This window comes from Bos taurus, chromosome X (assembly GCF_002263795.3).
Source record: "Bos taurus isolate L1 Dominette 01449 registration number 42190680 breed Hereford chromosome X, ARS-UCD2.0, whole genome shotgun sequence".
Taxonomy (NCBI): Eukaryota; Metazoa; Chordata; class Mammalia; order Artiodactyla; family Bovidae; genus Bos; species Bos taurus.
This window is the reverse complement of record NC_037357.1, coordinates 104936070-105052302: the sequence shown is the minus strand read 5'-3', so window position 1 is coordinate 105052302 and position 116233 is coordinate 104936070. Positions and strand designations below refer to the sequence as shown.

Genomic DNA, 116233 nt, shown 5'->3' with positions numbered 1-116233 from the left:
AGAAACTTGCTCGGGTCCACGGTTACGGACAGAGCGGAGATTTGAACTTAGGTGTGTGGTTGCGCCGGCGCCAGCGTCCGTGCTATGGCTTTTTGGTTTCTCTTTAGCGAAGGAATGAATCAAGGGCTGGCCCGGGTGTGTGCCGGCTGCACTGCGGTTTGGGATGAGGCTTGAGGTACTCTTTCCAAGGTTGGCTGATGGGCGAGCACAAGGCCCAGAAAGTTCCCCGTCTCACCCACAGCCTGGGAATCCAGCTGTTGTAGTTTCTTGCAATCAGAGTTCCCCATTTCCTGGATTGTTCACACCCCTAGCACACCACGATCCGCCTGGAGCCTCCACCCTCGTGGAGGCTGGCGTCAGGATAGGGTTTCTCGGCTGCCTGCAGGACGGATCTGGTTTCTTCTTTGAGGCTTTCTCTCCCTCTCTCTCTCTCTCTCTTTTTTTTTGTTTTTTGTAAACACCTAAGGCAGGGACCTCGCCCCTTTTCCTGCCAGAAGATCATAACTAAGACAGATTCCAACTAGGGCTGCTGCATTCAGTTGTGCCATGTGCTCCGAGCGAAGGTCCTGGAGGAAGGGGCAAGGGTGCTAAAATCCAGCCGCCTCTGGGGTCACCGAGCCCTGTTCTATGGTAGAGGCCATGTTCATTGTGGAAAGGCAGCTTTCTCCTCACCTCAGCAGTCTGGTCTGTTAGCTAGATGAAGGGCCCTGGGAATATCCATCCAGAAGGTTTTCAATTTTTTTTAATCTAGATGGCTTGCTCTTTTCCCAGTTCTCACAAAAGACTCTGCCTTGAACTTCCATCTTATCCTCTCTGGTGCCTGGGAGCCTTCTCTCCATCGTTGCTCCTCATGGAGCCGACAACCCTTCTGTAACCTTCTGATCACAAGACAATGAGGGTGGTCAGGCTCTTCCTAGGCCTCCATCTCACCAGACTCTCCAGGGAATGGTTCTCAATCCTGTCCACCCAGGAGAGAAATCTTAGGGGAGCTTCATGGAAATACCCTATCTGGGCTCCACCCCAGCCAGACCAATGAAACTAGAATCTTTAGGGATGTAGCCTGGCCTTTGAGTAGATGGATCATCCCCTTGCCCCCATGCTCCAGTGGTGCAGATTTTAGAATGGGATAAATTCTAAGTCAAGGATTCTCAGCCCAAGTGCTATTGACATTTGTGGCTGGACCAATCTTGGTTGGGGAGGGTGCCTGCTCTGTGTACTGAAGGATGTTTTAGTTGCATCCCTGGCCTCTGTGCCCCTAAGAACAAGTAGCAGGCCCTCAATTTTTCTCTGTTGTGACAATACATGTCTCCAGGAGCTGTCAGATATCTTCTAGCACAAAAACTGGCCCTAATCGAGAACCCCTGTTGGAGGCTCATGAGCAAAGGTTTATGGGCACCCCAAATTTCCAGGTCCAGGTTAGTCTGACCGGTGGCCTTCCTTTCCTTTATCACCTCTGAGACAAGCTCTGCTCACAAAACCCAGCATGCATTTTATTACTGAACGGACAAGGAACACCTGGCTCTCACCTAGCACCTGAATCTGGCTGATAACAAGCAACACCACAGTTAAGAGCCGCTTTCTTTGCTACTTTAGAACAAACTCCAACCAGATTTATAGTAATAATTACAATAACTAGTATTACTATATATAATTATTATATACAGGACTCTCTGGCAGAAGGGATGAGGGAAGAGGGAAGCGTAGGAGAAATTATCCATCCTCTTCACAGTGTCCTGGTAGACAGTAGGATGGTTAAGTAGATTCATAATCTGTTAAGCAACTGAATCCAGCAGACAGGGCCATGAATGGATGGAAACAGGAGGAGAAGTCACCCAGGGAGTGCCACAGAGCTCTGATCTCTTCCTGTCCTGCTGGTCATAGCTACTAATGAGTTGGGAAAAGACACTGTTGGCATGAGGCACAGAGATAGGTAAGAAATAGGTTCCAGGCATCTCTAATAAATAAGCAAGAATGTTGTATTGACTCTGAACACTAAAAAATAATGATAGGACTTCCCTGGTGGCACAGTGGATCAAAAATCCGCCTGCAAATGCAGGGAACATGGGTTCTATCCCTGGTCCGGGAAGATCCCACAAGCCCCGGAGCAACTAAGCCCGAGAGTCACAACTACTGAAGTCTGTGCTCTAGATCCTGTGCTCCACAAAGAGAGTGGCCACCACAATGAGAAGCCTGCTCTCTGCAACCAAGAAGTAGCCCTCACTCACTGCAACTAGAGCAAGCCCGCGTGCAGCAAAGACCCGGCATAGTCATAAATAAATAAGAAGATAATAAAGATAAATATGATGCCCTACATGAGATCTCAAAATTCAACCACACAGACTCAGAGTACAGGAAACGTGGCTTCTCAGCAGTACCTACCATACTTAGTTGCCTACAGGCTACGACAGACTTGCCAGGCACCTCAGGGCGCTGCTGACAGAGCCTGTTCTATCCTCAGAAGCATTCCTGAGTGCTGGGCAAAGTGCCGAAAGTGAGGAGAAGGGAACACAGCCTAAGTCTGGCAGGGGGTAGTGGGGTGGGGAGAGGTGTCTTTCCACCAATTGCAGTGTGGAGGAGGCTGGATTAAACAGCACAGCCTTGCCCCCTGAGTTAGAGCAGAATGACCCACAGTGGAGAAGGAAGGAAAAGGAGTCGCAGGATTCCCCACCCCTGCACTCTCTTCCTTGAACTTGTAGACTCAGAGACACCATTGAAGCAGAATCTGGCAGCCCCCTACCTACTGCAGGAGAGAGCTTTTCTGAGCATGTCAGTCAAGGCCCTTCCCTCGTGAGTCTCTGCCATCTTCCCACACCTCCTTATCCCCCACCCTCACAAACCTGTGCTTCTCTTCCCACATCCTTCCAGAGTAAAGGACCTGAAGCTCAAGGGGAACATTGGTGGCTTACTGTACCTTAGGAAATGGGAGTGGAATCAAAGTCAAGGAGACACTCAGGAGGGATGAGACTTGAGACAGTGCAGACCAGCTGTGCATGCGTGCATGCTAAGTTGCTTCAGTTGTGTCTGACTACTTGCGACCCATGAACTGTCGCCCACCAGGCTCCTCTGTCCATGGAATTCTCCAGGCAAGAATACTGAAGTGAGTTGCCATGCCCTTCTCTAGGGGTCAAACCCAGGTCTCCTACATTGCAGGCAGATTCCTTACCCACTGAGCCACCTGGAAACTAGCTGTGGTGAAGGACTATTTTTCCAAAATTCTCAATTCAAGTTTGGGATTAGCAAAGGCAAACTATTATATATAGGATGAACAAACAACAAGGTCCTGTATAGTACAGGGAACTATATTCAATATCCCTTGATAAACCATAACAGAAAAAGAACATGAAAAGGAATGCATATATATGTATAACTGAGTCACTCTGCTGTACACCTGAAATTAACAGAACATTGTAAATCAACTATACTTATACAAAATTTTTAAAATTCCCAATCCATCATTGATCAAGGCTTTCATAAAATCAATAAATATAACTCCCTAGAAAAATAAAATGGGAATGAGTCAGAGAGCAGCATGGGTTTAGGGACCACACTTTGAGTAGCACAGTTATAGTGGGTTTAATTGTTTCCATCCTGCACTTATACAAACTAGAGACCACACTAGACTCCAGGTTTCTGAGGACTCAAGGCTCGAAGGACAGGGAGATATGACCGCAGTCTATTGGAATCATGCTAAATGAATGCCAGAAGGGCAGGGCGAGTTTGGCTGGTACTATTGCTCTCTGGTATCTGTTACAAATCTAGATCTGAGAGGGTTAACTTAAGAGTGCTCAAGGTCAAGATCAAAAAAAGCTACAGGCAGTCTGTTTACAATCCCCTGGCTTAAAGAGATTTCTTCTCTTTCTAGAATAAATATTCAGAGTGATACAATACAAGCTCTAAGGGATGAAAACTTCTGCAGCATAAGGGAAAAGGAATAGTTTGACTCCTAAAGAGTCAAAGGAAAACATCTCATTTATGAAAATAATCAGCTACCAAAAAAAAAAAAAAGGGAAAGGCAGTTTCAGAAACTATTTGGTGTATTCAGCAAAAGATTCAAGAATACTCTTATACAGCAGGAGTAGAGGTCATATAGGCTTCCCTGGTGGCTCAATTAGTAAAGGGTTGCAATGCGGGTTGCAGGCGCATTGCAACCGGGCTTCCAGCCCTGGGTTGGGAAGGTCCCAAGGAGGGCATGGAAACCCACTCCAGTATTCTTGCTTGGAGAACCACCATGGACAGAGGAGCCTGGAGGGCTGCAGTCCATGGGGTCACAAAGAGTTGGACATGACTGAAACGACTGAGCACACATACAGAAAATTGAGAAATATAAGAATGCAAAGATTCAAATATGAAATTAACACCTTTGGTCAGGCTTGGAAGTTATCGTTCCTGTCCTGACAACAAGAGAAAGCTGGGTAAATGAAAATACATGACTTTTCTTGGAGTCAACAAAGAACTGAGTTTTCAGGCAAATCACCACCCATCTAGAAAGACAGGCAGATCCAGACAGTCACAGCCAAGATCTGCTTACCTGGAGCAGAAGACACGCTGGAGTCATACATTGGTAGGTACGCCATAATGGCAATGTAGAAAAATGGCTGAGGGCTGAGTGCAGACTAATAGGAGAGTGAGAAACTGCTGGGGGTGACGTCATAGCAGAGATTCCCACACTGCCATAGGCTTTAACTTCAGGAACCCTACCAGGTTTTCATGGTGAAGGTCCAGGAAAGTTCCCCTCCTGCTCTGGCAGAGAGAAGGTACAAGTAATCCTTCTGAAATATGCTCAGAGACTTCTCCGGAGAAAAGGACTACTTGAAGAGGGCTACCTGAATTTTCCAGAGCCTTACTTCAACTCTAAGAATGGCTCAATGATGAACTCCCAGAAAAAAATATCATTTGGGGAACTCCTTGTGTGGTTTTGGAGGGATCTGCTGACCACAAGACTCTAAATCACGGTCATAGGTGTGGTCCCATGAATCATGCTGGGTCAATAGAACTTGAGCCCCAGGCCCCTGGAATTAGAGGGCTCAGCACAGGCCTCAGGCTGGCCAACCAGGGGCTTGCTCAGAGACTTATAATACAAAGCCCAATTGAAAGAATCCCTCTTATTTTCCTCTTTGGTTAGATACTGTATGGATGTGACCTAAGACATGCTAGTTTTGAGTGGGGCTCAGAACAAGAGAGGGCTTGCCAGTTGGCACTGTGGAAAAGAACCCACCTGCCAATGCAGAGAGACACATGAGATGCAGGTTCAATCCCTGAGTTGGGAGGATCCCCTGGAAGAGGAAATGGCAACCCACTCCAGTATTCGTGCCTGGGAAATCTCATGGACAGAGAAGCCTGGCAAGCTACAGTCCGTGGAGTTGCAAAGAGCTGGACATGACTGAGCAATTGAGCATGGACACACACAGGACAAGAGAAGACCCTGTCATATGTCTGGGCCACTTCATAAGCTGCTCTGTCACTTGGGCCATGTGACCCGATCTACTGGTGTTCCATGTGTCAGCAGCTGAAAGAGGTGCAGTGTGAAGTCTTTGGCAAGCCCCTCTAGATGAAGCAAGACCTGACCCTTAAAACTTTGTGGCCAAATCCCTGCCCTCCTTAGTGGATACTTACTCTCCTTTTCAGAATCAACTTTTGGTTGATGAAATGCTTATCTGTGGACCACCAAGTTACTGTGTAACTTGAGCTGCTCATCGTGAACTAGCGTTGTCCAACTGGCCAAGCCATACAGTAGGGTATTCACTGTGGCACTCCATCATCAAATGGAAGTGATTCATATGTAATCAGGCTTGTGTGGGCCTGGAAGGCGTAAGTTGCATTAAGAAAAGGCCTCAAGGACTTCCCTGGTGGTACAGTGGATAAACAACCCACCTGCCAAGGCAGGGGACATGGGTTTTATCCCTGCTACAGGAAGATTCTACATGCCATGCAGCAGCTAAGCCCATGCACCACAACTACTGAAGCCCGTGTGCCTAGAGCCTGTGCTCCAAAACAAGAGAAGCCACTGCAATGAGAATCCCCCACTCGCTGCAACTAGCGAAAGCCTGTACACAGCAACAAAGACCCCATGCAACCAAAAAACAGAAAGAAAAAAGAAGTGACCCCAAAATCCATGGTCCCTATTTCTGCTACATTACCTTCTCTCTTCCAACCCACAGTTCTGGCCTGATGGAATGAGCCCTCTGGCCAGTTAATTGAGGAAGAAAAACCTCAGATAGTTCTGCACGGCAGGTAGGCAGCACCTGAAAGTGGAAAGCAGCAGCGTTACCGCCCAACTCGCTTACAGCCCTGAACAGCAGCACTGAGAGGGATCCTCTAAGTAGGCAGGGTTTTGAGAAGTCTACCTGGTGGTGGTTCAGACGGTAAAGAATCCACCTGTCAACGCAGGGAACACAGTTTGATCCCTAGGTTGGGAAGATCCCCTGGAGGAGGAAATGGCAACCCACTCCAGTATCCTTGCCTAGAAAATCTCTTGGACAGAGGAGCCTGGTGGGCTGCAGTCCATGGGGTCACAAAGAGGCAGACAGGACTGAGCGACTAACACTTTACTTTCACTTTCACCTGGTGACTTCAGTAGACATATATCGGATTTTCCTTCTCTGTCCACATGCTTCTGCCCCAATTCCCATCCATGGTCTTATGGAATATCTTACCCACCATCTTGGTACTGAGCAAAGCACGGCTTCCAATCAAGGAACGCACTTCCCGGCAAATGAAATGTGGCAATGGACTCGGAGTGATGGCATTTACCGATCTTACCATGTTCCCTATCATCCAGAAGCAGCTTGATTGAAGTGGCGCCGCCTTTTGAAGATGTACTTGATGCATAGCTAAGTGATAACACCTTGCAGGGCTGGGCAAGGTCATCCTCGATGCTGTATATGCTTTGAGTTGCCATCAAATATATGATGTTGTTTCTCCTGCAGCCAGTATTCATAGATCCCTAAATACAGCAGGGGAAACAGGAGCGGCACTGTTTGCTATTACCTCTAGTGAAAATCCTTAAGTGTTCCTCTTAATACTCCCAGGTCCGATGATTATTGCCAACAGAAAACCGTGTGTGTGCGCTAAGTCACTTCAGTCGTGTCCAGTTGTTTGTGACCCCATGAACTACAGCCCGCCAGGCTCGTCTGTACATGGGATTGCCCAGGGAAGAATACTGGAGTGGGTTGCCATTTCCTTCTCCAGAGGATCTTCCCACCCAGGGATTGAACCTTTGTCTCTTATGTCTCTTGCATTGGCAGGCAGGCTCTTTACCACTAGTGCCGCCTGGGAAGCCATTTGAACCCTTAAATGAAGGGTGCAAAGATGGGTGGACAACAAGCAAATTCAGGCAGGGATGCTAATATACCAGAACCTTCAAGACTGAAAGTTTATCACACCTCACCAAAGAACCATGAGCTGCGGAGGTGCTAGTTGACAGCAAAATGAATACAAATAGTATACGATGGGAAGGCAGTTATAAATATTGGTGTCCCAACTGGCTTAGTGGTAAAGAATCTGCCTGCCAATGCAGGTGATGCAGGAAACTTGGGTTTCATTTCTGGGTCAGGAAGATCCCCTGGAGGAGGAAATGGCGACCCACTCCAGTATTCTTGCCTGGACAATCCCATGGACAGAGGAGCCTGGCAGGCTACAGTCCATGGGTTCGCAAAGAGTTGGACTTGACTGAGTGAGTAAACCACAACAAATTTATAAATATCCATTATGACCATGTGGCTGCTGCAGAGAGGGAGACTGTAATAGTTATAAATAGTTCTTCCTTATTTTAATACAGATATATTTGTATATATATTAGCTAGATATTTTTGTTTTCTTTCTTATTTCATCTCATCATCTAACATGATATATTAATGCTTTGTGTCTCAAAGATATCAAAGGAAATGTGTGAATCATCTTGGAAAAGAATGAACATCACCCACGGACAAAATAAGGAACTCTGTATTCTCTTCTGGGGAAAGGGTTAGCATTTTTTGGTTGTATGTGGAAGAGTTGTATAACTAGGCAGAAGTAGGACTTTAGCCTCGTGCTGATTCAGATATTAAGTATACTTTAAGGAGATGTGTATGGATGCCAAGTTGACTAGGGGTGAATTTTAATGGCTTTGTGATGTGTCAGCTTGGCTAGGCTGAGCTACATTTCCCAGAATTCACTCTCTTGTTTCCAGTTAGGGGAGATTCTCAGGAGATTTGGAGGCTGGAAGAGAAGCAGTGGCCATTTTGTAGCTCACACATGTTGCCGACTTGCTGACTTACCTCGCTGGTGTGAAGCACCAACCTTTCTCTAATCCTTCAGCTTCTTCGACTCCTAGGCCAGGTGTAGATGTGTTTAGCTCTGTGATGAAGAGCCCTATTCTGCTGGAGATCCTCATCACCAAGGTCAAAGGCCACATGGACTTACATGAGTCTGCTTCTTCCTCATGGGGCTCCAACTTGTGCTTTTTGGTTCCAACCTACCTTCAATCTCCCCCCTCCACTTAACATCCATCTTCCCTCCTGGACATTCCATGAATGTCAAGCTCCAGCTTTAGACTCAGAGATAACAGCCATAGAGAGACTGCTTAGTAAGCGGCCACAACTGCATAAGAACAGTTCCCTGTAATGAATCCATACTGAACTTTCACAATATACATCTGCTTCTCTGGATGAACATGGGCTGATACAGGTGAGGAGCAAGGGTGAGGAGATAGTAAGTTTAGTTCTGAACATGTGAAGATTGCCGTGTGGGTGGACCAACAAGGTGGGGACCTCTAGCGCTAAGATCATTTGAAATTTAGTAGGAGAGAGGAGGAGAGGGGTCGATATTTGAACAGCTTGCATGGAGGTGAAAGCTGAAGTCACTGAAGTGGATGAGCTCCTTGAGGACATTGGAGAAAAAGGAAGAAAAGGAAAAAGAGGCTTGGAGAATACAAGTTAAACAGGGGAGCATGAAGGAAGCCATAGCAAACACCAGCTTCTGGATCTTGACAAGGGGCATCTGAGTCCCAAGGGAGAAGAGGCACCCCTTTTTTTTTTTTTGCCAGATAAGACTTGTAGAAATTATGGACAAGGGAACATGACCCAGTTCTAAAGGCTGACGAAAAATAGAACAAAGTGAAGAAACATCAGTTAGATCCTGTGGTTAAATATCTCACCCATAAGGATTGAACCCCTAACTTCTAAGCCCTCACCTGGGGTGGTAATGTGGTTTGTGGCAGTCTAAGAGAGGAGTAGAGGAGGGGGCAGAGCTCTTGGGAGACAGGAGTAACTTAATGTGGTAAAAATGAAACAATTGGTTGGTATTCTAGAGGCCATGCATTTGAAGACGAGTTTTAACTCATGTGAGACTGGGATGTTTTTGCCAAAAGACTACCCTCAGACATATGCCTGCATCCAACTGTGATGATATTGATTGCCCAAAGACCAACCCTGGTCCTCAGTCCAGTAGGATCTGCTTGAGGCCCTGTGGAGACAGTTCTGCCCTTTCACCCTTTATTCTGAACATGATTCTCGGGCTGCCTTCTTTAAAGTTTGTGCAGCTGACCCTCTGCACAAGGTTGCATCCATCGAACTGTCTCCCCTCTCTCCCCCTAGTCCTTGCAATTCTGTTGATGTTGGCACATCTCTGGGGCCTCTGCCTTTTCAGATGCTGATTCATCCAGAAAACATCTGCTGGAGGTAACAGCCTTGTCACATGTTTCAAGTCATAGAAGGACGTGTTGGAGGAGAGGGAAAGCTTTCATTTACTCACTTGTAATCAACCCAAAGGTCAGCATCACAGAAAGGACTTGGACAGGAAAATGAGTCCTGGAGGCTAAAGAAGGGCTTCCAGCTGCAAGGGGAACAGCTAACGTGCATCCCCTGTATGTGTGGGCACAGTGCAGGCTGCCTCTCCCTGTGGCTGTCCCCACAGCCTTTCTCCTGTTCTTCAAGACCTCTCTTGGATCCCGAGAGTTTCTGGCTCAATTATGAGGGCTTCAGGGAGGCCAGAGCACATGCAGAAACCCTGCTGTTTGGCCAGAGGGCTGAGGGCTCCAGCCAAGTACAAAAACAAGCCAAGTTTAGAAACAATGAGTTAATAGTCCTTCCTGCGTTGCATCATACTATTAGTGATAACTAATCAAATGCTTCATTTAGTCAAATCCTGTTGGACTTTTTGTCCTGTCTGCCTTTCAGGGATCAGCCTTTCTCTGACCCTGGTCAACAGCCAAAGAAAAGTTGACTCGTGGAAAAGTTACAAGACTTGCACCAAGGCCCACAAGAGTTGAACACACCAAAGCTGAATAAGGATTCTGAGGTATCAGTGTTGGGAGTCTACAGTAATATCTTTCAAGTGGCTGTGTGAGCTTTCCCACACTGCTCTGGTCCTTGTCTCCCTCTGCCAGGGTAGATTCAATTTCTGTTTGGCTGGAATATATAAGTACCTTCCCCATTTGCCTCATGCTCACTTCTCTTTAAAAGGAGGATACACAGTGACACGTCTCTTGAGTATATGATCTGGTACAATGAAACCCAATGTTTGGTATATCTTGGGATGTTTCTCAAATGGATGCTGTTGCATGACCATAATATTACACCGTTTCCTCCAACTCTTTCTTTCCCTTTCAAAAAAAAGTTGCCTAAACTCTGCTTCCATCAGCCTACTCCAAACTGAGTCTGTGCACACTGGTCCTCTGAAATAACTCTTGCTGTTGTGACCTGCGTGTTGTTTGCACCAATGGACATGTTTAGTCCTTGTTTCTATACACTTCTCAGCATTCAGTACTAGTGACCACTTGTCACCGGACACGACTTAGTGACTGAACAACAACACTTCAAGTAACGTGGACAATCTGTAGATTCCAGGACACCACACTATCATACCTCCAACATCTCTGGATGCTTCTTAAGTGTTTTGGGCCACCCATTCATCTCAGGGAAACCATTAAACATTGAATTCCATGGGAATCTCTATTGAGCTTCAATTACGAGCTAAACATTAAGAATTCATAAATATTTATCTTTAGACTCTCCTGTGGGTGCCTGACCTTACTATACATTTAATAACTTCTCTCGATTGTTCAAATGCACCATCAACTCCACACATACTGAATAGATTCGCATCCTCTAACCTGCGAACTTCGGTGTCCTCCAGCATTCTCTGTGTCTGCGACTGGCACCACTGTTCATCCTTGAATTCCTTCTTCTCCAGCCAACTCATGCCTCAGTCCTGTATTTTCCTCCTTATGATGCTTGAATCCAGCCATGTTGCTCTGTCTTCACTGTCACCCACTTGGCCCATGCTCTATACTATCACCTCTCAACTGGACCCCTATCAGTGACTTCCTAGGTGGTTCCTTGCATCCACTCCTATGTCTCCTGCGACCTCCATATCCTCTCCATTTGCTGTAGCCAGAGCAAACCATCACTCACTGGCTTAAAACCCTTTTCTGGATTACTGGTACATGTACTGATACATAAGAGAATGAGATTCTGAGTGTAACATACAAGCTCTGTTTTGTCCAGACACTGTCTACTTACCCAGCCTCAGCTCTCACCACCCTTACATCAGTCTTACTACTGCTATCACTCTGACTTTCTTTCAGTCTGTGCTGTTCCTTTCTGCTTCAGGGCCTTTGCAAATACTTTCTTCTGCTTACTTTTTCTACCGCTTATTCTAGGTAACATCTCCTTATTTTCAGATTTTATCTTAAATACCACTTCCGGGAAGCTTTCCTAGACTCCCTAGTAGATAAATTTCAGTCCTATGTGCTCCACATTTTCCAAGATGGCTGCAAAGTATCTCCCATCCCTTAAGTTCTTCTTATAATGTGACATTGAATACTTCTCTCATCAAGGGAGCTCTGTGTTGTCTCCCCTGGAATCAAGGTGGCTCTGTGATTATGCCAGAAGCAACACGGTGTGCTTCCAAAGTTATGGCACAAGAGGAGATGCAGCTTTTGCCTGGTTTTTACTTTTCTAGATACTTGCTCTTGGAAGTCAGCAACCATGCTGTGCAAGAATCCACACGGAGGGGTCATGTGTCTATGAACCACTGAAAGCCCAGCTGAAATCCCAATCAGAAGTGAGTATCAACTGCCAGACACGGGAGTGAGGGAAGCCTTCAAGATGACTCCAACCCAAGTCACTGTATGACCACAACTGTATGAGAGATCCTGGCCGAGAATTGCCCACTGAACCCAGTTAACTCTAGAACTGTGAGATAAATGGTATCTCATTGTTTTAAGGCACTGAGTTTTGAGCTGATTCATTACTCTGCATAGATATCTAAAACGTGTGCTTCTTCAAAAAACCAGACAACTCAATCAAAGAATGGGCAGGAGATCCAAATAGACGTTTTCTCCAAAGACATATACACAGCCCAAAAGCACATGAAAAGATGCTCAACATCACTAACTATCAGAGAACTGTAAATCAAAACTACAGTGACATATCACTTCATAGCAGTCATAATGGCTATCATCAAAAAGTCTACAGATAAAAAATGCTGGAGAGGTGGAGAAAAAGGAACCTTCATACACTGTTGGTAGGAATGTAAGTTGGTACAACCACTATGGAGAATAGTATGGGAGGTTCCTTAAAAAAATAAAGATAGAACTACCGTATGATCCAGCAATCTCATTCCTAGGCATATACTCGGAGAAAACCATAATTCGGACAGATAGATGCACCCCAATGTTCACTGTAGCGCTATTTACCTTAGCCAAGACATGGAAACAACCTAAATGTCTATCAACAGAGGAATGGATAAAGAAGATATGGTACATATATATAATGGAATATGACTCAGTCATAAAAAAGAACAAAATAATACATTTGCTGCAACATGGATGGATCTAGAGACTGTCATACTGAGTGAAGTAAGTCAGACAGAGAAAGAAAAATATGTTATTGTACATATATGGAATCTAATTTAGAAACCAAAATGATACAAATGAAGTTATTTATAAAACAGAAGCAGACTTACAGATATTAAAAACAAACATGATTACCAAAGGGGAAATATGGAGGAGAATGATAAATTGGGAGATTGTGATGAACATACACACACTACTATATGTAAGACAGACAACCAACAAGGATGTATTGTATAGCACAGAGAACTCTACTCAATATTCTGTGATAGCCTGTAAGAGAAAAGCATCTGAAAAAGAATGAATATATGTATATGTAAAACCGAATCACTTTAGTGTACACCTGAAAGTATTACAACATTGTGAATCAACTATACTCCAAGAACATTTTTTAAAACAAAGAATTTAAAAATAAGATAAGTGATTCATAGCATATACATAGTATATGTATACTTATTTGTGTAAAGTATTTGAATTCATCATAGTATTTATGTATTTGTATAAATCCCACTACCAATATCTGTATTCCCTGACAGACTACGATTTCTTTGACACAAGTAGGGACAGTGTCTCATTTCATCATTGTATTTATAGCACCAACAAACAGCACCTAGTAGGCGCTAAAATAAACTTTTAAAGTAAATTAATAAATGAATGAGTTTCTATTGTTTGTACAAGCTTTAATAACTTTCAAACACGACAGCTTAAATGAACTAGTCAATATATCTAATGGTGTAATCTTTTATGCTTGAGGTGACATTTCTCACTATAAAATTAATTAGTCAAACTATTATGAATGATGATTAAACATCCACTCATCAAATATTTGACTATGTGCAAAGGCAACTTGGAAACACCAAGAATTATACCACAGGGGTTTTGTACTGTAGTTGTTCATACATGAAATGCTTCATGAATTTACCAGAGACTCTTGTCATTCAAGGACTCCACATTCTTTGTGTTTGTTTTATTTTTTTTTAAATTTTTTAAATTAATTTTATTTTTAAACTTTACATAATTGTATTAGTTTTGCCAAATATCAAAATGAATCCACCACAGGTATACATGTGAAATTACTGAGGCATTTATTTGAATCTGAAAAGTTCTGATGCTTTGCTGGTACGTGATGAGACTTGACTTTCCACCATCAGGATCTTGGTAGACTTTTGTTTTCTATCTGGTAATGTTCGTGAAAGCTTCCCTCGTGGCTTAGTGGTAAAGAATCTGCCTACTAAGCAGGAGATGGGGGTTTGATCCCTGAGTCAGGAAGATCTGCTGGAGAAGGAAATGCCAACACACTCCAGTATTCTTGCCTGGAGAATCCCATGGACAGAGGAGCCTGGCAGGCTACAGTCCATAGGGTCGCAAAAGAGTCAGACACAACACAGTGACTAAATAACAACGATGTTCTTGAAGTGATTGAACCTCTGTGTCTCTGTGGCAGTAAATTATACTGTGGCCACATCCAGCAATCATTCATCTCTATCGAAATGTGATTAGAAAAAAAGCTGCACTTAAGTCGTTCAGTAGTGTCCAACTCTTTGTGACCCCATGGACTGTAGCCCATCAGGCTCCTCTATCTATGAGGATTCTCCAGGCAAGACTACTGGAGTGGGTGATCATGCCCTCCTCCAGGGGATCTTCCCAATCCAGGTATCAAACCCAGGTCTCCCGCATTGCAGGAGGATTCTTTACTGTCTGAGCCACCAGGGAAGCCCAGAAAAAAAAAAAAAAAAACTAGGGATGTATATAGAAATATCTCTATTTGACATTTTAGTGATTTAGAACGCCTTTGTTAATTTTAAGTGTCTGCTGAGTGACACTATGGGTAGTGTGGTCAATGAGAGATCTCAGTAGACTTGGGTGGGGTAGGGGTCAGGAAAGCCATTATAGAGGAGGTAAGGCTTAATGTAGATTTTGAAGGAGAGAGAGCAACATGATCAGAAACACAGAAGTGGGCGTGTGCATTGCAACAAGCCAGGAGCAGAACAGTCATGTAGGGACACAGTGGGAGAGGCAGCTGGAAAGGAAAACTGGAGCCAAATTATATAGGTTCTTGAAGAGTGGTGAGAAGCTATGCACTTGATTCTAAAGCCTATGACCTATAGGTTATTAATTCTCATGGAGAATGCAATATGGCCTCTTAGGGTTGTCAAAAATACCCACTTCTGGAGAGCCTGATTTGCACCACCTTGCCAGGGGTGCCTTTCTCCTTTCCTTCTTTTCCAGCATCCCTCCTGTAATGAAATAGTAAGTAACAAGCCTTTGTGGCTGATGGGTGTGTGTGGTTTCTCTATGTATGCTGAGGCAAGAAAAAAATAAAAAGAGTACAAGTAACTATAATATGATCTATAGATATATGTTTAGAGTTTTTAAAAGCATGGAAGCCATATGAATAAAACAGACTCTGAAGAAGATAACTATGGCAGAGGGTGCCATGAGTAAGAAGGAAAATCTAGAGGCAGAAGGTGATGCCTCAGATGCACTTGGCTGCCAACCCAATATCCATCCTTTGCATCTTCATTGCTGGCAGAGCCCCAGTTTTATTCATTTCCCATCCATGCCCCACAGAATTAGGGGAGGGACTTCCCTGGTGGTTCAGCAGATAAGAATCTGCCTACCAACACGGAGGACACTGCTTTGATCCCTAGTCTGGAGGATTCCACATGCCGCAGAGCAACTTAGCCCGTGTGTCTCAACTACTGAGCCTGCATTCTAGAGCCTGGGAATGAAAACTAGTGAGCCCACTTGCTGCAACTACCAAAGCCCATGTGCCTAGAGCCCATGCTCCTCAACAAGAGAAGCCATCACAATGAGAAGCCTGAGCGCTGCAATGAAGAGTAGCCCTCACAAAGCAACAAAGACCCACTTCAGCCAAAAATAAATAAATAAGAATACAGGGAGTGTGACCCCTTCCCCCACTCCAGAGGCAAATTCTATTTGGTCCAAGTCCTGTTCTCTCTATCAGGAATCTGCTTAAGGGAGTGTTTAAGACACAGTGGTACATTGAGATTTGAGGGGATATCTGAGAAAGACTTATTCACGTACTGTTGCAGATCAAATTTCCTAAAAAGCTGACTCTAACATTGTAATGAATATACATGAAAGGAGCGTGTGTGTGTAGTCGCTTTAGTCGTGTCAGACTCTGTGAACCTTTGGACTGCAGCTGACCAGGCTCCTCTGGTTCTGACCAGGCTCCATGAGGTTCTCCAGGCAAGAATTCTGGAGTGGGTTGCCATGCCCTCCTCCAGGGGATCTTCCTGACCCAGGGATCGAACCATGTCTCTTATGTCTCCTGCACTGGCAGGTGAGGTCTTTACCACTAGTGCCACCTGTCAGTCAGTTCGGTTGCTCAGTTGTGTCTGACTCTTTGTGACCTCATGGACTGCAGCACACCAGGCTTCCCTGTCCATCACCAACTCCCAGAGCCTATTCAAACTCATGTCCATTGCCTCAGTGAAACCATCCAACCATCTCATCCTCTGTCATCCCCTTCTCTTCCCACCTTCAATCTTTCCCAGTATCAGGGTCCTTTTCAATGAGTTGCTTCTTCGCATCAGGTGGCCAAAGTATTGGAGTTTCAGCTTCAGCATCATTTTAATGAATATTCAGGACTGATTTCCTTTAGGATGGACTGGTTGGATCTCCTTGCAGTCCAAGGGACTCTCAAGAGTCTTCTCCAACACCACAGTTCAAAAGCATCAATTCTTTGGTACTCAGCTTTCTTTACAGTCCAACTCTCACATCCATATATGACTACTTGAAAAATGATAGCTTTGACTAGATGGACCTTTGTTGGCAAAGTAATGTCTCTGCTTTTTAATATGCTGTCTAGGTTGGTCATAGCTTTTCTTCCAAGGAGTAAGCATCTTTTAATTTCATGGCTGCAATAAGGATAACAGCTGATCTTTCAGAAACTCTTCAGTCCAGAAGGGAATGGCAAGACATACTTAAAGTGATGAAAGAGAAAAATCTACAACCCAGATTACTGTACCCAGCAAGGATCTCATTCAAAAATGAAGGAGAAAGCAAAAGCTTTACAGACAAACAAAAGCTGAGAGAATTCAGCACCACCAAACCAGCTCTCCAACAAATGCTAAAGATCTTCTCTAGACAGGAAACACAGAAACGGTGTATAAACTCAAACCCAAAACAACAAAGTAAATGGCAGTGGGATCATACTTATCAATAATTACCTTAAATGTAAATTGGTTGAATGCCCCAATAAAAAGACAAAGACTGGCTGAATGGACACAAAAACAAGACCCCTATATATGGTGTCTACAAGAGACCCACCTCAAAACAAGGGACACATACAGACTGAAAGTGAAGGGCTTGTAAAAGATATTCCACACAAACAGAGACCAAAAGAAAGCAGGAGTAGCAATACTCATATCAGATAAAATAGACTTTAAAACAAGGGCTATGAAAAGAGACAAAGAAGGACACTACATAATTCAAAGGGTCAATCCAAGAAGAAGATATAATAATTATAAATATATATGTACCCATCATAGGAGCACTGCAATATGTAAGGCAAATGCTAACAAGTATGAAAGGGGAAATTAACAGTAACACAATAATAGTAGGAGACTTTAATACCCCATTCACACCTATAGATAGATCAACTAAACAGAAAATTAACAAAGAAACACAAACTTTAAATGATACAATGGACCAGTTAGACCTAATTGATATCTATAGGACATTTCACCCCCAAACAATGAATTTCACCTTTTTCTCAAGTGCACACGGAACCTTCTCCAGGATAGATCATATCCTGGGCCATAAATCTAGCCTTGGTAAATTAAAAAAAAATTGAAATCATTCCAAGCGTCTTTTCTGACCACAATGCAATAAGGTTAGAATGTCAATTACAGGAGAAAAACTATTAAAAATTCCAACATATGGAGGCTGAACAACATGCTGCTGAATAACCAACAAATCACAGAAGAAATCAAAAAAGAAATCAAAAAAAATCAAAATATGCATAGAAATGAATGAAAATGAAAACACAACAACCTAAAACCTATTACACCCTTTCTGTGTTAAAAGCACTGCTAAGGGGAAGGTTCATAGCAATACAGGCTTACCTCAAGAAACAAGAAAAAAATCAAATAAATAACCTAACTCTACACCTAAAGCAACTAAAAAAGGAAGAAATGAAGAACCCCAGGGTTAGTAGAAGGAAAGAAATCTTAAAAATTAAGGCAGAAATTAATGCAAAAGAAACAAAAGAGATCATAGCAAAAATCAACAAAGCCAAAAGCTGGCTCTTTGAGAAGATAAATAAAATTGACAAACCATTAGCCAGACTCATCGAGAAACAAAGGGAGAAAAATCAAATCAACAAAATTAGAAATGAAAATGGAGAGATCACAACAGACAACACAGAAATACAAAGGATCATAAGAGACTACTATCAGCAACTATATGCCAATTAAATGGACAACCTGGAAGAAATGGACAAATTCTTAGAAAAGTACAACTTTCCAAAACTGAACCAGGAAGAAATAGAAAATCTTAACAGACCCATCACAAGCGTGGAAATTGAAACTGTAATCAGAAATCTTCCAGCAAACAAAAACCCACCAGACGGCTTCACAGCTGAATTCTACCAAAAATTTAGAGAAGAGCTAACACCTATCCTACTCAAACTCTTCCAGAAAATTGCAGAGGAAGGTAAACTTCCAAACTCATTCTATGAGGCCACCATCACCCTAATACCAAAACCAGACAAAGATGCCACAAAAAAAGAAAACTACAGGCCAATATCACTGATGAACATAGATGCAAAAATCCTTAACAAAATTCTAGCAAACAGAATCCAACAACATATTAAAAAGATCATACATCATGACCAAGTGGGCTTTATTCTGGGAATGCAAGGATTCTTCAATATCTGAAAATGAATCAATGTATTACATCACATTAACAAATTGAAAGATAAAAACCATATGATTATCTCAATAGATGCAGAGAAAGCCTTTGACAAAATTCAACATCAATTTATGATAAAAACCCTCCAGAAATCAAGAATAGAAGGAACATACATCAACATAATAAAAGCTATATATGACAAACCCACAGCAAACATTATCCTCAATGATGAAAAACTGAAAGCATTTCCCCTAAAGTCAGGAACAATAAAAGGGTGCTCACTCTCACCACTACTGTTCAACATAGTTTTAGAAGTTTTTGGCCACAGCAATCAGAACAGAAAAAGAAATAAAAGGAATGCAGATTGGAAAAGAAGAAGTAAAACTCTCACTGTTTGCAGATGACATGATCCTCTACATAGAAAACCCTAACGACTCCACCAAAAAATTACTAGAGCTAATCAATGACTATAGTAAAGTTGCAGGATATAAAATTAACACAGAGAAATCCCTTGCATTCCTATACACTAACAATGAGAAAACAGAAAGAGAAATTAAGGAAACAATTCCATTCACCATTGCATCAAAAAATAAAATAAAATACTTAGAAATATACCTACCTAAAGAAACAAAAGACCTATATATAGAAAACTATAAAACACTGATGAAAGAAATCAAAAAGGACACAAATAAATGGAGAAATATACCATGTTCATGGATTGGAAGAATCAATATAGTGAAAATGAGTATACTACCCAAAGCAATCTATGGCTTCAATCTATAGATTCAAGCTATCAACAGTATTTTTAACAAAACTAGAACAAATAATTTCACAGTTTGTATGGAAATACAAAAAACCTCAAATAGCCAAAGCAATCTTGAGAAAGAAGAATGGAACGGTAGGAATCAACCTGCCTGACTTCAGACTATAATACAAAGCCACAGTCATCAAGACGTATGATACTGGCACAAAGACAGAAATATAGATCAATGGAACAAAACAGAAAGCCCAGAGATAAGTCCAAGCACCTATGGACACCTTATCTTTGACAAAAGAGGCAAGAATATACAATGGAGAAAAGACAATCTCTTTTTCAAGTGATGCTGGGAAAACTGGCCAACCACTTGTAAAAGAATGAAACTAGAACACTTTCTAACACCACACACAAAAATAAACTCAAAATGGATTAAAGATCTAAATGTAAGACCAGAAACTATAAAACTCCTAGAGGAAAACATAGGCAAAACACTCTCCGACATAAATCATAGCAGGATCCTCTATGACCCACCTCCAAGAGTAATGGAAATACAAGCAAAAATAAACAAATGGAACCTATTAAACTTAAAAGCTTTTGCACAACAAAGGAAACTATAAGCAAGGTGAAAAGACAGCCTTCAGAATGGGAGAAAATAATAGCAAACGAAGCAACTGACAAAGAATTAATCTCAAAAATATACAAGCAACTCCTGAAGCTCAACATCAGAAAAATAAATGACACAATCAAAACATGGGCCAAAGAACTAAGCAGACATTTCTCCAAAGAAGACATACAGATGGCTAACAAACACATGAAACGATGCTCAACATTACTCATTATCAGAGAAATGCAAATCAAAACCCCAATGAGGTACCATCTCACACTGGTCAGAATGGCTGCTATCAAAAAGTCTACAAACAATAAATGCTGGAGAGTGTGTGGAGAAAAGGGAACACTCTTACACTGTTGGTGGGAATGCAAACTCGTACAGCCACTATGGAGAACAGTCTGGAGATTCCTTAAAAAACTGGAAATAGAACTGCCATACCACCCAGCAATCCCACTGCTGGGCATACACACTGAGGTAACCGGAATTGAAAGAGACATGTGTACCCCAATGTTCATCACAGCACTGTTTATAATAGCCAGGACATGGAATCAACCTAGATGTCCATCAGCAGAGGAATGGATAAGAAAGCTATGGTATATATACACAATGGAATATTACTCAGCCATTAAAAAGAATGCATTTGAATCAGTTCTAATGAGGTGGATGAAACTGGAGCCTATTATACAGGGTGAAGTAAGCCAGAAAGAAAAACACCAATACAGTATACTAACACATATATAGAATTTAGAAAGATGGTAATGATAACCCTATATGTGAGACAGCAAAAGAGACACAGATGTATAGAACAGTCTTTTGGACTCTGTGGGAGAGGGCGAGGGTGGGATGATCTGAGAGAATAGCATTGAAACATGTATATTATCATATGTGAAACAGATTGCCAGTCCAGGTTTGATGCATGAAGCAGGGTGCTCAGGGCTGGTGCACTGGGATGACCCAGAGGGATGGGTGGGGAGGGAGGTGGGAGGAGGGTTCAGGATGGGGAACACATGTACACCCATAGCTGATTCATGTGAATGTATGGCAAAAACCACCACAATATTATAATTAGCCTCCAATTAAAACAAATAAATCAAAAAAATAATAATTTCATGGCTGCAGTTACCATCTGCAGTGATTTTGGACCCCCCAAAAATAAAGTCTCCCACTGTTTCCCCATCTATTTCCCATGAAGGGACCAGATGCCATGATCTCAGTTTTCTGAATGTTGAGTTTTAAGCCAACTTTTCCACTCCTCTTTCACTTTCATCAAGAGACTCTTTAGTTCTTCTTCACCTTCTGCCATAAGGGTGGTGTCATCTGTGTATCTGAGGTTATTGATATTTCCCGTCAATCTTGATTCCAGCTTGTGCTTCATCCAGCCTGGCATTTCACATGATGTACTCTGCTGCTGCTGCTGCTGCTGCTGCTGCTAAGTCGCTTCAGTCTTGTCTGACTCTGTGCGACCCCATAGATGGCAGCCCACAAGGCTCCCCCGTCCCTGGGATTCTCCAGGCAAGAACTCTCCATATAAGTTAAATAAGCAGGGTGACAATATACAGCCTTAATGTACTCCTTTCCCGATTTGGAACCAGTCTGTTGTTCCATGTCCAGTTCTAACTGCTGCTTCTTGACCTACATACAGACTTCTCAGGAGGCAGGTCAGGTGGTCTGGTATTCCCATCTCTTGAAGAATTTTCCACAGTTTGTTGTGATCCACACAGTCAAAGGCTTTGGCATAGTCAATAAAGCAAAAGTAGACATTTCCTGGAACTCTCTTGCTTTTTCAATGATCCAGCAGATGTTGGCAATTTGATCTCTGTTTCCTCTGCCTTTTCTAAATCCAGCTTGAACATCTGGAAGTTCACAGTTCACGTATTGTTGAAGCCTGGCTTGAAGAATCTTGAGCATTATTTTGCCAGCATGTGAGATAAGTGTAACTATGTGGTAGTTTGAGCTTTTTTTGGCATTGCCTTTCTTTGGGATTGGAATGAAAACTGACCTTTTCCAGTCCTGTGGCCACTGCTGAGTTTTTCAGATTTGCTGGCATATTGAGTGCAGCACTTTCACAGCATCATCTTTGGGGATTTGAAACAGCTCAACTGGAATTCCATCACCTCCACTAGTTTTGTTCATAGTGATGCTTTCTAAATTCCACTTGACTTCGCATTCTAGGATGTCTGGCTCTAGGTGAATGAGTACATCATCATGGTTATCTGCGTCATGAAGATCTTTTTTGTATAGTTCTTCTGTGTATTCTTGCCACTTCTTAAAATCTTCTGCTTCTCTTAGGTCCATAACATCTGTGTCCTTTAGTGTGCTCATCTTTGCATAAAATATTCCCTTGGTATCTCTAATTTTCTTGAAGAGATCTCTAGTATTTCCCATTCTATTTTTTCCCTCTATTTCTTTGCATGAATCACTGAGGAAGGCTTTCTTATCTCTCCTTGCTATTCTTCGGAACTCTGCATTCAAATGGGTGTATCTTTCCTTCTCTCCTTTGTCTTTAGCTTCTCTTTTCTCAGTTACTTTTAAGACCTCGTCAGTCAACCATTTTGACTTTTTGCATTTCTTTTTCTTGGGGATGGTCTTGATCACTGTCTTCTGTACAATGTCACAAACCTTGCCCATAGTTCTTCAGGCACTCTATCAGATCTAACCCCTTGAATCTATTTGTCACTTCCACTGCATAATCTTAAGGAATTTGATTTAGGTCATACCTGAATGATTGAGTGGTTTTCCTACTTTCTTCAAATGAATCTGTATTTGGCAATAAGGAGTTCATGATCTAAGCCACAGTCAGAGCCTGGTTTTGTTTTTGCTGACTGTATAGGGCTTCTCCATCTTTGGCTGCAAAGAATATAATCAATCCAATTTAGGTTTTGACCATCTGGTGATGTCCATGTGTAGTGTCTTCTCTTGTGCCACCTGTACTTGTGGTCAATACCTGTGAGATCAAAGAGAAGGCAGCAAGATGTGGTTGAGGGAAAAGTTCAGGTATAACGTAGCCTCCACAAAGGCCTCAGTCAATCCACCAAGAACTCTATGGTCTCACAGAGTTTTTATGAGCTGGGTGGAAGAGGCTGGTTCCTTATACATTTGAGATAATTGAATATGGGCTGCTCCCAGGTAGGCAACATGAACTTGGAAAGACAGTTATCTTCAGCAAAGAGCATTTCCAAAACGAGTTGACAGCTGCAGGCTCTCAGAAGGAAACAATCTCAGCAGCTAGGAAAATAAGTCCCTTTAAGCCTGAAGAGGGATATAGGCAGCAGCCACCTTACTCCTAAAATAATCTACAGACAAGAGAAGTCCCCCTTTTCCATTAATGTTATATATGGAGGAGATGCATGGAATACATCAGCCATTTCACAACCAGCTTGAGACTGGTGCCAAAACACGTAGGGAAGGGGGGAAATGAAGAAAACTGCAAGAGAAACAAGCCCAGAGCCAAGATCTAGGATGCCTGTAGCTTACCTGGAATTCTGGAATGCTTGATATCAGTGGTAAGACATGTCCTTATTGTTTCTAATAGTTGAGTTAGGGTTTTCCCTTACTTGCATCCCAAGAATCCTAGCCAAGGAAGGGTAGTTCCAGCAACAGATAATAAAGTTTGGAAAAACACAAAGAATGGGAAAGAAGGCATAGGTAGAAGAAACATGACAAAGAAAGCACCAGCAAAACTGAGGTCCTGGCAGAATATGGGATATAATGGTGACTTCTTTTTTATAGTTGCCACAACTTTGTGTTTGGAATGGTCAAATAAATTAGATGGTACTAGTATTCTGGCAAATATTTAAAGTGATTGATATGGTAGATATGTGTTTTGTGATAGCCCAACACCCCTTCCAAATAGTACTCCAATTTCTTTCTGGGGAACTCCCACTCCTGGACACCCATGGGATTTCAGGAGGTCACATTCATCAAATTCTTCCTTATTTCCCCAATACAGTGTAAGGTAGGTATCTTTTCTTGGTCATTTGGACCTTGAATCTAGAACAAGTGACAGAAAAATGACAAAAAAGTTGGAGGTTTGGTTTTTTTCCCTTTAGCCCAGGAGCAGTGCCCTAGTGTTCCTACAATGCCTGTTATTAGGGAACTTAAAATGGAGGAAGTCTTACTCAGGTTTCAGAAGCAAGAGAGCAGGCCTCTGACCTGCCTGGACACTGCCCGGATTACATGTCTGCCCTCAAGCACATCAAGTTAGGCAGCACTTTAGATAAGAGAGTGGGTCTTGAATCCTCTTAAGCTCCTGAGGGCCTGGCCAGTCCCCCTGGGCCTAACAAGTTTTATGACTCACAAGGTGAAACAAATAGCATTGTAAAAGTTAAACCCGAGGGGCATTTTTGCATGCAAACTGATAGTATCAGTTCGCAGCCTGGTATTATAAGCGGGAGCCCCCCAAACTCCAATTTGACGTCTCACCCATGGGATGGACACACTGCCCAAGACCTTTTTCCAACTGGGACTCCAGGTTGGTGTTAACCAGGGACTTCCCAGTGCTGTTTAATCTGGATATTGGTTGGCCAATTTGGTGATGTATGTGCTGTTACTTTTCTCTATTGTTTCTATTTCTCTTCTTTTAATGAGTACATATTGAAATGAAATCAAATAATCTTCTATAAAAAATTGAAATTATTTGTGTGTAATGAGTGGTTTCTTTTGGTAATGAATCCTTTGAACCAAAAACTACAGTAAAACTTGTGGAAAAAACACCTGTTTCCTGTGCGCCATGCCCCCAGTCAACATTGGCCTCCTTTTGCTTGTTTCCAAGTCTTTTTCTTCTGTCTTCCTGTTCATATTGTGCACTCCTGGAAGCTTACTCATTTTCCACCAATACCTACTCTCTCTGTTTAACAAAAGAACTCCTACAAGGTCCTACTGTATAGCACAGGGAATTATATTCAATATCCTGTGATAAGCCATAATGGAAAGGAATATTTTAAAAAAGAATGTAGGAACTTCTCTAGTGGTCCAATGGTTAAGATTCTTCGCTCCCAATGCTGGGGGCCTAGGTTCAATCCCTGGTCAGGGAACTAGACTCCTCATGTGGCAACTAAAATATCCTGAGTGCTGCAACTATAATCTGGTGCAGCCAAATAAATAAATAATTAAAAAAATAATAGTGTGTGTGTGTGCGTGTGTGTATATATGTATGTATAACTGCTGGATAGCAGAAATTAATACAACATTGTAAATCAACTATACTTCAAATTTTTAAAAAATGACTGACACACCCCACTGTCAGAACTCCTGAGCTTTGGCTAGGCACTTGGATTCTCAGCTCAGGATAATATTTCATCTTTGTTTGCAATTTGGTGTCTTTATGAGGTTAAGTGTTGGTCATTGGAGCGAAGCAGAAGTAATGATATTTCCAACTTGTTCCCCTACAACGGAAGGTTCATGTGCTCTCATGAGCCTTTCCCTTTAATCTTGGCTGGGAGACAATGAGAACTGGACCCAAGCTAACTTGAACCATGAAATAAATGGAAGCCCTCTATTGAGGATAGCAGAGCAGCTTTACTAGCCTTGGACTGCACATTTCTGAACTGTAATCTGAGAGAGAAATATATACTTTGAATAAGCCACTGAATAGTAGTTCTCTGTTGCAGCATCTTAACATGTGCCCTGAGTGATATAACTTCAAATAAGTTCTTAATTTATGATCAAATATATTTATCTGACATGCAAAAGAAACTAGTGTTAGCCATATGAAAGTTTTAATAAAATTCAAACTTTGGTGGGGTTTTGTATCCTAAATATTGGTGCATAAGAAATATTTAAACAGTTCAGCAGCCAAGAGAAGCTTCTGCAGACACTGGAATATTTATAGTGTAAGACAGGAAGAGTCATGGTATTTGTGTTTCCATAAGCCCAAGGAACCATTTTCATCTTGGATCCAATCTAGAAATTATTTTTCCTGCCAAAGCCTAACTTGGAGAAAATCCTCTCTTCACCAGTGTGGAGCAGAAGCCATAGGAGGAGAAAACTGAGTTTCCACTGAAGAGAACAGAGCCACAGCACAGAGAATATGATCTTATTTCCAGAGTTGTATGATAAAAGCCATGTGGTTTTTTTTGCAGGGTTGGAGGGGACAAGTCTGCCTAGTAATGTAGTTGCTACATCTCACAACTGTAAACTTTGAGCAATTACTCAAAGTAGACATAATTTTCCATAAATTTTCCAAACACCATATGGCACAGATGTTTACTGACCTCTATGTATTTATGTGCTCCCTATACTTCTCAGCCTTCTTGCAATTAGTCAGAACCATGGGGTTGATTCTGGTTACCAGTGTAATGTGTCATGCCTAGGTTCTAGCACTTAAGAGTCAACAAGTGTAGTTAAAAACCTCCCTATGAAGAAAATTCCAGGCCCTGTTGACTTCATTGGTGAACTCTACTTAACATTAAGAGATCCCAATTCTCATAAACTTGTAGAGAAAATTGAAGAGGAGGAAGTACATCCTAACTCGTTCTATGAGGCCAGCATTATGCTGATAGCAAAACCAAACCAAGATATTACCAAAAGACAAAAACCACCGAAGAAAACTACAGATCAATTTCCCTCATGAACATAGATGTAAAAATTCTTTAAATTTTAGGAAACTGAATCAAACGATATATAACATAAAAAGTATAATGCATCATAACCAAAAAGATTTTAGCATAGGAATACAAATATTTTAACATTCAAAATTCAATCTATTTCACATTAACAGACCATAAAAGAAAAATTATATGATAATCTCAATACATGCAGAAAAAGTATCTAACAAAATTCAACATCCATTCCTCATAAAAATTTTCAGCAAACTTGAAACTAGAAGGCAACTTCCTCAGCCCAATAAAAAGCATTTATTTACAAAAGAACTACAGCTGATATTATAATTTATGATGAATGACTGAATGTTTTTCCCTCAAGATCATGATAATCACTCTTGCCGCTCCTATTCACTATTGAACTGAAAGTTCTAACTAATGCAATCAGGCAAGAAAATGAAAACAAAGATATTCATATTGGGGAGAAAAAGTAAAACTGTCTATTCCAAGATAAAATGACTGTCTATGTAGAAAACAGAATCTTCAAAAAAAATTAGAACTAGTAAGTGAGTTCTCTATACTATATATTATACAAACAATTGAAAGTTTAGGTATAAATCTGACAAAAGTTTGTAAGATCTGTATACCCAAAACAATAAAATATTGCTAAGTGAAATTAAAGTTCATGGATCAGAAGACTCAAGATTGTTAAAATATTAATTCTCCCCAAACTGATTTATATATTAAATTTAATTCAATTTTCCCAATCTCAGTAGGCTTCTTAAATAGAAATTTACAGATTGATTCTAAAATGAATATAGAAATGTAAAAGGCCTTAAAGACAAAAAAAAAAATCTTTTAAAAAAAACTTGTAGGAACAACACTCAAAGACTTACTAAAAAGCTACATTAAAGAAGACAGAGGGGCACTGGCATAAAGGTAGAGAAATGAATCAATGAAACAGAACAGAAAGTCTAGAAATAGGCCCACACATATAAGGTCAACTCATTTCTGACAAAGGTGCAAAAGCAATACAATACAGAAAGGGTAGTCTTTTCCTTTAGCACTGTAACAATTTAACATTCATATTCCAACAAAAAACTTTGAGCAATACCTCACACTAAAGACAAATACCAATTCAAAAAGGATAATAGTCCTGAATGTAAAACAAAGCTGTAAAATATCTAGAAGAAAATATAGGAGAAAATCTTAGTGACTTTTGGGTAGGCAAAGATTTCTTAGATATGACATCGAAAGCACAATCCATAAAAAATATATTAAAACGACTTCATCAAAACTAAAAACATCTGTTCTTTAAAAAAGCAGTGTTAGGAAAGTTAAAAGACAAGCCACAGATGGAGAGAAAATATTTGCAAATCACATATCCATTAAGAACTCTCAAAACTCCATAATAATAAACAACCTGACAAATTTGGAAAAGATAATCCAAAGTATATAAACAGATGACAAATAAGCACAGAAAATATGCTCAACATTATTAGAGAAATTCATATTAAAACCATGAGAATGCTATGTACCATTCAGAATGGCTAAAATTCAAACTTACTGTATGCACGAACTGTTGGCCAACCCACTTTGCTGATTCACACTGGATTTCTGATCTGAGCTCAAAATAAACCTTTGTTAAGCTACTGGCTTTGAAGTTAATTTGTCATCATAGCCCATTCAGGTTCGATTAGGAATGCAGAACCACTGTAAGCCACACAGAATTTGAAATTTATCATAAGGATTAGACCTTAGGTGATTGTATGAACTGGGGAGAACTCTATGAAATGTTGTTGTCTCTGCACCTGGTGATGAGCCTGGACTCCCTGTAGATAGCAGGGGTAGCTGTCAGAAAGGAAAGCTGACTGTGAAGTGGGAGAGAACAAGTGGAAACTGGAACATGCAAGGATAAAGTGGAAATTGTCTGTTATTACCATCTCCAGCTTCAGTGATGTGGGTGACCTTCAGAAGTTGGCATCATTTGTTACGCAGCTGCACGTGTGTGGCCCAGAACTTGAAGACGCTGAAGGAGGTCAGGCAGAAGCTGAAGAACCTGTGTGTCCAACTGACATGTGGTGCTAACAAGGTAAGCCAGCGTATCAGTGGCAATGTGCATGCTCTGCAGTATTGCCTGGCACCTTACACTGACCCGAATCTTTACCTTCTAAAATCTTTTGTGGCCAACCAGAAACCAGAACCATACAAAGAAGGCAATTCTGAGAAACACAGTTCTGGGGTTAGCTAAGCTGATACAGTACAAAGTCAATACATGTAGCCTAACTCAATACAGACCCCAGCAGAGATGGCAACATGACACCCAGAAGAGGACTTGTCAACAGAACTTAAGTAACACAACAAAATAAAACAATACAGAATCAAAATGATCACTTTATTAGCCACACCTGGCTAAGGATATTCATCAATTCTTCAGAGGAAAACAAAGGAAATTCATGTTGAAATGACTGTACACAATGTAAAGCGTTGTGATTAAGAACACAGGTTTTATAAAGTTAGACATCTGTTTAAAAGCTGTGTGTTATGCAAGTTGATTATCTTCTCTGTGACTCAAGTATACATTGAAAATTGGGAAAATAAAACTCTTCTCATAGGCATGTTGTGAGGATTAACTGACTTAAAAAGAAAGCACTTAGTGTGTGATGCAGCAATGCTTATTAAGTGCTATTGTAATAATTATTGTATATAGTCATGCTTTAACTTTGTAATGAGATATATACACGTATGATTCTTGGTAAATTTATGGGTTTGTCTTCATGAAGTTCTCAATGAAATGCTTCTTCCATGTGTTACGGTAGGTAGATACTTGGAATGGGAGTTTCTGCCTGATAGTTGTAGGCAAGATTCTGGCGTCCATAATGGGGAAAGTCAAGTTTAAAGTCTCTTTTGCTTAATGCTTCCATGTTAGAAGGTATCTGTTATATTATATACCTCATTAACATGAATTATTATCACCTCTACATATTTATATGTCTCATCAATACAGGAGTTCTGACATAGGAAAACGCTATATTCATTCCATGAATAATCAGAGAGAAGGCAAAAACTGTTTACCTTTTAAAAATCTCTTTTAAAGCTGCCCTGTGTGTTCAGTGAAGACTTCTTCTCAGGTAAAGTCAAAGTATTTAAGTAAGTGTGACTTCAGTTCATCAGACTCAATTCTGGACCTGGGGCGATTTTTCACTAGAATGTGTGTACTTGTGCACACGTGCTTGCACGTGCACACGTGTGTGTGTGTGTGTAAGACAGGCTGTTACCAAATGAGAGTTTGTATTTAGTAGATTTTCACAGCCAATTTGGTTGAATGTATTTTGCTATTTTAAAATAGCCAATACCTTTTGGGAGGAAGGCTTGGGGAGCCATGATTATGCAAGACCAAACTGGTTAAGAAAGTTTATATAAAATCATCTCTTTTTGGTAACCTAGATGTGGCTGAGCCTTTCAAATTTCTGTTAGCCTGAAGAAAAGTCTTTAATGATATATAAAATATCATGGAGTTGCGTCCTAATGAATGTCACATCTGGGGTCTTTCCAGGGTCTCCAGAGGAGTGAGCAGGGCTCTTCTCTAGTACCTGGTGGTTGTGGACAATTCCATGCCATGGTTCACAAAAGGGGTCGAATCTGTCCTCTGGTCTCTAGCGGAGCCCATAAGAAGAAATATTGCCTCAAGTTCCCGTCTACTTCTGTCCACTGTTCAACTTGAAAAAATAAATCCATACTTTAAAAAATTTTTTTTAATTTTTTAAAAATTAAAAGCAATTTTTTTAATGGATTTTTTTAAAACTGAAGGATCATTGTAGAAAATATTTGTTTGATAACAGAAGCCTGATTTTTAGCTAAGGCACACTGCTTCCCAGAATAAATGACTACATCATCTGCCTCTGACGCCCTTGTTGTGGAAACATGATCAAGTTCTAGCCAATGGGATTTAGTAGAAGTGCAACTTTGGGAAAAGTTGTTTAAAGGAGCTGAATCAGTTGGGGGTGGGGGAGGGCTTTTTGTTTTTCTTCATTCTCTTTCCTAGACTACATATAAGTAATGGCTGGAGTTTTAGCATCCACCTTGTGACATGGGTTGATCTTAAGGACAGAAGAAGCCACATGGTGAAAATGGCTGAGCAAAAGTGAGGATGATTCTAAATTACTGATGGATTTTATGGAGTTGTCATAACAATTGAAGACTATCTACCTGTGAACTTGTTTTATGCGAGAGAATAAACCACTGCATTTTTAGCTACTATATTCAGGTCTCTATAATTAATACTAGTTTCTGAATGCAATTATTGATACAGTTAAGAAAACTTGGGTTATTTATCTCCTGGTTCAGGTCTTTGCCTGGATGGTACCCTCTGTGGATCCTCCTTCAGCTCCTAATCTAGCTTTCTCACCTCAGCTTGGTGACAACTGACTAAATTCCAATGGTCACTGAATCTTCTCCTATATGATTGCCTCATTCTTTTCTACAGGAGGAATTTAACCCCTGGGTTCCTTCAAGCATAGAGCAGTATCTTTGATTTCAGTTAGTAGACCTGAATACAGACCAATTGTTAGTTCCAGAGCAGTCTCAGTTTTATGACTGAGGATGGTCTGAGTCATCCAATTCTAATTTACACACCTCCTGAATGAAAACTGTGAAGTGGATGGCCCATTTAACTATGCCACCCATGGTATCAGTTTAGGTCCTCCAGAAAGCAACTGCCAATGTGAACTGAATGTAGAAGAGATTTATTGGGGGTACCACCTGTAAAGGATAAAGGGAAGAGGATGAAAACCCACAGATTTGCCAGACAGAAGTATGAATTTGGTTTGTAACAGAGGGGGAAATCTTCCCAGCTTTGCTACTGCAAGGCTGAGGTCCTAGTTTGGGGCTGATTACAGCCAGATATTTAATGGGGAGATCCTAAAACCAGTGAACCATAGCAGTGCTGAGATAAGTCCACACCAACACATGGGCTGCTAAACTAAAAATACGGGGGAGATCCAAAAGATCCTGGGGAAAAGTAAAAGCCAAGGGAAATACAAGAACTGGCTGCAAGTTGGAATGCATTCCTTAACCACACACAGTTCAATCAGCAGAGGGTAGAAGTCTGACGAGCACAACTGTTCGAACCCAACTTCCGCCAAATTAACTGGCTAACCAGCTAAGCTATTTAGACACATGGGCAACATTTAGGAAGTTGGGCTAAAATGTAAAACTAATTAAAAATCTGAATAGAGACATCAGCAGGTAGATGCTGAGTGAGGTGACATGGTGGTGGTTGGAGGTAGGTGAAGACAGATTCTATGGTTTAAGTTCAGACAAGTAACTAAGCATCAAACAAACAAAACAACTATACAAAAAAACTTTCAGAAAAATAAAAGTCAAGTTATTAGGAATATTCTACAAAATATTATATAAATGTCCACTTTTAAACCAAAAATTACTGGACAAAGAAACTGAAAAATGTACCCCCAAATCAGGAAAAAGTAGTCAATAGAAATCAACTCTGAGTAGACCTAGATATTAGATTTAGCAGAGAATGTCTTCAGAGTAGGTATTATAAATTTGTTCAAGTAATTAAAGAAAACTATGTTTAATGAATTAAAAGAAAATATGTTAAAAATGAGTCAATAAACAGAGAATCTCAATAGAGAAATAAAAATCATAAAAAAGGACCAAATGAAAATTCTAGAGTTGAAAAGTATAATAACTGAAATAAAAAATTTAATGAAGGTATTTAAATATCAGAAGGTGTTAAAAAAAATTTAACAAAGGAGTTTAAAACTCCTAAGTTCATTTTTTTAAAGGCAGGATAAATTACTAGTCTTTTCCTACTAAAACAGTTTCTAAAAGTCAGAAAATTATTTTCAAATGTTGCTTATGTTTCTATTTCCTCTTTTTCTGGGAACTTTTGAGGTGGTTAATAACTAATTGTTGAAATATTAAAACAATTTTCCAACTACACTGAGCCTTACACAAATATAAGAAGAAATTTTCCTGCAGTAGCTTCTGAGAGGTCAGATTTTTGCCCCAAGACTTAAAGCATTTGGTAGGCTATTTAATCATTGATAAAACCATTTGTATTATTTGTAGAAACTTGGGCATGGCAGGTAGTTGCTCAAAGGAAAGTGTACTGCGCTTGTACTACACAACCAAATTCCTTCAGCTTCTTCAGCTATGCTTAAATCCAAATGGTTCAGGGGGAGGGAGGTCCATGTTTCTTTGAGTTATGTGGTTTTCCATTTCTCTTTCAACCATGGCTATTTCAATCCCTTCAAGGCCTCTTTTTACTGCCTATAGTTTACAAAATGTCACATTTCTTCCAACTTCTCAATTTTCTCTTTTATGACCATTCCCCTTAGTATTAGATACCAATCCTGATGAAAGCTAGGCCTCTTTTTGAGAATTCAAAATCTACCGAATTGGGAATTTTAGGGAAAAAGTGAAACATAGGCTTGCAAATCAAACACCCACTGCCTAATTGACACTGATTTTATCAGTATACATATACTTCTTATTCCTTTTTTTATTGCTTCTCCCACACACTGTCTGAACCCTGTGTCTTATATTTCAATTCTTGATGGAAGTAAACTTTGCTGGCTTTCTAAATAAAAGTCCTGCCACTGTGTAGTCATAACCCTATGACAGAGTTCTGACACTGACCTCATGCTGAAGACTCTGTGGTGTGGTCTTTTGGAGTACTTTCTCTTCTGACCCTTGAAAATACTTACTTTGATATATTTGTGGCTGGAGTAATCCCTTTATTAATGATTGTGAAAGATGGCCCAAATACCATGCAATTATGTTACTCTATTCAGCTTTGCAGGAAGGAGGCATAAAATCCCTTGTAAGCCATCTCTTCTTGGAAACAAAACTTGCTTTCAAATCAATGCAAATGCAGTCTGTTACAAACACAGGAAACAGACAAAATGTACTGATTATTTCATTTGTTTGATGTTTAGGCCCTTATACAAAAATAGGGGATAAACTCCTGTTTCAGTAGATAATAGATATTTTCTACTTTTCTGTTTCTTCCTCTTTCTACTTCTTCCCACATGTACAAATGCTGTTGCTATCACTACCACACAAGCCAAAGAATCACTTTTCTAGCATTTTTCTTAATGAAAAATGGGATAAGGTTACATTCCACATGTGCATTCTTCTTGGAGTACCTCTGTGATGTTCATCTCACCGACCACATCCTATTTATCATATGTGCTAAGACATACAGTACACATGTTGTGGATATAGATAACAGTTTTATATACTGTAATAATGAATGTGTAATAAGTGAATTTTTCTCAAGTCCGTATGACGGCATGGGAAGTAGGAAGGGAGGAAACACACCTGTGTGGATCTTCACTGAATACACTGGAGAAGAACAGAGGTGATAAACAAAACCTAGAGGGCAAAACCATTCACTAGGGTACAAGGGACACAATCAGGAGTGATGTCAGCAGGTCCTTGTGGTCAAAAGCAATAATAGGGTGAGAAATAGGGTGGGAGGCCTCCAAAGCCCAAATTAAACTCTTTTATGTATTTTCCAGTGTTCTTAGTAACACACAACTATGCTTTGGAAACTTGGCTTTTCATGCTGTTGGCAACATCTTAATAATGAGTTTTAAATTATAAAAAGTATAAAGTATTCCACAGTCCTTCACTCTTATTTGTGAAAATACATGGATATGCCCTCCATTGGCACATAGATTAAGTATATTCCATTGTGTAGAGCCCTTGTTTTCCTAGGCTCACAATTAGCCAACATTTTTCAGTTTCCCTTATAGAAAGTTGGGCCCATGCCAGTGAATGCCAGTGGAATCTGGGCATAAGTGATACATACAACTTCCAGGCCTGGAGGATGGCAAGCCTCCAAGGGAATACTAAAGCCACCAAATGATAAGAGACAAGGTTCCTGAAATACTGTGTGGAGCAAGGTCATCTACACACCGTTGGTGTTATTTTGACATGACCAAGAAATAAACACTCAGTGTTACCTCAGATTTGGAGAGTCTTTGTTACAGAAGTTCAGCTACCTAGACTAATACAACTAGGATCTTTCAGAGAAAACGATGTGGAAATTTCTTCGAATTTTTATAGTAGTTTGCTTGTGAGAGATAACATTCTGAAGTTTTATAATAATTTGTCAGTTCAAATAAATTATTCTCCACTTGATGTTAGATCATAACTACCTTGGAAACTATTTTAAAGAGATATAACCAGTCCTAGGCTTGACCTAGTGAATCAGAACCAGGTAGTTCATAGGCAGTCACATTTGAAAAACTTCCCTGTGTTTTACATATACCCTTGGCTAAGAACTACTACTCTAAGATAACCCAAATTTTACCTTTAGGTCAAAAGTTAGATTTTCAAGTCTCATTATTTAAGGTCCATCTAATTTATTTGACTGAATTAGGTTTTTTTTTAAAGTGTATTTGATGTTATTGTAAAAAATCAATGTAATAAAATTGATCTTTTTTGGGTGTACAGGTTTTATAATGTATAGTTTTAGGCAATACCACCAAAATCAAGATATAGAACAGTTCCATCACTCCAAAAACACTGCTTCCTACTATCACTCTGTGGTCACACTCTTCTACTACAACCCACTGCAACCCAAGGTCAGCAAAAGGAAGAAAATAATATAGATTACAGAGGAAATAAAACAGATAAAAAGCAATAGAAAAGATCAATAAACCCAAAAGCTGTTTTTTTTCTGAAAAGATAAAACCAACAAACCTCTAGGCAGGCTTACCAAAAAGCAAAGAAGGAGGAGTCAAACAAACAGAATAATAACTGAAAGAGGAGAAATAACAACTAATACCACAGAAATAAAAAAAAATCATAAAAGAATACTATGAACTTATGCCAATAAACTGGACAATCTAGAAGAAATGAAGAAGTTTCTAGAAATATACAGCCTGCCAAAACTGAGTCAAGAAGAAATAGATAATTTGAACAGGCTGATCACTAGAAGTAAAATAGAAACTATAATAAAAAAAAAAAAAACCTCTCTGAAAACAAGAGTCCAGGAACAGATGGATACACTGTGAAATTCCACCAAACATACAAAGAAGAACTTATACTTGCTTCTTAAACTATTCCAAAAGATTGAAGAAGAAGGAAAAATTTCAAATTCATTCTATGATGCCATCACCCGGATACCAAAACTAGACAAGGACACTACAAAAAAAGAAAATTACAGGCCAATACCTTGATAAATACTGATGTAAAAATATTAAACAAAATATTAGCAAACCAAATCCAATAATATATAAAAAGTATCATACACCATGATCAAGTTGGATTCATTCCAGGGTCACAAGGATGGTTCAAGACATGCAAATTAATCGATGTGAGAAACAAGAGAAAAGAACCACATGATCATCTCAGTAGATACAGAAAAAGCATTTGATAAAACTCAACAACCATTTGTGACAAAAACTTGCACCAAAGTGGTAGAGGGAACATAGTTGAATATAATAAAAGGCATTTACAACAAACCCACAGCCAACATAATACTCAACAGTGAAAAGCTGAAAGCCTTCTTGCTAAATTCAGGAATAAGACAAGGATGCCCACTCTCACTACTACCATTCAACATAGTAATGGTAGTCCTAGCCACAGTAATCAGACAAGAAAAAAAAAAAAAATAAAAGGTATCCAAATTGGAAGGGAAAAGGTAAAACTATTACTATTTGCAGATGACATGGTACTCTATATAGAGAATCATAAAGACTCCATATAAAAACTATTAGAACTAGGGAATTCCTTGGTGGTGCAGTGGTTAGGACTTGGTGCTTTCTCTGCAATGGCTCAGGTTCAATCTCTGGTCAAGGAACTAAGATCTTGCAAGCTGTGTGGCATAGCCAAAAAAACCAAAAACACAAACAAAAAACAAACCTAAAAATCTATTAGAACTAAGAAACGAATTCAGCAAGGTAGCAGAATCCAAAATTAATATCCAGAAATCAGTTATATTTCCTTACACTAACAATATCAGAAAAAGCAAGTAAAAAAATGTCAAAAAAATATGTAGGAATAAATTTAATCGAGGTGGAAGACCTATATGCTGAAAACTATAAAATATTGATAAAGGAAACTGAAGATGATTAACAGAAATGGAAAGATATCCCATGCTTTTGGATTGAAATAATTAATATCGTTAAAATGGCAATACTACCCAAAGCAATCTACAGATTTAATGCAGATTCTATTTCACTGCTGTACCGTAGAAATTAACCCTACATTGCAAATCAACTATACTTCAATTAAAAAAAAAGTACATCACATACTCTGCTGGAATTCCATCACCTCCACTAGCTATACTGGAAGCAGTGCTTCCTAAGGCCCACTTGACTTCACACTCCAGAATGTCTGGCTCTGAGTGAGAGACTATACCATCGTGGCTAGCCACATCATTAAGATCTTTTTAGTACAGTTCTTCTGTGTATTTTTTCCATCAAGGAGATCAATAAAGATAGTGGAGGTGATGGAATTTCAGCAGAGCTATGTAAAATCAAAAGATGATGCTATTTTAATATGTGATACACTCAATTATGTCAGCAAATTTGGTAAAATTTGCTGTGTGGAAATTTTAGCAGTGTAGCCAGAAGACTGGAAAGTCAATCCTCATTCCAATTCCCAAGAAGTGTAGTACTAAAGAATGTTCAAATCACTGGACAATTGTACTCATCTCCCATGCTAGTAAGGTTATGCTCAAAATCCTCAGCAGTGTGGCCAGAAGACTGCAAAGTCAATCCTCATTCCAATTCCCAAGAAGTGCAGTACTAAAGAATGTTCAAATCACCGGACAATTGTACTCATCTCCCATGCTAGTAAGGTTATGCTCAAAATCCTCCAAGCTAGGCTTTAGCATTACATGAACTGAGAACTTCCAGATGATCAAACTGGGTTTAGACACAGCAGAGGAACTAGAAATCAAATTGCCAATATTTGCTGGATCATAGAGAAATCAAGGGATTCCAGAAAAACATCTACCTATGTTTCACTGACTATTCTAAAGCCTTTGACTGTGTGGATCATAACAAACTGTGGGAAAGCACTCAGAGATATGGGAATACCAGACCATCTTACCCGTCTTCTGAGAAACCTGTATGCAGGTCAAGAAACAACAGTTAGAACCCTGAATGGAATAACTGTCTGGTTCAGGATTGAGAAAGGAGAACAACAAGGCTATTTATTTATAGTCATCCTGTTTATTTAACTTATACTCAGAGCATATCATGCGAATTGCCAGGCTGGATGAGTTACAAGCTGGAATCAAGATCGCCAGGAGAAATAACAACCTCAGATATGTGAATGAAAGTGAAAGTGAAGTCGCTCGGTCGTGTCCGACTCTTTGCGACCCCACAGACTGAGGCCTATCAGGCTCCTCCATCCATGGGATTTTCCAGACAAGAGTGTTGGAGTGGATTGCCATTGCCTTCTCCAAGGGATCTTCCTGACCCAGGGATCAAACCCGGGTCTCCCACATTGCAGGTAAACACTTTACCATCTGAGCTGCTACCACTATAATGGCAGAAAGCGAAGAGGAACTAAAGAGCCTCTTGATGAAGGTGGAGGAGAGCAAAAAAGCCAGCTTAAAATTCAATATAAAAAAAAAAACTAAGATCGTGGCATCTGGTCTCATCACTTCATGGCAAAAGAAGGGGAAAAGGTGAAAGTAGTGACAGATTTCACTCTTCTCAGGCTCTAAAATCACTGTGGATGATGACTGCAGCCATGAAGTTAGAAGACGATTGCTTCTTGACAGGAAAACTATGACAAACCTAGACACTGTGTTAAAAAGCAAAGACATCAGTTTGCCGACAAAGGTCCATATAGCCAAGGCTATGGTCATCCCAGTGGTCACGTACAGTTGTGACAGCTGGACCAGAAAGAAGGCAGAGCACCAAAGAAGTGATGCCTTCAAACTGTGGTGCTGGAGAAGACTCCTCAAAGTCCCTTAGACAGCAGGAGATCAAACAAGTCAATCTTAAGGGAAATCAACCCTGAATACGCATTGGAAGGACTGATGCTGAAGCTGAAGGTCAAGTATTTTGGTCATCTGATGCAAACAGCTGACTCACTGGAAAAGTCTCTGATGCTGGGAAAGATTGAGGGCACAAGGAGAAGAGGGAATCAGAGGATGAGATGGCTGGATGGCATCACCACTGCAATGGACAGGAGCTTGGGCAAACTTCAGGAGATGGTGAGAGACAGGAAGGCCTGGAGTGCTGCAATCCATGGGATTGCAAAGAGCTGGACATGACTGGGCAACTGAACAACAACAACAATGGATATATATATATATATATATATATATATATATATATGTATTACTCAGCCACAAAAAATAATGAAAGATACCGTTGCAGCAACATGGATGAACCTAAAAGAATATCACACTAAAATGAAGTCAGACAGAAAAAGACAAATACTATATGGGGGGCTGGCTCAGAGGTAAAGGGGCTTCCCTGGTAGCTCAGAGGTTAAAGTGTCTGCCTGGAATGCAGGAGACCTGGGTTCAATCCCTGGGTTGGGAAGATCCCCTGGAGAAGGAAATGGCAACCCACTTCAGTACTCTTGCCTGGAGAATCCCATGGAGGGAGGAGCCAGGTAGGCTATAGTCCATGGGGTCACAAAGAGTCGGACACGACTGAGTCACTTCACTTCACTTCACTTCAGAGGTAAAGAATCCGCCTTCTGATGCCTGCCACTGCAGGGGACACAGGTTTGATCCCTGGGTCAGGAAGATCCCCTGGAGAAGGAAATGGCAACCCACTCCAGTATTCTTGCCTGGAAAATCCCATGGACAGAGGAGCCTGGTGGGCTACAGTCCATGGGGTTACATAGTTGGACACAACTTAGCGACTAAACAACAATACATGGACTTTTAAAAATAATACAAATGAACCTATATACAAAAGAGAAACAGACACACAGACTTGAAGACAAACTTATGGTTATACCAAAGGGGAAAGAGAAAGAGGGAGGGATAAGTTAGGAGTATGGGATTAAGAGATACAAACTACTGTATATTAAATAGATTAAGCAACAAGGATTTACTATACAGCACAGAGAACTATAGTCAACATACTGTAGTAACCTATATTGGAAAATAATCTTACACACACACACACACACACACACATAAAATCACTTTGATGCAGACCTGAAACTAACATACTACTGTACATCAATATTCAATTCAAATATGAAAGCTTCAATTCAATTTAAAAAGTTTTCCCAAATTAGTTTACATTTTTATATAACTTTTGTTAATTCTTAATTATATATACAGTAAGTTAAATAATTATACCAATTAAGGAGTTAATGTAAATCTGATGCCAAGTTGGAAATTATAAGCTACCTAAAAATATGAACTCAAACATTCCTATGTACAGAATTTTAATGATTTTAAGCAATTGATAGAAATTATAAAAGAAAACTTTTGTTATAACAAAAAAGCTCATAGGGAAAATTCTGTAAAGTTTCAGGAGTACTGTGCTAATATTTTGACAAATTCTAACAAATTACTTGTGAGGATTACTTCTGATAAACTTCAAAAGCTTTTCTAGAATATAAAACTTTTTTTCACCTTGGGATAGATATGTATCACTAAATCAGACAAGTTTTCTTAAAATAAAAATAGTATCATCATTTAAATTTAGATATAGCTCTCTAATCCACTGCTAACCTTACCTTGAAGACATCTCATCTATCATAACATACATATTTATACATACCAGATGAACACAAAAGCAAATGGAACTATTTGGGAATGCAGCTTGGCCTGGTCAGATAAGACTTCCTGCTGTAGCTTTTGTAAATACTTTTAGGGTTAGGATACTATTTCCTGATGTTTCGGTGACTAGAATTGTGTATTAACACTACGCCGAAGTAGTCATCCATCACAATTGTTGGAGGAACTGCTTACTATTAAGCTTGTTTGTTGTCTTTTAACTTTAATGTAGAGAAAAATATCTTACTTCATTATATTCAAGATAATAATATTCCATCATTCTCCCTCAACTCCCCATACTCCCAAGAAGGCTGAGTACACATTTGTATGCAACAAAAAATTACCTTCTTAGCAGAATGATCACTTTTCTAAGTAATTGTTTAACTCTCATTTCCAGAGGCCAAACAAGGGAAGATTACAATTGAGATAAATCCAGGACCTAATTAATTATTTCAACATATTTTTCCTTGTAAACAAAATTGTCATGCCAAAATAATGTACTTTCTTTAAAACTGAGGTCACAATTTGCCCTTTGTGGCCAAAATTGGGCCTGCAGCTACGGTTTGGCTCTCCCTGTTTATATACACATGCATGCACGCATGGACATGCACACGAATGAATTGCCTATATAAAACCCCACATTTCCAGGGTGAGATATATGTAGAGAGTAACATGGAAACTTACATTACCATATGCAAAAGAGATAGCCAATGGGAATTTGCTGTATGGCTCAAGGAACTCAAATACGGGCTCGGGCTCTGTAACAACCTAGAGAAGTGGGATGGGGTGGGAGGTGGAAGGAGGTTCAAGAAGGAGGAGACATATGTAAACCTATGGCTGATTTATGTAGATGTTTGGCAGAAACCAACAAATTCTGTAAAGCAACCATCCCTCAATTGAAAAATAAATAAATTAAAAAAAAAAAACACACATTTCCAGCTTCTTTTGAAAACAGCTGAGAGTCTGGCAATACAGGGCCCAGTATTGAGAAATAGCAATTACCAGCTAGAACAGATTGGCAGCAGCTCCATTATGCTTATCTGTTTAGCCTCTGAAAATACTTCAGTTATGCGATCCCTGGTTTAAATGCATTTTTTGTTCAATTTAATAAAATATTCCTTCACTCCCGAGATGAAGACTTTCCAAATTTCTAATTTGAGGCCCTTTCCCAGAATAAAACTGATATTAGCTTTCACTGCTGCATAATAATTTACCATAAACTTAGTGGATTAAAATGATATATATTTATTATCTTGTAGTTTTCATAGGTCAGGAGCCTGGGTACTACTTAGCTAGGTCCTCTGTTCAGGGCCTCACAAAGTTGTAATCAGGATCAGCCAGGGCTATGGTCAAATATAAGCATTAAATTCCTCTTCCAGGCTCACTGGTTGCTGGAAGAATTCAGTGTCTTGCAGTTATAGAATACATAGGACCTTCAGATCCTAGAGGCATCTCACTTTGGCATATGACTCTATAACATGGTAGTTTGCTTCGTCAGGGCTTCCCTGGTGGCTCAGACAGTAAAGAATTAGCCTGCAATGAGGCAGACCTGGGTTCGATCCCTGGGTTGGGAAGATCCCCTGGAGAAGGGAACAGCTACTCACTCCAGTATTCTGGCCTGAAGAATTTCATGGACAGAGGAGCCTGGCAGGCTACAGTTCATGGAGTCACAGAGAGTCGAACACAACTGAGCGACTTTCACACACACACACACAACACACACACACACACACACAAGGCTGCTTCTTCAAGGCCAACAGGAGATCATCTCTACTGCTTTGAATTGCTGTGACTTTGTCCAACTCTGATATCTAGAGATTTTTTGAAAAGGCTAATTCGATTAGGTCAGGCCCACCTAGGATTATCTCTCTTTTGCTTAAAGTTAAATGATTAGGAATTTCAATTATATGTGCAAAATATTTCACCTTCTCCACATAATATAACATAAGCAATGGAGTGCTATCTCATCATAGTCACTGTTTCCCCCTGTACTCAAGGGGAAGGGATTATTCAGGGCACATATACCAGCTGGTGGGAACCTCAGGGGCCATTTTATGATATCTTGCCTATCACACTTGGCATGTCTTAGTATTATTTGTGAGTTTCAGTTCCACTTGGGTTTCTATAGCTTATATTTTTGGCAAAGTATTCTTACAATACTGTACTACAGTGGCGATAGCAAACATTTTTTATTAAATTTACTTTTAATAATATTAGAATTCTACTAAATGTAGTATGAGACTGTTTTGCAAGATTTCAAAATCAGGTCTATTCTAGACTAACATCCTTTTAGCCCTTGTGCATGAAACACAAAGATGGAGTTTATCTGTTCAAATGGAGCAATGGTCGCTGTGATTGAATAAGAAAATGTTTTAGTCAGAAGCTAGAATGGGAAAAATGAAGGCAGTTGCTCAATTTTTTTTGAGTTGCTCAAAGTAGCATCTGTGAGCATAGGAAAGCAATGTTTCTATTCTACCTGACTTACAGCTTTACCCTTCCGATTCCTTGTGGTGGAGCCAACCCTAGTTACCACTGTCAGTGCTAGAGACAGCTGAAATGAGCCGGTCAGGCTGTGTCTGGTTCTCCTAGGTTGGTGATCTGTGGCATGGTCAAACAGTGCAGATCACAGCACATAATCTGCAGTGTTTTCATGTCAAACCTCAACAGTTTCTCCACAAAGATGTCCTGTTTACACAGTTGCCCTATTTTCTTTACTCAAAGGTAAATGCATTTTATGTCTTTCAATATTTTTAAATTAATATTTTTGCCCCTGTTTTGTATACTGATACCTCCAAGTACCCCCAAATTTTATTCATATTCATCCATTTAAACAGTGGAACTGACCAGATGTAGTTTATTAAAATATGTTCATTCAAAACAATTTTGACTCAGTTTTTGAAAATTGCAAATACATTCAAAACTGTTACAGTGTCATGAGGTTGCAAATATTATCTTATGAAATTATAATAAAGTTGTTTAGCAAAACTATGAAATATTATAATTTAACTTTCACATATAAAAATATATTTTATATTGCAACACTGAACAGTTAAGGCCACAACACCTGAAGGAGAGCTGGAGATAAACATATTCTGAAATTGCTTGTCAAAACTGTCAGTATTTAAATAAACATCAAAACTGGTCATACTATTCAAACCAGATAAAACATATTATTAAGTTATATCTTTAAAAGTTTGTTATCAGAAACTTTCTTTCAGAACTCAAAAAATTTTTCAAGTATAAATTACAATGTGCTTGGTGACCATGAACACACAAACATATTCAAAGTATTGTACAAGATTTTGACCTTCTCTCCATATTGGGGGGTGAGGTATCCTGATGATTTTGCCCCATGTGGTTCTGGTTGGCATCTTTCTTATTTCTTTTAAAAGCTATTTGGTCTCCTATTGGTTTTATCTCTGGGAGTGGCTCATTATTAATCTGCACAATTTTCTGACTCATCAATGACATTCTTTTAAAGAGGAAAATCTAGGAAAAAAACACATGCAGAGAATTCACTTCAGTAAATGAAACAGTTACTTAATGGTATTTAGAGGGTATAATTTTCAGTAAGCCTTAACATTATTTCAACACATTTTTATGAGGCACCACATGGTACATTCTCAGCATCTGCCAGCCTTTTTTCTTTTACCAATTGCCATCATGATTCTCCCCTAAAACAAGACCTTTCGGTGTTTACACTTCAACACTATCAGCAGTATTGGTATTTGCTATTTGTTATATGTCATTTTTCTTCAAAGAACTAATTTTACTTTGTTTTGTTGTAAGAGGAAAAAAGATGAAAACTGAGATATTCTACAGGAGGACATACCTCCCCGTTCCTCTAGATCAGAATTGATGGCAAAATGTTAGTGCTGCCAAAAGAGTGGGAGCCCCAGGGGTCTGAGTAGGCAGTTCAACACATGGACCACAGACAGGCAGAATGCAGAGAATAGCTGAAGAGATGAAAGTACCTCATAACCCAGGGACTCCAGGTGGGCAGAAAAGACAGAAGAAGAAAAGAAACGGAGGAAATGCCTAGTGTAAAGGGAAGCAGAGGAAGAGGAGCCAGCATTGGGAACTGAGTTTTCTAGGAACAAAATCAGGATAAAGAAGGATCTGAGAAATCAGAGGACGAGAATACCAAGAAGAGAGTGGCTATCAAGGCACATGCAAGACACATCAAGGAAGATGATAACTGAAAAGTGCCAAATGATTCAAGGTCTTTGAGGATTTAGCCAGAGAGAAAACAGGATTCCTAAAGAATGGCAATCCAAATAATGGTTTTCACATGATGCCAAAACCAAAAAAGCACCTGAAGATCTCGCTTTTTCAGAAATTAAAATGGTGCTAAAAATAATAGCTCAGCCTTCTTTATGGTCCAAATCTCACATGTGTACATGACTACTGGAAAAATCATAGCTTTGACTATACAGACCTTTGTTGGTAAAGTGATATCTCTGCTTTTTAATACGCTGTCTAGGTTTGTCATAGCTTTTCCTCCAAGGAGCAAGCGTCTTTTAATTTCATAGCTATAGTCATCATCCACAGTGATTTTGGAGCCCAAGAAAATGAAGTCTATCATTGTTTGCAGACCATAAAGAAGGCTGAGTGCCAAAGAATTGATGCTTTTAAACTGTGGTGCTGGGGAAGACTCTTAAGATTCCCTGGATAGCAAGGACATCAAACCAGTCAATCCTAAAGGAAATCAACCCTAAATATTCATTTTAGGACTGATGCTTGAAGCTGAAGCTCCAATACTTTCACCACCTGATGCAAAGATCTGACTCACTGGAAAAGACCCTGATGCTGGGGAAGATTGAGGGCAGGAGAAGGCGGAAACAGAGGATGAGACGGTTGGATGGCATCACTGACTCAATGGACATGAGTTTGAGCAAACTCTGGGAGATGGTGGAGGACAGGGAAGCCTGGTGTGCTGCAGTCCATGGGGTCGCAGAATCAGACATAACTGAGTGATTGATCAACAACAACAAATAATAGCTTACCTTTAGTCTTAAAGAATGGAGGAACGAGAATGAAAAGTTCTAACCCAAAAAGTCAAGAGTCTAGAAAAAGAGTCTACGAACTAAAATGCAACAACCTCTGTTCCTGTTATTGTGTAGGAATACACATCTTGAAAAATTCTGCCACTACAAAATAACTAAGAAATGCTGAAGAAGTATACAAAATATAATTTTATAATGTGTAGGCAAGCTCACATAAAAATGAAGGGAAATTCCCATGGGCCAAAAAATGAAGAGGGAGCAGGAAGCCTCAGAGTAAGTTGAGTATTGAAATAGTATTTATTGATCTCATAACTCTTGGATTTTAATTATTTGATCTCACAAAATGTGGAGAACTAGAACTGAGACTCCTGTGTAAAGTAGGGGCCCTCTAAGGACTAGGCCTTTAATGTAAGTCTATCTACAAATATTGGAAGGTAACAAAATAACATCTCTCTCAGCTTAACAGTGTTTTCCTAATGTGAGTTTGGGGTTCACATGTACAGTAATCATGGGAAACCCTTAACTGAGACATTAACTGAAAATGGTCCTGGAATGGTAACACCAAGGGGAATTAACAGAATTTTATACAAATTCTCTATGGATCGACTTACCCCAATCTAAGCTTTAAAGCATTTCTACAAAAAGTCTTGGTTAAACATGAACTCACAATCCAAATTTCAAAGAAGGAAACAAGACACCATTAGCAAGTGACCAAAGCAACAGATTTAGACTCTGGAGGATGTCTGACACTGGAATAACTACATACAGAGAGGACTATAATAAAAAACACAAACATAAAACAAGGTATTAGTTTTTACAGTATCATATTTGAAAAAGAGTTGAAATTGAATATTTCTCTTCAAAATGTGAAAGATAACTGAAATTAAAACTCAGTAGGGAGGTTAAATAGCAGATTAGTCTTTAGATGAAAAGATAACTATGAAAAAGACAAGCCCTGAAATTTCCCAAATATCACTTAGATATAGAAAATATTAAAATGATATTTAAAAGACACAGATAACAGAATGAAAAGTTTTATTATATTTGACTTGCAAAGAGAAGAAATATTCAAAAATATAATGGATGAGAATTTTCTTAAAATGATGAATGACATGAATTTTCAGATTCAAGAGTCATAATGAATTAGAAGAAAGTTAAAGTAAAAAAAAAAAAAAAAAAAACCTCACATCTAGGCATCATATAGTGAAATGAAGCACATCAAAGACAATGTAAAAAGCAGCCAGAGAGAAATGACAGAGTATATGTGAAATTATCGGCCAATATACTCAAGCAAAGGTCTTAATAGCAACAATGGGAGCAGATACTAAAAGAAAATAACTGTCAATCAGCCATACTACCATTAATTTTCAAGTGAAAGAAACGAAAAAGTTAACTACAGAAAAAAATTTATGACAGTAACTTCCAAAAGATTTCTTCAGGAAGAATAAAAACAACATTACAGAAAGGACATGTGAGATGTGAAAAGGAATGGTGAATAAAGAAAGCAGTATAACAATAACGTTATTTGATTGATGAGGTTAAAAAATTAAAATACTTGATACAATAATATGTAAAATGGGAAGAAAGGGGTGATAGAAAACTCTTCTAAGATCCTGGTAATATTTGGGGGAAAGGAACATTCATTAGCATTAGATTTTAGGTACTGTATATGTTAACATTTTTAAAGTCAGAATCCAGCTTATAGTCATTTTCAAGAGATGCATCTAAACTACAAATAAAAATATAAGAACGAAAAAGGATATATCTGATAAAATAAAGTAGCATTTTTTTTTAGGGACAAAGAAAAACACTACCAATGGTAAGAAAATAGACTTAAACCTAATGGCATCGATAATCAGATTAAATATTAAATAAAGATTAAATATAAATGGTCTAAATACTCCACTTAAAAGGCAGAGGTTTTTAGATAAGATAAAAAAAAAAGCAGGACCCATCTATGTGCGTGCGTGCTAAGTTGCTTCAGTCATGTCTGACTCATTGCTACCCTATGGACTGTAGCCCTCCAGGCTCCTCTGTCCCATGGGATTCTCCAGGCAAGAATACTGGAGTGCACTGTCATGCCCTCTTCCAGGGGTCTTCTCAACCCAGAGATCAAACCAGCATCTCTTACGTCTACTGCACTGGCAAGTGGGTTCTTTACCACTTCTTATGTCTCCTGCATTGGCAGATGGGTTCTTTACCACTAGTGCCACTGGGGTCTAAATGCTCCAATTAAAAGGCGGAGATTTTCAGATTAAATAAAAAAGCAAGACCCATCTACATGTTGCCTAAATCAAATGTACTTCAAATGTTAAATCACAAATGGTTTAAAAGTAAAGTATGTTAAAAGATAACTCTAATTCAAAGACATAAAGTGGCTATATAATATCAAATCAAGTAGATTTTAGAACAAAGAATATTATTAGGGATAAAGAAAGTCATTTAATGATGACGAAGGAGTCAATTCAGAAGCTGTAACAATTTTAAACATTATATAGAATACAACCAAATAACAGCTTTAAGATATATCAAGCAAAAATTAATAGAAGCACAAGGAAAAGTAGCAAACCCACAACTATAGTAAGGGATTTTAATACTTTTCTTTCAATAATAGAACAAGTAGACAAAAAATCAGGAAGGAAAGAAACTTGAACAACACTATCGACCAACTTGACCTAATTGCCATTGATAGAACACTCCTCCCAACAACAGTATTCTTCTCAACCTTCTTCTCAAATGAACATTTACCAAGATAAACCTGATTGTGGGTGATAAAACATGTCTCAATAAATTCAGAAGGAATCAATTCATACTAAGTATTCCTCCAGTCACAATGTAATTAGAAATTAATGACAAAAAGATGACTAGAAAAATCCCTTGCCTTGCTAAGACACTTCAATCGTGTCCAACTCTTTGTGACCCCATGGACTATAGCCCACCAGGCTCCTTGGTCCATGGGATTCTCCACTCAAGAACACTGGAGTGCATTGCCATTTCCTCCTCCAGGGGATCTTCGCCACCCAGGGATTGAACCTGAATCTCTTATGCCTCCTGCATTAGCAGGCAGGTTCTTTACCACTAGCACCACCTGGGAAGCCCAGAAAAATTCCTAAATACGTAGAAATTAAATAACCCATGAGTCAAAGAAGAAATCAAAAGGGAACTCAGAAAGTATTTTGAACTGGATAAAAATGAAAACACAACATAACAAGTACTTCAGGGGAACTTTACAGCACAAAAAGCCAAATAGAAAAAAGAAGAAAGGTCTCAAATCAGTGACCTCAACTTTCATGTTAAGAAAAATTCAACAAAATATTGCAAAAGGAAATTTGAAAAGACATCAATAAGAGAAATGTCATGTTCATTAATTAGGAGACTTAATATTGTTGAAATATTAATTCTCCCCAAATTTATCTATAGATTCAAAAACAATTTCAAATCAAAATCTCAGCAGGCATTTTTTTTTTCAGTCACTGACAAACTGATTGTAAAAATTCACATGCTTAAGTACAAAAGGTCTAGAATAGCCAAAATATGTCTGAAAAGGCACAAAATTGGAGGATTAACTTTCTGATTTCAAGACTTATATTAAAGCCATAGTCATCCAGACAGTGTGGTACTGGCACAAGATAAACAGATCAAAGGAACAGAATACAGAGTCTAGAAAACGGTTCATACATAAAAAATCAATTGCTTTCTGAAAAAGGTATGAAGGTAATTCAGTAGAGAAGGGATAGGCTTCTTTTTTTCAACAGATGATGCTAGAATAATTGTCCATATGCAAAAAAAAAAAAACAGAACTTCAATCCATACCTTTACCACAGTAAGAAATTAACTCAAAATGGAACACCACTCAGGAATATAAAGGAATGAACTATGATACACGCATGGATGAATCTCAAAACAGTTACCAGTGATTTGCTGAGTATGGCATGGGGATGTGGGGTGTAGACAGAGATTACAAAGAGGCACAAAGAACCGTCTGCTCATAATGGCACTGTTCACACCCTTGATTGTGATTATGCTTTCACGGGTGTATATTATGTTAAAATTAATCATACTACATACTTCAAAAATGCATAGTTCATTTTAGGTAAATTATATCTAAATAAAGCTATTTTTAAAAAGCAGGGGAGTAATTATTGGGTGGGTATGAAAGAGATCCTCTCATGTATTAAGCCTGAGAAAACTGATGCTACTGCTGCTAAGTCACTTCAGTCGTGTCCGACTCTGTGCGACCCCAGAGACGGCAGCCCACCAGGCTCCCCCATCCCTGGGATTCTCCAGGCAAGAACACTGGAGTGGGTTGCCATTTCCTTCTCCAATGCATGAAAGTGAAAAGTGAAAGGGAAGTCGCTCAGTCGTGTCTGACCCTTAGCATGGACTGCAGCCTACCAGGCTCCTCAGTCCATGGGATTTTCCAGGCAAGAGTACTGAAGTGGGGTGCCATTGCCTTCTCCGAGAAAACTGATAGCAGCAGGAAACTATAAGTGTAATTGACCTAAGATTTTCTTCACAACACAGTAAAGCTGTGTACTTGGGGCAAACGTGCTGAGTTGTGCTGCCATGGTGAATAAAGCATAGTATCAGAGAAAAGGAAGCCATCAGGAAAGATAAGACCCCACATACATGATTTTTGGTGGAGAAATTCTCATCTCAGCTTCTTGTATTTATGGTCATGACAATTAATAAGAAATCAACTGACTGTGCACCGGTATGGGGAATTATCCAGGAATCTGCCATGTTCTAGCTAGTTTCTGAGGGACAGCAGTGGTTTTTTAACCTCTGTATATCTGAAGCTTTCAGCCTTGTGCCTGGCACATAAGAGGCCTCCAGTAAATATATGCTAAATAAATACATAAATAAACTAATTTCTGATGGGAAGGAATTATTATTAATGGCTAAGAAGCTTCCTGCTTTTTTCATTAGCTTACTTAGGTGGAAATTAAGCCAATAACACATTTTTCTTAGTGGCTAACTGTGCATCCAAATTTGCTACAATTTGGAAAAGCAGTATCTGGCAATTTCCAGATATAACAATCATCAAAAATCTCTGGCACCAATTAAAATCATGGGTCCTAACCTGGCTATCCAAAACATTTAAAATCATCAAAACAAAATTCAATGGTGAATTCTGTCTTACAGACACCAAAAGTGTAATTAGTTCTTTTCTTTTTTGTTTTTTAGATTATCTTTGAAGTGGCTGTCTAATTAAGGGAAGGGGTGTAAAATTTCAAACACATAATTATTTTGATATGAGTTAAAGCATCATTTATTTCCCAAGTTTTAAAAACAGCTTGATTTGTTTGGCTTAGATAGTATAAATAGGTTAGAGACATTGTAAATTAAAATATATCATGTGGGAAGGATTGGAAAAAAATTTCATCCAAATCATCTATTAACTTTTTAAAATATATAGAATAACAGCCTATTCTTTAAGTTCGAAGTATATTTATTACTGCTTGACTTTTAAAAATATAATTTTCATTACTTTTTGTTTCTTTTCTTTAACCAAGGTCATGTATACTTACTGAATTATATTTTTCCATTAGGTATAAATGAGAAATTAAGCAGAATCAAGTCTAAGACTGAATTCGTCAGCCTGGCACTCTGTATCCTGGCCTGGCCTCACCTTTGTCGTGTGGGCTGGCAGGGCTCCCCACTTGGCCTGCTGTTACAGGTGCCTGCCACACCATGTTCCTTCTCTGGCTCAGGCCTCCCCTGTCCCATGTATTCAAATGCTACCATCTATCGACAATGCTGAAGACTGGAGAGCCTGAAATGTTCCCTAAACTCGACCATGTATTCTAGAATAAGCATTTTCATTTGGTCAGAGGTGTGTTTCAGTTTTTTTTTTTTTTCTGCTGCTTTGTTTCACGTTTCCTCTCCTTGGGTTCTCATGTCTCCTGACTCCTTTACTTTTCATCCTTCTCCCTCATATCTGATTTTCTTTGCCAGACTCTCTCCCTGAGCTCTTTATAATTGAAAAAAGTTTTCACAGGAAAGCTACAAAGTGTAGTGGTGGAGTATCTGTTAAATGTTCTGTTCTACTAGACAGAAAATCTAGAAAGTCCCTAAATCCTGATGAAATGTTCTAGCGATGCCCATTATGATTCTAAAAAGGATAATTATTCTGAAGTGTCCTTTGAGCCAGGTCAAAGACATCTTTAGGTACAGTAATCCAAACTTCTAAGATACTTTTAGAAAGATAAAAATGGTCATGAAGAAATATTAGCAAAATATAGTAATATGGATATTTGGGCTAAAATAACTGTTGACATTTCTGAAGTAATTCTGAAAGAAATTTCAGAGTGCCATATTACCCACAAAGATGGCAAAAGACAACTGTTTACTACCCTAAGGATGGCTCCTGGCTTTACCTTCATTCTTTCCTCTTTCTTACCCCCTTACATTTTACAATTCATTGTCAACCAAAAATATTTACTAAGCATTTGTCACATACCAGGAACTGTGATGTGTGCCACTAGAAAGCAAAATAGAAAATGGTTTCTGTCCCCATGGAGCTGAAGGCCAGTGGGGAGATACAGACATAAAGTAAACAAATATACAAATGACTATGTAATTGCAAACTGTGACAAACACTAAGAAGTATAAGGAAAAGGGTACTATGTAAGAGAATAATAATGAGACATAATTTATATAAGTGCTGTTGGTCACAAAAGGCCTCTGTGGAAATGACATTTAAGCTGAGACCTAAGGTTGAATAAGAATTTAACAAAGCTTTTCATTTTCTTGTCTTCCATGTTTCCTTCTAACACTTATACCTGGAAATGTGGTCTCATGATTAAATCAAGTTCTTCTTCAAGTGGAAAGGCTAATTTACTTCCAAGAAGAAGAAACGTTATCTATCAGACTTGTAAAAACTCCAAAACAAGTATCAGTCAGGAGACACTGAAGTAGCATGTTGTCTTCTAAGCACAATCATCAATTTTTTTTAATCCATCCTATTTCTTTTTACTTAGCCTTACTCTCTTCTAGATTCTCAGGATAGTATGCTACTGCTAAGTCACTTCAGTCGTGTCCGGCTTTGTGTGACCCCATAGGCAGAAGCCCACCAGGCTCCCCCGTCCCTGGGATTCTCCAGGCAAGAACACTGGAGTGGGTTGCCATTTCCTTCTCCAAGTATACTCTTTTTTTTTTTTTTTTTTTTCAAGTATACTCTTATAATTAAGCAATAGAGTTCTTTAATGTATCTTTTCCTGTATGATGAATCAGTATGCATGGGATGGTTGAAAGGAACATGCTATTACATTTTGGAAGAGCAACTTGAATCATAATCTTGAATCATAATGTCCAATAAGTAAATAGGCACGTTAAAAACGTGAAACATCACCTGGAATTTATCACATGTTCTTGGGCCACCAAAACTCATATTAAGGGAGTTAAATTATGCGGATCATTATATAAAAGTAGAAGAAGCAATTCAATACTTTGGCCTTAACACTAAATGAAAAATTCATTTCACTTACCTTCGATTTTTTTATGTCTTTAGTTGGTGTTGATTCATTATCTTCCAGGATTTCCGAAGAACTACTCTTTGCACGATCACACATATTTCCTATGATAGGATATATTATGAAATATTTTTTTCTAACTAATGAAAAAAAGAAAAGTCCTGCTGCTTTCTGTGAAACACTATCAACCATGAATTATGGGGTAATACTAAAGAGTAGTGGACAACTGCGTATTTCTTGAAAAGTTAAGGCAAAATTATCAGAATGACCTAATGAATGCTATAAATGTTTAGATGATCAGTACCCAAATATAGCAAAGTGAAAGTGAAGTCACTCAGTCGTGTCTGACTCTTTGCGACCCCATGGACTGTAGCCTACCAGGCTTCTCCGTCCATGGGATTTTCCAGACAAGAATACTGGAGTGGGTTACCATTTCCTTCTCCAGGGGATCTTCCTGACCCAGAGATCGAACCCAGGTCTCCTGCATTGGAGGCAGATGCTTTAACCTCTGAGCCACCAGGGAAGCCCTAACCAATGCTATAAATGTTTAGATGCTGCTGCTGCTAAGTCACTTCAGTCGTGTCCGACTCTGTGCGACCCCATAGATGGCAGCCCACCATGCTCTGCCGTCCCTGGGATTCCCCAGGCAAGAACACTCGAGTGGGTTGCCATTTCCTTCTCCAGTGCATGAAGGTGAAAAGTAAAAGTGAAGCGCTCAGTTGTATCTGACTCTTCACGACCCCATGGACTGAAGCCTACCAGGCTCCTCTGTCCATGGGATTTTCCAGGCAAGAGTACTGGAGTGGGTTGCCATTGACAACTGTAAATGTTAGGGACGATATAAAGTAAAATATAAAGTACCTTTTAAAATAATAAACTTAGTTGTAATGAAATTATCTGTACCCAAATGGACATGTTATATTTTTTGGTGTTTCAAATTAATCCATATGTTACATAGCTGAATAATGATCTTGCAAGTATACTCATGAAGCATGTGCATCCTTCTAATTTTATATAATCAACAGCCTCAATCTTTAATTTCTTTTTAACATATTAGGTTATAGGGTGTAGAATACTTAGCAATGACAAATATTTTAACATTTTGCTTAAAATATTCTAAAACTTACTATCTTTCTGCAGAAGTTAGAAGGAAAAAAGTATTAGGGGAACTATTCTTTCTTTTGCTTAAATTCAGATGAGATATGCACTACTATAGAGAGTTATTTGTAATGACATTGCAGCAAAAGCACACTGTGATGTTATGGTGTGGAAAATAATATAGGGCTCATAGAGCAAAAACACCAATGGTTTGGGTGTAGAAACTGCAGGTCTCAAGGGCAGTCACAGTCTCTTCTGTTCTGCGGCACCTGTTCTCTGACACCAGCAGCAAGGCTTGGGAAAGGATTCCTCTGAAACGCCTGTGGTACCATCAAAGACTCATGTCTAGGCTCTGGGGGAAATAACTGGATGGCCTGCTGTGGCTCTAGGCCAGCATGGACATTGGTGACAGGGTCTGGCAGTGCTCACCAGACATATAAATGGGGATCTGGGACAAATGCCCGACTTCATAGTACTGACTGAAAAAAACAAGCTGTAAAAAGGCTGTTCTAAATCACTTAACACTGACACATAAGCAGCCATGAGCAATGGGAATATTTCCATGTAAAGAAGCTATGGTGGTGATCAATGAGAACACATAATACTGTACCACATATTTCATAGCTTATGAGGGTCATGTGACAATAAAAAGTGTACAATAGAATACATGTGTGTAAGCTATGTGCTTAGTTACACAGCACAGTATATATATACCTGTAGGTACACATGAACGTAGTATGCTATGTATCTAGCCTTTTTAAAAGTATACTTTCGAAGTCAAATATGCTCACACCTTTTGGATTTTCATTGTATTCATGAATGGCTCGTTCCTCTCGGTTGACTTTTTCATCCTATAAACAATAAAGAAATAATATAATAAAAAACATATTTGTGCTGGGCTAGAAAACCTAGTCTTGGTTTTAAGCAGAGTTCTAGAGTCGGTCTCTAGCTAATAACATAAACGTGTGACAATTACTTCTCTTTGCTGAACTCTTACCTTAGATAATTGCTAATATCCTTCGCTAGCATAAAACTGTATGATTAACAAGAACTGTATATTCAAGAATTCTACTCAAAGAAGATTCAGGAACATTGATTGGTATATGAATTAGCTCAACATTTTATAATGTCAAATTGGAGTTTAATGAATTCTATGCTAAATAATTTCAGGGACCACCATAGCTGGAACTCATAAATATTCCTTATAAAACAGAATTTTCCCCTTATTCTGAAAGAAAACAACAACTGCTAGAATGTATTTTTCCCTCAGTGAAAGGAGTCTTGGAAAAAGAAGGAAGTAAGGGAGAGAATGACCTCTAGAGCACAATACCATTTCGTAAGTTAAAAATACATACATACAAAACAATATATGTTTTACAAGTACATATGCAAATAAAAGGAAAGCATGTTTTAATGGTTGTCTATGTTAAGGAAAAGGGGAATGTGGAGCTCAAAGGGAATCAATTTAAATAAAGAGAGAAGAGTGTTTCATTAATGAGATGGCATGATTAACTCAGAGCTCTTTGGAACTGATCTAAAAAATGAAATGAAAATGAATCAATACAGTATCATTTGGTTTGGGTTTCTGAATTCCATACCTCTGAAATGAATCCAGAAAATGAATGATTTCAAACCTACCACCTGTCTCCTAGCAGGGTCACTAGAGGAAATCTGCCAATTGGAAGAGATTGTTTTGGCATCTCTAGCTCCACTTTCAGGATTACTTTCTTTTCCTCACGGAGGCCTCCTCCCATTCCTCCTATAAATACTTTCTCCCAGACCACATCTGTGCAGAATCAATCACAACCTCAAACACTGCCGTGAACAACTTTCATTTGTCCACGGCCATGTAAAAATACACATGTATGTGTGCATGTACACATCCCATTTCTGCCGCTAGTACTGGGCTGCTAATGTTGTAATTTTATCATTTCAAGGACCTGGTGCTGAATCTCGTGGTTAATTTCTCAAGAGTGTACTATACTGGCCCATATTAATTTCCTTTCACTCATCTGAAGAACGGAATGCTACCAAGAAGTGTGGAAAGAATGCCAGAGGGAAACAAAGGGTGCCTGATTCATAAATCTGCCTGTTTTGTCCTACAGCATATGAACAAAGTCATTCACAGAAGTATTTCTGTTCTCCATGGACGTTGGAATCTGCCCTCTGCAGAGACCAGGAGACCTATAAGCTTTTTCTTGAGCAGGATCTCAGGATTTAAGCACATATCATCATACATTTTTAATGGCTGTCAATACCTTTTTAACAGAGTTGTCAGTGTCACTGTGATCGTCTTTAGGAACACTCTTATCGTCTCCTGTATCTTCCTTCTTGCCTTCTGTATATTTGTCTGTTTCCTCAGCCAGGTTATTTTCGAAAAGTTCATGATCCTGTGACAAAATTGATAATCAAGGAAGAGTTAAACTTTTCTTTTTTAAAAAAATAAGAGATGTGATATTGCTGTCATAAATAATTTATACCATTTCAAAGAACACACAGACTATGAATTCAAATATGAAAGTCAAAGAAGTAAAATACTGAATAATCCATGCCCCATATCAAGTTACTATATTACCAAGGATTTTATACATGTTAGTTACTCTAGTTCAACATTTTCAATGACTAGGGTTCCCAAGTTCTTTTCTGCACCTACAGTAAGGTTAAAATAGAAAATCAAAATGCTTTCTGGGCTGTTTCAAAAGAATGCTTTTAAATATTAGAGAAGTTCAAAAGCTTTCTAGCTACTGTAGCATAACATAATCATATGTATATACTATGTTCATTTCCCAAAACATAGGGATTTAAAATCACTTCAGAAGTACAATTCACCAGTATCCAAGAGAGAGGTAACTATAATTACTTACATTCTGGGAAAAAGATAAAGGGATGCTTGGAGCTGGTGCACTGGGACGACCCAGAGGGAGGGTATGGGGAGGGAGGAGGGAGGAGGGTTCAGGATGGGGAACACAGGTATACCTGTGGCGGATTCATTTCGATATTTGGCAAAACTAATACAATATTGTAAAGTTTAAAAATAAAATAAAATTTAAAAAAAAAGATAAAGGGACATAGGCAGTTTAAGTGGTTTGCTCTTGGCTATTTGAAGCAGATGGAAAACCAAACAGAGGCAGAACTTTGTCCATCTGGCTCCTGTCCAGTTAATCTAAATTATAAAATAACCTGTCTATGGATTTGGTAGACTGATAATAAATCATGTAATGCTCGTTAAAGGCAGAAAATATTAGTTTTACCCTTTATTCTATATTGATTATATATTTTTTGCCATTTCATGTTTTGGGTGGGAAACTGCTTATTTATTGTCATTAAGAGACTGGAGTCTTTATTGGACATTTTTACCTACGCTTTTCATTTATGCACTTCACTAAAGGCACAATGGCCCCTAAAACAGGTGACACAGTAAGTAATCTGTGCCATTCACTCCTTTGAAGACTGTTTTTACAAAGTTCACCTTAGCCATATTTGCCTGAGACAATATAGGTCCTTTATATCCCTTCAACACTGTAACTAGCAGCTCATGGTCACCTTCCTAGTGGCTATTTGGCTAAGGAGAAGCCTGATACCCAACAGAATCTTTATTGGGTGGTTAGAAAAGAATGTCTCTAATAATTAACTCACTTTTTTTTTTCCTGGAAAAAAGTATTAATTGTGAGAGTTCAAGCTAGGGAAAGAATGTATTTCACACCTCAGTAACACATGTAAGTGGCATCCTCAGGCCAGTAGCACTAAGGGTATGGCCTGATAGCACTCCCACTGAGGACAAGCAATCCAGAAGTGAAGCCTTGAGATTGTAAGAAAGAGTTTCAGAAGTTACTGTGGGAGGCCTTAATTTCGGTTAATCAAGGTCATGAGGTAGTGCACTCAGGAGGGGAATACAGGAGAAGGCAACAGGGTAGAGAGTTACACTGAAGGATGTGCTACATGTTTGGGCTGGGTAGGGTTCGTGACAAGGTAGCTACCCTTTACCAAGGACTCCCTAAAGCTTTCTTTTTCTTCTGCATGCTTTTCCCTCTAAGTGACTTACATATTATGGCTAGCCAAATGCACGTGACAGTAAATAAAATAATCAGAGATCACTTCACCTTGGAACAGAATGGGAAACAAGTTTACTAGAGTTAAGACTTAGGTCTGATAAGTAGATGTATTTATAAATGTACATTATCTGAAGGCCAACTAGAAAGGAACAGAGCTCTTGAGACAGAGAACTTCAGACTCTGCCCACTTATCTCCCAGAGGGAGGGGCAGTGAGCTCTATCCCATCAAAGTCCTCATTTCTTGGACAGTTTGGATAATCTAGGAGCTGTGTCAATTGTAACTGTGCTAGTCTACTAAGGTATTAATGTAGCCATAGGATATCATGCTATTATGAAAAGAAACATGGAGCTTTACCTGATTTTAGAAGCAAGACATCTTGCTTTTTTTTTATAATAAACTATTGGGTTGGCCAAAAGGTTCTTTTTCTTCCCCATAAGATGGCTCTAGTAGCATTTAGTTGTCTTTAACTTCATTCAAAACAATTTTGTTAGATTGTATTGTGATGGCTGTCATATCAGCACACATTAAAAAACTTATCAAAATTGGTGAATTTTTGTGTAGCCATTTTGATATTGAAGATGGAAGGAAAAAGCAACATATTATGCTCTATTATTTCAAGAAAGGTAAAAATACAACAAAAATGTAAAAAAAAAAAAAAAGATTTGTGCAGTGTATGGAGAAGGTATGGAGAAGTGTATGGAGAAATGATTGATTATTGAGTGTGTCAAAAGTGGTTTCCAAAGTTTCATGCTAGAGATTTCTTGCTGGATGATGCTCCCCAGTCAGGCAGACCAGTTGAAGTTGATAGTGATCAAATCGAAACATTGAAAACAATCAATGTTATACCATGAGAGAGATAGCTGACATACTCAAAATAATCAAATCAAATGTTGAAAATCACTTGCACCCATTTGGTTATGTTCATCACTTTGATGTCTGGGTTGCACGTAAGTGGAAAAAAAAAAACCTTCTTGACTGTATTTCTGCATCCAATTCTCAATGAAAAACAAAAACATTCCATTTTTAAAACAAATTGTAAGCAATTAGAAGTGGATACTGTATGATAATGTGGAATGGAAGAGACCACCAACCACACCAAAGGCTGATTTTCATCCAAAGAAAGTGATGTTGTGTACGTGGTGGGATTGGAAGGGAGTCCTCTATTATGAGCTCCTTCCGGAAAACCAAATGATTAATTCCAACAAGTACTGCTCTCAATTAGACCAACTGAAAGCAGTACTCTACGATAGCGTCTGGAATCAGTCAACAGAGAACACATCATCTTCTATGAGGATAATGCAAGACCATATATTTCTTTGATGACCACACAAAAACTGTTCAGCTTGGCTGGGAAGTTCTGATTCATCCACTGTATTCACCAGACATTGCACCTTCAGATGCCCTTTTGGTCTTTACAAAATTCTCTTAATGGAAAAATTTCAATTCCCTGAAAAACTATAAAAGGCACCTAGAACAGTTTTTTGCTCAAAAAGATACAAAATTTGGGGAAGATGGAATTATTAAGTTGCCTGGAAAATGGAAGAAGATAGTGGAACAAATCAGTGAACACATTGTTCAGTGAAGTTCTTGGTGAAGATGAAAAATGTGTCTTTTATTTATACCTTAAAAACCAAAAGAACTTTTGGGCCAACCCAATACAATTTTACTCATTAACTTTATGTAAATCTACATGAAGAACTGTTGGAACTATATCATTTTCTAAGTTTGAGAAAGCTCTTAGAAAATGAATTTGCGATTGAAATCACATCAATTGTAGCACTTTGCACTTAATTAAGCACGTTTAAAATTAATCTATACATATCTGGACAACTACTTTTAAGTCACATATAGCACTTACCTTCAAACTGAAACAATTTAGGAGAGATTGGCAGAATACTGTCATTTTATAAAAAGAAAGGATAAAGTTTAAATACATTCTTGTCACCAGAACCACATTAGATGTAAAGAGGTATTCTGGAGTGATCACGGGAAATCATCTTTGTGCTAGGACCCCAGTGAAGAAGTGACTGGGCCTGGCTCCCACCAAAGAACCCTTGTTTCATTGGTCAGACACAGCGAGGGGACCTGCAGTCTTTGGTCTGCTGCTGCTGCTGCTGCTGCTAAGTCGCTTTAGTCGTGTCGGACTCTGTGCGACCCCATGGACGGCAGCCCACCAGGTTCCCCGGTCCCTGGGATTCTCCAGGCAAGAACACTGGAGTGGGTTGCTATCTCCTTTTCCAAAGCATGAAAGTGAAAAGTGAAAGTGAAGTCGCTCAGTCGTGTCCGATTCTTAGCGACCCCATGGACTGCAGCCTACCAGGCTCCTCCGTCCATGGGATTTTCCAGGCAAGAGTACTGGAGTGGGGTGCCATTGCCGTCTCTGCAGTCTTTGGTCTAGACCAGGGCAATAGTTTTTACATTTCTTAGGGGAAATACTAAGAAACCAAATGTTTCTCAAAAGGTTTCAGTTTCCTTAAGAAATGAATATACTGTATGCTTTAAAAACTAGAGATTGCAATCAGAAGTTGGCCAAGTGGTCACCCTGGAGGGGGTGGCGGATGGGAGGGGATTGAAGAGGCGCTTCTAGGGAGCTGACACTGTGCTTTTCCTTGATCTGGATGTTGACTATATAGGTGTGTACAGTTTGTAGAAAATACATTGAACTATATATGCATGAGATATATACTTGCCTATGTATTAATTTCAAAAGAGTTTTTTAAGTTAAAAAAAAGACTATAATGTGTAAAATTTTGCTCTACAATTCTGGATTCATGACTTGCCTCAGTGTCACAGAGGACAGAAAATATTTTCCAAACAACAAAATAAAATACAGCATAGAACTTTATACCTAAGTCATCAGGTGGGAAAGTGCGTATTTTAAAATCTCAGTTTCAAGGTATTTTTTTTTTAGGACAAGAAGAGCTGACATATAAGTGCATGTTTTAACTACACTAGAAATAACTGAGGCTGGAGTGGAGAGTGGGAAGAGCACTAAATACAAAGATCTAAACACTGTTTTCTAAGCCTTGCTCCACCTCTCTTGGCCTGAGCAAGGCATCTACCTACTTATTGTCTGTCTATAAAACAGAAAAATGACATTTATCAACACCTATCTAGGAGGGTCTGTATCAAGATGAAAAAGTCTGTTTACAGAGAAAATAACATGAGCAAATAAGTATTTGTATGTAAACAGAAGTGATTTTGTGAAGTCCATCCTATAAAAAGTGAGATAGAATCCCAAGTGTGCATGGAGGATTGTCACAAAACAAGAAGCGTGGACACTTTTTGCCATGTCCCAGATCGTATCAATAGAAAGTAGTTCATTTAAAGTGTACAATTCTCTGTTCTAGTCTCTTGTAACACATCCTTTATTCTCTGCCAGGTGCCTGGCAGCCAGAGCAAGAGAGGGAAGAAGTCCTGTCAGGGAGGCCTCCACTGGGCTATAGGCCACCGGGCATGATACTCTTAGACACTCAAGTTTTCCAAGCGAAGCCCACAAAACAAGTGTTTTCAATGTAAAATCTGATATTTCAATGTTGGCATCTGATTCAAATGTTTATAAAATCACTATGTACACCAAACAAGTCTATCAGCTGGAGTGCACCCACAGGCTGCCAGTTGTGACTTCCCAATTCTTTGCTTCTAATGACACCATTATCTCTAAACTTCCCCTTCTTTCTATGTGCCAATCTGTTACTTCATTGCTAACCCTATATTTCCAGCAGCAAATACATTACATTAAGACTCTGAAAAGAGGCCTGAAAAAAGGAATGTAATCTTATTCTTGTTCTCAGCTTTACTCTAGTATTTCCCCGTTTTTCCTTAGAAGATTTATCTTCCTCTTTATCTTAAACAAACACATGATCCATGATTGTAATTTATGTGTCTTATTTTTTAACTATTTGATAACAAATTAGGATACAGAGGGAACTCTGGTCCCCTGACAGCACTAATATCTAAATTCTAGGCTGAGGCTAATCATGTGAATGCCATCAGCCTTCATCATGGTTCAAATGCTGAGGGGCAGCATTTGACTCATGTATGGTGTGTAACAGGAGTTTCACTCCACCCCATAGTTAAGGGTTATCATTATTGTAATCTATTTCATTCCCATGGACCTACATCCATAAGCTAATTTTTGAGGGGTTCCTATGTTGTGTTTAAAGAAAAGTAAGGTTTACAGGCACATGAAGCTATATTCATGCACATCGGCCAGTGACTTGGAGATTCGTGACGATAGCATTGTACCTAACCTGATGTGATCAGAGAGGATAATTAGAGTGAAACAGATTAGCATTTGCTGAGTATCTCTAACATGTTCCATATGTTAACTAACTTAACTATTAAAAGACCCTCCTTCCTTTACTAAAAGAAGGAAGTAAAACTCAGAAAAGTTAAAAAAAACTTTTCCAGGTGTCCACTCAACTAATCAGTAAGGGCTGGGACAGGAACTCAGGCCCATGCTCTGAACCGACTCTGCCCAAATAATTTGCAGACTGTAATGGCTGCCCTCAGAGTTGTTTTTTTGTTGTTGTTGTTGTTTTTAAAAAACCCTTACTGATATCTAAAGCATTGCACACTTTTTTGTTGATAAGCTCACATCAGTAATATCCTATTCTTATGTATCATCATATATAATAATAGCAAATAATAAAAATTGAGCATTTTTCACCCCAAAGTCTCTGGAATACACATCTCCCTTCCTAACCTGAGAAATATGGCAGCAGAGCTCTTTGATATTTTATTTCTCAAAATCTAGTTCTGATTCTATGTCTCTGCAAAGCAGACTTCTTGGAGTTCACTCTTTGATGCAATGTGGGCTCTGCCCCAGCCCTGTGGCCCTCCACTGCTCCTTCTTCCTTGGCTTTGGGGACCCCTGTCTCCTAGAAAGTGTTCTTACCCTTGCTCCTTCTCAGACTTCCCTTTCTCAACCTGCCTTTACCTACTCATGTTTCCCTGAATTCTCTCCGCAGTTCTCTTTTCTTTTCACATTCTGAATGCTGCCTCTCATTCAAATCCACAGTTTTAACTACATGCATAAGCTGGTGACACTCAGCATCTTCCCTGAGTGCCAGACCCAGATGTGTATTTGTCTATTGAACATCTCCTGGATGAAAAAGCCCCAGGCAGTCTCCTCAGTTTGCCCCTGCTCCTCAGTTCTCAGCCTCCATGCCTGGAAGTCTTTCTTCCCAATTCTCCAAGCCAGAAACAGGAAAATCTTGGCCTCTTCCCTCCCTCCAAGCTCTGTATCTTTACCCAATTCTAAGCCCTCCAATTCTATCCTAAATCTCTTGTAATGACACGTTTCCAACTCTCCATCCTACTGTCCTAGTCCAGCCCCCCTTCAGTCTCTGCCTCTTCAATTGTTAACTGCCTTCTGACTGCTATCCCTGACTCTGGTCCTCTCCCTTTCTATTCCACCCTCCATCCTGTTGACAGAAGGATGCCACAAAAGCCGAAGTGTGATCAACCTTACTCCTGTTTAACATCTTTTACAAACACAGAAGGTCTCACACCTCTCTATCTAGTCCAATGCTACTCTAGGCTGCAGTCACACTGAAACACTCTCCTGGCTTCCATCGCCCAGCCCACTCTTTGTCTGGATAGGCTTTACTTTTCATGACTCATTTGCCATTTCACTATCACTCCCGGGAAGCCCTTGCCTTGTCTTTCTTGGTGGCAGCTGAAGTGCCAAACTTGAAGCACTCTATTATGCTGATAAATTTTCTGTTCAATCTGTAGAAATAGCTTAGAGTATAAAAGCCACGTTCTTCTTATTAATTAAGGGATTCTGAAGGAGATCAGCCCTGGGTGTTCTTTGGAAGGAATGATACTAAAACTGAAACTCCAGTACTTTGGCCACCTCATGCAAAGAGTTGACTCATTGGAAAAGACTCTGATGCTGGGAAGGATTGGGGGCAGGAGGAGAAGGGGAGGACAGAGGATGAGATGGCTGGATGGCATCACTGACTCGATGGTCGTGAGTCTGAGTGAACTTCGGGAGTTGGTGATGGATGGGGGGCCTGGCGTGCTGCGATTCATGGGGTCGCAAAGAGTCGGACACAACTGAGCAACTGAACTGAACTGAACTGAGGAAAGCCAGAGATTCATCTTCAAATCGTATTTTTATCATTGGGCAGATAAAACTATCTGCCCAAGAACACAGGGGTATCAGCAAATACTGTTAAGCAACAGTTCAGGCAGAGTTATAGGAACTCTTTCTCCCTGGTGTTCCTTCAAGAAATCTCTACTTACCTAAAGTCCCTGATAGGTTGGAGGGCCACAGGAGGTTAACTGAGAGCAGCCCTAACTTCTTGAGATCCACCTGATTTGGGGTAGCTTCTGTCCTCTTTTTGGTGCTTGGTACGTAAATATTTGTTGACTGAATAATACACACCAAATATAAGTTATGTGTCAGGTACTGGGCACATAACTTTCACAATGGAAAGAAGGAAAGGATGGAATTACAGCACCTTCCTCAGTGGTAGCATTTTATTTTTAATCTACACGTATACAGTAATAGAAATACAGTATAGAAATCAATTATTTCTATAGTGAAATAATAGAGAACATTTCAATTACACTCACCTGGAGTGCTGCTGGTCTGCAGCGGCAGATGTTTCTGCGGTCCTCCTTTGTATCTTACCTTATTTTTCTGCCACAGTGCTCATTTGAAACTGTAATTCAATGGATTCTACATACACAACTCACACTTGCCTCAGAAATGATCACTGATATTGCCTCAGAAATGATCACTGATAAAGTACAGTAAAAGCCTGATCAACCAGCAGATGTGGACAATAAAGAGGGAACTAGTTACTCCAATCTACTTAGCCAAGTATTAATTCAGGTCTGAAGATGACTAGGCCAGTGCTCTTTTAACCAGAGCACTAGGCCTGCATGAATGACTGCTTCTAAAAGAGCGTAATTTTTTTGTCTTTGGCTGCTACTGCTGCTGCTGCTGCTAAGTCGCTGCAGTTGTATCTGACTCTGTGCAACCCCACAGACGGCAGCCCACCAGGTTCCGCCATCCCTGGGATTCTCCAGGCAAGAGTACTGGAGTGGGATGCCATTGCCTTCTCCATTGTCTTTGGCTAGAGAAAGGTAAAGAAAAGGGTAAGAAATGCTGTTTACAAATGGTTATCTCAACTGGTTCAAATACTGAGATGGACATATTTTAAGAGCATCATTTCAGTATTGAGGCTGATTATCTCTTGAGTGGAAGATGAACAGCCAGACCTTTATCACTGTACTTGAGCTGAAGAGTTTCTCTTCTCCTTGGAGGTTTTTCCTCTATGAGCTCCACTTCTGTCATCCATCCTATTTAATCCTAAGTCTACTTCTAAAGCAACCACACTTGGCACTAGAATCAACACAACCCATACATTTTAATCTAGGTATTAATTCAATTCTAACATTAATGAATGTGGTAAAACACTGCAATGCCAAACCCACATATTTGGTTAGTTGGTGGAAGCTACCAGAGGGTCTCACAGCTAAAAGAAGATTTACAACTACCTTTAGGAATTTTTCCACTTTCTATCTGAGTCTTTCTCCTCATGGAAAATCAAATGTGTAAAGAATTCAACCTACACAAAATTCACAGGATGTCTACCATCACAATCCTCCTTGATAAAAGCAAAGTATAAGAAATCCATCATGTCTAAGATATTGAAGGGGCTAGGAAAGGAAAGCCATGAAGAAACAAACTGGCTGCATTATACACAATGGAATTACTCTAGTGGAAATCTAGCCTCTCTAAAATTCAATATCTAAAAGTTTCTCTTTTCACAAACAACTACTGACTGTATACATTTAATTTTTATTTTACTTGAAACATTTTGACAAACAGCAAACAGAGAATTACAGAACAGTGAATGAAGAATACATTGAAGGTAAGTAATAGACATTGGGAATGGCAGTACTGGGAACGAAGGGCTGACAATACAGCGAAAGCTCAGAAATTATAGGAGATGGAAATACAGAATTACAGAAGACAAAAGATATTAAAGCTATCATAATTTAAGAGTAAATAACATTTTATAGAAAACTGGATTAATTGTAAAACATGATTTTTCTTCCTTAAAAATTTTCTTAAGCAAATAACAAACATGTTAGAATGAAAGAATCTAAGAGTTACAAAGGGCTTCAATTATCATACCATCTAATCCATTCTATTTTACAGATAAGGGAACGGAAGCCCAGTGAGTAGCTTTGCCTGGCCAGTAACCACTTATAAGATTTTCATACTTCTAGAATATATGTTCATTCTCATTTCATTATATATTCTGTCATTTACCCAACAGTAACTAAAAGAGACATTAGAGTCTAAACTCTGAACCCAACTGTCACTTTGTAGATTGTTGCAAAAGGGACACATTAAAGGTAAAAAGCACTACTTTAAAAAAAAAATGTGAATTCCTCATTTAGCTTTAAAGTAACACCCATTCTTATAAAATTATTCTATATGGTAGGCAAACTGTAGTCATAGACTGAAAAAAACTATGCTAACATAGATAGTTATAAGAGATTAGACATTTTTATAACCCTTAAAGATCCGTGCCATTTTTAAAGGGACTTACTTATATACACAAACAAAATACTTTTATAATATACTCCTTCCTAACACTGTCTTTAGTGAGGAAGTAGAATATTAACTATATGCTATGAACTTTTGATATTTTTAGCTATATATTTATAATTTGGGGGGACACCAAAATGTTAGTTTGAGAAGCCAAAATTTACCAGTGCCTCAAGTTATCTTTATGAATTTATACTGTACCACATGTAAAGTAACCATGACACAAAATCAATGTAATAGAATGAGTGCCTATTATGCATAAGATGTTAAAATTGTTTGGCTGGACATAATCAGGTCAAATTCAAAATCTGTTACTTCAATTCCAAATAATGTGGTAATACATTATTCCAAAATTTTTTGGAACCTGGTGGCCCATTTACTAAAAGTTGTTTTGACTGCACTGGTATTTTGAACCTCTGTACTCCATGCCCTTTCCCCTTTCCCTCCCTGTTAGTAGTAAACTTTTTTGGATGTGTTCTATCTTTGTCATATTTCCCAGATCCTCTGATTTTGCTCACTTTGGATTCCCTTCCCCCACCCTTTCTTCCCTGCCTTCCACTTTCTTCATTGCCTGTCTCCTGGCACTTTCCCTTCTCTTCCTCATTGTTCTCATCTTCTTCCTTCTCCTCTCCTCTCCCATTCTCTTTCTCTTTCCTCTTCCTCACCACCCACTCCTTCTCTTCCCTTTCCATGCCTTCCCTCTCTCTCTCCCCTTCTCCCTCCTCCACTCTTTCTCCCCCCTCCTCTTCTCCCTCCTCTCCCTCTCCTCCCAGCCCCTCCCCCCTTTCTCGCCTTCTCCCTCCTCTTCCTCTCCTTCCCCTTCTTCTCCTTCTGCCTCTCCCTCCTCCTCTCCTTCTCCCTCTTCTAACTCTTCTTCCCCCTCTCCTTCTTCTTCTCCCTCATCCCCTCCCCCCTCCTCTTCTTCCTCTCCTTCCTGCTCCCCATCCCCTTCCTCCTCTCCCTCCCCATCTTCTTCCTCCTCTCCTTCCTGCTCCTCCCCATCCCCTTCCTCCTCTCCCTCCCCATCCCCTTCCTCCTCTCCCTCCCCATCCCCTTCCTCCTCTCCCTCCCCATCCCCTTCCTCTCCCTCCCCATCCCCTTCCTCCTCTCCCTCCCCATCTTCTTCCTTCTCTCCTTCCTGCTCCTCCCCATCCCCTTCCTCCTCTCCCTCCCCATCTCCTTCCTCCTCTCCTTCCCCATCCCCTTCCTCCTCTCCCTCCCCATCCCCTTCCTCTTCCTCCTCTCCTTTCTGTTCCTCCTCATCCCCTTCCCCTGTTCCCCCTTCTCTCTCACCATCTCCTTCCTCCTCTCCGTCTCCTTCCTTTTCCTCATCCCCTACCTCCTCTACCTCTCCATCTCCTTCCACCTCTCCCCCTTCTGCTTCCTGTTCCTCCCCATCCCCTTCCTCCTCTTCCTCCCCATCTCCTTCCTCCTCCTCTTCTTCCTCTCCTTCCTGCCCCTCCCCATCCTCTTCCTCCTCTCCCCCCACTTTTTCCTCTCCCTCCCCTTCCTCCCCTTTCTCCTCTTCTTCCCGCCCCTTCCCCTCCCCTGCCTCCTCTCCCTCCCCTGCCTCCTCTCCCTCCCCTTCCTCCTCTCCCTCCCCTTCCTCCTCTCCCTCCCCTTCCTCCTCTCCCTCCCCTGCCTCCTCTCCCTCTCCTTCCTCCTCTCCCTCCTGCCCCTCCCTATCTCCTTCCTCCTCTCTCCCTCCTTCCTGCCCCTCTTCATCTCCTTTCCCCTCTCCTTCCTCTCCATCCTGCCATCTCCCCTCTTCTAACTCCTCCCCCTCCCCCTCCTGCTCTTCCTCCTCTTCTTTCTCTTTCCCTTCTTCTTTCTCCTTGTCTTTCTCTTCTTCCCCTTCTTCCTCATCTGCCTCCTCCTCTCCCTCCCCACCTCCTTGCTCCCTCTCTCCTGCTTCTTTCCTCCCTGTGCTTCTTTCCTCTTGGTGGCCCTGTTCCCTCTCCTTTTGCTCTTGTTCCTCCTCCTCCAGGTCTTTCTCTCCCTTACCCAGGCTCTCTATTACTCCCTCTCCCATGTCTTCCCCCTCTTCTCCTTCCTCACTTCCTGTTCTACTTCTCTGTTCCACTCCTGAATTACCTTCCTTCCTGATTCCCTCACCTCCACCTTCAGGCACGTGTTCTGCCTCTCCCCCTAGCTTTCCCTTGCCTTCACTCACCTCAGCTCTGTCTGTAAGGTCATCTGACAGGAGCTCTGTTTCCTCTTTCTCTTTTTCTCCACACTCCTCCTCATTTGCCTCTATCTCTTGCTCCTCTACTCCACTTCCTTCCGAATCTTCTTCCTGTTCCTCTGGGATCCTTGATAAGCGATCACACTTAAACTCATATTTTGCCATGATTCTGGATAGCCTGTGTCTGGCCTCTTCATGTCTTTGTTTAATAAATGTTCTGCTATACCACAAATTTTGATTAGTTTCCACTTCATCATCATCTTTCTCGACACTGTTAAATTCTATTGACTCAGACTGCTGGAAACCATCAGCTATACTTTGCTGACTTTCACTTTCACCTTCCAAATAACTGTTTTCCTCCTCTATAGATGCTTGTTCACTGTCAAAGATCATATCTTGCTTGTCCCCTTTACTTTCCTTAACAAAATCTTTATCTTCTTCATCCTCAATATTCATGTATCTATTTGGTAAGTCATCAAAAAATGTATCAGTATTTTTTCTATTCTCTTCAGTTTTTCTTATATCCTTCAGATCTGTCATTTTCACCAGATCACTTTCCATTTCAGAGACTATTTCATTTGCTTCTGAATCCTTCTGACTTTGTCCTTCATCACTTTCCTTTTCTATTTCCTCAGTATTAAGTGGATAGACATCATGCTTATTTTCATGTCTAAAGGTCCCTTTTTGCAAACCCTCTGCACTGGTGCTGGTCTGAGGACTTTGCTGGTCTGAGTCATCACCTACGTCCTCATCTGAAAATGTTTCCATAGATATAGCCACTGGCATCGCATACATTCCTTGTGCCAAAAGTTGTTTATATACTCTCCCTTCTGTCACTTTTGGGGATATCTCTTCATTTTCATATTCATTACTATCATCACTTTCAGTATAAGTTGTATGCTGCTTCGGTTTCTCAATTATTTCTTGTTTCTGTAAATTTTTTGAAGTAATCGTCATACTACTATTAGTTGATAAAGTTAACTTATTTATTACAAAATACCAAGATTTTCCATTATCATAAATTTCACTTGGAGAATTAAAATGCCCAATTTTATCAAACATTTTCTTCAGATTTTTTTTTTTTTTGAGGGGGATAATTTATGCCATTCTCTGTCTGTGGAGCATCTAATTTTGATTCAGTAATATGAATCTGTGTTTAACTTTCAAATTTACCACCTGCCTTAACTTTGCCATTACTCACACTACCAATATTTATTCTCTGCCCCTTTTCTTAATCTGAATCAATTCTTAAATATGTTTCCAGACTGATTTTGAAAAATACTGTTAAAAAATGTACACTTTTCTACTTTCCCTATTGTTTTGTCAAATTTTGATTGGTCTTTTGAGTCCACAAAATTCTGAAAATGAAAGAAACTAAATGAAAATATGAATTTTTAAAAAACTTGAAATAAGAAAAACCTTATTTCTAGAAGAAAAAATCTGAAAATTACAATGAAATGTTTTTATCAATATACTACATAATAATGAATATATTTTTCTTTTCTAAACAAAATCTTTTGAGATTTCAAATTTTTGACCCTCTTCCTTTTATTTACTATATTCTTTAATTATAATAATTTGCATACATAAAAAACTATGAGAAAAATACTTGAAGTAAAATATAAAATTTTATTAAAATTTTATAAACTTCTATAAAAACTTATATAATGAACCATTGAGGTTTTAATGATATATTAAGAATATGAAATTAATTTCTTGCTGGACAAAATAAGGCAAATCAAACTGTTGATCTAAATTCTATAAGCTAATGGACTGAAATAGTTGATGAATTTGAGTCTCTAGATAGTAAAAGCTCACTAAATCAAGTTTTATAAATTGTAAATTGTAAAGAGACCCAGGAAGAGGTTGTTTTTTGCTAAACACATTATTAAAACAGCATAAGTTAAAAATATATAGAAATACTATAATAAATCTTTTTTTTTCACTAAAGTAGGTTTGGTAGGGCCTCCACGTAAAAGGACTATATGAAATATAAAATATATATTAGTTTAAAAGAAAGTGCTTTCCTTTTCTGTTTGTTCTCGGTCTCTTCTTTAAAAAGTCACAATTCTTTCAACAGCCCTAAGACAGACAGAGGCCCAGCTGCCAGAAATGATTTCTAAATGCACGTGGCTTTATTTCCTTAGCACAAAAAAGCAGCACAGAAGAGGCAGAGCCCAGAGTCTAAGAGGAAGGAAAGACACACAAAAGATGTCTGCTTGGAATTACAGTCAAGTCAACAAATCAGTTAGTCACTGAGCTTTGACAACTGTGTTAGGAAAAAAGCTCTTTCATTTTCAAAAAGAATGCTGTTACTCAATATACCTCTCAGTAAGATATAGATGGGCTTCCCTGGTGGCTCAGAGGTTAAAGCGTCTGCCTGGAATGCGGGAGACATGACTAATGAGGACTGGCACTAAATTTTTATAATTTACTCAGATTCTCTTGCATTTCAGTGACTTTGACTTTAAGAATTTTTAGTTTAACAATGTGGCAAAATAAATGAAATGTTTTCTGTAGACTTTGTCCTTCAATTTGCATTTCTCCAATTTATATTTCTAATCCTGAACCCTTCATCATTTCACCTCACTGGTCCTTCAAGCCAGAAAATGCAAATAATTTCAGGACAGGCTTTTCTCTCTCCAGGGTTGTGAAAAACCAGAATATTCCCTCCTCTTCTATTCATTTGCTATTCATTAAAAGTCTCTATAACTCATGCATGGTTTCTGACTAATTTCCAAATGTTTAATCTTGTTTTTATGCTACCAATTCCTTGATAAATTAAAGCCTATTCCAAACACTGTAAAAGCAATTATCAAATATTTTAACTAAAAACCACAAAACTTTAGAACTGGAAAAGAGGTTAATATCATCCTGTAAGGTCAGCAAGGTAACTCACCCAAAGTCATACTCAAACAAAGTGTGAGAGGCACTCAAAAACAACTGTAGCCTCTTCCAACACTTAAGAATGGTAATAAATATCCTTTGCCTTGACTGTAACAAAGTATGGATATTGTCAATTATTAATGACTCCAAAGAGCAAATTTCAGCTGTGAAATTCTGCCAGTCTTGTTGTATCACAGAAAATACATACCAACAGAATAAGCCCAAATGGAGACTATACATATTGTATCCCTATCTTTTAAATCCTAAAGTAAGTGAATACTTACCTTTCTTGAGTTCTTTCCAGAAACCTTTCAAGAAAAATATAAACAATTTAAACTGTTATTCCCACCATAGTGAAAACAACTCTCTGTATCATACCTTTTGCTTTTGAATTGGTGATAATTTTAGTTTTTCATTGGAATTCAGGTGCAACATGTGTGTCTGAAATAAATTAAAAAAAATATGTTCTAAAAAAATAAAGACTATATAACTGATTATATACTTATACATGATTATATATTTATATATCATTATATGTTGATTTAAAATACATATAAACAAAATTAATACAAAACAGTTCAGACAATCATATAATCAACTTTCAATTGCATAATAATAATGTGAGGGCTGAAAATTAATTTTACAGTACTTAATCTATACTTCACTAAATCTGAGTTTAAAATAATAAATGAAACCAAGACAAAAACAAAAAGCTTTTTTCTATGTATATAATGGCTTAGGAAGTACCCATATACACAGACATACAAATACAAATACATGAGGAACTAAAACTCAAATTTGTATCTATATTGCACAAATAGGAAAACCAGTACCATATTTAAGACATCAGCAGTTTCTCCAAGGCTTTCTGAATCCTCTGCTGAAAGACTGTCTGTATCTTTCTCTTTGGTCACTTTATGTTGAAAATAATCTGAATGATTAACAGAGAAAAGATAGAACCAGATTTCAACAGAAAAGTGAAAGACAACTAGACAATAAACAGAAATTATTCTGCAATATAAAAGTACAGTTAGAATTTTACTAATAGGTCAGTTGGTAAAGAATCCACTTGCAATGCAGGAGACCCTAGTTCGACTCCTGGGTGTGGAAGATCTGCTAGAGAAGGGGTAGGCTACCCACTCTGGTATTCTGGCCTGGAGAATTCCATGGGCTATATAATAGTCCATGGGGTCGCAAAAAGTCAGACACAACTGAGTGACCCTCACTTTCTAAGGTCCTTTAACCTCATATTAAGGGAACTGAACAGAATTCATTCACAGTGATAGCAGTATTTAAAATCTTTCTGAAAATTTAAAGACCCTGACACTGATAAGATAACAACCGCTTCATTCATATGAACAGAGAAACATTATTCCTTTGGGGTAAATACTACCAGGTATCAAGCACTATGATGGCCAGTGCCCAAAAGATCCCCATCAACTTATACCCTCCTGCTATGCATACCCTTGTGTAGTTCCCTTCCACGTTTTACCAGGTTGGTCTGTATGGCCAATAAAATAAGCAGATCAATTTGATGTTACTGTGGCTTATGTCTCAGTCCTCTCTCTCTCTCTCTCTCTTTCTCTTGGATCACTTGCTCTGGGGGAAGCCATGCTATGAGTATACCCAAGGAGAAGCCCATGTGATGAAGAAGTCCAGCCTCCTGCCAATGGCCACGTGAGTGAGCTTGCAAGAGGAGCATGAAACATCCTGAACCAGAATCACTCAGCTAGACTGGTCCTGGATTCTTGACCCTTAAAAACTGTGTGAGATAGTAAATGTTTGTTGTTTTAGCCTTAAGTTTTAGGGTCATTGCTTAGGTAGCAACAGAAAAATAGTACAAATACCTAGAAACTTTCACAGAAAACCATAAGATTATTATACCATAAAGCAGATAATGAAAAGTTACAAGCTTCATTTGACCTTACATTTTTCTCAATTACTATATCCCCATTTAGCACATATATACGTATTTGAGAGGAGCTCCTTAATGAAGTCTTCACTGAAAATGCCAGTCCACAGTGCTCTCTCCCTTATAAATTCGTTCAATTCCAATGAATGAATAATCAGTTTGTCTTCATTCCATGTGAGGTATTAGGTAGGGGATATCAACTTAAGTAACTGCTAAATCTTAATGAACTTATAGTCTAGACGGGAATACAAAATATGTGATATAGGAGAATGAGAAATCCCATCCAAATGTGGCAGATCAGGAAATTTTTCACTAAGGAGTTATAGGGAATGATGGATGAGTAGAATTCTGAGAGGTAGGGATGGAGGTAAATGGGGAAGAAAATAAGTCTAGTGCTAACAGAAGCTGTGGAACAGCTGCCCTGAAAGTTTACCATGTGCTTGGAACAAAGGCTTTTATACACGTCAGGTTAACTCCATGATAATGAGAGAGGTAAGTGTTATATCCCCATTTCACAAATGAATACGTTAAGGTTCAGTGACTCTTTTGGTGTCAAGTGTCAATCTCAAGTCTGCCTGGACTTTATAGGTTTTCCACTCAGTCTGACTATGAAGAGCTTCAGTTTGATCAACATCAGGGCTCAATAAACTTTTTCTGTAAAAGGCCACACAGCAAACATTTTAGGCTTTATGGCCATATGGTCTCTGTCCTAATAATCAAACTCTGCCACTGAAGTGTGAAAGCAGCCACAGACAATACCTAAATGAATGGTTTGAAGACAAAGGCTACTGAGAGATGAAGCTGGAAAAGCTGGTGGGAGTTACACGGGAAATTTACACTTATTAAAAAAAAAGACTAGAGATCCTCTGAAGACACTGGAGCAGATGGGAACTAAAGAGCACCGGAAGGAGATTAACATAGAAAAATATGAACCAGGACAGACTGGAGATGGCAGAGAGGAAGTTTAGAAAATAGTATATTGTTTAAGGTCACGGTCTTGGCCTTATGCTTAACTGAGAAAACAGAAATCATCGGACCTGATCTGTTTTATCTTCTCACCAACAAACGTACACATTTACCTATATTTTCCTGTTAAAATGTAGGATGTGTCTTTCCTCTTAACAAAGACTGTTCTGTATGCCAGCCCCTCCTGTCTTCTTAAGAGCTTTGCACCTTTGGTTACACTCTCTCTCTCTTGTGCTGCCAGTCTCTCTCTGGAACTACTGGTTCATGTCCATTAGCATACAAATACGCTCTCATATTTCCCACTCCCTCCACATCTCCCTCTAGCTGCCCCATTTCTCTGCTCCTCTTCATGACCAAAATAGGCAAAAGAACTATCTACACACTTTATCGCCCCTTCACTTCCTCGTTTCCCCTTCATGCCTCAACTTTTAACACTCTGTCTTCTGTCCTGATCTTTCCCTGGAACTACTCTTGTCAGGATCACCAAAAATATCCATGATGCCAGATCCATGGGATGCTTCTTTGTACTTTTTTCTTGAGCTTTGAGCAGTACTTTGAATTTGTGACCCTACTCTCTCCTCATTTTCCTCCTCCTGCCCTACTGGCTGATAAGGTTGAGAAAAGTGGCTTTGCCGGTCCTCCCTCTCCTACCCTCTAAACATCAGACAGTCTCGAGGCAAAATGCTGAGCCCTCTTTTCTTCCTGCTCTATTCTCTATAGTGATTTCACCAACTTCCATGAATTATAAATACCATCTCCATGTTGATGGTTTCCAAATTTCTATCTCTTTGTCCAGATCTCTATTCTGAATGTTACACTTTCATTTTCAACAGCCTGCTTGGTATGTCTGCTTGGATGCCTCACAGGGGTCTCAAAGTCAGTTTTTAACTTTTTTCCTTCAAAGCAGTCAACCATCCTCCTGCCTACACATCTATGTGTAATTTATTAACAAGTTCACCTGGTTCTATGTCTAAAATGTATTTCCCATGGGCTCCTTTTTATATCCACTGTGAACACCTTAGGTCTGTACACCATCATCTCTTGCAAAAGGCTCTGAAGTTTTCTTCCCACCTCTAATCTGGTATCCCTGCATCCACACATAGGCAAAAATGATCATCTTAAAACATAAATGGGATTGGAGCACATTACTCCACTGTTTAAAATCCTTTAATGACTTTCTATTACACTTAAGAAAAACACTCAAATCACTTAGCCCTCTCATGGCCTATAAAACCATGAATATTTTTTTTTTTGCTGTCTCTTTTCCAACATCATCTTGTCCTGTCTTTTCCTTCACTCTTGATTTTCTTTCACTTTCTCTTCAACCCCAATGATCTTTCCTTTTCCTATAGACTGCCCTTAACTACATTATTTTCTTTGCCTGGAATAGACACATCCTCTCTCTTTGTGTGGTTATTTTCTTATCCTTTGTTTTAGCTTAAATGTCACCTTCTCATCTATGTCTTCCCTAACCTCCTTAGCTCCATAAGAAACACTGAAATCCACAAATTTAGAAAAAGTCACATTATATGTTGGATGTATGCTCAGTCAGTCGTGTTTGACTCAATGTAATCCCAAGGACTGTAGACTGTCAGGCTCCTCTGTCCATGGAATTTTGTAAGCAAGAATACTGGAGTGGGTTGCCATTTCCTCCTCCAGGGATACAAGTTTCAAAATACTTCTTATTAAGTTTGTTTTAGTAAACAGTCACAAGAAGATAAGGGATGGCTTTTCCTTTTACCCTAAAAAATTCTATCTTCACATTCTAATCTCTGGAAGTGCCAAACAACTTGCCCCAAACTATAAACTTCTCTTTTCCTTGCACACACTGCTGTCAGAATCTACTTTTCCCATGTATAGGGCTGAAGAGTACCAGTGATTCTTATCTCCAAAGGAAATACAAAAGTTGTGGTGAGATGTAAGAAACCCTGCTCCTTATCAAGGTCCTAGATGTAGGGAATATTCCATTCCCATGGTCCACAGTTCTTGCCTTTGTTCCTGATCCTTTGTTACCTCAACCTTTTCTATAGGTTCCTGAGCCCAAAGATATTAAAATGATCTGTCCCACTGTTTTTAATCCCAGATGCCCAGATTATCTTCTTAATTCCAAACCTACTGCTTACTCTGGTTTCCTAGTCCTGGCTTCCTGCCCTGTCCCTATCATCTGAGCACATGCCATGCGGCAACATAAACACATTCCTAAGATACATATAGTTAATAAATGTTGGAGCTGGCGTCTGCTCCCAGATCAACTGGACTCTACATCCCATACTCCTAACCATGATGCTATATTGCTTAAATGCGTAACTTCACATACGGCCAGAAAACCTGTATGCAAATCCTGTTCACTTCATTTATAAAACTGAGTAACCTTGGGCAAGTCACTCAATCTCTTCAAGCCTTGTTTTTCTCACATGAAAAAATGAAGAATCTAACTCCCACCTATTTTGGGTTGCTTCTGGGTTTAAAGGTGATAATGTAAGAGAAGGTGATATGTATGTTATACACTGCTCTATAAAGATATGCTGCTGTCATCGCATGGGATTTTTAAGGTCATCAGAGATGCTTTCTATTAGTCAGAGTATTCCTGGATTGGAGTTCAAATGAGATGTCAGTCTCTAACTAGGAAGAAAACAACTTAAGTGGAGAAAACATCTGAAGATGAACATGAAAACAGTAGGAATAATTGGTACATTTCTTCTGAGAGCAAGCAGAGTATCAAATGTTACCTGGTTCCATTGGGGGCATAGAGTTCTCATCTTCACATATCGTTCTCACTAGCAGATTACTTGCAGACATAGAGAAAGGAATTAAATGAGGCGAAAAACAAATGGGCTGTGGGGAAGTCCCTTCAACTGGAGGCAGTATTCCCGTCATTCGAAGAGAGTCCGGGGATTTCTCCTTTAAAGCAAACAGGTTAAATAAAATGTTAGATGATGTTATATATTTAATATTGATGTAAACTACCCTGAGGTTGCAAAAACTATTGAAGAGAGAGACTTCAAATTGGCCAACGTCCCACAATGTTCACTCTTTAATAATCCCCAAGGGCTCAAAAATGTTGTGTTTTGTTGCCTCTGTGTCTAAGTTGCTCTAAATCATCAATCTGTAGGTATGTTTTTCACAAGATGGGGAAAAGTGTATGTGTGTTTTCTCTGCCTTCCCTGAAAAGAAACAGTTACTCAGGAAATGCAAACCAACTACAAAATACTTACAGGATATTTCTTAATTTTTCCATATATACTTTTTCATAATAAAAAGCCAAATGTAACTTTTTACCTCTAAAAGCATACATTTGGGAATTTAAAGTAATTTTTATTAAAAAAGGAATGTCTTCTTTAAAAATTACTTGGGATTTTACTTTTAAAAATATAAGTGTCATTGTAATGATCATTTTAAAGCACAGAATGAGAATCCCTAAATTTAATTAAGAAAGAACATTCCCTCTCAACCCAAAGTTCTTATTTTTTGTTTTCAACCTTTCATTATTTATAATATATAACCTTTCACTGCTCATGAGGTATTAGCTTTAAAAGACAAAAGCAAAATAGAAGTCAATTCACATACGGTTGAGACAACAATTTAGCAGTACCACTGTCTACAAAGGTTATCTATGATCATTTCAATTTTCTAATTTGTTTAACAGTTTAGTTCTGAGTTTTCTTTAAAAGTTTGTAAGCCATTAATTCTAATAATTTTATATAGTAAATTTATCTAAGAAGACCCTTCTTTGGTTTAAAAAGAAAATAAATTCGTTTTCTTCCAGTTTTCTTTGTAGCTCTGGACAGTGTTATATATAGAACAGGTCACAAACATACCCTCTCTCGACGGCGCACACGTGCTGATAAAGATCTCTGCAGTACGTTTTCTAAAGGCGGATCACTGATGGGGACATATATAGCTGAAGGTAAGTAAGAATAATTTATTTCATCTGACTCAATGTCTTCTGCCATACCAAGTCGTGGAGTGGCAAAAACTAGCATGTGACATCCACCACAAGCAACCTGCAGCATAAATTCACAGATAAATTAATCGACATTGGCGTCAAACACAAATGGGTTTTTAACAGTTTTTAGCTACAAAACATTAACTTAGCAGTAGACTTCGACTGAATGATTGAATCGCTCTTTCTCCCTCTCTCCCTCCATACACACACACACACACACACACACACACAAAACACATGAATTACGATATATATTCTTTAAAAACTATTACTGAAAATTAGACCAAATTTAATACATCATTTTACTTTCAACTGAATATATAGTATAGAGAAAAAACTATCTGGCACATTATATTTCTCTTTATAAGTCAGAAAAGGCTATTTTAATCTGGGAGCAACACTAACAACTTGAAAAAAACCAGAGAAGTTCTACTTAAAAATAAGGGACCCATGGGTCATGTCGATGTACGGCAAAAACCATCACAATATTGTAAAGTAATTATCCTCCAATTAAAATAAATAAATTAATAAATTAAAAAAAAAAGAGAAATAAGGGACCCAAGAATACATCAGTCTCTTGGAATAAACATGTCTTCAAGCCCTTCTCTTTACATGAAGGTTTCTTAAGTTTAATGCTTAAAAGTCCCAAGAGCAAAATGCAAGCATGAACAATGGTGAAATGAAAAACGTAATCAACATCTTAAGGACTTTAACAAGTAATTTTCAATAAAATGCTTAAAAAAACATTGTGTAGTGTTTACAATATAGAGACTTCTGGTATCTTCATAGAGTTCTACATTGCAACATAGAATAGCATACTCTGAACCTTTCCTTCATAATATTTCCAAAGTTAAAATTGATCTGTTTTATGTATAGCATTTAAAAAACAATTATCTTCCCCATAAGATTATACAGGGGCTTCCCTGGTGGCTAGATTGTAAAGAATCTGTCTGAAATGCGGGAGACCCGGATTCAATCCCTGGGTCGGGAAGATCCCCGGAGAAGGGAATGGCAACCCACACCAGTATTCTTGCCTAGAGAGTCCCATGGACAGAGGAGCCTGGTGGAATACAGTCCATGGGGTTGCAAAGAGTTGGACACAACTGAGCAACCAACACACACACACACACACACGATTATAAGCTCAGTGAGTGAGAATTTGGTCTCAGTGTGCATCATTGCATGCTCTGTATTTCTCATCCTCAGTCCAGTATTTTGTACCAAGCAAGTATTCATCAAATAGGTGTCAAATCACATGGGAAGTGTTCCTTAGTATGAGGCTCTGAGCCTTTGGGGAACAAATTCCAAGTGATATTGTTAGGGGAAGCACACTGACTGAAACTGCCCACCCTGGCCAGGCACCACAGTAACCATGTGCATGAGCTGTTTTACAACAGGAGGTCTTGGTAAGGAACACAGAACTAATAAGCTACCACCAACCAGAAGAGTTCGGGAAAAGTCAAAAGGAGAAACCACATGTCTGACCACCTCCCAGAATCCTTCTCTCTGGCATCCATCTTGGCTGAACAAGGCGTGCACCACCAGGAAGGACTCTGAGTCAGAACGACTGGCTAAAGACAACCCGGAAACTAATCCCATCGCCATAAAACCTGAGACTGGGAGCCACATGGCAGAGCTGTGCTCCTGGGTTCCCTTACCCTACTGCTCTCTGCCTGGGCACCCTCTCCCAATAAAATTTCTTGCATTGTTAGCACATGTGTCTCCTCAGACAATTCATTTCAGAGTGTTAGACAAGAGCCCAGTTTTGGGCCCTACAAGGGGTCCCCCTTCCTGCAACAATACTATCATCAGTGTGTGTGCATGTGTGTGTCTGTGGTGTGTGTGCACTCTGTTGCTCAGTTGTGTCCGACTCTTTGCAACCCCATGGACTGTAGCCTGCCAGGCTCCTCTGTCTGTGGGACTTTCTAGGCAGAAATACTGGAGTGGATTGCCATTTCCTCTTCCAGGGGATATTCCTGACTCAGGGATCGAACTCAAGTTTCTTGCATCTCCTGCATTGCTGGTGGATTCTTTACCATTGTGCCACCTGGGAAGCCCTTATTATCATCACAGACTAAACAAAATTTTCATCTATAGTTCTTAATTGGCTAGTGTTAGAAACAACAGAGATACGGTGCATGATGCGGACAATACTGAAACAACACTTTGTCCAAATAGCACTTAGCTAAATAAAAGTATTTTCAAAACTCGTCATTTATTATCAGCTGGATCTGAGGGTCTGAATGGTATCTAACCCAACAAACATTTACAGATGACTACTATGAGTGAGGAAAAACATTAGGAAAAGGACAGATTTTCAGAGTGTTGTGATGTCTGACATTTGGCATTTAGGACACAAGTGTATTCACTAGATAGAGCCATGTTATTATTTCATCTAAACATAAAAGGACTCATTTTCTATGAAATCCCAAAAGAATCAAATATAGGAATATGAACACGTAAACAGGAAAATGTGAAGCCCTTACCAAATGTACTATATACTTCAAAAAACTAGAACACAAAGTGGGAACGAACTGATTGGTAAAATTTTCCATTCCGAGTCCTAGTTTTCCGTGTCGACCATCTCCAAAAGTATACAAAAGGCCTGATTCTAAAATGAAAAAAAGAATTTTGAAAGTTACTTTGATGGATCTATTTGCAAACAACAAATATATTAACTGACATTGCAATTTTCCCCTTAAATTCTGCATTGAATTTACTCTGGTCCATTGATGTTCCCACACTTTCTATGGTTTCTGTTGTCCACACATAACATTAGGCAATAGATACCGCGAGAATAAATCACCAGCACTTGGTGGCTTGTGAAGTTGAGACCCAGTCCTGTGAGGTGTTGTATGGAGTAGCAGCAATCCAGCATGAGCTCTCATGATAAATACCACCTTTTCAAAGAGAAGGAGATTTTTGTATTCTGACCAATTTATTTTCTTTTTTCCTCAGGTCATTGATTAGGTGAGGGTTTATCAACTCTGGCACTACAGACATTTGAGGTTGGATAATTCCCAACTGTATGGGTTTGTCCTGTGCCTTGTGGAATGTTCAGCAATATCCGTGGCTTCTATCTATTAAATGCCCATACAATACCTCACTTCTGCAACTGTGACAATCAAAAATATCTCCAACACTGCCATGTGTCCCCTGGGGAGACCAAAACACCACTAGACTAGATCCTCTCCCTTACTTCTGCTTCAGGGTTGTGGAAAGTTCCTGAAGGAAATGCCATAAACCAACCATGCTGCTTGTTGGGGATACCAATATTGGGGGGATCCCTTGTACAGCTAGGCCCAAGATAATGATGAGTAATTTTGTCACCTCACCAGTTAAATCTTTTTCTCTGCGGCCAAAGCAGCTAGTCTGAACCTTCACTCCTCAAGCCTTTCCTTCATACTCTCCATCTCAAGTGAGGTAAGCGCCATGGAAGCAGAAATAAAGGAAATGGTGCCAGTACAGGTACAAAAGAGGGGCTCTCCCTCTAATCCAGTGATTAGGAAAGGCTTTCAAATTGAAGCTGAAAGGATTAGGGTTTAGCTACAAGAAGGAGGGAGCAAAGGATTTTTCAGGCAGAGGCCAGCAGTACATATCAAGCACAGAAAGCATAACACAGTCAAGAAGCTGAGAGGCAACCAACGTGTCTGGAGCACAAAGGGAAGAGTGGTATGAGATGAGTCTGAAGAGGTAAGAAGCAGCCACACCGCAGAGTATCTTATTAGCTCATATTAAGCATTTTTGAACTCTATATTAAGAACAAGTGAAAGTTGCTCACTCATGTCCAACTCTTTGTGACCCCATGGACTATACAATCCATGGAATTCTCCAGGCCAGAATACTGAAGTTGGTAGTCTTTCCCTTTTCCAGGGGATCTTCCCAACCCAGGGATTGAACCAGGTCTCCTGCATTGCAGGCGGATGCTTTACCATCTGAGCCACCAGGGAAGCCCAAGAACACTGGAGTGGGTAGCCTATCCCTTCTCCAAGGGATCTTCCTGACCCAGGAATTGAACCAGGGTCTCCTGCATTGCAGGTGGATTCTAAGGCAGATATTAAGAACACCAATAACCTAAATGAATGGTTTTAAGCTGGGAAATGACAAGATCATATTTGGGAACTTGCACTTTAAGATGGCAAAGTAATTGTATACTAAAAAAAGCCAAAAGAATTATCTGAAAAAATAACCATAGTTCACTGAAGTGGCAAGTTCAAAACTTAATATATTAAAAACAAATAGATTCCCTATAAATAATCAATAAACCAGCATTTAGATTCTCAATTTAGATTGTTATAATTCTGACTACTAGATATTTGTTTTCTTTCTTTATGTGTACTCCCTATTTTTGTTGCTTTCCTCCTCCTTTTTTTGACCCTGATTTCCTCATTCACCAGGGCTTCCCTGGTGGCTCAGCTGGTAAAGAATCCGCCTGCAATGCGGGAGACCTCGGTTCGATCCCTGGGTTGGGAAGATCCCCTGGAGAAGGGAATGGCTAGCCACTCCAGTATTCTGGCCTGGAGAATTCCATGGACTTTGTAGTCCATGGGGTTGCAAAGAGTCAGACACGACTGAGTGACTTTCACTTCCCTTGTTCAAACTGTTAAGGTTTCTTTTTTTTAAACTTGAGTGTCTTTAGCCAGAAAAAATTAGCTCTGATCAAGCTGCCTGATCACACTTCCAACCTCAGAGAGCTTTTAAAAACATGAACCACTGGCTATAATGGGGAACTGGAGGGAACTTACTGATAACTCACTGCATACCTCTCATTAGTCCTGAACAACAACAACAAAACTCATGTAACACCTAACCCTGCAGAAGATTCATGACCAAAGCAGTCAAACAAAATTAATATTCAATTATTTGTGCTATAACTTCTTTCATCAGGAGGAAAGGTATTACAAAATTTTAACCAAATAACCTAATTATATGTTAGAGGATCTGTAAAAAGTGTGTATTTACTATTGTGGTGACCCAAGGACGAAAGAGCAGATAAAACCAAGGAGGGTCTTGTAATACAGGAATGGAAAAACCAGACCCTTATCGTCCTTCCCTCCCCCACGTTGTAACTATTAATGGAACAGTATAACCTGTGTCCCCTCCTACCCCATTCAGTCCAGTTCAGTCACTCAGTTGTGTCCAGCTCTCTGCGACCCCATGGACTGCAGCACACCAGGCCTCCCTGTCCATCATCAACTCCTGGAATTTGCTCAAACTTATGTCCATTGAGTCGGTGATGCCATCCAACCATCCAACCATCTCATCCTCTGTCGTCCCCTTCTCCTCTCGCCTTCAATTTCTCCCAGCATCAGGGTCTTTTAAGTCAGTTCTTTGCATCAGGTGGCCAAAGTGCTGGAGTTTCAGCTTCAACATCAGTCCTTCCAATGAATATTCAGGACTGATTTTCCTTTAGGATGGACTGGTCAGATCTCCTTGCAGTCCAAGACTCTCAAGAGTCTTCTCCAATACATAGTTCAAAAGCATCAATTCTTTCTTTGTAGTCCAACTCTCACATCCATACACTTCTCCCATCCAGTATACATGCCTCATCCAATCAGTAAATGAACCACAAGATCCCTATCCCACTCCTTGTAGCCTGGGTATAAAAGTGTACTGAGGACCCCTGTTCAACGTTGGTTCTTCCTTGAGCTGGCCCACTGTTCTAACAGTGTCTCTCACTCTAATAAACTTTATTTTCCTCTCATTCTGTCTCATATCTTGAAATTTTCCAGCCTGCACCCAGACCACGACAACTATCAGTGGCAATTTTGAGTTGATGGAAAATGGCAGTAGGACAGAGAAACTGAGCTTAAGGGCCCAGCCGTAAGTCATACATATCAACAACTTTCCTGGGACTATGAATGAACAATTCTTTACATTCTATATAGTTCAATTTCATGCTACATCAACAAGGACTTTAATGTAGTAACAAGGATGTACATTAACAAGGACTTTAATGTAATGGGCTTCCCTTGTGGCTCAGATGGTAAAGAATCTGCCTGCAATACAAGAGACCCAGGTTTGATCCCTGGGTTGGGAAGATTCCCTACAGAAGGAAATGGCAATCCACTCCAGTATTCTTGCCTAGAGAATTCCATATACAGAGGAGCCTGGTGGGCTATAGTCCATGGGGTCACAAAGAGTCGGACACGACTGAGCGACTACACTTTCAACTATACTTTTAACAAGGACACTGATACTGGAAAATGGGCAACCAGTGCTCTCTGAAAGATTCTCTGGGAAAGAAGGGCCAGTACATGGTAGTACCTTGTATTTGCTGATTCCTACTTCCCCTAACCAGATACCATTAGATGAGCTCCATCATAGCAGAAACTTTTGTAAAAAAAGGAGGAAAACACAAAAATACCAGTATCTGGATTATTTCAAAATATTATATGCTGCTGCTGCTGCTAAGTCACATCAGTTGTGTCTGACTCTGTGCAACCCCATAGATGGCAGCCCAATAGGCTCCTCTGTCCCTGGGATTCTCCAGGCAAGAGTACTGGAGTGGGTTGCCATTGCCTTCTCCGAAATATTATATGAGTTCCGACTTTTTAATGCTTTGCTTTTTCGATAGAAATGGGAGCTACAAATACAAAACTTACAGAGCCTTTTGTTCCAAAGCAATTAAAATTGTGCAGTGTATTAATTATCTAGGAGTGAGTCAGTCATTTTAGGGAAGCACCTTCACTGAGTCCTACGCTGGCAGCACCTAGTTTCTGAGGTTGAGAAGTAGGCCCAAAGCAGCATCTTCCCAGACAAAAGGAGAAACTACAGAGCAGAAGAGCGAGCTCTGCTAGCACTGTGGAGGAAGCATGAAAGTCACTCCTGAAAACACATCCTAGTGGCAGAAGCCTTCTAAGAATTTACTCAGCCTGAATGGTACTGTCAGATTGAACATGGAAAATTTTTTTTTAATTTTATTTTTAAACTTTACATAATTGTATTAGTTTTGCCAAATATCAAAATGAATCCGCCACAGGCATACATGTGTTCCCCATCCTGAACCCTCCTCCCTCCTCCCTCCCCATACCATCCCTCTGGGTCGTCCCAGTGCACCAGCCCCAAGCATCCAGTATCGCGCATCAAACCTGGGCTGGCAACTCGTTTCTTACATGATATTCTACATGTTTCAATGTCACTCTCCCAAATCTTCCCGCCCTCTCCCTCTCCCACAGAGTCCATAAGTTCCTTCTTAGATTTTCCCCCTTGGTGTGAGCAGAGTTCAGAGCCTTCAAATCAATAGTTTCAAAAAGACTCCAGCTTTCTGACAAAGTATAATACTATGGTCTCACCTCTGAGAGCACTGACATATTTTGAGGCTCTAAATCATTTACACTGATATTAAATTGAACTAAAATATGAGAAAGGAGTTTACAACTTTACACATTGGCATATTAAACAAGGAATTACATTTTCTCACTTATTAATTCCTTTGCTTAAGTTAGATACATTCATTCTATATAGTATTTATTTTGTAATAAAATATACCCAGTTCCATTAAGTATACTAACAGAAATTTGATCTGTACCTGTTATCAAAGCTGTGTGATTTTCTCCACAGCAAACATGACTTATTTTCTTATCCTTAACACTCTCAATGACTTTGGGTTCTGAAGTTTCAAAAGTGAAAGTGCCAAGACCCAGTTGACCAAACTGTCCCAGCCCAAAGGTGTACACGGCTTTCTCTGAAAGGGGAGAAGCAAACACAAGAAGAGGATTTCAGAGATACAGATACTATCATCATTCTATCTGGAAAAATGGTGATATTCCCTCTTCTATAAAGTACGTTAGGGGTCTCTCAAAGAAACACTCATGCAAGAATACCCAATACTTACCTACACATTCGATAAAGCGAGAGAAAAATGACAAGGTACACAGTTGTAACAATTATGTCATGGGCCTAATTCTCTTACGTATAATGATAGAAGGAACTGCTAAACACACAAAAGTCAGTGAAACCAAAAAAGTCCCTATGATTACCACTCAGTCAAAAAGCATCAATTGTCTAAACTAATTCCTTTCACTGACTTAAATAAACGAATAGTATTTCCCACAGAAAAAGTCCTTACTTTTAACAGCAGTTTAATGGAATAACCTATTTTAGAAAACAATCTCAGAGGAGAATTTGCATGAGAATTAAAACTTACAGCAGATATGCTACACTTATTCACAGGTAAAGCTCATTTAGGGCTTCCCTGGTAGCTCAGCTGGTAATCCACCTGCAATGCAGGAGACCCCGGTTTGATTCCTGGGTTGGGAAGATCCACTGGAAAAGGGACAGGCTACCCACTCCAGTGTTCCTGGGCTTCCCTGGTGCCTCAGATGGTAAAGCATCCACCTGCAACGCAGGAGACCTGGGTTCGATCTCTGGGTTGGGAAGATCCCCTGGAGGAGGGCATCACCACCCACTCCAGTATTCTTGCCTGGAGAATCCCCAAGGACAGAGGAGCCTGGTAGGCTACAGTCCATGGGATTGCAAAGACTTGGACAAGACTGAGCTACTAAGCACAGCACAGCACAAAGCTCATTTATTAGGAAGTGCAATAATAATCAGAGGAGGGTAAAAGCCTTTCCTCTATATTATTTAAATTAAAAAAAATTTTATTGACGTATAGTTGATTTACAATGTTGTGCTAATTACTGCTATATAGCAAAGTGACTCAGTTATACATATAGATATATTCTTTTCATATTCTTTTCCATTATGGTTTATTATAGGATACTGAATATAAAATATGACCTTGCTGTTTATCCATCCTATGCGATATTAGTAGTTCTGAAGTGATTCCAAATGAACTCCAATAATTTAGTTAAGTATTAGCTCATATAGTCTTGAGAAATGGAAAAGCACAAGAACAGGATAAACAAGTGGTGATGTAAGTGTCCTTTTAGACACACATGCTTCCGGGCCCCTGCCTTAGGAAGCATAGTGTCTACTGCGTTTGTGTGCTTCTCCGCAGTGCAACACATTGCCTCTCCTGCTGCAGTTACAGAAGCAAGAGTTTCAGATTCAGGTAGAAGCCCAAACCTTCATTCCTACTAGCTGCGGCAAGCAGACAAGCTACTTAAATTCCCTAATGCTAATAATCCCTTCTAAAAGAGCTGCTGCAAGGATTAAATGAGAAAACATACAGGAAACACAATGGGACAGTCAGTCGTAAATGAACATTTTTCTAAAAAGTAATTATCTAATCAACTCACCTTATTGTGACAACACAGGATACTGATGAACACATAATTATTGTCATATAGTTTTACATTTTTCTTTCTAATGTTTACTTCATGAATAAGACACAAAGATATTCTTTCTTAAAGACAACACAGTGTGTCAAGGATAAGAAGCCACACTGAGGCAATGGCAAACAGACCTTTATTTTAGTGTAAAAATCACTATCTCTAGTAAAACTAATAATCACATAGCGTATCTCCAATTCTGAATGTTCAGCTTAATAGGAGGATGTTGGGTAAGTGAAAAAACTGTCTATCTCGAGCTGGCCAACAATCACTCCAAGTTTCTTGGGCTGTCTGACAATAGCCTGTGAAATTAGGCTGTTCAGGCACACTGAATCAAGTTACACAAGTTTTGTCCTTATTCTGTTCCCTTGTGTGCTTGAATGATTAGCAATGACAATAGTTTCTATTATTTTTAAATGACTGAAGACTCTTACCTAACGACATTATATACAAAAATCAATATAATTTTTAGTCATCCCACCTTGGTAACATTTTTAACAATGTAATTCAATGTTAATAAATATTACTGTCTTAGGAAAACAGATTTGATTAGTTGGCTTCAGATAAATATTACTCTAATTTCACAGACTACATTTCATTTCACAACTAGATACTTGTGTAGCCCTGTAGAGATCTTAAGTTTGTCTAAATATAATCTGGAGAAGTTAAGTTCTTATTTTCTTTGGGGCCCAGACTTCATTGTGGACCCAATCTAATAACCAAGCCTTTCTTATCTTCTGATAACTGCTGTGGATGACATACAAAATGACATGGATCACTTGGTCTCACTTAGTTTGTCCCAGTTCCAGTCTGATACTTTCTCTACAGCAATCCATTGTTTCCCTATCGTTACAACCAGTAGCTGTATTGTGTAATCTATCGTAGTTATATCAAAATATCAAGTTTTAAATAAATTTATCAACAATGAACTAATTAAAATTATCTTTAAAGTATTCTATTGACTTTAAGATCAATAAAGTCTGATCTAAATAGACTTTAAGATCAGAATTATAGACACAAGAAAAAAAAAGCTGGGGAGGGCCCCCAGAGAATCATCTAATCCAAGCCCTTCCCTTTAGTTAAGAGAACCATTTAGAACAGATGATTAGCTATTCTTGGCTTTATGGTCTTGCAAAGTATCCAATAACTCTTAGGTATTAAACTTAGTACTTACTCAAACTGATGATCATACACTCTTTAGGTCCATTTCTTTATCAATTAGGACTAAATATTTAATAGTTCTATCCATACTGCTTTAGAACACAGGTTTCTCACAGGACTGGCTCATAATAAAGCCTTTAAAGGTCCATGGATAAATTTTAAAAAATAGGCGAAGTAGTGAATTTTCCATACAGATAAATTTATACAATTTAAGGGGATGTCTTTTACTATAAAATTAAGAGCTTTAAAATTTTTGTTTTGAAAATGACCCTTACTTTATGATATAATGGTGAAAACAGATTGCATTTTTCTTGCAATGTCCATATTTAGCCAAATGCAAACTGGAAGTTGGCAATCTTCTCTAGGTCTTCATATTCTCTTACAAAATAAAAAACTTAAAATATAAAAACTTTAACGGTCTGTGAGATTCGAAAGTCTCCAAAAAATCTGGAGAAAACAATCAGTTTCTGGCAATATGGTTTTTAACTTCAAAACAAAGTTCACAGACAGCTAAATGTCTATTATACTATAATACATTACTTATGTGTACTTATGTGCACTTTTAAAATTTTAAGTATAATTAAAAGATTATCTTGAAAATATTTTATAATATGTGGTTTAATGACACATTATTATATAGTCAACATTGCATCCTTTAGAATAACCTTCAATAACCTAATAAATTAATTATTTCTATAATCTTTGTATAAACCAGAAAAAATACATGACACAAGAATAAACTGCATTTCTGCCTACAGAATAAATTTTCAGATAATTTATAAAGATTAAAGTTTAATCCCTAAAATAAATCTTTCAGAAATTATATAAAAATTCACTTTATCAGCAGAAGTTTAAAAAAGATCTTAAACTTCAGAATTATTTCCAAATTTAGAGTGGAGGACCTGGAAAAAAATATTTCTCACTTTGAAAATATTCCATCTGGAAATTGCAATTCTGGGAAACCATAGCTTTATAAGCATGACTAGGACTAGAACAGGAAATCAAGGAAAAGTGATGTAAGAGAGGAAAATCTAAAGATAATATACAGCTTAATCATCTTGCAACATTTAAGCATTAACATCTAAGAATTAGATGTTATTTAAAAATTTGTCTAGAACACTTCTAGCTTTGGGTTACTGAAGATTAAGTGGTGACTTCAAAAACTGTTTCTTTTTACTAAAAACTATCATAATTATTCACTACCTAACTGCATTACCTCTATACTACTCATCTAAAATAAATCTAATGCTGAACAAATCTGGGAGCATCAATGTAAGCATATTAATAGACAGTATATTTTAATTATATTGACCAGCATCCTAAGAAGTCACATGTCATACCAAAAACAAAATTCAGAAGCCAAAAGGGACATTATCATTAAGGTTCTAACTCTGTATTCTTATCTGTAATTTACAATCTTAACTCCCTTTAATGAATTATTATAACAGACATAAAAATCACAAAGAAATCACCAAGGTAGATATTGTGACTATCAAAGAAAAGAATTACCAATGACAAGTAGAAAAGACTATTAACAAGGAGCGTCTTCAAATTAAGTATTTCAGAAAAATTAATGTCAATTTTAAATAAATATGGAATACATATACATGAGGAAAACAAAGTGTTCTTGAAAATGAGCTAAAAAAGTTATTTGCTGCCATTAAAGGTGTTAAGGTCATGAAAATGTCAATTATGTAAGCAAAAACAATTCAACAAGATTCATTTTTTTTCTACTTAACAATATCTTCCATAGGCCAGAAATGTTTACTAACTATATGAACAAAAAGTAGAGATCTTAATGGAAAAAGATGCAAAGTCTACTCACATGAAGTACCTGAAACATACAAACTCACTGAAGCAGAGACTTGAACGGTGGTTGCCAGGGACTAGGGTGGTGGAGAGGGGAGCTGCTTATTAATGGATTTCAGCTATGCAAAGGTGAAAGTTCTACAGACCTGTCATATCAGATTGTGCCTATAGATAACATTACTGTATTATACACCTAAAATTCTGTTAAGATGGTGGATCAGATGTTAAGTGTTCTTACCACAATAAAAATAAGCAAATGTTAAAAAAGGTTTTAGTTAGGTACCACAGAAAGCAGGGAATGGAGCCGCACCCATACCTGTAAGAACAACTGTGTGCCCTCCACCACAAGCAACTTGGATCACCTTCTCAGAAATTCCAGGCACCAGCTGGGGCACTTTGTGATTGACCAGGAGCTTTGGGGGAAGACCTAACTTCCCACTCTCCGGTTCTCCAAAGGTGTACAGTTCTCCCTCAGCTATTGAAGAAAAAAAAAGAGGGATCCATGATGACAGAGACATGAACAAAATACTGGTCTTTTTGGTACATGTTCTTATGTTTGATAAAAAATTTAGAAAATATAAACTTAAAAAATCTGACCTTTCTTGAAATACTTCTACTCAATAGTAAGGAATAAAGGTAGATTTTCCCTTCCTCTTGATTATTCTAATCCAAAATCTTCATGAAGAATTCATGACTACCACTACCAGTAATAACTAGAAAATTATTTTATCTGTTTCACAATACACAGACAAGATGATCTTACTTCTTCCACTTACTTTTAATAAAGCAAAATGACTAGACATTAAACCCCCAAAAGGACATGGATTTTGTCTTGCTCACTATGGTATTTGCAAGAACCTAGCAGTGTGTCTACTACATTAAATATAATACTTATTGCATAAATAATTGCTTTTCATGAAACTTTCTGTATAAAACTCATTTATGCACGAAGCAAATATGGTGAGTGAGCCTAAAGATGGCAGGTTTTACTCAGATGGCACTTTTTCCAGACAGACGCTCCTGCTAAGGAATTCATGTCATTTAATCGCTGCTTTGTCTATACCAATACTATTGATCTGCTTCTGTTATCACACTTAGCACACTATACTATGAGCTTCATGAAATCAGGAACTATTTCCTATGAACCGAAGTGAGTCCTATAGAGCAGGAATTTAAAAACTGTAGTAAATACATAATCTAATCATAAGCTTCTGCGTCAGTCACGTAGAAGAGATAACACAGCACGTCTTGTTGTATTACTGGCATGTCTCCAAAAGAACCACACCACGACTGACTGCTGACTAACCCCTGGGAATGCAGCCTTTGGGAGTGTTCTTTAAGCTGGTGATAGGCGATTCTGTTACACACACCTGGAGAAATGAATTATGCCAGCTTAGCCAGGAGCTAAGAAAGGGTTGCTTTGCACAAACATCAACACTGATGATGTACACCTGGTTTCACTGTTGAAGGGCCTGAATTTCAGGTGCCATGACGAGTTGCTAGCAGAATGTGCCTACATGACCGGCCACCCACAGCAAAGCCTCAGACCCTGAAAATAGAACAGGGCTTCCCTGGGCAGAGACATCACACACACATCCCTGTAGTTCAATGCCAAAGAGAAAACACACCTTGTGTGGCCCTGGAAGAGGAAGGACTGGGAAGTGCATACGGGACCTCTCTGAAGAATACAGATCTTTCCTTTGTTGTAATAAATCTTAGCTATGAGTATAATGAGCTGTTGAAGACAGATCCCTTCTAGCAAATCAGAACTTAGGGAAGTTGTGTGATATCTAACACACATGGTAGGTGCCAGTTTAAACTTGGTCAAATACTGCAAACACAGCCAAACTCATTTTCTAGATTGATTTGCACAAAAGTGAAGTTTTCTGTACTACAATTTTTTCTGAAGTACTCAGCACGGAAGTGCTTAGTAAGTCAGCATGCCTCTCCCTTTCCCCATGCTTCTTGCTTCTCATATGAAAGGAATTTCTAAGTCCAGACAAGTCTCTTTCTACTACTGTCTGTAAATTCCTGCTGCTCCCCACACCTTCAATGGATGAATTGCATGGTATGTGAACTACACATCAATATAGCTATTTTTTCTTAAGGCATAAAACAGAAAACAAAACAAAAAAGTTCAATGTAAGGCCTATCAGTTAAAACGATTAATTGCACTTGTTTCTCTACTGGCTAAAGCAGTAGTAAATAAAAACTGACACTGGCAATTTTATTAAGGCCTAAATATAACACATTGCTTTGTTTTTCCATGTGTTTTTTTTTTCTATTTTTTGTTTCATAAACAAAGTGAGCACAGACTATACCAATTCCAGGAGCCCTAAAGTTGGAAATAAGTTGGTATGTGGTATTGGCCCAAGGAAAACAATTTATCATTCATTCACTTACCTCCTCGTTCAACAAGATTTATTTATTGTCAGTTTCTTCAAGACACAAACTGACACAGTAGTGAACAAAACTAGCCAAGCCAGAGTTTGCCCTTTCTTAGAACCAAATTACTACCAGTTCAGTTCAGTCGCTCAGTCATGTCCGACTCTTTGCGACCCCATGAATCGCAGCATGCCAGGCCTCCCTGTCCATCACCAACTCCCAGAGTTTACTCAAACTCATGTCCATTGAGTTTGTGATGCCATCCAGCCATCTCATCCTCTGTCGTCCCCTTCTCCTCCTGCCCCCAAACCCTCCCAGCATCAGAGTCTTTTCTAATGAGTCAACTCTTCGCATGAGGTGGCCAAAGTACTGGAGTTTCAGCCTCAGCATCATTCCTTCCAAAGAAATCCCAGGGCTGATCTCCTTCAGAATGGACTGGTTGGATCTCCTTGCAGTCCAAGGGACTCTCAAGAGTCTTCTCCAACACCACAGTTCAAAAGCATCAATTCTTCAGCGCTCAGCTTTCTTCACAGTCCAACTCTCACATCCATACATGACTACTGGAAAAACCACAGCCTTGACTAGATGGACCTTTGTAGACAAAGTAATGTCTCTGCTTTTGAATATGCTATCTAGGTTGGTCATAACTTTCCTTCCAAGGAGTAAGTGTCTTTTAATTTCACGGTGCAGTCACCATCTGCAGTGATTTTGGAGCCCCCAGAAAAATAAAGTCTGACAGTTTCCACTGTTTCCCCATCTATTTCCCATGAAGTGGGACTACTACCAAGTCATTGGTAAACCTGGGGGGCACTAAGATGGGACAATAAGCATTTTCTAAACCTGAATCTGAGGTGCACGGAATAAGAAGTAAATGTATAACAAATACTTAGATATCTAAGAGGGTCCATAAAACTGTTTTCCGCTAGGTGCTTTTATTGTTAAAAAAACCATCAATAGGATGGAAAACCAAGATCATACTTTTGCTGTTACTACTAGAATAGATGTAGCTATAATAGAGTCCAGCACTTAAAATATTTTAATTAAGGTAGAGAAAGTTGCCAATGAGGCCAGGAAAAGGAGAAATTGGGGATCCTAAAAAAAGTCCCACTGAAGGAAAGCATATCCCATACTGAACTCTCCTCCTTTTCCATCAAATCATCAATCCTATTTCTACAATGAGAACCTATGACTTATGTACTAAAATGATAAAAGCAAATTATCAGGACAAGATCAGAATTGGTCAGAGTACAGAATCAAGCAAATCCATAGAAAAGAGGCTCATAGGTCTTGTTTTTAATGCCAAAGAAATTTGAGGACCAATATTTAGAAGGGTTTTTTATATATAAAAATATAGATCTAATTCATTAAAATCAGTTAACATGTCAGATAGTTTGAAATTATAAACACTCATTATTAAAATGAAGAAACACTGTGACCTAAAACAGACCAAAATAATTTCATTACATGGAGTACCATGGAGATAGTGCTATAGAAATATAGGATGTTATGTCATTTTATTATTAATTTAGTAATAACTTAGACATGGGAGATAACATAAGAAATTCAACTGTTCTGTCTTACTTGTTACAAAAGCTGAATGGTAATATCCGCAAGAGATCCAGGAGATAGGTTTTCCAATGGTCACTTGATGTGGGACACATATATTAGTTATATTTTGTAAACCAATTTGCCCTTCGGAATTGTCACCCCACATGAATAGCTCGCCATCCTCTATAGTTAAAACATGAAGAGGAAAAAACATTTTAAGAGGTAGCAGGGATAGCAAGTTATTATATTCCCAACAGAACAGTTATTTTTTAATTTAGAAAAATGATGTATCTTGAAAGAAAAATACTAAAGACATTTATACCAGGGAACTACTTAACGGTACTATTTCTATTATGAAATGTTTCTATAATGATAAAGGATAGAGAATAACCTAAAGTGTATCACTTTAGTCACGCCCATATTTCTACCTCAATAGCAAAGACAGAATGTCCTTTCCTATAATAACCTTTCCTTATTCTAAAGTCTCTAAGCAGAAGATGGTTCCCTCCTTTCAAGCAGTCTACCTGTAACTGAACTGAATGCTGGCATGAGTCACACTGCACATCTCCCAGACAAGGCCCAGGTCAGAAGGACTGGGACTACTTTGCTCTGAGAACACTGTGAGAATGACGCTTTAGAGGAAGAAAAAAATTAAATAAATTTATTTTGCTAACTTTTTTTTTTTACAGTTGAAAATACATAATCTAACTTCAGAGACTAGGAGATACATTAGTGTACCTAACATCTCAAAACCAGGCTAACTCCTGTGCTTTCTGATAAAGGCTGTGTTGTCAGGGGGAAAAAAACCCTAAGGGAAATATTCTAGAAAAGAATGAGCAAGAGTTATTTACTTGTCTCTTTTAATTAAAAGTTTTTCAATCTGAAGTGTTTCATGATAAAGCAAATAAAAGGAAATATGAAAATAAGAACCAAAAGGAGGAGGTCTAAACGCTAACGGTGTGGGCGAGAGAACTGAAGGGATGGACTGCAGACCCGACGCTGCTCTCCTGGCCAGAGCGGCAGTGCACCTCACACCCCTCTCTAGACTGGAACGAAGACGTACACTGGCAGCTTCCTCAGTGAGACGTGTGCATCTCGGCTCCAAATTTTAAAGAAAGTTCTCATATGGGCTTTTGATAGGCAGAGCAGAGCGATGCAATGACCATTACAGACTGTATTTTAGTAACATATATCCCACAGATTTCTGGGATATTTCTGACAACAACTTCACTAAAGCTGAAATATAACTTTTGGAACATGCAATGAAGGTACTATTTAAGAATATCTAAAGAAACAGATGGGTAGTACAGCTTAGAAGTTACTTAACAATTACCTTCTAAATGTATGTAAGCATAAAGTTGTAATATTCGTCATGATTTTCAGTTCTATTTTAAATGTCTTCTGAAAACACATGGTCAATGAAAGAAAATGAAAAAGGATTGCTGTCTTCAGTTCACCGATTCTGTATATCCTGGTCTGAAAAAAAGGACTATGTCCCAGTTTGAAATGGAAAAAAGAGTCTTACCAGTCAGTGCAGCTGAAGTGTTAGACCCAGCAGACAGTTGTTTAATCTTATGCTGGGATGTAAAGAAACTAATTAGATGGAAGGCACTTCTTTCATCAGTATCACCAAGTCCAAGCTGCCCTTCATTATTTCCTCCCGTGGCATATACTTGGCCTCCTCCTGCACATGGAAAAGAAAACATCAGTATACCACAGTCGTCACCTTTAGGAGACAGTCCAGTGTACACTAGATAGTCTCACTATTACTAGTGAAGAAAGCTGAAAGCTGGCATTATCCTGCAATTTGGTGAACAGCTTCCTTTTGGTGTCAAAAATACACTAAAACAAGCAAGGCTCTACATTTCTGTGAGATTTTATAAGTTATTCTAGGGTGTAAGTAGCAATCGAAATGCAGAACTATTAATTCAGAGCAAAAAAGAGGAAAATAATTTCCAAATTAGTTTATAATTCAAATCAAAACTTTTTAAAAGAGATGTGGTTCATTAATTTTAACTTCCATACCATTAAGGCTTAGATATAATGCAACAATAAAATGAGGCAAATACAAGAAGAATCAAATTAGAAATGTGGAAACTCTGTGCTGCAAAATTATTTTAATTTTCTATATTTAATTTTCTGCCTTCCTAAACAGGAAGGCAGTCCAGCATTGTGTCTAGGCAAGAGGACACAGAACCAGACTTCCTGGGTGCAAATTCTGGCTTGCCACTTATCAGCTGTGTAACTTTGGGCAAGCTATCCTTAACGTCTCAGTGTCTCATTTTCCTCATCTGTAAAATAAGATAATAATAATGTCTACTTCACCGGAGAAGGCAATGGCACCCCACTCCAGTACTTTTGCCTAGAAAATCCCATGGACGGAGGAGCCTGATACGCTGCAGTCCATGGGGTCGCTAGAGTCGGACACGACTGAGCGACTTGACTTTCACTTTTCGCTTTCATGCATTGCAGAAGGAAATGGCAACCCACTCCAGTGTTCTTGCCTGGAGAATCCCAGGGACGGGGGAGCCTGGTGGGCTGCTGTCTATGGGGTCGCACAGAGTCGGACACGACTGAAGTGACTTAGCAGCCGGAGTAGCAATGTCTACTTCATAGAGGTGTTGTGAAGACTAAATGAATTAACATTTATGAAATTCTTAGAATAGAATTTGGGACACTATCAGCACTTCGTGCTGCTGCTAAGTCACTTGAGTCGTGTTCGACTCTATGCGACCCCACATGAAATTGAACCACACAATTTAAAACATATGGAGCATATCAGAGTTGGTGGAATGCTGAAGCAGTTCAGACAATGACACAAGGAAAAAGTTGAATAGTCACAAAAAACTCTATGGAAGAAGAAAGACATACACTGGATCTTAAAATACAAATATCTGAATAAGAGAAAGAGAAAAGACACTTTAGCAAAGGGAAAGTATTGAGTGAGGGCAGAGAGCTGAGGTTGGGGCTGAAGCAGTGAGAGCAGCCTGAAGACAGAAGAAGCTGTGTGTGGGAGATGGAGGTAGGAAAGACTGCTGGGTGGTCAGTGCCTGGATATCTAATTGCTCCAGCAGGATTTGTTGGAAGATTTCCTCAATCTCCTCACAGAATTGCCTTGGCACCTTTGTCAAATATTACTTGGGCATAAACATGTGGCTTCATATCTGGACTCTACTCCATTCATCTTTGTCTATCTACTTACTAATAGCACACTGTCTTGATCATTGTTGCTTTGTGTGTGTGTTAGTCGCTCAGTCATGTCTGACTCTCTGAGACCCCATGGACTGTAGCCCACCAGGCTCCACTGTCCATGGAATTCTCCAGGCAAGAATACTGGAGTGGGTTGCCATGCCCTTCTCCAATCCCTGGATCTTCCCAATCCAGGGACTGAACCCGGGTCTCCCACACTGTAGGCAGATTCCTTACCGTCTGAGCCACCAGGGCAGCCCCACTGTAGCTTTACAGTAGGTCTTAAAATCAGGTAGTCCTCCATTCTGATCTTTTCAAAACTGTTTTGGCTATTCAAGGTCCTTGGCTTTTCCATATAAACTTTAGAATAACCTTGTGAATTTTCTACATACACACACTCATACACACACATGGCCTGTTTGGATTTTGATTGGAACTGTGCTAACTCACATCAAAAGCCTTTTAAGGGCTTCCACTCACCCTCTGAAAAGAAGAGGGAAGAGCAAGACCAGGAGCATGTGGCCCCTGAAGGTGTGCACACAGGTAAGGAGATGCTGTTCCTTGCCGTAATCCAAGAAAAGAAGCTTTCTCTTCATCGACTTAACATTTATCTGCATATTTTCATAGGCAAACAAGTGTACTATCCATTTACATTTTTTAAAAAATCCTCATCTTACTGTTACCAAGGTACCATTTCTATTAATTTTACAAAGTCACAAATGTTACTGGAGTAAGATCTCAGTCCTCAGATTGAACAGGAAGTCATAAAGATTGAATGAAGTGAAGTGAAAGCTGCTCAGTTGTGTCCGACTCTCTGTGATCCCACAGACTATACAGTCCATGGAATTCTCCAGACCAGAATACTGGAGTGGGTAGCCCTTCCCTTCTCCAGGGGATCTTCCCAACCCAGGGATCAAACCCAGGTCTCCTGCATTGCAGTCGGATTCTTTACCAGCTGAGTCACCAGGGAAGCCCACAGATTGAATACTATACCTGTTAAAATTAGGGTGTGGTTCCTTCCGCAAGCAACAAATTTCACTTTTTCCGGTTTTAAAGCTAAAAATATAAAAATATGACAAGTAAGATATTTTATGATTATATGGAAATGATAAATAATCCAGGTCAAATGATGACCAAGTTGTAGAACAGATTTAAACCCAGGCCTGTCTGACTTCTAAGTTGATTTTCGTAACTAATAAATCAAAAGTTTTTGGAGGTAGTTGTGCATCATAATAACCAATGGTGTTCTGAAAAAAAAAAAAATACAGATAGCTTAGCCTGATCCCTGGATAATCTGAGTCAGTAGGTCTGAGGTCAGACCCAGGCATCTATATATTATTTAAAACTCCACAAGTAATTAGTATGTGCTGAGATCCACTACATTGTTATGCTGTCTTTTCTGCAACCTGATCTATTCCCTAATCTGGCATTACCATCATCAAGTTTACTTTCTACCTTACACAACAAAACACTAAGTTCAACATTCATAGGCATTTGTTGTTGTTGTTTAGTCATATACCTACAGTAAAGTTCTTCATTCATTCATTTACATATTAAAAACCTTTACAGAACATCTCCTAAGTGCTCAGCATAGCAGCTGCAAAAATCACTAAGACAGAGTCCCTGGCTCAAAGATCTCATAGTCTAGACAATCTTGTTAGCTCGTCTATTAGATATTGGACTTCCCTGGTGGCTCAGATGGTAAAGAATGTGCCTTCAATGCAGGAGACCCAGGTTCGATCCCTGGTTGGGAAGATCCCCTGGAGAAGGAAATGGCAACTCACTCCAGTAATCTTGCCTAGAAAATCCCATGGACAGAAGAGCCTGGTGGGCTACAGTCCAAGGGGTCACAAAGAGTCAGACACAACTGAGCAACTAACACATTCCCTTTCATTCAATTTTGAACAGTAAGCATAGTAGGCACTGTAAATAAACCCAAGGGTTTAGTCACCTGTGCGCAATAAATATTTTTGACTTAGTGGAATACTTCAAAAGTTCCACAACAATATCTACAAATAGCATGTGTGTGTATGTGTGTGTTAGTTGCCCAATTGTGTCCGACTCTTTGCAACCCCATAGAACCCGCCAGGCTCCTCTGTCCATGGAATTCTCCAGGCAGGAATACTGGAATGGGTTGCTGTTCCCTTCTCAAGGGGATCTTCCTTACCTAGGGATTGAACCTGGGTCTCCTGCATTGCAGGCAGATTCTTTACCATCTAAGCCACCAGAGAAGTATGAATATGATAAATTACACTGAAATTCTGAGCTCAAATTAAAAATCTGGCTACAAAGATAAAGAATCTTATTCTTGTCATATCCCAAGGAGTCTCTATCATCATTCAAGTATAGCTGATGTTCATGGGTTAAACCAAACAAAAGCTTTTGCACATAATGGTGAGAAAGCTTTGTAAAGGTATTATATTTTCTGGGACAATCCTGATTTGAAACATTTTGTCCTGTTGTTCTTGTAAGAACACTGCTGCTGCTGCTAAGTCGCTTCAGTCGTGTCCGACTCTGTGCGACCCCATGGACTGCAGCCTTCCAGGCTCCTCGATCCATGGATTTTCCAGGCAAGAGTACTGGAGTGGGGTGCCATTGCCTTCTCCGTGTAAGAACACTAGTACTAATCAACTCCTAGGCCTGATGTTTTCTTCAGCACATCTGCTAACTACACACAGCAGGGTAAAATGTGTTTTATAAAACCCGCAACTACATAGAACCATGATGTTCATAACTCTAACAAGTGAGACAGAGCTCAAAACCGTATCATATTGTTTGTTCTCTGTATATACAATAACAGTAATATTTAAGTAGGTTTACAAAACAGGCAAAAAAAAATGATGTTCAAGTGCACAGTACTATAGAATCATTACTTCCTTTGTGGTCTCTGGGTTTAAAATCAATGCGATTTTTAAATCCTAACATATAGAAGTAGTTCTGAATACCACATGAAAAATAAAGTTAAATGCCAATAATATTCAAGTAAATCTCAGTGAATAAAGAACTAAAGGCTTTATTATTTATAGTAAAGAATTACACAATCAATAGAAAAGTACTTTATATAATTTAAGTATTTAAAGTGATAAGAAAAGACCCCAAACCTTTGATACATGTTGGTTTGTTAACAGTTGCTTTTGATCCTAATCCTAACTGTCCCCAGTTGTTACTGCCAAACATGAAAAGCTTATTATTTCCTGGTGGGAAAGAAACAGAAAGAATAAACTGAAGCATCTTCAACATAATGTGAGATGAAGTCATCAAAAAACAATAAAAAAGCTATACTTAAACAATGTTATCGGTTTTACAGGTTACCTTGCCCACCTACCTATAGCTACATTCTGTTAGTTGTGAAGAGTTTCTAAGATTATACAGTAACAGTTTTTTGATGTTATGAATATATTCAAATAGATTTATTCTAAGAAAGCAATATGCATAGAAAATCAGGTGTCAGTATACTAAGGGAACTTAAAAGTCTTCCCTGATAAATCAATTTGTCAAGAATTCTCTGGCAAAGTAAAAAAAAAATAAAAACATTCACTTTCTGTATATCTTCAATATGTTTTGAACAACACATATACAATACTTAGGATTCTCCAAGTATTACTATATTCATTTAAGATTTTAACACTAACCTGTAGTAATAGCAGTATGTTCATCTCCACATGAAAGAGATATAGGTATATCCCTTTTAAACCAGAATTTGCTGGGCATATTTTCAGCAAATTTAGTTTTTCCAAACGTAAACACAGCACCCGAATCTGCAAATAAATGAGACAAATATATGAGTTTTGATTTCACAAGTTTTATCGTTGCCTGTTAACTAAAATATTTTTCCAGTACTTTATCTGCTCCCCATGGCCTACATCCTCCTTCTTCCAACTTAACTCAGTTTAACTCCTCAGACTTCATTCTAGTTTTATTTACAAGATCAAATAAATGAAGTATATATTATCTGTTTACTGGTATAAAGTAAGAAATATACTGTCACAATGACTAAGGAGTCCTGCTGCCATTAGGTAGACCATCTACTCCTTGGAAATAAGCTGATACCCTCGATGCCCCACTCACACTGGTGAACGTCACATAGTCTAGCCTCTGACTGAAGGCTTTTCTCCACACACAGAAACAGGACAGTACTGAGTTTCATCAGTAACATCGTGAGGACGCAGGATGTTGAGATTTGGACATTCTTAAATGAAGTCACTATATACTACCTGATAAGAGGAGTATTCACAAACTGGTTTACGCCAGTACCATTTTGGAGAGAGACCAAAAACTTCTATGAGATCCCAAAGCTATTAATATCTAAACACACACACACACAAGACAAGATTCAGCTTTTGAGGAAACCTCAAGGAGGATGACTACACACAAAGAAACTAAACAGGTATCAGAAAGACAGACATAGCAAACCTAAGTATTAATAAATACTAATGCTCAAGAGACTTGCTACTGTGGAAAAACCTTTTGAGAACTGTGAGGTGTGCAAGTTCAAACTGATAACGATAGATTTAGGAGGCCAGGTTTTAGAACAGGCTCTGAGTTTTTAATAGAATGAATAATTAAAACACTTTTGTCCTGCTCTGGCTCCCCAAGAAGGCTTCCCCTGGCTACCCTCACCCCAAGCCAGGGGCCAGAGGCTCTGTGCTGGCCTGGTGGCATCTTCTGTTAATCAATACTGTCATTTTGTTTAGTTTCTTGTATGTCTCACTACCTTCTGAACTCGAGGCAGGAACTGAATCATGTTTGAACCCAAGAGCCTGGCAGAAACAGAACGATTCTGCTCTAGTGTTTTTTTTTTCAAACTGTTGGTCGTGACCCATACAAGTGAAAGTCGTTCAGTGGTGTCCAACTGTTTGCCGACCCTATGGACTATACAGTCCATGGGATTCTCCAAGCCAGAACACTGGAGTGGGTAGCCTTTCCCTTCTCCAGGGGATCTTCCCAAGAATGGAACCCAGGTCTCCTGCATTGCGGGCGGATTCTTTACCAGCTGAGCCACAAAGGAGGCCCAAGAATACTATCTTCCCAACCCCAGGAATCGAACCGGAGTCTCCTGCATTGCAGGCGGATTCTTTACCAACTGAGTTATGAGGAGTGGGTCAGCAAATCAACTCAGTGGGTCATAACGACCATTTAAAAAAAGTCAAGTATTACAGGAAAAATCTGAGCACATCCCAAGTGGCTAGAATAAGTACTGCTTCGTGAAACGTCTATTTCTGCTACACAGAACATACGTGGTACCCAGTTACAACGCTAAAGGTTATTTCTGGAGCTCAGGGGTAAAGTCTCAAAAAACCACTCGCTAATGGCTCCCTCCTTTCTCCAACTTGTCTCCCCATCCTCTTTTACCGCACGTCCCCCGGTCAGCCACTCTTTACTGCGTTCAATACACAACCGTGTTCTGAGGACCTCAAACGAAGTACTTTGGGAGGTGAAAACTGCCCCCGCCTTCGAGAAACTCATCGAAAACTTATTTTAAAAGAATTAGAAGAAGAAAGACCGGCACCCCCGTTCCCCGTAGTTCCCCTCCTCTCCCTCCTTTCTTTCTCCTCTCAGTCAACCGCAAGGGTGCGGCCAGACTCTGACCATAGTCGGGTGGCTGCGGCCCAGACCTGTCCCCCGACGGGGCCGGCCCAGAGGCGGGGCCTGGCCGTCCGCCCGCCTGCTGAGCCTCCCTCCCGGCCCGCCGCCACCGCCGCGGGCGCCACTCACCGGGCACCATCTTATCGGGTTCCCCCATGGTAATAGCGCTATGGAAAGCCTGCTCCTCGGCCAGAAAGTCGGCGGCGTCGACTCGGCTGGGCCTAAGGCAGTGCCTCAGCTCCGAAGCGGGCGCCGAGAGCCCCTTGGACCCCCATAGCCACTCTCGGGGCATCCGCTACTCCCGCGTTCCCGGAAGTCAACAAACGGCCGCTAGGGGCAACGGGGGCGGAGCGTTATGGCGCGAGGAGAGTGGGAGCCGGGGGGAGGGGAGGGCGGGCAGCCAGCGCGGCGCAGGCGCAGACACAGTGGACGGTTAAGTTAGAGGCCGCGCGCCCTCTGGTGGCCGGAGCGGAGGTGTGGTCGCACCGCGCGGTAATCTCCTGGAGAGATAGTGACCAGCGTCACAAATGTCACACCCCGTCTCAAGCTACGTGACACAGGCAAATGTCAACACACAGCTGTGTTAATACTAGTACCTGTGACCATGTATAACTAAATGAGATAAGCACTATGCCCAACATCCTAAATCATATTTGTATCCCCGTCATCTAACCCCAAACCTGGTATATACTAGATGCTCATTAAATACATATTAGCTGAATGAGTCCTGCTACAGCCCTGCAAGCTGGTTAATGTTACCCCGTTTAGAGATGTGAAGTGGGAGAACTGGGGTCCAGTTTAGCTAGTCCTGCTGGTTATCTGAACACCTCCTCCACCCCACCCCCCTTCACACACACACACAGAAGGCTGAGGTTTCCTGAAATCTACAACTGACTTGAACTTGCACAAAGAGATTCACCCACACTAGAACACCACTATTCTAGTATTAGCCAGATATGTTAACATTTTTCTCCAGTATCTCCTGTGAAGGAGAAATGTTGCCAGTCGTATTAACAAACAAAGGATGGCCATCAAGCCATCAGGCACTTACCAGAGCCCCCAGTGGTAAGCCCTGAGGAAATTTAGGATGGAGACAAAGGAGCTGCCCAGAGCTAATCACCCCTCCACTGCAGCCACCCCCAAAGGTGCACCCTGAGGGGCCTCAGGATGGGGAAGAACAGGATATTGGCCCTAGAGAGCTAAGGTGCATATCAAAGGAATGATTTCCCTGAGTACAGACTCCTGCATCTACCCAAACATAGAAGAGAGCTAAATTTGTAAACGTGGGTTTCCCAGGTTGGCTCTAGTGGTAAAGAACCCACCTGCCAATGTGCAGGTTCCATCCCTGGGTAGGGAAGATCCCCCTGGAGGAGGAAATGGCAACCTGCTCCAGCATTCTTGCCTGGAGAATCCCATGGACAGAGAAGCCTGGTGGGTTACAGTCCATGGGGCTGCAGAGAGTCGGACATGACTGAGGGATTAAGCACACACACACATTAATTTGAGCTATTTAACAGTAAACTTTTGACTATCTGGTTTTTGTTATAAAACTCCTATATAATCCTGGCTCCTCCCTTACCTCTTTGGAACAGTCCCTCAGAGCTGAGAGGCTGTCTTCTGGGCTTAAGTCCTCAGGTTTGTCCACCAAATAAAGCCTAATTTTTAACTTTTAGGCATGAGCTCTAAAATCAGACAAAGTTGGATTCAAGGATCCTAGACTTCCTGTGTGTACTAGAGTGAGTACTGACTTTCTCAAGGAGTTTGCCTGAGTTTTCTAGAGTTTGTAGATTAGGAGGGGAGATTAAACTATCCAATATACAAATAATTGTTTACTTACAAAGCAAAGTGGGGGTTACTAAGAAAGTATTTAAACCAGGAGCACTGACCTGGAGTAAGAGGTTAAGAAAAACTTACCTGAAGAAAGGACACTGAATCTAAGAACTGAGGAAGGAGAATCTGGGAGGGGTGAGAGAGCTCCGGAGCAAAGAGTAAATTAGCTACAAAGATGTATAAGGAGCTTGGCTGTTTCCAGGAGCTCAAAGAGGTGACACTGGCCCATGGCAAACTGGCAGGATCTTGGGCCTGTTGCAAATCTGAGATTTTATCCTGAGGATAATGGGAAGCCACTGAGGGTTTGTAAACAGTGAATTGATGGAATCAGGTATATATATTCCTGCAGTCACCCTACCTGGCTGCTTTGTAGAATATAATTTGGAGCAGGGAGGAGGATTCGGAGCTATTGCAGAAATTTAGATACTTGTCATGCAGCCTTGAAATACAGCACATTGGCACCTGAGAGGAGCAGACAGGTTCAAAAATATTTTAAGAAGGAGAATCAACAGGAAATGGTGTCTGACTATTGACTCCTAGGCAGGCCAGGGGCTCTTACAGCAACAGCAAAAAAAGGGCCCAAAATTATTTTGGAAAGGATCTGATATTCTGTTTTAAAAGCATCAGAATAGTCCCTGTGGGAAAAGCAGAATTTAAAAGACCTACTTTAGTTATGATATGCTTTAGTTTGTTTTTTTATTTCAATATAGAGTTAAGCACATTTTTGTGCTGAACCCTCCCAAAAGGATTGATGCAACACTATTCCCAAGTTCCAACATAAGCAAATAGGTGGAGGATGGTACCATTTACTGAGATGGGGAACTCAGAGGATGGAGCAGGAGGGGTTGAAGTTAAGTAAGCAGAGGCTGTTCCCAGGTGGCTTAGTGGTAAAGAATCCACCTTCCGATGCAGGAGACACGGTTCGATCCCTGGGTTGGGAAGATCCCCTGGAGGAGGAAATGGGAACCCACTCCCATGGACAGAGGAGCCTGGCAGGTTACAATCCATGGGGCCACAAAAGAGTCGGACACAACTGAGGGACTGAACATGCACGCACTGAAGCAAACAGGAGAGAAGTTGATGGTCCAGCCTTTCCCACACTAAGACGTCAAAGTGGAAGCAGGCAACTGACCAGGCAATTGGTGAGCAGAAGCTCCAGGTGGAGTCACGCACTTGAGGGATGCCTGGGTCGACATAGTGATAGCAGCCTTAGCAAAGACTGCTAGGTGAAAGACTGAAAAGTGACTACAGGGTGAGAAGAAAAGAGAGGCTAAGATGAGTTGTGACAAAGGCTAAAATTTAATGACCCAGCACCCGATGATGAAGCTGCAAAGGAGACAGTGACCAGAGAGGAAGAGCCTACAGCATGAGGTTTCATCAGGAGGCTGTGGATAATCTTGTCACGTGATGCTGAGAAATGATGTAAGGTGAAAAGTGTCCACTGAATTTAGCCACACGGAGATCATCATCGGTGTTGAAAGTAGCTGTTTGGTAGAGCGATGGCAGAAGAATGGTATCGTAGTAGCTGGAGAGGGGGGACACTGAGGGAAGGAAGGGAGGGTGAAGACAGGGAAGGAAGGGAGGGTCAAGACAGGAGAGAGAGACGGGACAGGAGAGGAGGAAATGAGGTGGATGGCAGGCTTTTATGAAGCTTGGAGAGACCTGGGAATGCTGAGGGACAAATTGAACAGAAGTGGGGAAAACACAGATTTGGGAGAGTGAAGGGATAATCACTAATGGAAGGGAGGAAGAGACGGCATCCAGATCTCATGTGGAGGGACTGCCTTATTGAGAAGGAGACACTACTTCCAGCATAACAAGAGGAAAGGAAGAACACATCCTTCACAATATACTACAGCTACACATAAAGCTACCATCCCTTGGTGGCTCAGATGGTAAAGAATATGCCTGCAGTGCAGGAGACCCAGGTTCAATCCCTGGGTCTGGAAGATCCCCTGGCAAAAGGAATGGCAACCCACTCCAGTATTCTTGCCTGATTTGGGCTTCTCAGGTGGCTCAGTGTTAACGAATCCACTTGCAATGCAGGAGACATGGGTTTGATCCCTGGGGCAGGAAGATCCCCTGAAAAATGAAATGGCAACCCACTCCAGTATTCTTGCCTGAGAAATCTTGTGGACAGAGGAGCCTGGTGGGCTATAGTCCATGGGGATGCAAAAGAGACATGATTTAGCAGCTAAACAATAACAGCCCATTATATCCATATCTACACAGCAATGATATCAAATACTATTGATACATATGATATAGATATCTCTCATATAGGATAATACTATGGTCTATCTCAGAAAGTTGTTATGGGGTACCGGGTAGTACTTACTGCTTGGTGTCTGGCATAGAGTAACATGCAACAGTATTAATAAGGCAGTCTGCTATGCTCTCACTGCATCAGTCAGTGTAACCCAGGCTATGCTGCAGTGCGACCACCACCCACATCTCAGTGGCTTAACACAAACAAAAAAGTTTCGCCTTCTTACCACCCATTGGCCAGATCCCGTATTCTGTGCTCCTGAACACTGCATGGTGGTGGGGAACTGTGGGAGCACTTCTGACATTGAATGAATAGGAAATACCTCTGCCACATCCCTGTAGCAAGATGTTTCCAACCTGTGGAGTCACCTGCTTCATGTTGCAGAAGGCAAGGAGTTTGAAAGTAAAATTTCATGACTCCCCACTGCAGTCATGTGCTCTTTGGTGCCCCCTTCATACATGGCCAACCACTCATACGTGCTGTGCTATGCTGTGCTTAGTTGCTCAGTCATGTCTGACTCTGTGACCCCATGGACTGTAGCCCGCCAGGCTCCTCTGTCCATGGGGATTTTCCAAGCCAGAATACTGGAGTGGTTGCAATGCCCTTCTCCAGGGGATCTTCCCAACTCAGGGATCGAACCCAGGTCTCCTGCATTGTAGGCAGATTCTTCACTGTCTGAGCCACCAGGGAAGCCCAAGAATACTGGAGTGGGTAGCCTATCCCTTCTCCAGGGGAATTTCCTGACCCAGGAATCAAACCAGGTCTCCTGCATTGCAGGCAGATTCTTTATCAGCTGAGCTACCTGGAAAGCCCAACCACTCATATGCTCCTTAGCAAATCACGCTGATATACACACATCATCACACATCTGATAATATGTACAACTCTTGGCAAATTCCCCTGTTAATTCTTGCTGTGACTCATTTCTGGAGCATTTTGTGTCAACTAAAAATAGACACATTTATGAACAAGGAAGACATTTGATGGATTATATATCCTAACTAGTTCCTTCCTTGACAGCATTCAACAAAACTTCCAAAGCCTGCATTTTAAATGTTATCACAACTTGGCTACTATCACTGCTTATTTCTCTCTTTGGAATCAGATAAACAGGTGTGTCTCCACTTTGAGAACCTCACTATGAAATCCCATAAACATGTGAATTTACAAATCAGATTCTAACAGCTTCTTTGATTTCTGAAATTTTGTAGTGTCCTTGGTAGCTCAGATGGTAAAAAATCCATTTACAATGCAGGAGACCTGAGTGTGATCCCTGGGTCAGGAAGATCCTCTGGAGAAGGGAATGACAATCCACTCCAGTATTCTTGCCTGGTGGGCTACAGTCCATGGGGTTGCAAAGAGTCAGACACTACTGAGAGACTAAGTGCGCACACACACACACACACACACACTCTCTCTCTCTCTCTCTCTCCAAGATATATGAATTGAGGACATACAGGTCCAAGGCAGGAGTTTTATTTATAAAGAAGAAAGAGAAAGGTGGACTGGGCTATTATCCCAGGTAAGAAAATTTGCATATTTCTTAATCATTTAATCTAGTATTTAAAAATCAAATTTAGATTCTAATTTAGCGATAAGAGTGGGTCCTAGGAATCCACATTTATAAACAAGTTTCCAGATGCTATCAATGCTACTGGTCCATGAGTCACAATCGAGGTAGCAAGGGATTAACTTGTGGAAGAGCATAAGTAGTTTATAGAAGCAGTGAAGTAAAAGGCTGATAAATGTGATTTTTGCTGTTCATCACTGAGTTGTGTCTGACTCTTTGCAACCCCATGAACTGCCAGGCTTCTCTGTCCATGGGATTTTTCAGGAAAGAATACTGGAGCAGGTTGCCATTTCCTTCTCCAGGGGATCTTCCCAACCCAGGAATCAAACCTGAATCTCCTGCACTGGCAGATGGATTCTTTACCACTGTGCTACCAGGGAAGTCCCTGGTAAATGTAATTATGGACATTTAATGGATAAAGGACTTCTCTGGTGGCTCAGATGGTAAAGCGTCTGCCTGCAATGCAGAAGACCCGGGTTCAATCCCTGGGTCAGGAAGATCCCCTGGAGAAGGAAATGGCAACCCACTCCAGTACTCTTGCCTGGAAAATTCCATGGATGGAGGAGCGTGGTAGGTTACAGTCCATGGGGTTGCAAAGAGTCGGACACGACTGAACAACTTCACTTCACTTCAATGGATAAAGGATCTAGTATTCAGAATATGTATAGAATACTAACAAATTGATAAGAAAAAGACAAAATCATAAGAAAGAAAAAATGAGCAAAGGGCATTACATTAACAGAGATAAAAATTCAAGTGGTCAATAAGCATGTAAAAAGATGTTTAATCTTACTGGAAATGAGGAGAATGCAAAATAAGTGATAATGAAATGATATTTTATATTCACATTATTGGCAATATAATAATATTGATAAGTGTATTTAGGAATACAGGACACTTGCTAGTGAAAGCGCAAATTAGTACAAATGCATTAGAAAAGAATTTGTCAAAACTGAAGTTGAAAAGATAACCTGTCCCAAAGAGGCATACATGAGGATATACATCTCAGCATTGTTTATCTTGGAAAAAAAGTGGAAATAACCTAAATTTGCATCAGTTGAGGAATGGATACTATTTATTCACACAAAGGAATATCATATAGCAGTTATAATGTCTGGACATGAGGTTTTACATGTCTGGACATGAGGAATTCTCAACAATTTATCTGTTGAGAAAAATGGTAAAAATACAAAATATTGCTATGTCATGCTATTTTATCTTATAAATTTTAAACACATGATAAATAGAATATTTGTATAGAGACATGCAACATGACCATTCATGGGAAGGATGAACATTATTTTAGGAAGAGTTATTTCCTCTGGAACAGGAAGGAAGGGTGAGAGATGAACAGTGAAACTTCATAAGTTTCAGTCATGGTTTATTTCCTTCAAAAGAAGAGAGATCTCAAACAAATATGTTGAAATGTTAACATCTTTTCAATTAGAGTGGTAATGTGTGAGGGACTATTATGTTATTTTCTGTACTAATTTCCTGTACTTTAATGTACAAGTGAAATGTTTTGATTCAGGAACAAAACAATTTATTTCTCTAAGTCAACATGATTGAGGCATAATTTACTTAAAAATGGATACACCCATTTTAAGTGTATATTTTGATGGCCTTTGACAAATGTATATACCATTATGCTATTTAACTACCACCCTAAGCCAGATATGTGTTTTCCTCCTTCACTTCCACCTTCTAGGAAAAAAAACCCACCATTCTGATTTTTCATCATGCATAGATTAGTATTGTCTTTTGTACAATTTCTTTTGTGTCTGGTTTCTTTCAGGAAAATGCCTTTGAGAAGATATCATGTTGTACATATTGGTAATTTGTCCATTTTTATGGGTATACATTTATTTCTCTGTCCACCTATTGATGGACATTTGGGTTGTTTCCAGTTTGGGTCTCTAATAAACCAAGCTGCTATGGATATGCACAGGGTTTTTTTGTGGACAAATGCTCAAACTTCTTTTGGATAAACATCCAGTATCCTTTGTCAATTTACGTATCGCAAATATTTTTCCTTAGCCTACGACTTGCCTTTTTTCAAATTTTAAAGACAAAAAAAGGAAAAAATAAATAAAAGGAACTCCGGCAATGGACAAAAGTAGGAAGCTTGTACCGAAAAATCCAAAATTTAAACATACGAAAAGATAATTTACTATTAAAAGTGCAAATAAAGCAATAATATTTATTTATTTTGCCTATTAGACTGGCAAGGATTAAGAAGATTACCAGGACCTAGTCAGCAGGAGAAGTGAGCACTTTCCTTTTCAAAGGCAATATAAATTAAACATATATATTTTAAAAGCATATAATTCTTTTTTTTAATTTTTATTTTATTTTTTAACTTTACAATATTGTATCGGTTTTGCCATATATCAACATGAATCTGCCACAGGTATACACGTGTTCCCCATCTTCTTACTCATCATAATCACTTCTGGAGATATGTGGTTTCAGAACTTTTTTTTTTTACAGAAAGTTTGTTTTTTTTTTACAGAATTTACAGAAATATACAAATTTGCACCAAAAACATGTACAAGGATGTTCATTACAGCATTATTTAAGAAAAATTAAAGACACATAAAGTATGTCACTAAGTTAGTGAATAAGTAAATTATTAGGCTTCCATACAACAGAATACTATGCAACCATGAAAATCAGTATAATGAGTTTGTGTGTACTTATATGGGAAGATATCTAAGATTACATTTTTAGTGATAAGAACAAGTTGTAAAATAACATGCAGAGTATTACCCTACTATATAAAAGTACATTAATCAATATAACTACAAGCATAGGCTTGATATACACATAGGTAAATATCTGGACCAACCTTTACTATGCTATGCAGCAGTGGTTACCTCTGGGGTGAGGAATTAGAGGGGACTTCTATTTTCTAATTCATTTATATCTGTATGGCTTTAATTTTTTCATAATGAACACAATTTGCTTTTTCAATCAAAATCAAAGAGATTTTAAATGAAAATAATAAATAGAAAAGCTGATCGAAGCTGACAATCATAGCAGCTAACATTTAATGATTATTTATGATGTGGTAGGCATATTTCTCAGCACTTTACATATATCAACTTATTGAATCCTCATAAAACTCCTTGGGGTATATTTTATTGAGTCCATTTTATAGATGAAGACACTGAGGTACAGAGAGATTAAGCACCTTGCTTATGATCAAACAGCTAGTAAGCAGTGGAGTCAAGATTTGAAGTCATACTTGCTGTCTACAATACCCTAACTCTGGGGACTATGCCATTTGTCTACTGAGGAAAAATTAAAATATGTTAGGAAGGAAAAGGATATCTTAGAAGATCCTAGTTCATAACAGTCCGGAACAACTGGCTACCCAGTGACTACTGTACAAGTTGTGAGCATAAAGTAATAATGACTGTGTCTTTTTATTGGTTTCAATGTATACCAGATACCTTATTGGGGCCTTTTACTTACATTATTCCTTTTGGCTACAAAATATCAAAATATATCTGCAAACTCCTCATATCTTATCATCTTCAAAATTACCTCCCTGCTCCAAAATACCATCACCTCTCATCTGGAGTACTGCCATCATTTCTTTTTTTTAAATATGGTCCAAGTTTTTATTTGTAGCCCTAGAGTACAACATACATTATCAATTATCTGTTAAAGTCAAGTGTCACTGTAATTATTTTTTTTAATTGAAGTATAGCTGATCTACAATGTTGTATCAGTTTCAGGTTTACAGTAAAGTGATTCAGATGTGTGTGTGTGTGTGTGTGTGTGTGTGTGTGTATTCTTTTTCAGATTCTTGTCCCTTATAGTTTATTGCAAAATATTGAGTAGAGTTCCCTGTGCTATACAGTGGATCTTTGCTGGTTATTTATCTCATATATAGTAGTGTGTAAATTTTTCTAATTATCCCACCCAACCCTTTTCCTCTTTGGCAACCATAAGTTTGTTTTCTTTATCTGTGAACCTAGAGATTATCATACTAAGTGAAGTAAGCCAGACACAGAAAGACAAATATCATATTGTATTGTTTATATGTGGATTAAAAAATAAAATGATACCAATGAACTTATATACAAAACAGAAATATACCCTGCACATCACTTCTTAATCAGTGTCCTGCCTCCATCCTAACAGTTTTCACAACCCAGGAGTCAGAATGATCCTTTTAAGGGATATGCCTTCCTCTTTTCAAGACCCTCAATGGCTTCCCTACTCATTCAAAATAAAAGGCAAAGTCCAGCCAATAGCCTACTCGTTTGGCTCTATACCTCACTGAGCTCATCTCCCATCCTAGACTCATAAGCAAGGAATCATTAAATCACTCTACACGAGTTAATGATCTGTAAGTGATTCTATTAGCAAGTATTGAACCAGTAATCAAGCTGAGTTTTGACACTGGTTACTGGACTCCCTACATTACACTGTGCTTTGATAAACCATTTGATAAAATGGTTATTTTTTTTTGCAGGAATATGAGACATAACTTAGATATCCAAATGAAATTTCTCCTTCTCTGTGCAGTCACTTGGTCTAGCATTGCTGAAACTGCTAGAAATGTGCTTTGACTCTTTTGGAAGAGACTCTGGAGCTTGAGTTATGTTCTTGTAAAAAGCCATGGGAGTGAAAATCCTAAATCTCTATACTTGTATTAGATTCATAAAAGAGATTTATTTTGAAGAGCAATTTTGAACTTAAATGGATGAAAAATATAAAAGATTTTCAAGAAAAAAATATGCTTTGGGGTGACAAAGAGTGACTATAAAGAAATGGACTTGATCTCCTGTGACTCGTGGACTAACTCAAGAGACAACTCCAAAAGAAGAACTATGAGGGGTATATGGCAGTAGTTGTATGACTAGGTTATTTCCTAGATGACTACTTTTAAGGTTCATGTGATGCGATGATAATGCCTTAGATTATGACACTCTTGTTTGTGCCAGACACTGGTTTAAGCACTCTATGTATTATTTAAGTTTGCCTATCACAGAAAACTGAGGTACAGAGAAGTTGTGACCCAAAGTTAGCTAAAAAGTGGTAAGGCTGAGGTTTGAATACAGAGTCTAGTTCCAGAATCTAAGCTCCAAATAACTACACTATGTTGTTGTTGCTGTTCAGTTGCTAAGTTGTGTCCGATCCTTTGTGACCTCATGAACCGTAGCCCGCCAGGCTCCTCCGTCCTTTGCCATCTCCTGGAGTTTGCTCCAATTCATGTCCACTATACTGCCTTTTGAAAGAGCACAGAGTAGTGGTCTTCAAACTTGTAGATCACACATCTCATTCATAACCAACCAGAAGGCAGAAAAAAGAAAAAAAAAAGAGCTCGTCAATGTACCCACGCACCTCAACTTTCCTAGGTAGATACCTAGCATTTGAAGCTCTCAGCTGGTAACAGAATCAGTGAAAAGTTGGAGGAATGAGGCTCAGAAGAAATAAAGGCAGAGATCAAGAAAAGCTACAGAGCAGAAAGCAATACATGTGTGTATGCATGTAATAATATACTGTGTATATTGTAAAACATACACAAAAGCTTAAATTATGAGATAAAGAATAAACAAAACTAAAAGCTCTAATATTTGGTTTGCTCCACCAAGATGGATTATCTTGAGCATCCCGTCAGTGGGGGAGGGGAGGGTCACACACCTCAATTGAGAAAATAGGCTTGTGATTGCATGGTTTTTAATTCTGGCTTTACCACTTGTTAGCTGAGTCATCCGGGCAAGTTGCTTATTCTTAGCCTCTGATTCTTTATCTGTTAAATCAGGATAATAACTCCTAATGTGCTCGAAACCTGTAGTGCCTGGCTTTCAGCAAGTTTTTTCCATATGGTTTACTTTCCCTCATAATACAAAATTCCCCTTATTTGCTTTATGGTCTGTGTCTTGAAACTCACTATTCCATTAATGAAGTGGAGGCAGCTCTGCAGTTTGATTTGGTGTGTCTAGGTGGCGCTAGATCAATAGCTTTGTCATGCTGCATAATTCCAAACACTGTACCGCTGCCTGACAACAAGAAAACTGTTGGGCAGAGACACGGAGAAGAACCAATGTGCATTTTAATTTGCACAGAACACTATAGGAACTGGGGGGGTGGGGGGAGGAGGACTTAATGACTGTCCAAACACTTAAAAAATGAATGGCCCAACTGTTCAGTAATTGTATATCTGTGAACAGAAGTTCCCTTTTACATGTGCTATTTGCCATTGCCCTTTGTGATCGGAATGGGGCTTCAAGACTCTAAGAGTATTTTGAACTACTTTTATTTATGCCTTTACACGGGTAACTTTTTCCTAACAGGGTCCCTTGGCTACATTCAGCCCCATTTATTGCCAGTGACTGAAAATTTCACCTTTGACCCCAACTCTGGGCTTTTGTTTTTTCTTTCCCCTCCTCCCAGATTGCTAAGACTGTAGGCTTTCTTTGGCATAAAGCTAACCAGAAAATAAATATACTTGAAGGCATGTCAGTTAGGTTTCTGACAAACAGGTGAAACCTTCTTATTAGAATAATTTGAAATGGATTTATTGACAAAGAAACAAATTTCAAAGGGTTGGAAGGGGGTTGGGGCATAACCACAAGGTACAGTGCCAAGACCCAGGGCTAAAGGCCGTGGGACTGTTGCTCTCCCTTGGCCCAAGGAGATGGAGGGATGCAGAGCTCATCAGAACTTGGGAGGAGAGTGGTGTAAAGGAGGTCACCTCGATAGGAACATGCATTTCTATCAAGGAACAGCCAACCCAAGGCAATCTCATGGGAAACAAGGAGACTCTGACTTCACTCTACTCCCCCTCCCAACTTTCCTGGGTAGGTATTTTGCACTAGAGGCTATCAGCTGGTGAAGAGAATCAATGGGAAGATTGGGGAATGAGGCTCATTTAAAAAAAGGCAGAGATCAAGGAAAGCTACCCAACAGGAGCAATCTGACTAGGACACCACTGCTGGATGGACACCTGCTCTCACTATGCTTCTAATCTCTTCCTTCATCTTTCAGTTACATTCTTGAGAGCAAAGTCCTGGATGGGAACATCCAATTGACTGAGGTTAGCTCACCTGCTAGATCACCCTCTTTGCTAAGAGGTGGGGACAGGAAATATTGCCTCCTTTGCTTTGTCGGGGGCTTCCCAGGTGGCTCAGACAGTAAAGCGTCTGCTTGCAATGCAGGAGAC

General features: G+C 39.4%; 1 protein-coding gene across 5 annotated transcripts; it reads right to left on the bottom strand.

Annotated features, from left to right (window-relative positions):
• Nucleotides 1-28996: 28996 nt before the first annotated feature.
• RPGR (retinitis pigmentosa GTPase regulator) lies at nucleotides 28997-103747 on the bottom strand. 5 transcript variants are annotated; one of them, XR_009493597.1, is made up of 19 exons: nucleotides 103514-103747; nucleotides 101431-101556; nucleotides 100900-100992; nucleotides 98792-98854; nucleotides 96135-96293; nucleotides 94643-94792; nucleotides 90993-91151; nucleotides 86002-86157; nucleotides 80957-81081; nucleotides 78343-78528; nucleotides 77254-77425; nucleotides 72480-72577; nucleotides 72025-72087; nucleotides 68749-69690; nucleotides 56200-56331; nucleotides 54735-54792; nucleotides 52859-52947; nucleotides 33350-33520; nucleotides 28997-30337 (listed from the first exon to the last, which is right to left on the bottom strand). XR_009493597.1 is itself a non-coding variant. In XM_059883814.1 (18 exons), the coding sequence occupies exons 1-18, from the start codon at nucleotides 103674-103676 to the stop codon at nucleotides 33500-33502; spliced, it is 2955 nt and encodes a 984-aa protein (XP_059739797.1). In that variant the 5' UTR covers nucleotides 103677-103747; the 3' UTR covers nucleotides 28997-33499. The 5 variants fall into 5 exon arrangements, 4 of the variants coding, with proteins under 4 accessions (XP_059739797.1, XP_024844215.1, XP_024844212.1 ...); XM_059883814.1 differs by having other exon boundaries at nucleotides 28997-33520; XM_024988444.2 differs by lacking the exons at nucleotides 28997-30337; nucleotides 33350-33520 and adding an exon at nucleotides 43197-43851.
• Between the last annotated feature and the right edge of the window lie 12486 nt (nucleotides 103748-116233).

Bases quoted from the DNA above. Each gene is read 5' to 3' on its own strand.
- RPGR (XM_024988444.2), bottom strand. From the start codon at position 103,676: ATGCCCCGAGAGTGGCTATGGGGGTCCAAGGGGCTCTCGGCGCCCGCT. The intron at 98,855-100,899 runs GTTTGGGGTCTT...TTATATTTTTAG, and splicing joins CAAACCAACATGTATCAAAG to CTTTAAAACCGGAAAAAGTG. The intron at 96,294-98,791 runs GTATAGTATTCA...TTCCATGTGCAG, and splicing joins CCACACCCTAATTTTAACAG to GAGGAGGCCAAGTATATGCC.